Source organism: Hyla sarda, chromosome 1 (genome assembly GCF_029499605.1).
Source record: "Hyla sarda isolate aHylSar1 chromosome 1, aHylSar1.hap1, whole genome shotgun sequence".
Classification (NCBI taxonomy): Eukaryota; Metazoa; Chordata; class Amphibia; order Anura; family Hylidae; genus Hyla; species Hyla sarda.
In genome coordinates this window covers 20,469,918-20,614,096 of record NC_079189.1, presented here as the reverse complement: position 1 = coordinate 20,614,096, position 144,179 = coordinate 20,469,918, and the positions used below count along the sequence as shown (strand labels likewise).

Genomic DNA, 144,179 nt, shown 5'->3' with positions numbered 1-144,179 from the left:
TATGAGCCTCCTGTCTGATATATAACTCAGCATTAACCATGGATTCTCTGATATCCTATCGTGGATCTTGAATTTTTAACCTTATAAGTTTAAGACAATCAGCATCTTTGTGTTACACTAAATTATCATTATGAAGTTATCCACTCAAAATTGATGTTATTCAAATAAATACAATGTAGAATGCATAGGTATATCACATTGTGTATGCAGGTCCTATAAACACATTCAAGTTTAAACAGTAGATATGTAGTTTCTTCAATTTTATGTGACTGTGTTTCATTAGACCAAGGCTTTTCTGTCAATCTTCCTATAAGCCCCGCCTTTCTCCCCCCACTCCTCTATGTCACTGGTCACCACCCCTTTGAATCTGGCTTTTTGTCCTCCTTTCGGTTTGGTCATTCCTCAATAATTATCGAACGTCTAGGTATCTGCTTGGCTTCCTGTGTTACTTTACAAGGAGACATGCAATACACATGTAACATGTAACAATACCAACATCTACAAATACTCAACATACAACACACAGGGCCCACATTCTCACCAAAAGCAAAATGTAAAAGAATAAAAATATACAGAGCTCTTTCAAAAATTGGGAAAAATCACCTTCAATGCGCATTATTTATAATCAATAAACCATTAGCTGATTTTAAATGCTTAAGGTAAATTAATTAATTAAATAGTGATCACTTTTTAATTTATTTTACGTTTTATATTCTTCTCCTCGGCCAAACTTTGTCTCTGGTTACTTCTATAATATAATCAGACAATTAATTGCATTTCCTGCAAAAACAAATTTATTATGAAATTAATAAAATATCATCAAATAGGTTCATTATGACATAAACATGTACATACACAGCTTCACCAAAAACCATTCACTGGTCATACTCCGTGTATTCCTAATTCATCATACATGCTTCACTAGACTAGATGTGTTAAAATGGCTGCCGGGAAATGGAGGTGGGAACTAATTGGGTGATCTAAAATGGCTGCTGGGGGAGGAACTTCACTTCTGGGGGTGGTAACATGGCTGCCCCCCTACGGAGTAAGCATGTGGCAGAGACTAGCAGCCTCATGGCTATCTCTAGAAAGAGAGAGAGAGAGAGAGAGAGAGAGAGAGAGAGAGAGAGAGAGAGAGAGAGAGAGAGAAAGCATGGGATGAAGAAAGGTAAAATCTCAACAATGTCTGGGGTTGTGATTTTAGGGTGCCACTCCATAAGGGATTCTTAGATCCAGAATGATAGCATTATACAGACAGTTCTATTTTCACAATCCCTTCCCCTCCCCCCCCCTCAATCAATCTCCATTTTCCATTCATGGCCTCCCCACACCCTAAAGCAAAGGCTCTCTTCATTGAGTATATGATACTTCTCACTATCCTATTAACAGTTTACAAAAAAAAAATTTATATCTGTACATCGGTGTTGATTTCATTACCTAAATATTTTCATCATACATTCAGCCAACAACTTCTGTCTATCTATATCCATTCAGATGATTACAATATAACTAAGTGAAATCACAATTGTTCTCAAGAATCACACTGTTGTATATAACTGTATATTACCCTGCTAGATATATATATATATATATATATATATATATATATATATATAAACCTTCTTATCCTATCAACCATCAATACATTTCAAACTTGGAACTGCCTTAATATCTATAATTCATCAATTCCATTCCGAACTCACCACATGTTTTCCATCAAAACTTCATTTTTTTTCCCTTTTCTATACAACTCTGTGCATTCCCTTCCCCCACTTCCTGTCAGCAATTCTATCAGTGAGGTCAGGTTACATCTGCAAACTCCATAGCCCCCTCACAGTCTTGCAGCTGTGTAACTTCAGCCCTGCACTCCCCCCTTACCTTGGAGGGACATATATTCATGTACCTCCAGCTGTTGCACAACTAAAACTCTCTCAGAACCCTCCTGTACTTTTAGGAGATATCTTTAAAACACTAATACATTACATCTAGTATTAGAAGGGAAGTCCCCTCCCCCCCTCTTCGTCTGAATTAGCTAATTTAACAACAATCCATGGACACATTAAAAACGAAGCATAACACATATACAATCAGTTATCATGGGACAAGGTGCCGAGGATATGTTATTTTTGGGGAGTCCCTGGAAATATGTTATTTTAAGACACCATGTCCTAGATGACAGTCTACCCCAAAAGTCAATTCCCCCAAGGGACCTAGGCCCGTTTAATCAGCGTCCTGCACCAAAACTCCACTGATACCCTCTCTTCGGATCATCAGCTCACCCCAAACAACTCAATCCTCCAAGGTGAGTCCCAAGAATCTGTAATTTTTGGGAAGTCCCTGGAAATCCCCCAAGAGACATCATACCCCAAACAATGCAATTCTCGCAGGCGACTCAATCAACTCCTCCCCAAACAGGAACCTGCTTATTCACTCACTCACAATTCATACACACTCAGGCAGTAGATAACTACTTTTATGACAGGTATATGGGTAATTGGGTCTGGGCAAGAATTTACCTGTCTCTGCTTCGTCACAGACCAGTCAACTTAAGGCATCAAGATAAACCAAAGGAGGGGCAGGGGCACTGTGGCTAGGTACAATAAGGTGTCCTTACCGTACTTCCGGAGATAATCCACTGCCCTCCTCTGTGCCATCTCCCTTGGTTCAAAATGATTCCCCGTCGGCACGACTGGATTATGATCAAAATAGCCCAGGCCCCACAGGTTGGACGACACCCGATATAGATTTTATCAGTGCTCTTGTAGCTATCTTACTCCTGGCCAAATCTGTATACAGAATCTATATACCGAAGTATAGCAAAATAAATTAAACAGAGCCATTGTCAGTTTCAAATGCTTCTGTGTTCTGTGTGCTCTCGACTGAGCTTTATTTCAAATCATTCAAGCTTATATCACCTTTGTCATTAACATAAGTTCCCACCCTCACTAGTGGGATGTTCTAGCATATAGGGAGTGTGCAAAATAATAGAGAGTAGAATGGGGGATGAGCATTTTTCTCGTGGCCTACAGCTTCCTCTACACAATGGTGGGGGCGAGATGGGAGAGAGCAGATGAGGGAGGGGTGGACAAGTAACAGAAGTATGGAGTCTTCACCCTAAATAGGCATTTTACATATACAGTATATAAAATGTATATATACACACATACATCTATCACAATCCCATTCCAGAATGATGATTCAGAGCATAGGGTTTGGGGCGGACATCAAATAATTGACATATCAGTATTGAAATTGCAATTTTCATACCCCCCCCCTCCCCATAGTACCCTTCATCCATTCCTGGAAAATAAATTTAGGGAACACCCGTCTGTTCCAGATCTCCACTTCACCCCTATACACCTTCCCTAGGGGGTGTACTGTTTGTAATAGGCTCACATGTGGGTGTTCCTTTTGTGGTAGCTTGAGAGTGTAGGGTAGGTAGGGTGTAGCTGTGCAGTGATGAAAGGGTGTTGGATTAACCCTTAACTGTCGTGATGCCAGGGTGTGGGTTCTTCTCTGTATATATATATCCTACTGCCACCCATCCCAGGAACGAGAGGGAGGAACAAAGGATTGTCCACAAACGGAATTTTAGTAAACTGAAGATAACTTTACTGGAGAATTTATGCAGGTTAAACGTAGTAACAGTCTTTACAGAGGACCGGACTTTAGGCTCCTCACAGGTTTGGTTGGGACCTTGTAGGGAATAAGCTTGAAGTATTTGCTTTACGCTGTTACACTGGATGTAGGGGTATTGTTTAGGTCCAGCAGTCACTTAGGATTACAACTGAGTTAGATTGAACTCACGGTTTTGTATTCGGCTGAAATTAGCAGGCTTCAGGCCTAGATTTGACTTGAAGGTATACACGGAGCTTCTCTCTCTCTGAGGATTGGATAACAGTGCCCTTATATCTAAAGGGGCAGGCTTCAAGATTATTGGTCCCCCAGACCTGTCATTCCTAATACAAAGCATTCGTGACATGAGCACCTGACCTGGAAGGTCCTTAACCTGTTCAGGACACAGGGCGTATCCATACGCCCTGCATCCCGAGTCCTTAAGGACTGAGGGTGTATGGATACGCCCGTGGGAATTCCGGTCCCCGCCACTAGCCGGTGGGGGACCGGATCGGGATACCTGCTGAAATCATTCAGCAGGCATCCCGGCACATCGCCCAGGGGGGTCCTGAGACCCCCCATGTCGGCAATCGGAGAAAATCGCATGTCAATTCAGACATGCGATTTTCTCCAATTCCGGGCTGATCGGGTCTCTGGTGACCCGATCACCCGGAAAATAGGGATGATCGGAGCCGATCAGCCTAAGGGATAGGAGTGAGGTCGCAGAGCTGCGATCTCCTCCTATCCCCTGCCATTAGCAGAACGGAGTTCTGACCAATGGCAGCGCAGGACAAGGGGTTGCCATGGCAACCCCCGTTCTGCCCGCCCCTGGATGTCGAGGGGATCGTGGGAAGAAGATGGAGGCCGTACCTGCAGGAAAAGATGCCTGGGGACCCGGGATCTTCGCTGAAGACTTTGGGGGGGGGGGGGGGGGATTGAAAGTGAAAGTAAAAAAATCTTTACTGTGGCAACCACTAGGAAGGCCAAACTGCAACTCCCAGCATGCCCAGACAGCCAAAGGCCCTCCAGATGTTGCCAAACTATGACTCTCAGCATGCCTGGACTGCCCAGGCATGCTGGGAGTTGTAGTTCTGTAATATCTGTCCCTTCAGATTTAGCTATTTTCATGAATTTTTTGAAAATTGCTGCTCTACTTTGAAGCCCTCTATTTTTTTCAAAAAGCAAAAATATGTCCGTGGACATATTGCATTTGTGAAGAAAAAAAAATTATTGTGAATAACCATTTTCCTTACAAGTAGAGAGCTTCAAAGTTAGAAAAATGCTAAATTTTCAAAATTTTCATGAAATTTTGGGATTTTTCACCAAAAAAGGATGCAAGTAGCGCCAAAAATGTACCACCAAAATAAAGTAGAATATGTCACGAAAAAACATTCTCAGAATCAGAATATTTGGTAAAAGCATTTTTGCGTTATTAATTCATAAAGCGACAGTGGTCAGAATTGCGAAAAAGGGCTCAGTCCTTAAGGTGAAAAAGGGCTGCGTCCTTAAGGGGTTAACCTTAACAGAACAATATAATTATTAATCATGTGACCTAAGGTCCTGGAAGCAACATTTACTCTATACAATATATAAAATATATACATAAAATCAATGAAGGAAAAGGCGACTAGGGGTTATCCCACTAAGAGCATCCTATCAGTATGGAGGAACTCTGACTTTGGGGACTTATTACTCAAGGTACAGTACATGTACAGTTCTGGGACACCACACTTTCTTGAATTTTCCTCTGAATGCATGTAACTGTTAGGTCCATAAGAAACATCGGCCTCAAATGCGAAGAGTTCTCGCTGAGCTCTGTCATATTTCCAGGCGACAATTCGGAGTCACATGTTAGTTGTACCCTGAAAGATGAAGCAGAGCATAGGTTGAAAATTGCAATTTTCAAAAGGTACCCTTCATCCATTCTTGGAAAATAAATTTAGGAAACACTGATGCGTTCAAAATGCCCTCCTTACCCCTATACCCAATCCTGTAATGGTGTTACATGTGGGTGTTCATTTTTGTATTTTCCTCTGAATGTATGCAACCGTCAGCTACTGATATGCCATAGGCCTAAAATGCAAACAGACCTCTATGACTTCTGAGCCTTGTTGTGCGCCTGCCCAGCGCGTTACCCAATTTGTGGATGTATTTCCATAGTCAGAAGAAAAAGCCCTCCAAAATTTGTCACCCAATTTCTCCCATTATCCCTTGTGAAAATGTAAAAAAATTGGGTAACCCCAGTATTTTAGTGTAAAAAAATCTAATTTTTCAATTTACGGCCCACCTGTGATGTGTAAGTACTCACTGTACCCCTTGTTACCTTTCTTGAGGGTGTAGTTTCAAAATTGTGGTCACTTACCAGGGATTTTTTTTAAAGATTTCATGTCAGAACCTCAACCATTGCAGTTCAAAGCACCACTTTAGGCCTCAAATTTCATCGGTGCTGTCTCACTCCTAAACCCTGTTTTGCGCCCGCATAGTGCTTTTCCGCCTTATATGGGGTATTTCCTTATTCTGGAGAAATTGAGCTACAAATTTTGTGGAGATTTTTTTCTCTTAGTACTTGTGAAATTTAAAAATAAATGTTATTAATACCTGCAATTCATTGTTAAAAATCAATTATTTCACTTTTACAGCCCACTGTTCAAAAAACATGTGAGGTGTAAGTTCTCACTATAAACCTTGTTACATTCCTTGAGGGGTGTAGTTTCTAAAATGGTGTTACATGTGTGGGGTTACTGCTGTTCTTGCACAATGGGGGCTTTGTAAATGCACATGACCCCCGACTTTAATTCCAACAAATTTTTCACTCCAAAAGCCCAATGGCGTTCCTTCTATTCTGAGCATTGCAGTGCGCCCGCAGAGCACTTTACATCCACATATGTGGTATTTTCTTTCTCAGGCGAAATTGCACTACAAATTTTGGGAGCTGTTTGCCCTATTACCCCATGTGAAAATGAAACATTTGGGGTAACACTATGAATATATAGGCCACTAGCCAGGTTTTTTTTTTTTTTTTTAAGATTTTATGTCAGAACCTCAACCATTGCAGTTCAAAGCACCACTTTAGGCCTCGAATTTCATCGGTGCTGTATCACTCCTAAACCCTGTTTGGCACCTGCATAGTTCTTTTCCACCTTATATGAGGTATTTCCTTATTCTGGAGAAATTGGGCTACAAATTTTGTGGAGATTTTTTTTTTCCTCTTTCTACTTATTGGTTAATACCTGCAATTAATTGTTAAAAATCTATTCATTCACTTTTACAGCCCACTGTTCAAAAAGCCTATGAGGTGTAAGTACTCACTGTAACCCTTGTTATGTTACTGGAGGAGTATAGTTTCCAAAATGGTGTCACATGTGGGGGGTTTCTGCTGTTCTGGCACCGTGGGAGGTTTGTAAATGCACATGGTCCCTGACTTCAATTTCAGCAAAATTCTCTCTCCACAAGTCCAATGGTGCTCCTTCTGTTCTGAGACCAGTAGTGCACCAGCAGTGCACTTAATGTCCACATATGGGGCATTTTCTTAATCAAGAAAAATTAGGCGTCACATTTTGGGGTCCATTTTCTCCTATTACTCCTTGTGAAAACAATATTTTTTTTTTTTTTGCTGTTCTGGCACCATGGGGGCTTCCCAAATGCAACATGGCCCCCCAAAAAACATGACTGCAAAAATCCCACAGTTCTCTCTTGAGCCATGTTGTGAGCCTGCAGAGCACTTTATGTCAACATATGAGGTATTTCTTTTTGTGCAACACCTAAAGGGTTAACAAGCTTTCTGAATGTCCTTTTGAATACTTTGAGGGGTGTATTTTCTATAATGGGGTCATTTATGGGGTATTTCTCACAGAAAGGTCCCTCAAATCCACATCAAACTTAACTGGTCCCTGACAAATTTGAAAATTGCTACTATACTTTGAAGCCTTCAAAAAGTAAAAACATGTCAACTTTCTGATGCCAAGATAAAGTAGACATATTGTGTTGTTTGTGAATCAATATAAAAATTATTTGGAATATCAATTTTCCTTACAAGCAGAGAGTTTCAAAGTTAGAAAAATGCTACATTTTCAAAATTTTCATGATGTTTTGGGATTTTTCACCAAGAAAGGATGCAAGTAACGATAAAAATTTACCACTATGTTAATATAGAATATGTCACAAAAAAAAATATCTCGGAATCAGAATGAAATGTAAAAGCATCCCAGAGTTATTAATGCATAAAGTGAAAGTTGCCAGTAGAGATGAGCGAACTTACAGTAAATTCGATTCGTCACAAACTTCTCGGCTTGGCAGTTGATGACTTTTCCTGCATAAATTAGTTCAGCTTTCCGGTGCTCTGGTGGGCTGGAAAAGGTGGATACAGTCCTAGGAGACTCTTTCCTAGGAATGTATCCACCTTTTCCAGCCCACCGGAGCACCTGAAGGCTGAACTAATTTACGCAGGATAAGTCATCAACTGCCGAGCCGAGAAGTTCGTGACGAATCGAATTTACTGTAAGTTCGCTCATCTCTAGTTGCCAGAATTGCAAAAAAGGCCTGAGTCCTTAAGGTGAAAAAGGGCTGAGCCCTTAAAGGGTTAATATTGTGTTTAATAAAGTGTGTGCATATGTGTATTTCACTTTTTTCTCTCTTTTTTTTTTTTTTTTAGGTAGTACTACTACTCCCAGCATGGGACAGACTGTTCCATGATGGGTGCTGTAGCACCTGTACTAATGGGTAATTCTCTCATCTCTAGTGTGTAGCTTTGGCTGGCCTTTCACAGTAACTAGGCCCAAATTAGTTTAACAGGGAAAAAAAAAGTACACTAGCCCTGGCTCCAACGTCACTCGCCTAGCCTCGACTGGGCCACCGGGGACATTAAGAGTTGGGGATCTTCTTGCCACAAGCGATGTCTCCAACCAGTTCCTTCCTGCCAAGTCTCCATTGCTACTCCATTGCCAGGTCTTCCTAAGGCCTATCAGGACTATTCTGACGTCTTTTGTAAAAAGCAAGCAGAGGTCTTACCTCCACATAGACCCTATGGCTGCCCTATCGACCTGCTCCCTGGTACCACACCGCCACGTGGTAGGATTTACCCACTTTCTGCCCCGGAAACACAAGCCATGACAGAGTACATTCAGGAAAACCTCAAAAGAGGTTTTATACGGAAATCTTCCTTTCCAGCCGGAGCTGGATTTTTCTTCGTTGCCAAAAAAGATGGATCCTCTGCCTCTCATCTCCAAACTCTTTGACCGGAGCTAAGATTTTCACCAAACTTGATCTAAGGGGCGCATATAACCTCATCCGTATTCGTGCAGGTGATGGATGGAAAACCACCTTCAATACTAGAGATGGTCACTTTGAATACCTTGTCATGCCCTTTGGACTTTGCAACGCCCCAGCAGTCTTTCAGGACTTTGTTAATGAGATTTTTCGGGACATGCTGTATTCCTGTGTGGTAGTCTATCTTGAAGACATCCTCATTTTTTCCTCCAACCTAGAGGAACATTGCTTTCATGTCCGTCAAGTGCTTCAGCGACTACGCCAAAATCATCTTTACGCCAAAATTGAGAAATGTTTATTTGAACGTAGCAGTCTTCCCTTCCTGGGATACATTGTGTCCGGTCGAGGTCTTCAAATGGACCCTGATAAGCTATCTGCGATAGTAGATTGGCCTCGTCCCAATGGCCTACGAGCTATCCAAAGCCCTTAAGGCGTTAATATTGTGTTTAATAAAGTGTGTGCGTATGTGTGTTTCACTTTTTTCTCTCTATTTTTTATTTTTTTAGGTAGTACTACTACTCCCAGCATGGAACAGACTGTTCCATGATGGGTGCTGTAGCACCTGTACTAATAGGTAATTCTGTCATCTCTAGTGTGTAGCTTTGGCTGGCCTTTCACAGTAACTAGGCCCAAATTAGTTTAACAGGGAAAAAAATGTACACTAGTAGGTGTACGTACACGTTACACTTTTGTGAGGACAAAACGCTCTGCTACGCAACCGGTGTTAGGCACTAAAATCAGGTGACTATGCATTTTACTGCTCACCCTATCTGGTTCCTCAGCTTTAGAGTTGTAGTACACACCAGTGATGTAGCTCAGAGTCACTGTGTAGTACAGCCCAAACAGTATTATTAGGCACTAAAAGATGGTGACTATGGCTTTTAGTGCTCAATTTAACTGGCCCCTATTAGCTTTAGAGTTGTTGTACTCCCCAGTGCAGCAGTACAAAGTCGCTGTGTAGTACACCCAAAAGAGTAATTTTTCTCCCTCCCTTCCCTGTTAGTGCTTTTCTGCAGTCATTTGGGCTTGTGGTGAATCACTTCTGTAAAGCTGTTTTTCTGTGCAACACACACAATGCTCTATCTGCAATAAAATGCTGAAATGGCTGGTTGCAGCGAGGGCTGCCGATAATATAGGGCTGTGACATCACAGGGCTGGCTGGCTGGCTGCTGATAGGCTGCATGCTACGTGTGATTCAGGGTAATACCGCCTACCCGCCTCCCCACCTTCACAGAGTTCCTTGCCCCATGTCCTCTCACTTGAAGCCGCCATTTTAGATGCCCTGGAGCCTGGACCACACTAAATGGAGTTTAATGATTAGTTTAATCGAATAGCGGTGATATTCGGTTTCGTTCCAAATCAAATTTTTCATGAAATTCTTAACAAATTCGGATTAGTCAGATTCGATTCGCTCATTCCTAGTTAAAGGCCTTAAATACGTACACACCTGCTTTTAATGCCTAATTCAGGTGTAACCGTACTGGGGCATATTTTCCTATAATTAGTATAATATGTAGCTGTTGTATGGCAAAAATTATTTCAGACATATAGAGTGTTTATGTATAAACTACCAAGTAAAAGTGCACTACTTAATTATCACCCAATTAGTATAATGCTACATGACCTCCTGAGTTACATACACATGTAAGAAAAAATATTGGAGTCATTTACAACAGGTATTTTCACATATATAAATCTTTATTAGACATTTAGGTAAAAAATGGGAAGGATTGGGGGGGGGGGGGTAGGAAACAGTAGGTGTCATTCAGGTTGCCATAGAACGTCCATGCAAAAAATCATTAGCACAAATAAATTGATGAATGTACTGTGAGGCTAAATCACCATGTTTTAGGAACGCATTACATGTAAAGTCAACAGTACAAGGCATAAAACATGATGCATTACCACAGGATCACAAGACAGGCACCAGAGCGACACCACCCCAATGCTGGCATTTCGGCAAATGCCTTTGTTGAGGGGTGGTGTCCATCCAGTAAGACAGGGTATTTATATAAAAGGTTTCCAATGAACTGACAGAGTTATAATTATGTTTCCCCCTCACCTGGGTGCACAGACACATCGGCACACTTTCCGTATACACTCCGGCCCCTGCGACTTCCGGGAGCGGCATCACAGAGCTGGTCAGCTGACGGGATCATGTGACGCAGCCCAGGGAGTCATGGGGCTCTGAGGATCCGCGCATACACACTTCTGCGCTCAGTACACATATCAAATAGATTAAAATACATACCATTCCTGAGGTCGGCCTCAAAACCATTTAAATACGTATATATATACATAATGTCAGTCACAAGACAAGAGGGAGCGATCAATTTAGCTTGGTTTAGTTGATATTGATGCGCAAGGCTCGTGTGTAAAAATACTCAGATATATGTGTCTAATGTGATTGTAAAACGCATAGTGTGATTGTGAATGAGGCAATGTGTGTAATTAGCAGCAAAACTTAAAGTAAAGTGACACGTGCATATAATGAAAGTGATGTGTGAATATATAAAGTGCATAAAAATCACATAATACTACTCATAAAATAAGAGTAATAAAAATGTAATAAGTATAATAAAAAAAAGTGCATAACTTATGTATGGCAATGAAAATAAATAAAACATAATGAATAAATGTATCAGTGTGGGAAATGAGGGACATGATAGGAATATAGATGAGACCATAATGCAAAGATTGCATAATCAAAGTGAAATTAAGACATGATAGGTGAATAATAGCAGCAAGACTAAAGGTAAAGTGAAAATCAATATTAACCATGCGTCAATAAAGTGCACATAGTCATAAGTGCATAACATAAATGCGGATTTATAATGTAAACAATTATAAAGTGCAAAAGTGCAAAAAGTTGCGATCACCAAATATGGGTCGCAAAAAAGAAATGATAGTGATGTGATTGTGAGTCATTCATATTTTTCATAACAAATAAGCACTAACTGGTGCAGCGTAGATTGCTTCATAGATTCCCAATACCGAATGGTGCAATATGAATGACTCGCATAAAAAGTGAGGTCAAAAACATAAAAAATACTAAAATAATAATTACCTACAAAAGCGAAAGGAGAGAAGGAGGAGAGGGACAGCAGGGAAAAAAGAAAAAGAGAAAGAGGAAAAAAGGGGAAAGAAAGGGGAAAAACACTAAAAGAAGGGGAAAAAAAGAAAAAAAAACGTGGGGCAGGGAGGAAAGGGAAAGGGGAAAGGAGGGACAACGAAAATGGGGGGAGGAGGGAAAGGGGGGAGGTGGAGGGAAGGAAAAAGAGGGGAAAGGGGGAAGGGGGCGGGAGGTGGAGGGGGAAAAGAGTTGGGGGAAAGGGGGGACCAAAATAAATGAAAGAAGTATGTCAGACAGAGAAGTGCCAGGCCGTTCACAGAGGAGTGTCAGAGGCCTAAATTCATAAGGCACAGGCAGAGGTCACAGCAGAATAGGGAAGCAGGACTCACAGCAAGAGGTCTGAGCTCCCGATGTCAGCTAGAGGTTGTGTCTCGACCATCAACCCAGCAGCTGTGATCGGTTCACTCGGTCATCCACTTCATCTCAAGTGACATCAAACACCCCCAGTACACAGTCGGTGGGTTCCTCAGACTCAACCCTCAGTTGGCATGCCCCTCATGCTGCTGCCGCCACCTCCAGGCCATGTCATTCTGCCACTAGATGGTCTTCTCATGCTGATGCAACTTCCAAGCTGTGTCATTCTGCCACTATATGGTCTCCTCAAGCTGATGCCACCTCCAGGCTATTTCAGGGGCTGGAACAGGTGCTAGCTTGCCTCGCGGTGGACCACCAGTTTTATCTTAAGATTTTAAGATACAAGTATGAGCTTTTTCACTGAAGCAATTATTCACTATTGGAGTTGAAATTATTGCAGCTGCTTGCACCAGACTTGCCCTCCAATGGGTCCTCACAAAAGCATTTAAAGTTTGCTCATTCCAATTACCAGGCTCTGTCATTGTGCCGCCATGGGATCATGCTGCTGGCAAATTAAACTTGTTAATCTATTCAAAATCTTCAATTTAATTTAATCTTTAATCTTTTTCAATTGTGAGGCCCTATGGTCTCGTCAGGCTGCTGCATCCAGGCTCCAAGGAAATGGGTTGGAATAATAAAAATAAACCATAATATGGTACACGTTTTCAATCTGGTTGTCAAGTGGTTCCTTAAATCTTTCACCTATCTGCAAAAAATCCTGAAAATATCCAGGAAACTTTGCATGTACTTCAGCCACTGGTACTCCGCAAAGCATACCCTCCTTAAGCTGCTCGTTGTCATATATTTTCTCTGGAATAACCACAAGAATCAAAGGAAACAGGTTGGAGGGATAAAAATAAACCATAACTGATTAAATCAAACATTTGCAGTTTCAGACGCAGTTTCACAGTACGAGCCCTGTTTACTCACATGTACATGGCTTGATATTTATTGACAAGCATTTGATACTGGCAGGATCTACCCAGTAGCCCTCCCGTATGAGGGCTGCACCGCTGAGAAGGAGGACAAACTGACACACTACTCTGTCGTTGAACTGATCTATGGCCTACATAGGTTGCCACCACCTCCGGACTATGTCATTGTGCCGCCATATGGTCGCCTCCTACTGCTGCCTCATCCTATCATAGTGCTTCCCTATGGTCTCATCATGCTGCTGCCACCTCCAGGCTCTGTATATTCGTATTCTTTTTCGGAAATATTCAAATTTTTTTTGTGCATTCGGATTGTAACCAACACCCGAAAACGGGAAAATTCGTTAGGTTTAGTATTTGTTCCAAAAGGAATTGCACATGTCTAGTAGCTCGCCTCGCGGCGAACCGCCAGCTCAATGCTCACCAGACTTGCCCTCCAATGTGTCCTCAAAAATATATTTTTTTAAATAAAATTAAATAAAAATTAAATTAAATAAAAATTTAATCAAAAAAGCTTTTTAATCTCTTAAATTGTGATGTAATATTGTTTCCCGACCCTGCTGCCACATCCAGATGCTCTGCGGCAGTGATTCTAATAGTGATGCCTGTAATCTGCATGTCATACAGAATAATAGTATTATATCACTACCTCAGCACACATCCTATGCGTGTTAGGCAAAGTGTTCTTGTTACGCCGAGCGTAACAAGAACGGAGCGCTCGCGGCGTTCTTCTGGCGCAGCGCCCCGTTCATACCCGCTGACCGGGAGCGCTGCTCTGTTATCACCGGCAGGGATGTGATCCGCGTAGCGGGACGCGCCCGCCCGCGGGTCGCATCCCAATCTTCTCACCTGCCCCGTCCTCCTGCTGTCCTGTCCCGGCGCGCGCGGCCCCGTTCTCTAGGGCGTGCGCGCGCCGGCTCTCTGAAATTTAAAGGGCCAGTGCACCATTAATGGTGCCTTGCCCAATCAGTACCAATCACTTCCCACATTATAAAAACCCACTTCCCCTTCCTGTCCTTGCCGGATCTTGTTGCCTTGTGCCAGTGAAAGCGTTCCCGTGTGTCCATTGCATGTGTATCCAAACCCTTGCCGTTGCCCTTGACTACGAACCGTTGCCGCCTGCCCTGACCTTCTGCTACGTCTGACCTTGCCTTTTGCCTAGTCCTTGTGTTCCGCGCCTGACTCAGCAGTCAGTGAGGTTGAGTCGCTATTGGGTGGAACGACCTGGGGTTACCTACCGCAGCAAGTCCATCCCGCCTTGCGGCGGGCTCTGGTGAAAACCAGTAACCCCTTAGATTCCGTTCCCCTGGTACGGCCCACGCCATCACCTTACTGACATAGAGGATCCACTACCTGCGTCATCCCTGCATACCACTCCGGACCCTGACAGTAGATCCGGCCATGGATCCCGCTGAAGTCCTGCTGCCAAGTGTCGCTGACCTAACCTCCATGGTCGCCCAGCAATCTCAGCAGATCGCACTACAAGGACAACAGCTGACTCAGTTGACTGCTATGCTACAACAGCTTCTGCCTCAACAGCAACCATCTCCTCCGCCAGCTCCTGCATCACCTCCGCAGCGAGTGGCCGCTCCCAGACTCCGCCTGTCCCTACCTGACAAGTTTGATAGGGACTCTAAACTGTGCCGTGGGTTCCTGTCCCAGTGTTCCCTACACCTAGAGATGATGTCAGACCAATTTCCTACAGAACGGTCTAAGGTGACGTTCGTGGTCAGCCTGCTGTCTGGAAAGGCCTTGTCCTGGGCCACACCGCTTTGGGACCGCAACGATCCTGCCACTGCTACTATCCAGTCTTTCTTCTCAGAAGTACGCAGTGTCTTTGAGAAGCCAGCCCAGGCTCCCTTAGCCGAGACAGCCCTATTGAAGAATCTTGTCCAAGGGAGTTCTTCAGTGGGCGAATATGCCATTCAGTTCTGCACCCTCGCCTCTGAGCTATCCTGGAATAATGGGGCCCTCTGCGCGACCTTCAAGAAAGGCTTACCCGCTAATACTAATACTTCCTTCTCCGCTGTGGCCTTCTTGGACTCTGGTTCAGCAGGAAGTTTCATTGAAGCCTCCCTAATCAACACATTCAATATTCCAGTTACCCTTCTTGTCAAACCTCTCTTCATTTCATCCGTTAATGGAGAGAGACTGGTATGCACCGGGCATTACCGCACTCAACCGCTGCTCATGAGTGTTAACCATCATGAACATATTGAATTTTTTGTGCTACCCAACTGTACTTCAGAAATTCTTCTGGGCTTGCCCTGGCTCCAACGTCACTCGCCTAGTCTCGACTGGGCCACCGGGGACATTAAGAGTTGGGGATCTTCTTGCCACAAGCGATGTCTCCAGCCAGTTCCTTCCTATGGCCTATCTATGGCCTATCAGGACTATTCTGACGTCTTTTGTAAAAGGCAAGCAGAGGTCTTACCTCCACATAGACCCTATGACTGCCCTATCGACCTGCTCCCTGGTACCACACTGCCCTGTGGTAGGATTTACCCACTTTCTGCCCCGGAAACACAAGCCATGACAGAGTACATTCAGGAAAACCTCAAAAGAGGTTTTATACAGAAATCTTCCTTTCCAGCCGGAGCTGGATTTTTCCTCGTTGCCAAAAAAGATGGATCTCTACGCCCCTGTATTGACTACTGCGGTCTTAATAAAATTACAGTAAAAAAATTGCTATCCTCAGCCTCTCATCTCCGAACTCTTTGACCGGAGCTAAGATTTTCACCAAACTTGATCTAAGGGGCGCATATAACCTCATCCGTATTCGAGCAGGTGATGGATGGAAAACCGCCTTCAATACTAGAGATGGTCACTTTGACTACCTTGTCATGCCCTTTGGATTTTGCAACACCCCAGCAGTCTTTCAGGACTTTGTTAATGAGATTTTTCGGGACATGCTGTATTCCTGTGTGGTAGTCTATCTTGATGACATCCTCATTTTTTCCTCCAACCTAGAGGAACATTGCTTTCATGTCCGTCAAGTGCTTCAGCGACTACGCCAAAATCATCTTTACGCCAAAATTGAGAAATGTTTATTTGAATGCAGCAGTCTTCCCTTCCTGGGATACATTGTGTCCGGTCGAGGTCTTCAAATGGACCCTGATAAGCTATCTGCGATAGTAGATTGGCCTCGTCCCACTGGCCTACGAGCTATCCAAAGATTTCTCGGATTTGCTAATTATTATTGTAAATTTATTCCCCACTTCTCCACCATCGTTGCTCCTATCGTAGCACTGACTAAGAAAAATGCTAATCCGAAATCCTGGCCACCACAGGCGGAGGAAGCCTTTAACCACCTCAAGGCCGCTTTCTCCTCTGCTCCAGTCTTGTCCAGACCAGATCCTCTGAAGCCCTTCTTCCTCGAGGTTGACGCCTCCTCAGTTGGAGCCAGAGCTGTTCTCCTACAAAAATCCGCTAAGGGTAAAAATATCACTTGCAGATTTTTCTCCAAAACCTTTTCTCATCCTGAAAAAAACAATTCCATAGGAGACCGTGAACTATTGGCTATTAAGTTGGCACTTGAGGAGTGGAGACATCTTCTGGAAGGATCCCTTCATCCCATCACCATCTATACAGATCACAAAAATTTGTCTTATCTTCAATCCTCCCAGCGGCTAAATCCTCGCCAGGCTAGATGGTCGTTGTTTTTTTGCCCGTTTCAACTTTCAAATCCATTTTCGTCCCGCAGACAAGAATGTCAGGGCTGATGCTCTATCACGTTCCACCGATGCCTCAGAAGTCAAGACTCTTCCTCAGCAGATCATACCTCCTGAGTGTCTGATCTCTTCTGCTCCTGCTTCTCTGGCGCCAATTCCTCCAGGAAAAACGTATGTTCCTCCACGTCTTCGCCTCCGGATGGGACCAGATGGGGCCATTCCTCCCTTCTGGCTGGTCACGCTGGAATCAAAAAATCTATACAGTTGATTGCCAGACACTATTGGTAGTCCTCCCTGGGAAAGGATGCGACCGATTTCGTACGAGCCTGTACAGTGTGTGCACGTGACAAGACCCCACGCCAGAAGCCTGCAGGTCTTCTCCTTCCTCTGCCGGTGCCTGAACAACCTTGGTCCTACATGGACTTCATCACTGACCTTCCTTTATCCCATGGCAACACTGTCATCTGGGTGGTCGTTGATCGTTTTTCAAAATTTGGCTCATTTTATTCCGCTTCCTGGACTTCCTTCTGCGCCACAGTTGGCGAAGGAATTTTTTCTACAAATTTTTCATCTTCACAGGCTTCCCACGCATACCTTCTCGAATAGAGGCGTTCAATTTGTGTCAAAATTTTGGAGAGCTCTCTGTAATCAATTAAAAATACAATTTCTCTTCCTCCTATCACCCCCAATCCAATGGACAAGTGGAAAGAGTGAACCAGATTCTTGGTGACTACTTGCGACATTTTGTCTCCTCCCGCCAAGATGATTGGGTCAACCTTCTGCCCTGGGCTGAATCTTCCGCCAAATCTCCATTTTTTGTGGTGTACGGCTGTCACCCACTGCCCCCCCTCCCTCCCCATTCCTACTTCTTCTGGAGTTCCTGCCGTGGATGAATTAACCCGGGACTTCTCCTCTATCTGGAAGGAGACTCAAAAGTTGCTCTTGCTGGCCTCTTCTCGTATGAAGAGACATGCGGATAAAAAGAGAAGAACTCCTCCTGTCTTTGTCCCTGGTGACAAAGTGTGGCTCTCTGCTAAATACATACGGTTTTGTGTCCCTAGCTACAAGTTGGGTCCTTGTTACCTCGGGCCATTTAAAATAAAAAAACAAATCAATTCTGCCTCCTACAAGCTCCACCTTCCTTCTTCTCTTCGTATTCCTAACTCTTTCCATGTATCTCTTCTCAAACCTCTTATACTTAACCGTTATTCTCCCAAGGTCACTGTCCCTGCTCCTGTTTCTGGCTCCTCTGATGTCTTTTCTGTCAAAGAGATCATCGCCTCCAAGATCGTCCGAGGTAAAATATTTTTTTTTTAATTGATTGGGAGAATTGTGGTCCAGAAGAGAGGTCCTGGGAACCTGAGGCCAGCATTCTGGACAAAGAGCTTGTCCGCAGATTCCTGGGCTCCAAAAAGAGGGGGAGACCAAAGGGGGGGTACTGTTACGCCGAGCGCTCCGGGTCCCTGCTCGTCCCCAGAGCGCTCGCAGCGTTCTTCAGCGTGCAGCACCCTGGTCAGACCCGCTGACCGGGAGCGCTGCCCTGTTATCACCAGTGGGGATGCGATCCGCGTCCTCCTGCTGTCCTGTCCAGGTGCGCGCGGCCCCGCTCTCTAGGGCGTGCGCGCGGCGGCTCTCTGAAATTTAAAGGGTCAGTGCACCATTAATTGGTGCCTTGCCCAATCAGTACCAATCACTTCCCACATTATAAAAACCCACTTCCCCTTTCTGTCCTTGCCGGATCTTGTTGCCTTGTGCCAGTGAAAGTGTTCCCGTGTGTCCCGTTGCCGCCAGCCCTGACCTTCTGCTACGTCTGACCTTGCCTTTTGCCTAGTCCTTGTATACTGCGCCTGACTCAGCAGTCAGTGAGGTTGAGTCGCTATTGCGTGTAACGACCCTGCCGCAGCAAGTCCATCCCGCCTTGCGTCGGGCTCTGGTGAAAACCAGTAACTTCTTAGTTCCCCTGGTACGGCCCACGCCATCACCTCACTGACATAGAGGATCCACTACCTGTGTCATCCCTGCATACCACTCCGGACCTTGACAGTTCTAAACCCCTATTGAGGCTCTCTGTAGCCCGGAAATAGCCATTTTTAATAGTGATTCGCAGCAAATAAATTTGGATCGAAACAAATTTTTTCGGAAAATTTGGTTAATCGGCCGAACCGAATTAAAAAAAAAATCACTCATCTCTGATTTTAATGTTTATTTTAAACAATGATTTATCAATATATCATTTTGATTCCCAAAAGTTTAACAGTTAAGTAGCAATCTAAAATTTTCCTTTTCTGGCTTAGTGCCAGATGTTCCCTGGTGGTTGTGACTTTTCTCTTATTGTGTTTTATTGCAGAGCTCAGAAAAGTCTACATGTTCATTAGAGGTGAAAATACATTGAAACTGGTTATATAAATCTCTCCATGCTACAACCTCTGCAGCATTGTTGAATGAACCCTTACATTGCTGTGCTGCTGGTTGGGATATATCTGCTGGGACTTTTGAGGACACACAAGCACCTTCTACTAGACATGATGTTATTACTCTTGGTTCTGTGTGTGAACACGTGCATTGCTGACATCCAGGACCCTGCAGCTCAATGTCATCTTACAATGAAGAATTATACATTTGAGTACAAATATTCTCAGGAAGGAGATATCATTTTCGGAGGGATCTTCACTGTACATTTCTGGGTGACAGGGTGGAGACAGAAAGGGAGTTTTGTTCGCAACCTGATGTGTACAGCGTAAGTAGGAATCTTCATATGTAAAATTAAAGGGGTTATCCAGGAATAGAAAAAAAGAGCTAATTTATTTCAAAAACAGCTCCACGTCTGTCTCCATGTTGTGTGTGATTCGGCAGCTCAGTTCCATTGAAGGGAACGGAGCCAAGTTGCAATACCACACCCAACCTGGGGACAGACAGGGAGCTTTTTTTGAAGAAATTTGCTCTGTTTTCCTATTCCTGGATAACAGGAAGACAAGAATAATAACATTGAGGGACATTTATCAATGTTTGCTTATGTATTCCTTTTTTTAGTACTTTTTTCTTTACTTATTTTTGCTTATGTGTGACTTATTTATCAACTGGTTTCAGCTTGTTGATTATTTTCTTTCACGTAAGCAATTTTTTCTTTTTTACTTTGGTAGTAGCTTTTTCTGCTCGATGTTTGAGCAGGTGTAAATGTTGTCAATTTTTAACCTTGTTACAACTTTTTTTTGCGCAGTTGCGACTGTCGCAGTTAATAAATACTAGACTACCCGTAGTCCATTTTCAAATTTTTACTTGGTAGTTAAGTTTTGGAAAACTTGCTTTTCTCGCTTTCCAGTCAAAATGTCGCACGAAAAATCGCTTGATAAAAAAATTCTAGGGAGGCTGAAATCTGGTCTGTCACGCTATTGTCTTTTATGCTGGAAACCCAACACTAGAAAATGTACCTGCTGACATGGATTGTTTTCATTTACTCATGTATCTCTATATATGAGGCTTTAGGGCTTCATATTTAAAGGGGTATTCCAGGATTCTTTTTTGACTATGCTACAGGGGCTGTAAAGTTAGTGTAGTTCATAATATAGTGTCTATATCTGTGTGTGACGGTTTTCTCACAATTGTTATGTGATTTTCACCCCAGTGTTTATTTTTAACAGCATACAAAATTACTGTTGTCTCAGATTTTTCCCAGGTTGCAATGTGGCCGAGACCTGACTCACTAGTCAGCTGATGACAGGGAGCCTGTCTGCTTCAATGGGTGGAGGGATCGCTTGGTGGGAGAGAGATCATTCTGCAACTAATACAATATCTGTAGGCACCCTGATTGAAAACCACAGGTCTTTTGAATGGATGCAGCTCATTTATGTTTCAATGGGTGGGGTGGCTGATGTGTGGGAGGGAATTGGAATTATGGGATTTGTAGTAAAAAAAAAATCAAAATCATACAGGAAATACAAACTCACAAAAAGCTAGCCACAGAATTATGGTAATCTCACAACATTTAGCCCCAAGACAAGCGCAGATCCTTCCTAAGCATGTCAATTACTGTCTGTCAGGTACGTACTAAAATCACCTTATGGTGGAGAACCCCTTTAATGATAAGACATGGAAAAGAACAAATAAGGGAGGGTTCACATTACGTTTTTCCCCATCCGGGAGCGCATACGCCAAGGGGGAGCTAAAAACTTGCGCTCCCGTATCCCTGCGTATGCGGTCCCGTATGTAATAGATTTCAATGAACCGACCGGAGTGAAACGTCACTCCGGTCGGCTAATTTTTGCCCCATATGCGCTTTTACAACTGGACCTAAAACCGTGGTCTACCACGGTTTTAGGTCTGGGAAAAAGCGCATACGGGGCAAAAATGAGCTGACCGAACCGAACGTTTCACTCCGGTCGGTTCATTGAAATGAATTACATACGGGACCGCATACGCAGGGATTCGGGAGCGTAAGTTTTTAACTCCCCCCTGCCGTATGCGCTCCCGTATGGGAAAAAACGTAATGTGAACCCACCCTAACACCCAAAAGTGTAACTTCCAATTGACGTCACTAATCAGTTGCTTTAAACTGTGACACAAAGATCTAAGCTAACAATGCACATGCTGGAAGAACATATAAACTGATCATAAGAGGCCATTGTAGAAATATACTAGATACTAGGATACCCCGTCTTACTTGAAAGACACCAATGCGTTCCTAGAAGAACTACAGTATGTTACCTTGGATCCTGAAGATAAAATAGCTTCCATTGACGTAGAGTCACTATATACTCGGATCCCTCAAGATTTGGGCACAGAAACCATAAAAGAATTTCTGCTAGCCTCCGGAAAGACAGAACAAGTCCCTGGATTTATCACAGAGGCTCTCAGCTTCATCCTCAAAAATAATTATTTCCAATTTGACAGAATATGGTACAAACAGTGCACGGGGACGGCAATGGGGACACCCGTCTCGTGCACTTTTGCCAACATCTTTCTAGCATTTCTAGAAGCCAGAATGGTCTACACCGAAAGTAATCCTTACCTAAGACATTTGAAAATGTACAAAAGATATGTAGACAATGTCTTTATAATCTGGCACGGGTCCAAGGCTGAGTTTAGACAATTTGTGGTTTATCTGAATGAACATAACCCAATCAACATGTTCTTCACTGCAGCATACAGCGAGACAGAACTCCCCTTCCTCGATGTAGTGGTGTCCTTACAAGATGGTTCAGTTTCCACAAAAGGCTATAGGAAACCCTCAGCACCACTGCTCTACTTATACCATGATTCCTTTCATCCGCCGCATAGAAAGGAAGCAGTTCCATACAGTCAGTTTCTCCGTCTGCGGAGAATCAACAGTAAGGATGAGGACTTTCTATTCCAAACTGACATGCTCAAGTCACACTTAATTACAAGAGGCTACCCTAAAAAGGAATTGGATGCGGCTTTGGAAAAAGCCAAAAAGGTAGACAGGAATTCCCTGTTTAACAAAATAAAACCTAGACCACAGGACGAAGATAAAAGATTTGCCTTTTCTTTCAAATACAACCCCATGGCCAACTTTGATCAGACAGGCGATCCACAGGCATAGGCATTTAATTGAAGAAGACCCTGGCCTAAAAGAAATTGCCGAAAATAAACCAGTGGTGGCATACCGCAGAACAACAACCATTAAAAATGTCCTAGTATGAAGTACCTACAAGACACGTCAAGAACCCAAAAGGACTTGGCTGAATGAGTTCAGGCCCATTGGAAATTACAGATGCGGGAGTTGCTCTTTCTGTAAATTTCTTCTCCCAGGCAAAAATTACCAAATAGGTGGCAATCAGGTGTATGTCACAGATTTCATCACTTGTAGGACAACCATGTTGTCTACTGCATTAAATGTCCTTGTCAAATGTACTACATAGGATCTACTACCAGATCCATGTTCGTACGGTTCAGAGAACACTTCAGACTCACCAGGCTGGGCACCGGTGGACCAAGGATCTCCGAACATGTAAGGGACCTGCATGGAGGTGACCCGTCGGTCTTATCTTTCTTCGGACTAGAAACTGTGAAATCAGCTCGTTCTGGACAAAATAAAAAAACTATTTTATTAAAGACAGAAGCCAAATGGATCTCCAAACTGAACGCTATCAGCCCAGCAGGATTCAATGAAAGAAATGAACTGAACATTTTCTGCTGACCCGGTTTTTGTCATCTTTTGCATTCATAATTTCAAGCTTATTTTGCCACATGCCTCCCTTGTCTTTCCTTCCCCTCTTTTTGTCTTTCAGGACAGGATCCATACAGAAGTTACCAATGTACAGTAATGTTTGTATAAACTGTCTCTAATTGGGTAATATGTATTTTCCAGGCAGTCTCTATATAGGAGTAATACTCCGAGGAGACATGTATTCACTTCATGTCACATGTATTCGTGCCAATCCTGTCAGCAATACTACTGTCCTCCTTGAGATGAGTGCTGCATGATACGCTTGCAACAGCTGGAGGGATACAGACTTATGCCCACCATGGCATCAGGTTCTTCCCTGCCCACTGTTGCGACATATTGCGGACCTGCTATGTCATGGCCCGATCCCGGGCCGCGTCGTGCACCCTTCAAGTTTGCACATTACGAACCGCTGGAGTTACATACATTGTGCCCACATTGGACAGTCAGTAGCGCATTACCCCATTGGTGCGCACCAGTGTCAATCATCGCGGCGCTGTTCTGACACGGCCAGGTAAGAGGATATTACCTGGCTGTGCACACTGGTCTGTAAGGCGTGACCAAGCGGTTTTTGCCGTGAAATGTTGCTGCAAGGACTCCATTGAGTCCTCATTCCTGTTCCCCCCCCCCCCCCCGGACCCCACTGTACTGCAGATCTTCACTTTCCTGTGTATCGTTGATCTGAATAAACCACTATCAAGGGTGAGTGCTGCGCTGTCATCATTCTTTTTTTACACTATTTTGCATCTCTGTCTATTGCTGCATTGCACCGCCCAGTGCACAGTACAGGCCCATACTACCATACATCAATCCATTGAGAAGAACCCCAGTGCCGAGTGTCTATATTCTATTTTTCCAATATACTAGACACTATAAGTCCAAGGAGAATGTCATGCCCAGGCTAGGGATTAGTGCACACCAACAACTTGTCCAAAACAGGGACCGTCTCCCAGTCCCAAAAATTTCAACGCATACCAGAAAAAAATTGCCCTCACATAACATTGTTGCTATAAAAATAAGAAAAAGATGGCTCTCAAAAAATGGAGATGGACATGCAAGATTAAATAAAATAAACTATGTAAGATAAAATACATAAATAAGGTATCATCATAATTCTACCGATCTGAAGAATAAAATTACCACATCATTCATCCTGAAAACTGTAAAAAAAAAAAAAAGAATACATTTGCCAAAATTACTGCTTTTCAGTAACAAGCTCTCACAGAGCTCAATTGATTTAAAAAAATGACAAAAAGATATAGCCCTCAGAATATGATGATGCTCAAAATTTCTAACTTAGTGTATACTGTAATAAAGTATAAAAATTTGGTATCACCATAATCATACCAAACCGCAGAATAAAGATAAAGTGTCATTTATACTGCATGGAGAATGACTGTAAAAAAGCAAAATAAAAAATGATGGCAACATTTTTTTTTTTTATTCGAACCACCTCATAAAATATGGAAAAAAACGATCAGAGTGTCACATGGTACCAAGGAAAACATCAATTTGTGTCGCAAAAATTTTTTTGGACCCCAAGGCCTCTGCAACTTCCTTAGGGTCTATTCACACGTACAGTATTCTGTGCAGATTTGATGTGCAGGATTTCAAGCTGTGCTCAATCATTCTGCGCATCAAATCTGTGCAGAATACTGTGCGTGTGATGTCATTTTATTTACTTTGAGTGTTGCAGTTTTTATAACAGGGGGATTTAAAGGGGTTTCTAACATACAGACCCCTCAAATCCATTGCAGAACTGAACCAGTCCCTAAAAATATTTCAATATCTTGAAATTTTCTCGGCCCATTTTGGCCTTTTTCAAATCAAATGGTGCCAGAAAGTTAAACAGATTTGTAAATTACTTCTATTTAAAAATCATAATCCTTCCAGTACTTATCAGCTGCTGTATGCTCCACAGGAAGTTGTATTTATTTCTGAAATTCTTTTTAGTCTGAGCACAATGCTCTTTGCTGACACCTCTGTCCAATTCAGGAACTGTCCAGAGCAGGAGTGGTTTGCTGTGGGGATTTGCTTGTAATATGGACAGTTCCTAATACATACAGAGGTTTCAGCAAAGAGCACTGTGTTCAGACAGAAAAGAACTCAAGAAAGAAATACAACTTCATGTGGAGCATATAGCAGCTGATAACTATTGGAAGGATTAATATCTATTTAACTTCCTGGCACCAGTTAATATGAAAAAAATAAAAATAAAAAAAACACACACACATATATATATATATATATATATATATATATATATATATATATATATTTTTCTTTTTTTTTTTTTTTTTTTTTTTCCCACTGGAGTACCCCTTTAAGGACCAGGCCAATTTTATTTTTACATTTTAGTTTTTTCCTCCTCGCCTTCTAGAAATCATAACTCTTATATTTTCATACACAGACCCTTATGAGGGCTTATTTTTTGCATCATCAATTTTACTTTCTAATGACATCACTCATTTTACCATAAAATGTACGACGCAACAAATAATGAATTATTTATGAGGAGAAATTTTGGAAGGTTTTGTTTTCACATTGTACACTTTACAGTAAAAATGACATGTCTTTATTCTGTGGGTCAATATGATTAAAGTGCTACCCATATTATATGCTTTTTTTCTTATAATTGTACCGCTTTAAAAAAAAATTCAAACTACCGTATTTATCGGGGTATACCACGCACCGGCCTATAACACGCACCCTCATTTTACCAACGATATTTGGGTAAAAAAAGTTTTTTACCCAAATATCCTTGGTAAAATGAGGGTGCGTGTGTGTGCATGTGTATACCCCGATACACTGTTTCTGACCCCGCAGAAGCCCCCAGGAAAGGCAGGGGAAGAGAGACCCAACGCTGCCGGCTTCTCTCCCCCTGCCTTTCCTGGGGTCTAGAGCCCTGATGCCGCCGCTTCTCTCCCGCTGGCTATCTACGCCGCTGCCCGTTCTCTCCCCCTGATTATGGGTGCCGGTTCAGGAGGCCTGAAGCAGCGCAGACCCGACCCCGGTATCAGGTAATTATACAACCGTAGATGGGGACGCAACGGGGCAGCGGCGCTGGCAATGGGTGCCGCTGCCCCTTCTCTCACCCTGCCTGTCGGTGACGCTGCCCCATTGCCAGCGCCGCTTCTCTCCCCCTGGCTATCGGCACCGGCAATGGGGCAGCGGCACCAATAGCCAGGGGGAGAGAACGGGCAGCGGCACCGATAGCCAGGGGGAGAGAAGAGCCGGCAGCAGGGCTCTAGACCCCAGGACAGGCAGGGGCAGAGAAGCCGGCAGCGACAACATGTCTCTGCATCTGCAAAGCCGCTGCAGTTCATTGATTTAAATCCCCCGCTTTAAATCATTGAACTGTAGCGGCTTATCGGCATATAACACGCAGGTAGACTATAGGCTAAAAATTTTAGCCTAAAAAGTGTGTGTTATACGCCGACAAATACGGTATTTTAACAAAATAAGTATGTTTGAAATTGCCATATTTTGCCCACCTAAAATGTTATCATTTTTCTGTACACTATTCACTATACAGTTAAAGGGGTTATCCAGGAAAAAAACTTTTTTAAATATATCAACTGGCTCCAGAAAGTTAAATAGATTTGTAAATTACTTCTATTAAAAAATATGAATCCTTTCAGTACTTATGAGCTTCTGAAGTTAAGGTTGTTCTTTTCTGTCTAAGTCCTCTCTGATGACACATGTCTTGAGAAACACCCAGTTTTGAAGCAAACCCCCATAGCAAACATCTTCTAAACTGGGCGTTTCCCGAGACAGGTGTCATCAGAGAGCACTTAGACAGAAAAGAACAACCTTAACTTCTGTCGTACTTCTATAAAAAAATATAACTACATGCACAAATATGAATACTAGAGATGAGCGAATCGAAGTTGACGAACCCGAATTCCTTACGAATTTCATGAAAAATTCGATTTGCAACGAATGAGAATATCGCTGCAATTCGATTGCGCGAATCGCTTCATTAAACTCCATTTTACAGCGTTCCAGGCTATTGGAGACCTAAGATGGTGGATCCACATGTGAGTACATGGGGCAGGGGATTATGGGAGGGCGGGAAAAAGCGGCGGGAATGAAGGTAGGCGGGCTGACCCTGAATCACATGTGAGATGCAGCCTATCAGTGTTCACTGACCCCTGTGATGTCACAGCCCTTATATAATCGGCGGCCATCTTGCCTCTCTTCATTTCATCTATGCACTCAGATAGAGAGGATGGGACTGCGTGTGTGTGAATAGCTCATACCACAGCGTTACATTGCAACTGCTAGTCACATCAGCATTAGGGAAAGGCAGGAGTGCAGAGTGCTGTGCTGTTACACTGAGAAGGATCATTGATTGCTAAACCTCCTATTCACGTTATTGAGCATTGCAGCAGAAAGGGGCAGATAGCTGTCAGCTGCCTCATACAGATCTCCAAGCTGCCTGAACTTTCTGAAGCATCTTATCTCCTCATTGTTCAGCCCAATTCAGTTTATTCTTCTTTGCTCCACAAATCTTCTGCTGCTCAGAATTGTGTGACAGAGTGCAATTTAGGGTTTAATCCCTGGATTTATTTTATTTTTTGTGGTGCCGCACTGTTGGGTCCCGCTGCTGTTCAGAAATATGTGATTGTTCAGAGGACTGTAGTGCATTTGTACCATTTTGTACCTGTTGATCTGTCAAGGGGATACATACTGTGCAAGTCCAAACAATAGTATTCACCTTTTTTTTTTTTAAATACAGACTTTTTCGGCATATTGTTGGGCATATTACTTCCCTCATCAGTGCATACCGCATAGGTAAATCCAAGTATTGTACCATTTAGTACCTGTTAATCTGTCACGGTGCTCCATACCGTCAAAGTCCAAACAATAGTATCCACCGGCTGGTGTTTTAAAAAAAAAAATACAGAGTTTTTTCTGCGTATAGTTACGCATACTACTGCCCTCATCAGTGCATACCGCATAGGTACATCCAAGTATTGTACCATTTAGTACCTGTTAATCTGTCAAGGTGCTCCATACCGTCAAAGTACAAACAATAGTATCCACCGACTGGTGCTTTACAAAAATACTGATTTTTTTCATATAGTTACTCATATTACTGCCCTCATCAGTGCATACCGCATAGGTACATCCAAGTATTGTACCATTTAGTACATGTTAATCTGTCAAGGTGCTCCATACTTTCAAAGTCCAAACAATAGTATCCACTGTCTGGTGTTTTTAAAAAATACAGAGTTTTTTCTGCGTATAGTTGCGCATCTTACTGCCCTCATCAGTGCATACCGCATACGTACATCCAAGTAGTGTACCATCTTGTACCTGTTATTCGGTAAAGGGCCTACTTAATGTGAAAGGACAGCCTTAAGTAATCACTTGCTGCTGTTCTAGAAATACTGTTTAAAGAGTAGTGTAGCGTATTGTAATACCCTCATATACGTGCTAAGTATGTAAGGCAGAGAAGTGCCAGGACGGGCACAGAGGAGTGGCAGAGGTCTAAATACTTCAGGCAGAGTTGGTAGCAGACTTGGGGCGAGTGGCAGTAGGAGTCGCAGTGAGAGGCCTGAGCTCCCGTTATCAGCCAGCGGTCATGTCTCTACCAGCAACCCATCTGCCGTCGTCGATTGGTTAACACGCTCATCCACATCATCACAAGTGACATTTGACACCCCCAGTCAACAGTCGTTGGGTTCCTCAGACACAACCCTCAGTTGGCATGGCCTGGGAGCAGTCCCTGTCCTCCCATTGCCTTTGTCCTATGCTGTTCCCTCTCCTAAAGAAGTATCTTATGCTGTGGGTTCAGCTCCACTATTTACTGAGGACGATCTAATAGAGGACCGTCAGCAGCTACTGGACAGCCAAGAAGGGGAGGAGACATGCGCCGCTTGCTCCGTTAGGCGGCCAAGTAGTGATGTGGAGAGTGACGTGGGAGGCGGTGTTGCAAGTGTTCAGGGTCCTGAAGCAGACACTGTTGGGGAACCTGAGGAGGACATCAGTGACGTGCACACAACTGTTGATGATGATGAAGCCGATCGCAATTGGGAGCCGGGTTCAGAAGGGGCTTCATCATCTTCAGGAGAAGAGAGTTGCAGGTTGCCCTTGAGGCAGCAAGGCGGTAGCATGGTTGGCAGTCAGCGTGGTGGCAGGAGTGGAAATTCAGGAGCCAAACGTGCCCAGGGGAGACCACCTGCTTCGCGGCAGCCTACCTTTCCTGGAGGTAGTGGAACAGGGGTTCCTGTAGACGGCGCCAGTAGCAGTCAATTAGTGCGGTGGGAAAATCAGCTACTCGGCGGTGTGGAAGTTTTTCATAAGGCATCCGGAGGAGGTTCACGTAGCCATATGCAAGATCTGTCAGCAGAAGGTGAATCGTGGCCAGGGTCCCAATGTTTTGCAGTAGCTAAGTACATGCTTAATGCAAATTTCAACATTGATCTTTAAATGTAACTGCTCCTAACTCATCCTGTGTCTTTCAGGAACTACTTGCCCTCTGACACGTTTGGCCTTGGGCCTTTAATTTTTGGAAGTTTAGCAGTAGCTAATACATGCTTAATGCAAATTTCAACATTGATCTTTAAATGTAAGGGGTTATGAAACCCTCTTGGGTACTGTGAAATCCTGCTCCTGACTCATCCTGTGTCTATCAGGAACTACTTGCCTCACTGACACTTCTGGCCTTGGGCCTTTAATTTTTGGAAGTTTAGCAGTAGCTAATACATGCTTAATGCAAATTTCAACAATGATCTTTAAATTCTCGGCACTCTGCCAGGGCCTTCTCCTACCCTGCCGGGGACGATCCGAGGACCTCATTAAACCATCCAATCGGTAGTAGAGACATGCGGTGTGTACTTAATGAACTTGAGCTTTTGACCCGCACTTAGTTGTGATTCTTCTTTCCTGGCAAATAATTGCAATCCCTGATCCCTATCACGAACGGGGTTCAGCGGGTTACCTGCACCTGTCGGTGAAAGATAGACACACGCTGGTCCGTTCAGTGTAGCGCTGATGTACCCCCGGACATCTGAGGGCATAACACACCTGTTATTGCTCGATCTCTCGATTGATCATGCAATGTAAGGGGTTATTAATGCCTCTTGGGTACTGCTGATGCCTACTCCTGACTGCTCCTGTGTCTTTCAGGAACTCCTTGACTTCATGATGCTTTTGGGCTTGGGCCTTTATTTTAGGATTTTTGAAATACATACATACATGCTTAATTTAAATTTCAACATTTATGGTGCAATGCATAGGGTTATTAAACACTCTTGGGTAGTGTTTTTTTCAAATTTTCTGATAATTATCACTGTAATAAAATTGAATTTTCCAGAATAATAACCATTACATTATTGAACGCTTGTTGCGTGTGATTTTTTAAGTCAAATTTTCGTAAAAAATACGGAGACGGATGAACTCTGCTTCTTTATTTAATAAAAAATTATTTTATAGAAGAATGTCTTTTGGTGGTCCACAGTCCTGCATTATAGAGTCTTCTGGACTCTTGGATATGCGCTTGTTCTTTAACAAAGGTAGAAAAAACAAAAATGGCCAGTAAGGGGTATGGAGGCATTGCGCCTACATCTTACGGCCACATGAACCCTGTGGGTGCTTGTGAGATTAGGTCCTTTGTACCCACACGGCGGGGTCCGTGACACAAATTTTGATTAAAATTTCAAATAAAAAAATCACACATTTCAATGGTCTCCTCCTGCTGCAGCCAACTCCAGGCTGCGTCATTCTGGTAATATATAGAGAGCACTTGCTGTCCTAAATTTTTGTAAACATTTTTAGTAAAAAATGTTTGTCTTTTTTATTAGGGATTGTGAAGCTTTCGTGCGTACTCATGCATCAGCCAACTCCAGACTGTGTAATTAAGGCAATATATGGTTTATTGATGGCGCTGCTGGGCCTGGGTCTGGGAATTTCAAATTTTCTCATAGGTAGCACCCGCTATACAAAAGTCTTCTTCATAAATTTCTACAATTGTTGTGTTTTTTTGGGGGGATTGTGAAGCCCTAGTGTGTACTCATGCATCAGCCAACTCCAGGCTGTGTTATTCAGGCAATATATAGGTAGTACCCGCTGTCCCAAATATTCTTACATTTTTAAAAAAAATGGTAGTTTTTTCTTTGGGATTCTGAAGCCCTGGTGTGTACTCAATGCTGCTTCCTGCTACACTCTGTCAGCCCGTTGGTCCTATGACAGTGTGCTACTCCGCCTCCACATCCTCCACTGTGTCTTAAGCCTCCACTGCCTGGAAAAGTCTAGTGGCACTTCAGCATACCATGTGTGCAGGTCACGGCGGTGTCACACTGTTCTTCACATGGTTTGCCTTGGCGAGAAGTCTTGGAAACAATGGCCGGTCAGGGCAATGGAGACGTTGCGCCTACATCTCACGGCCACATGAGCCCTGTGGGGGCTTGTTGGATTTGGTCCTTCGTACCCACACGCTGGGTTCCGGGACACGCAAAAGTTGTTTTAAATTTCAAATCAAAAAATGATGGCGCTGCTGGGCCTGGGTCTGGGAATTTAACATTTTCTCATAAGTAGCACCCGCTATCCAAAATCTTTTTCAAAAATTTCTAAAATTGGGGTGTTTTGGGGGGGAAATGTGAAGCCCTGCTGTGTACTCGTGAATCAGCCAACTCCAGACTGTGTCATTCAGGCAATATATGCTTTACTGACGTTGCTGTGGGGGCTTGTTGGATTTGGTCCTTCGTACCCACATGATGGGGTCCGGGACACTCAAAGTTTGTTTTAATTTTCAAATAAAAAAATTATAGCGCTGCTGGGCCTGGGTCAGGGAATTTCAAATTGTCTCATAGGTAGCACCCGCTATCCAAAATCTTTTTAAAAGATTTCAAAAATTGTGTGTTTTTTGGGGGGGGATTGTGAAGCCCTGGTGTATACTCGTGCTTCAGCCAACTCCAGGCTGTGTCATTCAGGCAATATATGGGTTACTGAAGCCGCTGTGGAGCCTGGGTCTGGGAATTTCTAATTTTCTCATAGGTAGCACCCGCTATCCAAAATCTTTGGTTTAAATTTCTTAATTCATCTGTTAATCTTAGGGATTGTGAAGGCCTAGTGCCTACTCATGCTGCTGGCAACTCCGGGCTGTGCCATTCATCCACTATATGGTCTCCTCATGCTGACAACACCTCCATGTTGTGTCATTCAGCCACTATATGGTGTCCTCATGCTTCAGCCTCATCCAAGCTGTGTCTTTCAGCCACTGTATGGTCTCATGCTGCCAACACCTCCACACTTTGCCATTCAGCCACTAAATGGTCTCCTCATGCTGCTAACACCTCCACGCTATGTCATTCAGTTACTATAAGGTCTCCTGACACTGATGCCACCTCCAGGCTCTGTAATTGTGCTGCTGTGCGGCAGTGATTCTAAAAGCGATCCAGTAATCTGCATGTTATTCTGAATAACAGTATTATTTCACTACCCCAGCACACTCCATATGCATTTTAGAACACAGAAAAGTGTTCTATACCCCTATAGAGGCTGTATGTAGGCTAGAAATAGCCTTTTTTTAATATAGATTTGCCTCAAAAAAATTTGGATCGAAGCAAACTTTTTCGGAAAATTCAGCGAATTGGCCGAATCCAATTTTTGAAAAGGTTGCTCATCTCTAATGAATATATTTAAAATTGTCATCTTTTGACCCCTCTAACTTTTTTATTTTTCCGTGTACGGGGCGGTATGAGGGCTAATTTTTTGCGCCGTGATCTGAGATGTCTGGCAGTACCATTTTTGTATTGATCAAACTATTTGATTGCTTTTTATTCATTTTTCATGATATAAAAAGTGACCACAAATACACAATTTTGGACTTTGGAAACTTTTTGCACGTACACCATTAACCATGCAGTTTTTATAGTTCAGACATTTCCGCACGCGGTGACACCACATATGTTTATTTTTATTTACAGTTTTTTTTAAATGGGAAAAGGGTGGTGATGCTTACTTTTATTAGAGAAGGGGTTAAATGATCTTCATTGACTTTTTTTATTTTTTTTGCAATGTTATAGCCCCCTATTAACATGTCAATGATCAGTGTTATCGACGGTCGATTGTTCAAGTCTGGAATTCAGGCTTGGAGCAACTTAATCCCCGATCGAACGCACCAGAGGCAAGTAACAGACCCTCCGCTCGCTTTCTAGCTGATCAGGACATCGTGATTTCACCGCAATGGTCCGGATCAGCCTGACTGAGCTGCCAGGAGTGCATTTTTGTTACTTTAGATGTGGCGATCAAATTTGAACAATTTGTCCAAAGGGTTAATAGCGCGCGGCACAACAATCGGTGCTGCACACTATTAGCCCAAGGTCCTGGCTTTCATTAGCCGCTGGGACCGACCGATATGACGCGGGGTCACGGCGTGACCCAGAGTTATAGACCAGGACCCGGTGCAGGGCATACAGGTACGCCCTGCATCCTTAAGAGGTTAAAGAGTTATAACATACTTAAAAAGTAAAGGACATTTAACAAATGATGCCAAAATATAGTGGACATATTGTAAATGTGAATTAATAACTAATTTATATGGCATGACTATCTTGGCCGACTATGGGGGCGGTAGTAGCTAGTCTTGCCTGTTGCGCAAAATAGTCTAGCACCGGCCATGGCTATGGAGCCTTTGTTCCAACTCTAAATCACATATTTCTTATCATATGTTAGGAAAATTGAAACAAGTGTTATTTGCCCTAAATGTCATAGACACAGGACATATGTTACACTCTTCCCAAAGGGATTTTACCTTTTTTCATCCCCACATTACTCTTATCACTGTCTTTATTATGAAATCTGCCCTGTCCCATATCTGCTGTTATAGGGAATATTACTATTTCTGACCATGCGCCTGTTTTTACTATGTTTTCATCTGTATTACCCCACAGTGCATATACTTGGTCCTCAAATGAAACCCTCCTTGGCACACAGGCTGCCCTTGATAAGGTGGGATCAATTATTTTGCAATGTTTTGATCTATATTACACACCTGATGTCTCTGTACCGATTCTATGGGAAGAACAGAAATGTGATTGGGGGGGAATTTATTGCATTAGGCTTTTCTATGAAGAAAGTCCAGCTCTCCCAGCTTAATTATATACTAACCCAGATAGATGTCATGGCTGCTTGCTTCAAAGTTACGTAAAGATGTATTCTGCCGATTGAAGGGGTCCCACCACTGGGGACCCCAAAGATCTTCGAGCTGGCAGCGGTGGCATCTGGAAAATGGAAGCTTGTCCCCCTCCATTAATGTCTATAGGAGGGGACGTGAGGGCTAGTATGTAGCCGTCACACCTCCTCCCATAGGCATGAATGGAGGGAGCGTGGTGGCTGTAGTTTCCAGTCATCCGGCATGGAGCGGATGGAGATCCTTTGGATAAGGGATAAGATGTTTTTTGGCGGAGTTCCCCTTTAATGCTTCAGGGTGTACAGGTAGGCTCTGGTGTGTAAAGGCCCAGGGGTCAAAGGCGTACCTGTACGTATATGTCCTTAAGTGATTAACATTTCTAACTCAGATTATCACATTTTCTATGTACCGTATATACTCGAGTATAAGCCGACCCGAGTATAAGCCGAGACCCCTAATTTCAACCCAAAACCACAGGAAAAGTTATTGACTCGAGTATAAGCCTAGGGTTGGAAATACATCATCCCCCCCTGTCATCATCCAGACCCCCGTCATTAACATCCTCATCATCATCACCGCCTGTCATCATCCAGACCCTCATCATCATCACCTGTCATCATCCCCTTGTCATCATTCCACACATCCCCCCTTCATCATCCCCTTGTCATCTTCCCCACCCCCTTCATCATCCCCTTGTCATCATCCCCACCCCCCTTCATCATACCACCCCCCCTTCATCATCCTCTTGTCATCATCCCACACCCCCCCTTCATCATCCTCTTGTCATCATCCGCCCTCAGTGGTCTTCAACCTGCGGACCTCCAGAGGTTTCAAAACTACAACTCCCAGCAAGCCCGGGCAGCCATCAGCTGTCCGGGCTTGCTGGGAGTTGTAGTTTTGAAACCTACGGAGGTCCTCAGGTTGAAGACCACTGCGGCCTTCGACATCATCCAGCCCCCTCTCACCCCCCTTTAGTTCTGTACAGTACTCTCCTCCGCTGGGCGCTAGTCCGGTGCTGCAGGGCTGTCCGGTGAGGAGGTCGTCCGGTGGGATAGTGGTTCCGGGCTGCTACCTTAACCAGGGGCGCCTCTTCTCCGCGCTTCCGGCCCGGAATAGAGGCGTTGCCTTGACAATGACGCAGAAGTACGTTGGCAAAGAACGTACCTCTGCGTCGTTGTCAAGGCAACGTGACTATTCTGGGGCCGGGCCCGAAGCGCTTAGAAGAGGCCTCCCCGGTGAAGATAGCAGCCCGGAACCACTATCCCACCGGACCACCTCCTCTCCGGACAGTCCTGCAGCACCGGACCAGCGCCGAGCGGAGGTGAGTACTGTACAGAACTAAAGGGGGGTGAGAGGGGGCTGGATGATGTCGAAGGCCGCAGTGGTCTTCAACCTGCGGACCTCCGGAGGTTTCAAAACTACAACTCCCAGCAAGCCTGGACAGCCGATGGCTGCCCGGGCTTGCTGGGAGTTGTAGTTTTGAAACCTCTGGAGGTCCGCAGGTTGAAGACCACTGCGGGTGGAGAGTTCACTCGAGTATAAGCCGAGGGGGGTGTTTTCAGCACGGAAAATCGTGCTGAAAAACTCGGCCTATACTCGAGTATATACGGTAGTCTCTTCTTTGCCTTTAGCGTAAAATAGAGGAACATTCTGGTACATGTCTAGCAACATAATCTTTACCTATTGTTCCATAGTGCTCACCCCAGAGAATATACACATCTGAGGGCTTTTCTCTTTGCTATAGAAGAAATCAACAATAGTTCAGATATCCTTCCCAATGTCACCCTGGGATATCACATATATGACTCTTGTGGACATGAGAATAAAGTTATAAAAGATGTTCTGCAGATACTGTCTGGACACACAGTGACAGCTCCAAACTATTCCTGTATGGAGAATGATGCAGTGGTCGGTTTTATTGGGGATTTACAGTCTGGTACTACTCTCCCTATGGCCCAGCTGTTAAGCTTATATGGATATACACAGGTGAGTGTAGAAAACATATAAATCTAAAAATCTAAAAATCTATAAAAAATTTACATTTTGAGCCCATTGGTTTGTGTGCACCTCCAGACAATGTTGTAGTCATGTTCACTCTTATTCTTATGTTTCTAAACAGAAACACAAGCAAAACATTGAAAAAAATTCTCAGCTAACCTCCTGAAAAATTGCCGGATCGCCGAAGGACCTCATGCAAGTGAATGGGGTCCATCGGGACCCGGCAGTAGCCATTTGCCTCTGACCCGTTTCAGGGTCTGTTTGGCTCAAGAAAAAAAAAATGTAAAAAAAATGTTTTTTTAAATGACCCGATCCTTAAGGAGCCGAATGAAAGCGGCAACGTGAACCTAGTCTTACAATTGAAGTCTATCAGATAAAGTAGAAATTATTATTTTTTTGTTAATTTTAAAATAATTCAAAAAATTATGCAATCAGAAGGAAATTTTTCTTAATTTTTCCAGATTAACCCAGGTTAACAGTATGTGTCTACTACAGGATGCTATAACTTTATTGTGTAAAATATACATTTCAATTGCTTAAAGGAGCCCATGGCTCCACTTGCTGTTACACCCCCCCCCCCCCAAAAAAGAAAAAAAAAATGTACAAACAAACAGTACTTCCATTGCTAGTTCAATAGGATAACACGTCTCATTATTCATGCAAATTTCCTAACATATCCATATTCCCAATGAGTATCATAAGATATATTTTTCACAATCTAGTCATCTCAGCACACATTTTGGAGTATGCTAGTCATGAGAAACGGTAAAGAAGGACCCATCTGTATGTGTTTCATGAAAAGAACAATATTAGCCTTTCCACAAAAAAAGTGGTTTGGTTTGTTAAAGGGGTATTCCCGCTCCAAACAGATGTTCAGAATGCTGGGGCTCGGGAGTATCCCTTTGAAGGGGTACTCCGGGGAAAAACAATTAAAAAAAATCAACTGGTGCCAGAAAGTTAAACAGATTTGTAAATTACTTCTATTTAAAAATCTTAATCCTTCCAGTACTTATCAGCTGCTGTATGTTCCAGAGGAAGTTCTTTTCTTTTTAAATGTCTTTCTGTCTGATCACAGTGCTCTCTGCTGACACCTCTGTCCATGTCAGTTACTGCCCAGAGCAGGAGAGGTTTGCTATGGGGATGTGCTCCTGCTCTGGACAGTTCCTGAGACAAACAGAGTTGTCAACAGAGAGCACTGTGGTCAGACAGAAAATAAATTCAAAAAGAAAGGAACTTCCTCAGGAGCATACAGCAGCTGATAAGTACTGGAAGAGTTAAGATTTTTAAATAGAAGTAATTTACAAATCTGTTTAACTTTCTGGCACCAGTTGATTTAAAAAAAAATGTTTTCCACTGGAGTACCCCTTTAAGATAAATGTAACAACAAACTCTTTATGATAACAAATTTACTTTCTCAACAGTTAGCACGGAGTGGTGGACTGCCAAGGAAGCTCCGATTATTTTTTATATTTATATTTATTTTTTATATTTGTATTTTTTATGCCACCGCATAGGCTCTGTGCACACCTCCATTGTGCTCCAACCTGTTCAGGGTCTGTTCGGCACCAAACAACGGAGCCAGACGGATATTTTGCACAACTGACACCTCTGGTTCCCATTGGATCCCATTGACTTTCATCATCGAGTTTCTGTTATGTTAAGGAAGTGGAGCGAAGAAGAAATATCGGACATGTAGTAATTTTTTTCTCCATTCTACACCTATCCTTTCAACGGTTTGAGTTACAGAGCCCTCTTTAGGAAAGCTCATTGGCAGTGTGAAGCTAGCCTTAGACATATTACCGTAAATTTCACTTTTTCATTTGGAATCTTGCACATAAACTACTATAAACATAGAAACAAATGTAGAAACAAATTGTTTTGCAATAGAGCAGAATTAGGCTAGAATAGGATCCGTTGTGTGCATAAAGTGTTTCATATTATATTATAATTATATAATAATAAAACTGGTAGACCCCATGTACAGCTAGAGGCCTCAAAATAACTGGTAATAGAAATGTTTTTTTTTTTTTTTTTAATGTAGACTTGCACTTATTCCTATACCATCACCATTTTCCTTTTTATTTATTTTAAAATTGTTAGTACATACTAAAAATATTACACAACATTAAAACATTAATAACATACACCATACCTCACCCCTTAAGGATGCTGCCTGTTTTAACCTTAATGACCAAGCCCAATTTTTCAAATCTGACCAGTGTCTCTTTAACTCCTTGGGGACGAAGAGCGTACTTATACACCCTCAGCCCCCTCCCTTTCTATAATGCGGGGCCACTCCGGCCGGGATCCGTGGCTAATAGCGTGCGGCGCGCTATTAACCGTTTAGACACCGCGTTCAAAGTTGAGCGCCATGTCTAAACTAAAACAATGCCAGTTAGCTCAGGGGGCTGTTCAGGATGTCTGCGGCAAAATAGCTGCATCCCGAACAGCTCTGGGACATGAGGAGGGTCTCCTACCTTGCCTCCTGGTGTCCGATCGCCGAATAACTGCTTAGTGCCTGAGGTCCAGACAGGAGCGGTCAAGCGGCAGAATCATTGATCAATGGTTTCCTATTAGAAACCACTGAACAATGTAAAAGATCAGTGTGTGCAGTGTTCTAGCCCCTATGCGAGCTATAACATTGCAACAAAAAAGTGAAAAAAGTGAATAAAGATCATTTAACCCCTTCCCTCATAAAAGTTTGAATCAGCCCCCTTTTCCCAATTATAAAAAAAAACTGTGTAAATAAAAATGTAAATAAACATATGTGGTATCGCCGTGCGCAGAAATGTCCGAATTATAAAAAAAAATATCATTAATTAAACTGCATGGTCAATGGCGTATGTGCAAAAAAAAAATTTCAAAGTCCAAAATAGCGTATTTTTGGTCATTTTTTATATCATGAAAATATGAATAAAAAGTGATCAAAAAGTCCGATCAATACATAAATGGTACCGCTAAAAACTTCAGATAACGATGCAAAAAATGAGACCTCATACCACCCCATACGCGGAAAATTAAAAAAAGTTATAGGGGTCAGAATAATTTTAAACGTATACATTTTCCTGTATGTAGTTATCATTTTTTCCAGAAGTACGACAAAATAAAACCTATATAAGTAGAGTATCATTTTAATCATTATGGACCTACAGAATAAAGATACGTTGTTATTTTACAAAAAAAAATGCACTGCGTACAAACGGAAGCCCCCAAAAGTTACAAAATGGCGTTTTTTCTTCAATTTTGTCGCAAAATAATTTTTTTTCTGTCTTGCCGTAGTTTTTTGGTAAAATTACTGATGTCATTACAAATTAGAATTGGTGGCGCAAAAAATAAGCCCTCATATGGATTTTTTGCTGCAAAATTGAAAGGGTTATGATTTTTAAAAGTTAAGGAGGAAAAAACGAAAGTGCAAAAACTGGAAAACCCTCCGTCCCCAAGGGGTTAAGTCATAATACCTCTGACATGCTTTTTCTTAGCAACATGATTCTAAGATTTGTTTTTTTTGTGACATATTGTACTTTATATTAGTTATAAATGTTTGTTGATTCTTGCAGAATTTTTTGCGAAAACTCCAAAATATTGTGAAAAATTGAAAAATTTCTGGCATTTTTTAAATTTTTTTTAATGGAATTCATTGTACAATAAAAAAATGTTGTTAGCCAAAAATTTACTTCAAACAATTATAACACCATAGGCCACAATACAATACTGTCACCAAAAAATTATGAGGCCAATTTATGGAAAAATGATTACAAACTTTATTGAAAATGCAATAAAAACACACATAAAATTACAAAAAGTAATGAGTCGGTGGTCACAGAACACATACTGAAAAAGCGATGAGAATACTGACGAAGCGACGGAAACTCGTTCGGGGTAGGTGAGCTGTCCCATGATAGGGTGCATGACCAGTATCTGTTTGTATTCCTTACATCTTACCCTTTACCCTGTCACTGATCCTGTGTTAGCTTTTATGTGTGACTGTCTTATTCTTATATGCATTTCTGTGCCTTCATTACTCTCCTGATATCCTAATAATCAAGTGACTGCGTTGAAAAAGGCTCTCTACTATTCGGCTCTTTTTATGTACTGGGGACATTCTCATCGCCTTTTCAGTATGTGTTCTGTGACTACACTTTTTGTAATTTTATGTGTGTTTTTATTGCATTTTCAATAAAGTTTGTAATAATTTTTCCATAAATTGGCCTCATAGTTTTTTTGGTGAGAGTACAGTAAAAATTATGTTATTTTTATTCTGTGGGTCGGTATGATTATGGCGATACCCAATTTATATAGCTTTTTTATGTTCTTTTTCTTCTTCTTCTCTTTTTTCCTCTGCCTTGTGTTGTCATGTTCTGACAGCCATAACTTTTTTTTCATCCAACCACATTGTATGAGAGCTTTTTTTTTTTTGCGGGACAGGCTGTACTTTTTATTGGTACCAATTTTGCAATGCATTCTACCTCCGTCATCTGTTTGGCGATCTGCTGCTCCAAGCCTGCCCAGGCTAGAGCAGCAGAGCGCTGGTTACTCTGATCAATGCTATGCTGTGGTCAGTATATGCATTCAGAAAATTTCATGATCAGTATATGCAATCAGAAGATTGCATGGGGGCTAAAACAAAAAGTGTAAAAAAAAGCTATTAAAAGGGAATTAGCCCCTTCCCTATTAAACGTTTAAATCACCCCCCCCCCCTTTCCCATTTTTTTTAAATAAAATAATGTAACAAAAAATTAAAATAATCATATGTGGTAAGACCATGTGTGTAAATGTCCAAACTATTAAAATATAGGGTTAGCTAAACCACATGTTCGATGGCATACACATAAAAAAATACCAAAGTCCAAAAGTGACAGACTGGTGGGAGGTTTAGTTACCAGCGTTGAACAGGACGTGGCAGACTAGATGGAGTCGTGGCAGCCAGCAGATAGGACAGGAGGTAGCGGTGGTCTGGTTGTAGAAGGTGAGTTGTAGTAGGTATAGGACAGCATTGGTGTTGGTAGTACTGTCTGATCAGTGGCATCTGGCACACAAGGTTTAAATTCCTCACTGCTTCATCTGATTCATTTTAACAAATGGGAATTTTTCCAGATTGCTGGCAGACCAGCTTGTTTGCTTAGGGGTGATAATGCCTGCTGCGCTAAACAATCTTACCTAATGCTACAATGGGGGGGAGGGGGAGATAAAGTATCCCTGGTTGTGTTAAAATGCATATCAAGGTATTGGAAGATACAATGGCTTCTTCCAAGCGTTCCAAAAATTATCCATTTTGGTGAGTTGCAACAGGATTGGTGACGGTGTCTCAAAATAGTGACAAGTAGTGACAAATCGCATTTGAAATTTAGAAAAAAATATAGAAAATTCTCCTTTTGGGAGTTGCAACAGGACATTTACACAGTAAAGAAGTGATTTTGTTAAATGTGAAAAAAAATAAAATAAATATATATATATATATATATATATATATATATATATATATAATCATCCCTTTATCGTTGCAACAAGATATTGCAATAGGCTATTGAATAATCTGTAAACATTAAATAACTTGCTTTTAAAATTTGAAAGAATGATACAAAATTCTCCCTTTTTGAGAAGGGTCCATACACACTATAAAAATAGCTTTTTGAAATAAAAAAAAAATAAGACTAAACTCTCCTTTTTTGGGATTTGTAGCAGATCTGTACATACAGTACAGACCAAAAGTTTGGACACACCTTCTCATTCAGAGTTTTCTTTATTTTCCTAACTATGAAAATTGTAGATTCACATTAAAGGCATTAAAACTAAGAATTAACACATGTGGAATTATATACATAACAAAAAAGTGTGAAACAACTGAAAATATAGTAGTCACCTGAAATGGTTTTCACTTCACAGGTGTGCTGGTGTGGAGGAGGAGGTGTGATGGTGTGGGGGGGGGGGGGGGGATTTGCTGGTGACACTGTTGGGGATTTATTCAAAATTGAAGGCATACTGAACCAGCATGGCTACTACAGCATCTTGCAGCGGCATGCTATTCCATCCGGTTTGCGTTTAGTTGGACCATCATTTATTTTTAAACAGGACAATTACCCCAAACACACCTCCAGGCTGTGTAAGGACTATTTGACCAAGAAGGAGAGTGATGGGGTGCTGCTCCTTATGACCTGGCCTCCACAGTCACCAGACCTGAACCCAATCGAGATGGTTTGGGGTGAGCTGGACCGCAGAGTGAAGGCAAAAAGGGCCAACAAGTGCTAAGCATCTCTGGGAACTCCTTCAAGACTGTTGGAAGACCATTTCAGGTGACTACCTCTTTAAGCTCATCAAGAGAATTCCAAGAGTGTGCAAAGCAGTAATCAAAGCAAAAGGTGGCTAGAACCTTGAATACGACATATTTTCACACTTTTTTGTTATGTATATAATTCCACATGTGTTAATTCATAGTTTTGATGAGTGTGAATCTACAATTTTCATAGTCATGAAAATCAAGAAAACTCTGAATGAGAAGATGTGTCCAAACTTTTGGTTTGAACTGTACTAGAGAAATAACTTTTTGAAATTTGAAAAAAATTGACAAAATTCTTCCTTTCTGGCCAGGCTTTGGGATGTCTCTCCATGTGCTCCCCTTCAGCATCTCCACTATAATGCCTTACAATATCACCACTACCAGTCCTACTAATGCTATGCTCGGCCACTGCTTCCACCTCCACTACCTCTACAACTCACTCCTTATGCCGACTGTCACACAGCTCGTGTCTAATGCTATCCTTCTGCTTGGCATTAGGGGTGGAAGGCAAAGGCAGAGGTGAAGGAATAGGCAAACATTTCCACTGCACCATGTAACTGTAATAGATGAGGAATCCAATGACACCTGGCTCTAACATTTTGTCATTAGACTCTTCTTCCTCCTCCTGGGAAGACCTTGAAACAGTGATGCAGTCCACAAGGACCGTACTATCCTCCAAAACCCCACAACCCTTGGAAAACCGTGAGAACTTTTGCTTGCTGATGTAGCTTCTACTTCTTCCACCAGGCACCCGGCTGCTGCTGCTTCTGTACCAGTGCTGGTACTGCCACAAACATTCTTACTAGTAGAGGACATGGGGTGCTCTGCCCTTTAGCACACTCAACAATTCCTTTACCAGACATTTTTTTTTATTGTAAAAGATTTTATCTTTTTGAGTGATTTGTCATCAACTTTCACTCTCAACCTTTTTAACCCCTTAAGGACCCAGCCATTTTACACCTTAGGACCCAGCCATTTTTGAACATCTGACCACTGTCAATTTAAACATTAATAACTCCGGAATGCTTTTACTTATCATTCTGATTCCGAGACAGTTTTTTCGTGACATATTCTACTTTAACATAGTGGTAAAATGTTGTGGTAACTTGCATCCTTTCTTGGTGAAAAATCCCAAAATTTGATGAAAAATTTGAAAATTTTGCATTTTTCTAACTTTGAAGCTCTCTGCTTGTAAGGAAAATGGATACACCAAATACATTTTTTTATTCACATATACAATATGTCTACTTTATTTTTGCATAATAAAATTGACGTGTTTTCACTTTTGGAAGACACCAGAGGGCTTCAAAGTTCAGCAGCAATTTTCCAATTTTTCACAAAATTTTCAAACTCACTATTTTTCAGGGACCAGTTCAGGTTTGAAGTGGATTTGAAGGGTCTTTATCTTAGAAATACCCCACAAATGACCCCATTATAAAAACTGCACCCCCCCCCCAAAGTATTCAAAATGACATACAGCCAGCGTTTCACAGGAATAGCAGCAAAGTGAAGGAGAAAATACACAATCTACCTTTTTTACATTCGCATGTTCTTGTAGATCCAATTTTTTTACAAGGTGTAAAAGGAGAAAATGTATATTTATATTTGTAGCCCAATTTCTTTCGAGTAAGCACATACCTCAAATGTCTATGTAAATTGTTCGGCGGGCGCAGTAGAGGGCTCAGAATGGAAGGAGCGACAAAGGGATTTTGGAGAGTACGTTTTTCTGAAATGGTTTTTGGGGGGCATGTTGCATTTAGGAAGCCCATATGGTGCCAGAACAGCAAAAAAAAAAAAAAAAAACACATGCCATACCATTTTGGAAACTAGACCCCTTGAGGAAAATAACAAGGAATAAAGTGAGCCTTAATACCCCATAGGTGTTTCACGACTTTTGCATATGTAAAAAAAAAATATTTTTTTTCACTAAAATGTGCGTTACCCCCCAAATTTCACATTTTTCCAAGGGTTAATAGCAGAAAATACCCCCCAAAATTTGTAACCCCTTCTCTTCTGAGTATGGAGGTACCCCATAAGTTGACCTGAAGTGCACTTTGTGCGAACTACAATGCTCAGAAGAGAAGGAGTAATATTTGGCTTTTTGAGAGCAAATTTTGCTCAGGAGGCATGTCGCATTTAGGAAGCCCCTATGGTGCCAGGACAGCAAAAAAAAAACACATGGCATACCATTTTGGAAACTAGACCTCTTGAGGAACGTAACAAGGAATTAAGTGAGCCTTAATACCCCACAGGGGTTTCACAACTTTTGCATATGTAAAAAAAAAAAAGAAAAATTTCACTAAAATGTGTTTCCCCCCAAATTTCACATATTTGCAAGGGTTAATAGCAGAAAATACCCCCCAAAATTTGTAACCCCCATCTCTTCTGAGTATGGAAGTACCCCATGAGTGGACGTCAAGTGCACTGCAGGAGCGCCACAATGCTCAGAAGAGAAGGAGTCACATTTGCAAACTTTGCTGAAATGGGGGGGACATGTTGCATTTAGGAAGCCCCTATGGTGCCAGGGCAGCAAAAAATAAAAAAAACACATGACATACCTTTTTGGAAAATAGACCCCTTGAGGAACGTAACAAGGGGTAAAGTGAGCCTTAATACCCCACAGGGGTTTCACAACTTTTGCATATGTCAAACAAAAAATTTTTTTTTCACAAAAATATGGGTTTTCCGCAAAATTTTACATTTTTACAAGGGTTAATAGCAGAAAAGACCCCCCCACAATTTGTAAATACATTTATTTGGAATAAGGACATACCTTATTTTTTGATGAATTTGGCATGGTGGGGGCACAGCAGGTCTTGCTTGAGTGGGAGCGCAGTCATGGACCTTGAGCTTGATATGGAGCCAGGATGTGGGACCCCCCCTAAAAGAGCATTAATGGGGGGAGCACTGAGCCCTAAAATAGGGGAACACTATGAGGGACAATGGGCCATAACTGGGGTAGACAGGTGGGGTACAGAGGCCCGTAATATGGGGTACAGTGGGCCAGAAAATTATAAATCATAATAAAAAAAAAGGATATATTCCCAGAATGATGACCCAGAGCATAGCCAAAATAAAAAAAAATATGCCTGCCCCAAACCCTATGCTCTGAGTCATCATTCTGGGAATGTGATGTGTGTGGCCATCCCTAATGTGTTGCCTCAAATGTGCACCCACTCAGGTGGAGAGAGCGCTGCGCATTTCAGGCAACATAAAAAGTCCCCGATGATAGTGACTCAGTGACCCATGACCCATTTCTGAAAAAACACCCCCAGAGGACTTATCAGGTTTTTTTTTTTTTCTCAGGTTTTTTTGGGCAATTTAGTGATTTATGGGGGTTAAATTTTGGAATGTACTCTGACTTGGTACATTGGTCAAATTATGGAAAATTCTAATGAAAAGGGAAAATGTTGTGCTCCATGGAAGTGTGATACTCCCTGAAGCAGCCTATGCAGAGGCCCGGATTATCTAGGCAAGTGTCACACTGAATGGTGGTGTCCCTCCATCTCCCATTCCTGTGACACACTCTGCATTTTTTCTGGGATCGTCCCGTCCTTCCAGTGGTAGGGATCACACCTGGAAAGTGTTGGCCAGGGACGATCCTGGCGCCTATAACTCCAGACCCTTGGGAAGTCCGGCCTGATCTTTCCCGGTCAGCAAAGATCAGGAACCTTAGGACTTCTTCTTGGTACTGGAGAAATGTCTTTGTGTTGCCAGCGTACTGGGATAGTACAAAAGCGTTGTACATGGCAACCTGTACCAAGTAGACCGCAACTTTTTTGTACCATGCCCATGTTTTCCGCATGGCATTATATGGCTTGAGGACTTGATCTGAGAGATCAACTCCCCCCATATACCGATTGTAGTCCTGAATACAATCGGGCTTGAGGACCGGTCCCACGGTACCTCGCACAGGGACTGGGGTGTTGCCGTTCTCATGAATAGTGGTGAGTATAAGGACATCCCTCTTATCCTTATACTTCACCAGCAACAGGTTATCATGGGTCAGGGCACGGGACTCACCCTTGGGGATAGGCGTCTGGACCAAATTTAGAGGGAGGCCTCTCTGGTTCTTCCGCACGGTCCCACAAGCAGACGTGGATCTGGCGGAAAGGTATCTGGTGGTATAAAAATTATCCACGTATACGTGGAAACCCTTATCCAGCAATGGGTGAAGAGGGTCCCAAACGAGTTTCCCGCTAACACCCAGAGTGGGGGGACATTCTGGGGGTTCAATACGGGAATCTCGTCCCTTATATACCCTAAACCTGCAAGTGTACCCGGAAGTACTCTCGCAGAGTTTGTAGAGTTTCACACCCTACAGCTCCCGCTTCGAGGGAATATACTGGCGGAAGATGAGTCTCCCCTTAAAACTGATGAGAGACTCATCTACCGAGAGGTCCCTGCACGGTACATAGGCCGCCAAAAATTTGGCCGCAAAGTGATCGATGACCGGCCTCACTTAGTAAAGCCGGTCATGGGCGGGATCACCTCAGGGCGGACATGCATCATTATCTGCATAATGCAGGCATTTCCGAATTGCCTCGTACGGCTTCTGTGTCATCGCCATACTGTAAAGAGGGGTCTGATAGAGGACGTCCCCGCTCCAGTAGTGACGAGCACTTGGTGTTTTGACCAGGCCCATATGCAGCGAGAGGCCCCAAAATGTCCTCATTTCCGCTGCATCAATGGCGCGCCACTCATTGGACATTCATTAAAAAAAAAAAAAAAGCTGCGGCCAAAAAAAAAGCGGATGGCGCACGCAGCTCCCTGAACCCCTAATAGGGCCCGGGGTCAGGGATCAGACCCTAATAGGACCCTTGGGGACCTATTAGGGGGGAGGGGGGGTTCCTTTTTTTTATTTTTTTTTTACTTTTATTAACTTTATTGACACTTATTCACCTACCTGTCCCTGCAAGAGTCTGTCCCTATTCTAACGGCTCCTGAGTGGGCTCCGGAACTCTGAAGGGGGATCCACGGTCCTCTCTGTGCTGCTGTACGTGCTGACTGAACGCAACGAGCGGGTACAGGACCGTTAACCCGTCCTCTGCCGCGCTACTATTGGCCAGACGATCGCCGGCCAATAGTAGCGTTGCTGGGGCGGTGACAGTATTGTCACCGCTTCCCAGCAATGGCAGGTGATTGGCAGTGTATCGTACACCGCTGATCACCCTATATTTCGCAGTCATCGGGTCACTTGTGACTTGAATCGCCGAAGATCGCTTGCGTGAATTTGCAAGCGATCTTCGGCGATCGCAGACATGCGGGGGTCCTGGGACCCCCCTCGGCATATGCACGGCAAGCCTGCTGAAAGATTTCAGCCGCCCAGCCGTTCCGATCTCTGCCGGGGCGCGGCAGAGACCGGAGAAACACCAGGACCTTAAAGCCCAGGGTGCCAGGACGTTCTAGTACGTCTTGGGTCCTTAAGGGGTTAACTGCATTGTTATGTAAAACTCAGGTAAAAATACAATATGCAAAATTAAACCCAGCAAATACACTTCTCTTGAGATCGCAATGCAACACTCCCTTTCAAGGCTTTTAACCCCTTAAGGACCAAGCCCATTTTCACCTTAAAGGGGTACTTTGCTGCTCAGCATTTGGAACGAAATGTTCCGAACGCTTAGAGCCAGCACCGGAGCTCGTGACATCATAGCCCCTTCCCTCATGAGGTCATGCCCCCTCCCATAGACTTGCATTGAGGGGGCGGAACGGGACATCATGAGGGGTCATGTTATCATGTCACGAGCTCCCGGCACCGGCTCTAAGCATTCGAACATTTTGTTCCAAACGCTGAGCAGCAGAGTACCACTTTAAAGACCACGCCAATTTTATTTTTGCATTTTAGTTTTTTTCTCCTCACCTTCTAAAAATCGTAACTCTTTTATATTTTCATCCATAGACTAGTATGAGGGCTTGTTTTTTGTGTGACCAGTTGTCCGTTGTAATGCCATAACTCATTTTACCATAAAATGTATGGTGCATCCAAAAAAATACAATTTTGTGTGGGGAAATTAAAAAGAAAACTGCAATTTTGCTAATTTTGGAAGGTTTCGTTTTCACGCCATACAATTTACGGTAAAATTGACATGTGTTCTTTATTCTGTGGGTCAATATGATTAAAATAATACCCATTATTACATATTTTTGTATTATTGCTGTGCTTAAAAAAATCACTAACTTTTTAACCAAATTAGTACGTTTAACCCCTTAAGGACTGAGCCCTTTTTCACCTTAAGGACTGAGCCCTTTTGTGCAATTCTGACCACTGTCACTTTAAACATTAATAACTCTGGAATGCTTTTAGTTATCAATCTGATTCCGAGATTGTTTTTTCGTGACATATTCTACTTTAACATACTGGTAAAATTTAGTGGTAACTTGCATCCTTTCTTGGTGAAAAATCCCAAAATTTGATGAAAAAAATGAAAATTTTGCATTTTTCTAACTTTGAAGCTCTCTGCTTGTAAGGAAAATGGATATTCAAAATATATTTTTTTTGGATCACATATACAATATGTCTACTTTATGTTTGCATCATAAAATTGACGTGTTTTTACTTTTGGAAGACACCAGAGGGCTTCAAAGTTCAGCAGCAATTTTGAAATTTTTCACAAAATTTTCATATTCGATATTTTTCAGGGACCAGTTCAGGTTTGAAGTGGATTTGAAGGGTTTTTCATATTAGAAATACCCCATAAATGACCCCATTATAAAAACTGCACCCCCCAAAGTATTCAAAATGACATTCAGTAAGTGTTTTAACCCTTTAGGTGTTTCACAGGAATAGCAGCAAAGTGAAGGAGAAAATTCAAAATCTTCATTTTTTACACTTGCATGTTCTTGTAGACCCAATTTCTGAATTTTTGCAAGGGGTAAAAGGAGAAAATTTATACTTATATTTGTAGCCCAATTTCTTTCGAGTAAGCACATACCTCATATGTCTATGTTAATTTTTCGGTGGGCGCAGTAGAGGGCTCAAAAGGGAAGGAGCGACAAGGGGATTTTGGACAGTACGTTTTTCTGAAATGGTTTTGGGGGGGCATGTCACCTTTAGGAAGCCCCTAGGTTGTCAAAACAGCAAAAAAAAAAACATGGCATACCATTTTGGAAACTAGACCCCTTGGGGAATGTAACAAGGGGTAGAGTGAACCTTAATACCCCACAGGGGTTTCACGACTTTTGCATACGTAAAAATATATATTTATTTTTTACCTAAAATGCTTGGTTTCTCAAAAATTTTACATTTTTACAAAGGGTTAAAGCAGAAAATACCCCCCAAAATTTGAAGCCCAATTTCTCCCTATTAAGAAAACACCCCATATGGGGGTGAAAAGTGCTCTGCTGGCGCACTGCAGTTCTCAGAAGAGAAGGAGTCACATTTGGCTTTTTGCAAGCAAATTTTGCTCTGGGGGCATGCCGCATTTAGGAAGCCCCTATGGTGCCAGGACAGCAAAAAAAAAACACATAGCATATCATTTTGGAAACTAGACCCCTTGGGGAACGTAACAGGGGGTAAAGTGAACCTTAATACCCCACAGGGGTTTCATGACTTTTGCATATGTAAAAAAATATATATATTTTTTACCTAAAATGCTTGGTTTCTCAAAAATTTTACATTTTTACAAAGGGTAATAGCAGAAAATACCCCCCAAAATTGAAAGCCCAATTTCTCCCGATTCAGAAAACACCCCATATGGGGGGTGAAAAGTGCTCTGCTGGCGCACTACAGGTCTCAGAAGAGAAGGAGTCACATTTGGCTTTTTGCAAGCAAATTTTGCTCTGGGGCATGCCGCATTTAGGAAGCCCCTATGGTGCCAGGACAGCAAAAAAAAACACATGGCACACCATTTTGGAAACTAGACCCCTTGAGGAACGTAACAGGGGGTAAAGTGAACCTTAATACCCCACAGGGGTTTCACGACTTTTGCATATGTAAAACAATATATATATTTTTTACCTAAAATGCTTGGTTTCTCAAAAATTTAACATTTTTACAAAGGGTTAAAGCAGAAAATACCCACCAAAATTTTAAGTCCAATTTCTCCCGATTCAGAAAACACCCCATATGGGGGTGAAAAGTGCTCTGCTGGCGCACTACAGGTCTCAGAAGAGAAGGAGTCATATTTGGCTTTTTGCAAGAAAATTTTGCTCTGGGGGCATGCCGCATTTAGGAAGCCCCTGTGGTGCCAGGACAGCAAAAAAAAAAAACACATGGCATACCATTTTGGAAACTAGACCCCTTGGGGAATGTAACAAGGGGTAAAGTGAACCTTAATACCCCACAGGGGTTTCACGACTTTTGCATATGTAAAAAAAAATTATATTTTTTACCTAAAATGCTTGCTTTCTCAAAAATTTTACATTTTTACAAAGGGTTAAAGCAGAAAATACCCACCAAAATTTTAAGTCCAATTTCTCCCGATTCAGAAAACACCCCATATGGGGGGTGAAAAGTGCTCTGCTGGCGCACTACAGGTCTCAGAAGAGAAGGAGTCACATTTGGCTTTTTGGAAGCAAATTTTGCTCTGGGGGCATGCCGCATTTAGGAAGCCCCTGTGGTGCTAGGACAGCAAAAAAAAAAAACACATGGCATACCATTTTGGAAACTAGACCCCTTGGGGAATGTAACAAGGGGTAAAGTGAACCTTAATACCCCACAGGGGTTTCACGACTTTTGCATATGTAAAAAAAAAAATGTATATTTTTTACCTAAAATGCTTGCTTTCTCAAAAATGTTATATTTTTACAAAGGGTTAAAGCAGAAAATACCCCCCAAAATTTGAAGCCCAATTTCTCCCGATTCAGAAAACACCCCATATGGGGGTGAAAAGTGCTCTGCTGGCGCACTACAGGTCTCAGAAGAGAAGGAGTCACATTTGGATTTTTGGAAGCAAATTTTGCTCTGGGGGCATGCCGCATTTAGGAAGCCCCTGTGGTGCCAGGACAGCAAAAAAAAAAAACACATGGCATACCATTTTGGAAACTATACCCCTCGGGGAATGTAACAGTGTTACAGTGAGTACTTACACCTCACAGGTTTTTTGAACAGTGGGCCATAAAAGTGAAAAATTAGATTTTTTTGCACTATATTGATAGCGTTACCCCAAATGTTTCATTTTCACATTGGGTAATAGGGCAAAAGGCCCCCAAAATTTGAAGAACAATTTTGTCTGAGAAAAAAAATACCCCATATGTGGATGTAAATTGCTCTGTGGACGCACTACAATGCTCAGAATGGAAGGAGTGAAAATTTTGTTGAAATTGAAGTCGGGGGTCATGTGCATTTATAAAGCACCCAACATAAAAAAAAACACATGTGACACCATTTTAGAAACTACACACCTCAATGAATATAACAAGGGGTACAGCGGGAAATAACACCTCACAGGTTTTTTGAAAAGTGGGCCATAAATTGAAAAATTAGATTTTTTTACAGTAAAATGCTTGGGTTACCGAATTTTTTACATTTTCACAAGGGGTAATATGAGGAATTGGGTTAAAATTTTGGAGGGCTTTTCCCGCTGACTATAAAAATACATCCACATATGGGGTAATGTGCTGGACGGGCGCACAACAAGGCTCAGAAGTCATAGAGGTCACTTTGTATTTGTGGCCTATGGCATATCAGTAGCTGACGGTTACATACAAAAATGAAACACCCACATGTGACACCATTACAGAAAGTTCCCACCCTGGGGAATGGGTATAGGGGTAAAGAGGACATTTTGAACGCACGGGTGTTTCCTAAATTTATTTTCCAGGAATGGATGAAGGTTAGCTTTTGAAAATTGCAATTTTCAACCTATACTCTGCTTCATTTTTCTGGGAACAACTAACATGTGACTCCGAATTGTCGCCTGGAAATACGACAGAGCTCAGCGAGAACTCTTCACATTTGAGGCGGATGTTTGCTACGGACCTAAAAGTTACATACTTTCAGAGGAAAATACAAGAAAGGAACACCCACATGTGAGAATACTACAAACAGTACACCCCCTAGGGAAGGTGTATAGGGTGAAGTGGAGATATGGAACAGACGGGTGTTCCCTTCATTTATTTTCCAGGAATGGATGAAGAGTACTATGGGGGGAAGAAAATTGCAATTTTAGAACTGATATGCCAATTATTTTCCCAGAATGATGACCCAGAGTACAGCCAAAAGTAAAAAGGATGCCCGCCCCAAACCCTATACTCTGAATCATCATTCTGGGAAGGGGATGTGTGGGGCCGTCCCTATTCTGTTACCTCAAATGCGCAACCCGCTCAGGTGGGGAGAGAGAGCGTTGCTGTTGCGCCGAGCGCTCCGGGTTCCCGCTCCTCCCCGGAGCGCTCACAACATCCTCGCTGCCGGGATGCGATTCGCGATGCGGGTGGCGCCCGCTCGCGATGCGCACCCCGGCTTCCGTACCTGACTCGCTCTCCCTCGGTCCTGTCCCGGCGCGCGCGGCCCCGCTCCCTAGGGCGCGCACGCGCCGGGTCTCTGCGATTTAAAGGGCCACTGCGCCACTGATTGGCGCAGTGGTTCCAATTAGTGTGTTCACCTGTGCACTCCCTATGTATACCTCACTTCCCCTGCACTCCCTCGCCGGATCTTGTTGCCCTTGTGCCTAGTGAAAGCGTTCCCTTGTGTGTTCCTAGCCTGTGTTCCAGACCTCCTGCCGTTGCCCCTGACTACGATCCTTGCTGCCTGCCCCGACCTTCTGCTACGTCCGACCTTGCTTTTGTCTACTCCCTTGTACCGCGCCTATCTTCAGCAGTCAGAGAGGTTAAGCCGTTGCTAGTGGATACGACCTGGTTACTACCGCCGCAGCAAGACCATCCCGCTTTGCGGCGGGCTCTGGTGAACACCAGTAGTGACTTAGAACCGATCCACTAGCACGGTCCACGCCAATCCCTCTCTGGCACAGAGGATCCACCTCCTGCCAGCCGGCATCGTGACAGTAGATCCGGCCATGGATCCCGCTGAAGTTCCTCTGCCAGTTGTCGCCGACCTCACCACGGTGGTCGCCCAGCAGTCACAACAGATAGCGCAACAAGGCCATCAGCTGTCTCAACTGACCGTGATGCTTCAGCAGCTACTACCACAGCTTCAGCAATCATCTCCTCCGCCAGCTCCTGCACCTCCTCCGCAGCGAGTGGCCGCTTCCAGCCTACGACTATTCTTGCCGGATAAATTTGATGGGGACTCTAAGTTTTGCTGTGGCTTTCTTTCACAATGTTCCCTGCACTTGGAGATGATGTCGGACCAGTTTCCTACTGAAAGGTCTAAGGTGGCTTTCGTAGTCAGCCTTCTGTCTGGAAAAGCTCTGTCATGGGCCACACCGCTCTGGGACCGCAATGACCCCGTCACTGCCTCTGTACACTCCTTCTTCTCGGAAATTCGAAGTGTCTTTGAGGAACCTGCCCGAGCCTCTTCTGCTGAGACTGCCCTGCTGAACCTGGTCCAGGGTAATTCTTCCGTTGGCGAGTACGCCATACAATTCCGTACTCTTGCTTCCGAATTGTCCTGGAATGATGAGGCTCTCTGCGCGACCTTTAAAAAAGGCCTATCCAGCAACATTAAAGATGTTCTGGCCGCACGAGAAATTCCTGCTAACCTACATGAACTCATTCATCTAGCCACTCGCATTGACATGCGTTTTTCCGAAAGGCGTCAGGAGCTCCGCCAGGATATGGACTTTGTTCGCACGAGGCGTTTTTTCTCCCCGGCTCCTCTCTCCTCTGGTCCTCTGCAATCCGTTCCTGTGCCTCCCGCCGTGGAGGCTATGCAAGTTGACCGGTCTCGTCTGACACCTCAAGAGAGGACACGACGCCGCATGGAGAATCTCTGCCTGTACTGTGCCGGTACCGAACACTTCCTGAAGGATTGTCCTATCCGTCCTCCCCGCCTGGAAAGACGTACGCTGACTCCGCACAAAGGTGAAACAGTCCTTTATGTCAACTCTGCTTCTCCACGTCTTACTGTGCCTGTGCGGATATCTGCCTTTACCTTCTCCTTCTCCACTAAGGCCTTCTTGGATTCCGGATCTGCAGGAAATTTTATTTTGGCCTCTCTCACAACAACAACATCCCAGTGACCAGTCTCGCCAGACCCCTCTACATCAATTGCGTTAACAATGAAAGATTGGACTGTGCCGTGCGTTACCGCACGGAACCCCTCCTAATGTGCATCGGACCTCATCACGAAAAAATTTAGTTTTTGGTCCTCTCCAATTGCACTTCCGAAATTCTCCTTGGACTACCATGGCTTCAACGCCATTCCCCAACCGTTGATTGGTCCACAGGAGAGATCAAGAGCTGGGGTACCTCTTGTTTCAAAGACTGCCTTAAACCGGTTCCCAATACTCCCTGCCGTGACCCTGTGGTTCCCCCTGTAACCGGTCGCCCTAAGGCCTATATGGACTATGCTGACGTATTTTGCAAAAAACAAGCTGAGACTCTACCTCCTCACAGGCCTTATGACTGTCTTATTGACCTCCTCCCGGGCACTACTCCACCCCGGGGCAGAATTTATCCTCTGTCCGCCCCAGAGACTCTTGCTATGTCTGAGTACATCCAGGAAAATTTAAAAAAGGGGTTTATCCGCAAATCCTCCTCTCCTGCCGGAGCTGGATTTTTCTTTGTGTCCAAAAAAGATGGCTCCCTGCGTCCTTGCATTGACTACCGCGGACTTAATAAAATCACGGTAAAGAACCGCTACCCTCTACCTCTTATCTCTGAACTCTTTGATCGCCTCCAAGGTGCCCACATCTTTACCAAACTGGACTTAAGAGGTGCTTATAATCTCATCCGCATCAGGGAGGGAGACGAATGGAAAACGGCATTTAACACTAGAGATGGACACTTTGAGTATCTGGTCATGCCCTTTGGCCTGTGCAATGCCCCTGCCGTCTTCCAAGACTTTGTTAATGAAATTTTTCGTGATCTCTTATATTCCTGTGTTGTTGTGTATCTGGACGATATTCTGATTTTTTCTGCCAACCTAGAAGAACACCGCCAGCATGTCCGCATGGTTCTTCAGAGACTTCGAGACAATCAACTTTATGCCAAAATGGAGAAATGTCTGTTTGAATGTCAATCTCTTCCTTTCCTAGGATACTTGGTCTCTGGCCAGGGACTACAAATGGACCCAGACAAACTCTCTGCCGTCTTAGATTGGCCACGCCCCTCCGGACTCCGTGCTATCCAACGTTTTTTGGGGTTCGCCAATTATTACAGACAATTTATTCCACATTTTTCCACCATTGTGGCTCCTATCGTGGCTTTAACCAAGAAGAATGCCAATCCTAAGTCATGGCCTCCTCAAGCGGAAGACGCCTTTAAACGGCTCAAGTCTGCCTTTTCTTCTGCTCCCGTGCTCTCCAGACCTGATCCATCTAAACCCTTCCTATTGGAGGTTGATGCCTCCTCAGTAGGAGCTGGAGCGGTTCTTCTTCAAAAAAATTCTTCTGGGCATGCTGTTACTTGTGGTTTTTTTTCTAGGACCTTCTCTCCGGCGGAGAGGAACTACTCCATCGGGGATCGAGAGCTACTGGCCATTAAATTAGCACTTGAGGAATGGAGGCATCTGCTGGAGGGATCAAAATTTCCAGTTATTATTTACACCGATCACAAGAATCTCTCCTATCTCCAGTCTGCCCAACGGCTGAACCCTCGCCAGGCCAGGTGGTCTCTGTTCTTTGCCCGGTTTAATTTTGAAATTCACTTTCGCCCTGCCGACAAGAACATTAGGGCCGATGCTCTCTCTCGTTCCTCGGATGCCTCGGAAGTAGAGCTCTCTCCGCAACACATCATTCCTCCTGACTGCCTGATCTCCACCTCTCCAGCCTCCATCAGGCAAACTCCTCCAGGGAAGACCTTCGTCTCTCCACGCCAACGCCTCGGAATCCTCAAATGGGGTCACTCCTCCCATCTCGCAGGCCATGCGGGCATCAAGAAATCCTTGCAACTCATCTCTCGTTTCTATTGGTGGCCGACTCTGGAGACGGATGTTGTTGATTTTGTGTGGGCCTGCACTATCTGTGCCCGGGATAAGACTCCTCGACAGAAGCCTGCTGGTCTCCTTCATCCTCTGCCTGTCCCCGAACAGCCTTGGTCTCTGATTGGTATGGACTTTATTACAGACTTACCCCCATCCCGTGGCAACACTGTTGTTTGGGTGGTCGTTGATCGATTTTCTAAGATGGCACATTTTATTCCTCTTCCTGGACTTCCTTCAGCGCCTCAGTTGGCAAAACAATTTTTTGTACACATTTTTCGTCTTCACGGGTTGCCCACGCAGATTGTCTCGGATAGAGGCGTCCAATTCGTGTCAAAATTCTGGAGGGCTCTCTGTAAACAACTCAAGATTAAATTAAACTTTTCTTCTGCTTATCATCCTCAATCCAATGGGCAAGTAGAAAGAATTAACCAGGTCCTGGGTGATTATTTACGGCATTTTGTTTCCTCCCGCCAGAATGACTGGGCAGATCTTCTACCATGGGCCGAATTCTTGTACAACTTCAGAGTCTCTGAATCTTCTTCCAAATCCCCATTTTTCGTGGTGTACGGCCGTCACCCTCTTCCCCCCCTCCCTACTCCCTTGCCCTCTGGTTTGCCCGCGGTGGATGAAATAACTCGTGATCTTTCCACCATATGGAAAGAGACCCAAAATTCTCTCTTACAGGCTTCTTCGCGCATGAAAAAGTTTGCCGATAAGAAAAGAAGAGCTCCCCCCATTTTTTCTCCCGGAGACAAGGTATGGCTCTCCGCTAAATATGTCCGCTTCCGTGTTCCCAGTTACAAATTGGGACCACGCTATCTTGGTCCTTTCAAAATCTTGTGCCAAATTAATCCTGTCTCTTACAAACTTCTTCTTCCTCCTTCTCTTCGTATTCCTAATGCCTTTCATGTCTCTCTTCTTAAACCACTCATCATCAACCGTTTCTCTCCTAAACTTATTTCTCCCACTCCTGTCTCCGGTTCTTCGGACATCTTTCCTGTAAAGGAGATACTGGCCTCCAAAAAGGTCAGAGGAAAAACCTTTTTTTTGGTTGACTGGGAGGGCTGTGGCCCTGAAGAGAGATCCTGGGAACCTGAGGACAATATCCTAGATAAAAGTCTGGTCCTCAGGTTCTCAGGGTCCAAGAAGAGGGGGAGACCCAAGGGGGGGGTACTGTTGCGCCGAGCGCTCCGGGTCCCCGCTCCTCCCCGGAGCGCTCGCAACATCCTCGCTGCGGCAGCGCCCCGGTCAGATCCACTGACCGGGTGCGCTGCGATACCGCCTCCAGCCGGGATGCGATTCGCGATGCGGGTGGCGCCCGCTCGCGATGCGCACCCCGGCTTCCGTACCTGACTCGCTCTCCCTCGGTCCTGTCCCGGCGCGCGCGGCCCCGCTCCCTAGGGCGCGCGCGCGCCGGGTCTCTGCGATTTAAAGGGCCACTGCGCCACTGATTGGCGCAGTGGTTCCAATTAGTGTGTTCACCTGTGCACTCCCTATGTATACCTCACTTCCCCTGCACTCCCTCACCGGATCTTGTTGCCCTTGTGCCTAGTGAAAGCGTTCCCTTGTGTGTTCCTAGCCTGTGTTCCAGACCTCCTGCCGTTGCCCCTGACTACGATCCTTGCTGCCTGCCCCGACCTTCTGCTACGTCCGACCTTGCTTTTGTCTACTCCCTTGTACCGCGCCTATCTTCAGCAGTCAGAGAGGTTGAGCCGTTGCTAGTGGATACGACCTGGTTACTACCGCCGCAGCAGGACCATCCCGCTTTGCGGCGGGCTCTGGTGAACACCAGTAGTGACTTAGAACCGGTCCACTAGCACGGTCCACGCCAATCCCTCTCTGGCACAGAGGATCCACCTCCTGCCAGCCGGCATCGTGACAGTTGCGCATTTGAGGCAACTGCAAACATCCAATGCTGTTGACTCTGTGTCCCATGACCAATTTTTTAGGGGGAAGAAATAAAAAAGATATTGGGGGTATTGGGAAAAAGGTGTTTTTTGTCATTTTTTTTTGGGGGGGGGTTGGTATAAAATCTGGAAGACAATGTACTCTGGACTGGTACATTGGAGTCGAATTTTGGGGAATGAAAATTAGGGCAAAGGATGGAAAATTTAGTACTCCATGGAAGTGTGATACTCCCTGAAGCAGCCTATGCATAGGCCCGGATGATCGGGGCAAGTGTCGCATTGAGTGGTGGTGTCCTTCCGAATCCCCCTCTTGCGACACACTCTGCATTTCTTCTGAGACCGTCCCTTCTTTCCAGTGTGGGGGATCACGCCTGGAAAGTGTTGGCCGGGGACGATCCGGGGACCTGAAGTTACAGAGGTGCTCTGACCCGCTTTTTGGCGGTCACCAAAGATGAGGGCCTTTAGAACTTCCTCTTGGAACTCCAGGTATGTCCCTGTGTTGCCAGCGTACTTGTACAGTACAAAAGCGTTGTACATGGCAACCTGTACCATGTAGACCGCAACGCGTGTTTTCCGCATGGCATTATATGGCTTGAGGACTTGATCAGAAAGATCAACTCCCCCCATATACCGATTGTAGTCCAGAATACAATCGGGCTTAAGGACCGGTCCCACGGTACCTCGCACAGGGACAGGGGTGCTGCCATTCCCATGAAATGTGGTGAGCATAAGGACATCCCCTTATACCGGACCAACAACAGGTTCTCATGGGAAAAGGCACGGGACTCACCCCGGATAGGAGTCTGCAGGGGATAGGAAGGAAGGCCTCTTTGATTCTTCCGGACAGTCCCTCAAGCGACCGTGGATCTGGCGGCGAGGGATGTGAAGAGAGGGATACTAGTATAAAAGTTATCCACGTAAAGGTGGTAACCTTTATCTAGCAATGGGTGCAAAAGGCCCCAAACTATTTTCCCGCTAACACCCAGAGTGGGGGAACAATCTGGGGGTTCAATGCGGGAATCTCGTCCCTCATACACCATAAACTTGCAAGTGTACCCGGAGGTACTCTCGCAAAGTTTATACATCTTCACGCCATACCGCGCTCGCTTGGTCGGGATGTATTGCCGGAAGCTGAGTCTCCCCTTAAAGCTGATGAGAGACTCATCAATAGCGACCTCCCTTCCAGGGACATAGGCCTCCCAAAATCTGGCCCCGAAGTGATTGATGACCGGCCTGATTTTATACAGGCGGTCATACGCGGGATCAGTTCGGGGGGGACATGCCGCATTATCAGCATAATGCAAACATCTCCGAATGGCCTCGAACCGGGGACGTGTCATGGCCATATTGTAGAGCGGGGTCTGGTACAGGATGTCCCCACTCCAATATTGCCTGACACTGGGTTTTTTAAGTAGACCCATATGCAGCACTAGGCCCCAAAAGGTCCTAATTTCGGCTGCATTGACTGGAGTCCAGCCGCCGGGTCTAGCTAAAAGTGAGCCCGGGTTAGCGGCGACAAACTGTTGGGCGTACAGATTCGTCTGTGTAACCATTAGATTAACAAAGTTGTCACTGAAAAAATGACCGAAAAAGTCCTTTTCAGTGAACCCGGCGATGTTAATCTTGATTCCTGAGTCGCCAACAAACTCAGGAATCACGGGCTCGTGGTCCGCTGGCTCAGCCCAGTCAAGTTCTCCGGTACGAGGTACCAGTGACCTTGGCTGGGGGGCTTCACTAGTATGAGTGCCAGGGGGACTCTTACTAGCATGGGGCACAGGGTCAAGGGCAGAGGAGGTTTGCGGCGCCGCACGGCGGCGAGTTCGCCGCCTTGGTGGCTCATCATCTGAACTAGATGATAAGGAGGACGATGAAATAAGGAAGGTGGGGTCTTCATCGTCCTCTGAGCAGCTCTCGGTGTCGGAGGCAATTATGGCATATGCCTCCTCCGCCGAAAACGCTCTGCGGGCCATTTCCCTACTCTAATGGGGATACGGGTATGTGTGTGTGTGTGGGGAAAACTTTATTGGTGTGTGTGCTGCGTGTGGTGTGGTGCGATATTACCTCCCTAACCCGCCCTAACCCAACCTAACCTAACCTAACTAAACTAACCCGCCCTAACAGAAAAAAAATAAAAAGGGGACTTTTTTTAAAAACAAAAAAGGGACTTATAGCGCAAAAAAGCCCTAAGCCAAAAAAAAGCGTTTATCTAATCAGTGGTGTGCGCACTGATTAGCGCTTGTGGCGGCAGGGGGCGCAGAAGTCAGTGGGGGGTCCGGCCACTCAGCCCAGAACATTGGCTGGTGGCTTGTACACAGACCCCCACACAAAAAACCTGAAAAATAAAATAAAAAAAACGCTTAACCCCGAACAAATGCACCCGCCTGAACCCTAAATAAAAACGCTGATCAGTGATAAATCACTGACAGCGGTGGGACAGGCTGCACACACAGGTATGGTCCGTCCACACAGTACACGCCTGCTACTGGTGGCACGGACCGCCTATGGGTGCAAAAAAAAAATACGCGTTAACCGAAAAAAGTGCCTTTACCACAAAAAAAACGGTGATCAGTGATAAATCACTGTGGTGAGGTATGCCGCACACACACAGGTAAGGTCCGGCCACACAGTACACGCCTGCTACTGGTGGCACGGACCGCCTATGGGTGCAAAAAACGCTAGAAAACGCGAAAAAAAAGCGCCGGCACCACAAAAAAAACGCTGATCAGTACTACGGGACTCATCAGCGGCGGGTGGGCTCTAACAATCGGTGGCGGACCGCTCTTTTATAACTAAGAGGGTCCGCACACACGCTTAGGAAAAAAACAAAAACAAAAAAAGATCTGCGCCAAAAAAAGGCTGGCGGAAGACCGCAGCGACCCAGCAGGGCCGGGGTCATGCAGCTAAAGGTGCTACGGACCCACGGACACCCACTGAGGTACGCTGGAAAAAAAAAAAAAAAAAAAAAAAAAACATTTTTTTTTTTTAACCCTAGCCTGTACCTACCTAAATCTAAAGCTATCCCTGGGGATTTCTGTGCCAAGGGGCCACAGAAAGGGGGCAAGGGGCACTTTTTTTTACTGAGGGGCAGCATGGGGCTCCGTCCTGCACACCAGATCTCTCTGAAATGGTGGGCAGAACGGAGCAACATGCTCCTAGCCCACCAGATCCCCTCCCATTACATTGTGATTGGTGTGGCCACTTTGGCCACCCAATCACAACTATACTGAGGGGGGTGGCCACAATGCCAGCCCCCAGTACAGCACAGATGGTGATTGGGGGTGTATACTACACCACCAGTCACCATCTATATTCGGGTCACAGGATCACACGTGACCCTGATGACCCGGAACCGCTGCAGAACGCCGGTTAGTAGTTACCGGTGTCCTGCAGCGATCGCTGGTATAGGAGGTCCTCCTAGAAATCAGCAGACATCCGGCTCCGATCCCCGCCCGGCGAGCGGCGGGGAACGGAATCGCAGCGCATCGCTCATCTGAATTGATGAGCGATGTGCTGCGATCGCCGACATGGGGGGACATAATGACCCCCCTGGGCGATATGCCGGGATGCCTGCTGAACGACTTCAGCAGGCATCCGGCTCCGGTCCCCAACCGGCTAGCGGTGGGGACCGGAATTCCCACGGGCGTATGGATACGCCCTGCGTCCTTAAGGACTCGGAATGCAGGGCGTATCCATACGCCCTGCGTCCTTAAGAGGTTAAAATCTCTCTATTTTGCCAACGTATGACTTTATAATTTTTCCATATAAGTGGCGGTATGAGGGCTCATTTTTTGCAGTGGGGTCTGTACTTTTTATTGGTACTACATTTGTGTTTATAAAACTTTTATAAATTTTTTAACAATTTTTTTTAAATAAAATGTGACAAAAAAGTAGCAATTTTGGACTTTTTTTTACGTTCATGCCATTCATCGTATGGGATCATTAACATTATATTTTAATAGTTCAGAGATTTACGCACCCGGCAATACCAAATATGTTTATTAATTATTTTTTTTACACTTTTTGGGGGTAAAATGGGAAAAAGGGACATTTAAAATTTTTATTGGGGTAGGGGATTTTTCAAATTTTTTTAAAACTTTTTTTTAAAACTTTTTTTGACTTCTTATTTTACACTTTAATATTCCCCATAGGGGAATATTTATAGCAATCAGTTGATTGCTAATATGGTTCAGTGCTATGTAAAGGGCATAGCACTGAACAGTGTTATCGACTGTCTTCTACTCTGGTCTGCTCAATCTCAGACCAAAGCAGAAGAAGCCAGGATGGCAGTGGAGGCAGGTGAGGGGACCTCCGGCCGCCATGTTAGCTCATCTGATCCCCACGGCCATGCCGCGGAGATCAGATCAGCATAAAATGTAGCTGCGCTGCCGCAGATGCCGTGATCTGTATTGATCACGGCATCTGAGGGGTTAATAGCAGACATCCGCACGATCGCGGATGTCGGCCATTACGACAGGTCCCAGGCTGCTATCAGCAGCCGGGACCCGCCGCACATGATCCGAGCATCGCTCCGATGCTCGCGGTTATGTACAGGAAGTAAATGTACGTCCTTGTGTGCGAAGTACAGCCACACCAGGACGCACATTTACGTCCTTGGTCATTAAGGGGTTAACTGCAATGTTATGTGAAACTTGGTAAAAATACTTTGTTTGATTAAACCCAGAAAAAAAAAACTATAACTGACAAATAGATGGTAATCCCGCTTTTACTTTTAACACCTTTAACTGTGTTGTTATGTTAGACCCATGTGAAAAGACTTTGTTCAATTAAACCCAGTAAATACACAGAACTGACACTTAGATGGCGATGGCATGTTCACTTCCAATGTTTTTAACTGCATTGTTGTTAAACCAATGTAAAAATACTTTGGATAAACCCATAAAATACACATAACTGATCCTCTTCGCACACTGATAGCAACACCGCAGGAGAAATGCAAGCACAGGCTTCCGGTATCTGTAGTTTCAGGTGCTGCACATCTCGTATCTTCACAGCATAGACAATTGCCTTCAGATGACCGCAAATATAAAAGTCTAAGGGGGTCAGATCGGGAGGCCTTGGGGGCCATTCAACTGGCCCACGATGACCAATCCACTTTCCATGAAACTGTTCATCTAGGAATGCTCGGACCTGACACCCATAATGTGCACCATCTTGCTGGAAAAACTCAGGGAACGTGCCAGCTTCAGTGCATAAAGAGGGAAACACATCATCATGTAGAAATGTTGCATATCCAGTGGCCTTGAGGTTTCCATTGATGAAGAATGGCCCACTATCTTTGTACCCCATATCCCACACCATACCACACCACACCATACACATCCCTTGTGCTATTATTCTACACATTGTCAGGTCTGCACAAGCCAAACCTGGCAATGTTCAAAAAAGGCTTGGCTCCCTCATCTGTAATAAAATCCTAGAGTGAAAAGTAAATTATATATTTTTTCCATAAAAAGTGTTAAAATGCGCATATATGTGATCTTGGGCAATCAAATCTACCAAAACTTTAACCATTATATCATTTTGCCGGTGTATTATTTACGGTGTACAGTGAACAAGCAAATAATGTTGGAAATCCATGTTTTGTTTTTTCTGAGAAAGAGTTAATAAAAGTAAAAAGATTCTAGTAAAAAATGCAAACTATCCCACAAAAAGTTCTCATAGAGCTTTGTTGACTTTAAAGAAAAAAAAAGGAGATTTTTTAACACTTACCGTAAAATTTCTTTCTCGAAGGATCCATTGGGGGCACAGACCATGGGGACACAGACCGTGGGTGTATACTGCTGTCTCTAGGAGGTGTGACACTATGGCAACAAGAAAGTCAGCTCCTCCCAGCAGGATATACCCGCCTCCAGGCTCTGAGCTTATCAGTTTTAGTACCAGAGCAATAGGAGAGGACTGACAGGTCAAGGAAAAAACACAAACTGTCCGAGAACCAGAAGAAAAGATATAACTGAACCCACCCTTGGACAGAGAACCAAAGAGAAACCCAAAAGGGCTGTGTCCCCCGATGGATCCTTCGAGAAAAAGATTTTACGGTAAGTGTTAAAAAATCTCCTTTTCTCTATCGGCTCCATTGGGGGACACAGACTGTGGGACGTACCAAAGCCGTCCCTTGGGTGGGTAAGGAAACAGACAGGTGGAAGGTGGGACCACTGCCATCTGCAACATCTTGCAGCCCAGAGTAGCATCAACTGATGCGAAGGTAAGAATCTGTTAGCACCTTGAGAAGAGTGCAAAGACGACCGCGCGGACTTCTTACAGAACTGCAAGGCCGAAGCCACGTAGCGGAGGGCCCAAGATGCCCCGAAAAACGGGTGGAATGAGCCAAACCCCTGAAGGGTGGGATCTTCCCCTTGCAGCGGTAAGCTCTCAAAAAGGAGCAGACTGGATCCACCGAAAAAAGGTGGTCGCAGAAGCAAGTTGTCCTATACAACGACCTTCCGGAAACACAAAGAAGTCTGAACGGCCCTCACCACAACCAGGTTGTGGAACAAACGCTTCCAGAGATGAGAAGGGACCGGACAAAAGGACGGAAGGACGATGTTCTCATTGAGATGACAAAGTCAAAAACCATCTTAGGTAAGTAGGACGGACCTGGACGGAAAACAACTTGTCCTAGTATACAACCAGGAAGGAAGAACGGCAGGAGAAAACTACCAGCTCTGACACCCTCCTAACAGAGGTAAGAGCAATAAGTTATGCCACCTACCGGGAAAGGAGGCGAAGGAAAATTGTCCCTGAGAGGTTCAAAAGGAACGCCTTGCAGTGCATATAAGCCCAAATGTAAGTCTCAAGGGAAATGAAGGGAACTGATAAGGAGGGGCAGTTTGTGCCACTCCCTGAACCAGGTTCGGACATGATAATACAACGTCAGAGGACGTCGAATGGAAAAGACCGAACCTTGACCCTTAAGGAAGCTGAAAGCCAACCCTTGGGCCAGCCCCGACTGGAAGGGAAAGGGGTCGGGAAGGAAAACCGCGATCAGAGAAAAAGCTGAGTTTCACACCAACTGAAACAAGACCGCCAGGTATGGTGGTAAATCTTGCAGAAGAAGGCTTGTGAGCCCTCAGCATGGTGCAAACAACTTGGGAAGAGAAACCGTGGGTCCCCAGAACCGCTGTCTCAACCGCCACCCCGTCAAAAGCAGAGACAGTAAATAGGGTGGCACAGGAGACCTGAGCTAGGAGGTCTGGACAATGGGAAAGGCGCAGTGTTAAGTCGTTCAGGAGTCTGACCATGACGCCGAACCATGGCTGGGTCACGACATGAGTTATGAGTTTCCTCAGAACCCCGAAAAGAGAGGAAGGGAAGGAAAAACAGACAAGGTAGGGCAAAGCCCAACCAAGAGAGAGGAATGCTTCGGTTGTGGCAGGACAAGCAGAGGTCAAGGCCAGGAGCGCCCCAGAGGTTGCAGATCACTGCAAACACCCCCGTATGTGGGGACCACTCGTCTTGGACGACTGAGGACCAATCGAGAAGACCACATCCCAGGGACGGCCTGAAAGAAGATTGCTGAGATGGCTGAAAACCTGAGTTCCGCCCAGAAGGGAAATTCCCAAGAATCGAGCAAAGAAAAAATTGCCCTAGACCCCAACATGTTGAAGGGGAAAAGGGGGCTTCTTGGGGAGCCGGTCGGTCCCTGAAAAACACCTCCCCAGCCCGACAGACTGGCAGGGAGGGGCCGGAAGGAACGCCCCTGAAAAGTCAGGGGAGAAACAAAGCCACCATAGAAGGGACTGAGAAGACTGTCAAGAGCCAATGGAGACCTATCCCACCAGAAGAGAATTAGCAGGCGGAAAAAAAGTCGGTGATGAAAGCGGGCAAATGGCACGGCCTCCACCAACCGACCCAAAAACTGGAGCAGGGTGCCAAAGTCACCGGACTCTAGATAAGAGAGTCGGACGATTGTTCGGCAGAGGCTGCGTCGAACTGGAGCCCCAGCAGAGGGTTGGACTTGTCCCGATAGACCATCCAACCGAAGTGAGACAAAGACTGGAGGTTGAGACCAAGACTCTCCAGGATCTGGGCCCTGGCTGGAGCTCTGATCAGGAGGTCGTCCAAGTCAGGGATCACGGAAACAACTGCTGTCCGTATTAAAGGGCTATCACAGGCGCCAGGACTTTGAAAAGGTCCGCGGAGAAGTGGCCAGACCGAAATGGAGGGCCACAAAAGAAATGACTGTCCGGAACTGCAAAGCGGAGGTACCGCTGATGACTGTGAAATAATGAGACTTGGGGCCGGCACCTTTGATGTCCACCGAGAAGTGAAAACTTCACTTGAACCATGGGCGCCAGCACCGAATGGAGGGACTCCATGAGAAAGTAGAAGATGCTGGCTGAGATACTCGAGAACCAAGATTGGGCGAACAGAACGCCTTTCTTGGGGACCACAAAGAGGTTGGAATAAACCTCAAAAACGTTCCTCTGAAGGAACCGGAACAATTACTCCCCGGATAAAAAAAAGAGCTGGAGCGCGAATCGAACTGCCTTCGCTAGAGAGCGGGAAACAGAGGGACCAGGAAAGAAAAAGGCAATCCCAAGGAGGAGAAGGAATTTTTTTCCTGTATCCGTTGACTACTACATTCCTGACCAAGGGATCCTGAATGTCTGTGGTCCAGGCATCCCAGAAGATTAAGAGGCGACCAACCACTCAAGAAAAGGTCGGTGGGTGGGGCCGAGGAAGGCCTATGGGTGGGATGGGTCCGGAAGGGGGGAACCCTTTACCCGTGAAGGCGCCAGGCCGGACCCTTTGTTGGAACCAAAGGTCTGCAGGACCGGAAGGAGGAGGACCTCCAATGGAAATTGGTTCTGCGAGCCTTATCCAGAGGTATAAGGAACTCTTACTGCCCGTCGCCTCCCTTCTTGAAGGCTGTGTTGGCATTCAGGCTATAAGCCACATGGAGCAACAGAGGGCTACCAGGTAGCCTGTGGCAAAGGCAGCACAGTGGCTGCGCATGGGAGCAGAACACAGAAAAAAAACTCCGGCAGAGGAACATCGGAGAGCTAGTTCAGATAGATCTTCCGGAGGAATCCTAAATACTTATAGAAAAATATTGCCCGGACCTTCCAAGGTAGTGTGATTTGATTAAATAGACAATAGATAACTGGGTCGTGCTCCAATAATAATTCAATGGTTATTTATTAAAAATGTATAGTGCATTACTCCTCACAGGGCCCTTGTGAGAAAAAACACATATAATACATGTACAAGATTAAACGATCTTAAAATGTTAAAAAGTATCACTGGCATATAAGATGGCTCTATGTAGACAAATTCATATAACGTCTATACGGTATTGTGAAGATACAATATAAATGTCCTTTTGTATGGCAATTATAAATCAAAGTGGGTACTCTGTTACCGGTCCTGGATGATGTGGCTCTGTCAGCTCCCGTGCCTGGATATCACAGTCAGCGGTCTTAGATGGTGCTGTGGCTTTGACTCTCAAGATCCAGGTGTTGTGCGGTGGTGGTCGTCCCAGGCTGGTGGCACTGGCAGGCGCCGATGATGGAATCGCCGGGAGACCGTGCGCTAGCAGGCGCTTGATGGTAGATTTGTCGGGAGACCCAGTGCTGGCAGGCGCTGATGGTATCGATCTCCTCACCGCTGGACTTGGAAGCCGGAGACTACACGCTGGGTAGATGGAGCTTGCCTCGTGTAGATGGCGTGTGACATCAGCTTGAGCCGGAGCTGATCAGGTAAAATCAGGACCGGACACTAGTCTAAATCGACTAATGCGTAGGAGATCCACAATGTGGTGAATCTGCTCCGTGAGCAGTAGCTTAAGTTCATAAAGAGCATAAATGCCAGTGAACAAGATTAATAAACAGGACTAGACGCGTTTCAGGGTTCTCAGATACGACCCTTTCCTCAGTAGTCATGATGATTAATAACGATGTTTATCTATTTATAGGAGCACGAATCCCATGATTCAACAGTATTCTAAGTGATAACAAAAACATGGAATGGATAATCAAAAGTTACCTAGAGAGCAAAGTAGATAAATGTGTATGTGAATACCGTCAGAAGACGGAAAATAGGCGTATTAGATTACGTATATGAGTGAAACTGACTGGACTACTTGTGGGATTGCAATTAAATATCTTTCCCACAATTACAGTGAAAAAGTAGACACTATTAATGAAATGAAAGTAAAAATAAAAGTGAATATGGAAAAATAAAAATAAAATTGAAAGTAAAACATAAATAAAATGAAAATGAAAAAGAGAATAAAAGTAAAAATGAACATAAAAAATAAATAAATAAAAATGGAGAAGGGATGAAATAAAAATTGAATGTTGATGAAAGATATAATCTAAAGAGTAATAAAATAAAAACAGGAATAAAAGTAAAAATAGATAAATACAAAATAAAATAAAAATACTTACACATTTTTATTTTATTTTGTATTTATCTATTTTTACTTTTATTCCTGTTTTTATTTTATTACTCTTTAGATTATATCTTTCATTAACATTCAATTTTTATTTCATCCCTTCTCCATTTTTATTTATTTATTTTTTATGTTCATTTTTACTTTTATTCTCTTTTTCATTTTCATTTTATTTATGTTTTACTTTCACTTTTATTTTTACTTTCATTTCATTAATAGTGTCTACTTTTTCACTGTAATTGTGGGAAATATATTTAATTGCAATCCCACAAGTAGTCCAGTCAGTTTCACTCATATACGTAATCTAATACGCCTATTTTCCGTCTTCTGACGGTATTCACATACACATTTATCTACTTTGCTCTCTAGGTAACTTTTGATTATCCATTCCATGTTTTTGTTATCACTTAGAATACTGGTGAATCATGGGATTCGTGCTCCTATAAATGGATAAACATTGTTATTAATCATCATGACTACTGAGGAAAGGGTCGTATCTGAGAACCCTGAAACGCGTCTAGTCCTGTTTATTAATCTTGTTCACTGGCATTTATGCTCTTTATGAACTTAAGCTACTGCTCACGGAGCAGATTCACCACATTGTGGATCTCCTACGCATTAGTCGATCTAGACTAGTGTCCGGTCCTGATTTTACCTGGTCAGCTCCGGCTCAAGCTGACGTCACACGCCATCTACACGAGGCAAGCTCCATCTACCCAGAGTGTAGTCTCCGGCTTCCAAGTCCAGCGGTGTGGAGATCGATACCATCAGCGCCTGCCAGCGCTGGGTCTCCCGACAAATCTACCATCAAGCGCCTGCTATGTGTTTTTTCTCACAAGGGCACTGTGAGGAGTAATGCACTATACATTTTTAATAAATAACCATTGAATTATTATTGGAGCACGACCCAGTTATCTATTGTCTATTTAATCAAATCACACTACCTTGGAAGGTCCGGGCAATATTTTTCTATACATATTCCGTTATTTTTTGCAGCTGTGGTATAGTTGCATGCCCTGTTGACCTCAGGTAGGGTTTACACATTAATTGTGAGCTGCACTTGCACCTTTTTTCCTTTTCTTCTGAATCCTAAATACTACCTGGTGGAGTTGGGAGACCATACTGAAAGGGCATCTGACACCCAGGCAGAAGCAAAAGCATGAAGAAAGGAGGGACCTGCTGTTTAAAAGGCAAATTCTGCCAAAGTCCCCACCTTTTTGTCCGCTGGATCCTGAAAGGCAGCCGCATCAGTCAACAGCAGGACAGTCGCCTTAGAGAGGTAGGAGACCGGTAGATCCACAGTTCGAGAGGAGGTCCACCGAAAAATGAGGTCCTTGGCGAGGGAATACCGTGCCTGAACCCTCTTCGTTTCCTGAAACTTCTTGTCAGGACGCCTCCAGGCGGATTCCAGCAGGACGTCAAATTCAGCGAGTGAGCTGAAAGTCTTGCGTGCCGGTCGGGTACGAAGAAATGAGACTTCTGGAACTACGTCCGAAGTTCCTGGGTCCTTTAACTGGAAAGTGTCTCTTATAGCCGAAAACAATGAGTACACCACATCAGGCATATCCTGCATTTCCAGGTGAATGAGAACGAGATGAGGCAGCCCTGGAAGAGGTCGGGCACAATGAAAGGTAACTTCTGGAGCCACGTCCGAAGTTCCTGGGTCCTCTAAATGGAAGGTGTTTTATGGCTGAAACCAATGAGTGCACCATGTCCGACATATCCTCTTTTTTTTTTTTTTTTTTAATGCGGTCCTCTGAGTCAGAGGCCGAATCGGAAACTGCAACCCCAAGTTCTCCAGGTGAATGGAGACGTGTGAGGTGGTCCTGGAAGAGGGAGAAACTGACCTGGTACGCGGGTCTGGAGAGCCAGAGCGGCGACCATAGGAGCGTCCTCATGGGGAGCGATGCTTGCTACTAGCTGGAGTAACAGGGCGATGCCTGTGAGGGGAGCGCCCGTGCCTGCCAGGAGACTCGGGGATGAGTCAGATGAAACATCTTATGACGCTGCAAGAGCGTCAGTATAGGGAAGAGCGGGACCCTCTGGAGGGCCGGAGTTGAGAGGATCCCTCCAAAGGCAATCCCCACAGAACTGGAGCCCTTCACAGGGGAGTCAGTGTGTAGGTAGAACCAACGGGTTCAGCAGAACCATACATTTCAGCGATACAGCCCCTAAAGGTTTAAAAAGTAACCTCCCGAGCTGTTTAGAGGGAGGAATCTGTCTGGGCATGGACACAAGTCTCACCCAGCAAGGGCATCCTGATTAGCCCTAAAAATTCCACTGCGCGCACACAGTACCGATAACGCGCTCTGGGGAATGCCCGCCGGCCACGGGTGGGCGGAGCTAAGTCCGTACAGGGCCCGCAGTCAAAGTACATATGGCCGATAATGGCGCCCGCTCCCGGCACCAAACACATATTGAATGACAGGAGAAGGAAGCGGGAGAACATACCGCCAGCAGCCTCCGCGATATGCAGCCGAAGCTGCATATTCAGAATAGTAAAAGTCACAGCCTCGGCTCGCAGGTGGGCGAGGCTTAAGGCCGTGCAGAGTCCGCGGCTGAGACATGAGGCCGGGAGATAATGGTGCCCGCTCTCAGCTCTAAGCCCATATGCGGTCGCATGTGCGAGCGCAAATGGGAAGAGAGCGGGTGAAAACACCGTCGGCAGCTTTTACACGCTGCCGATGGGAAAGAGAGACAGGCCTGAGATGCGGCTAAGACTGAAGCCGGCACTAGCAAGTGAAAGTCGCAGCCGCGGCTGCTGAGGGAGGGAGCTGGCCATGGTGCCTGAACACAGCTCTCACACCAACGTACTGTCTGTTAATATTTGTTCCCTGTCTCTGCCATATCCCTATATCTCTCTCTCCATATGTCCCCAAACCTGAAACTAAGAGAGGGCTGCAAGTCCCTCTTGAATAAGCCCCCAGACCCCCATGAAGGGGTTGCCCTGGTGAAATAAAGAGTGGGACAAAAACTAGGGGTCTCCAGGGGTTGCAAGTCCACAGGGGGAAATACTCACCTCAGTCTGAAGAACTTACCTCATGAAGTCTTCTCTATGAAGTCTTCAGTCAGCTTTAGTTACCTGCATCATGCCGGGCTACCATGTACGAGCGAGGCGAGCAGGGAGATAGGGGGACCCGGACCCATGAGGTACAACCCCAGGCACTGACCATTGGCAAGAAGGGGGGAACAGCGCATATACGCAATGTCTGTGCCCCCTTACTCGCAATGGGGAAACAATGAGCCTCAGCTCCTGAGTCCCCACCTGAAAACAGGAAAGAAAACTGAATAAAAAAGTAACACATTCCCTAACTAGGAAAATAATAAAACATAAGACCTGGTCTGGAGAGAACTCCAGACTGTGTCTACCTCCTTAGACACTAAGCTTAAACTGATTAGCTTAGGGCCTGGAGGCAGGTATAGCCTGCTGGGAGGAGCCGGCTTTCTTGTTGCCATAGTGTCATACCTCCTAGAGACAGCAGCATATACCCATGGTCTGTGTTCCCCAATGGAGCCGATAGAGAAAATATTGTTTTCAGAACACAGCAATACAAAAATGAAATATTCCTGCGGTTCTAAAGGTCAAGATAGGTCCAGCCCTTTAAGGACGCAGGGTTTTTCAGTTTTTGCATTTTCATTTTTTTCCTCCTTACCTTTTAAAAATCATAACCCTTTAAAATTTCCACCTAAAAATCCATATTATAGCTTATTTTTTGCGTCACCAATTCTAATTTGCAGTGACATCAGTCATTTTACCCAAAAATCCATGGCGAAACGGAAAAAAAATCATTGTGCGACAAAATCGAAGAAAAAATGCCATTTTGTAAATTTTGGGGGCTTCCGTTTCTACACAGTGCATATTTCGGTAAATATGACACCTTATCATTATTCTGTAGGTCCATACAGTTAAAATGGTACCCTACTTATATAGGTTTTATTTTGTCGTACTTCTGGAAAAAATCATAACTACATGAAGGAAAATTTATACGTTTAAAAATGTCCTCTTCTAACTCCTTTAACTTTTTTATTTTTCCACGGGGTAGTATTATTTTTCATACAGGGGGGTATGAGGGCTCAGTTTTTGCACCGTGATCTTAAGTTTTCATCGGTATCATTTTTGTTTTGATCGGACTTTTTGATCACTTTTTATTCACTTTTTTAATGGTATAAAAAGTGACCAAAAGTACACTTTTTTGGACTTTGGAATTTTTTGACCTTGCGGTTTAATTAATTATATATTTTTATAGTTGGGACATTTATGCGGCGATACCACATATGTTTATTTTATTTTATTTTCTGGGAAAAGGGGGGTGATTAAAACTTTTATTAGGGAAGGGGTTAAATGATCTTTATTAACACTTTTTTTTACTTTTTTTTTGCAGTGTTATAGCTCCCATAGGGACCTATAACACTTCACACACTGATCTCTCATGCTGATCACTGGCGTGTATTAACACACCTGTGATCAGTGTTATCGGCGCTTGACTGCTCCTGCCTGGATCTCAGTCACGGAGCAGTCATTCGTCGATCGGACACCGAGGAGGCAGGTAAGGACCGGGTCTGAAGGGTTAATACAGGGCATCACCGCGATCGGTGATGTCCTGTATTAGCCGCGGGTCCCGGCCGTTGATAGCCGCCGGGACCGACCCTATATGAAGCGGGGTCATGCGGGAGCCAGCGGAGGACGTAAATATACGTCCTTCGTCGTTAAGGGGTTAAGAAGACTTGTGGCCAATTGAAAATGAATTGCGTTATTTATATCACTTTGTTCCTCTGGCGCCATGATTGCTATGGATTTTTTACTCCATTTCCAGAGATATCGAGATTTTCCTATTTTAATTTAGTCATGCAGTCATGCAGGTGGCAACCTACATTCAGAAGGGGATGTAGATCTTTGGCTCTGTGGATTAGGGAATTTGGAAAGCAGCTCAATCACACCACCTTTTTAACTACAGATATCTCTCCAGAAAGAAAGAGTACTCATCTCCGAAAGTGTCATTTCTGGGTTTGTTGCCACTTATCAGGACAGAGCAGAGAGTTGTGTTTACTAGGTAAAGGGGGTAAGCTTTCTCCTTATAGAGATCACAATTAATGGTGTGTGGAGCATTAAAACCATTAGCTCTCCACTGGGCATTGTGTACTTATGAGGGGAAACAAACTCTGAAACATCTGTCTGCAGATGGGTGCTCTTTCCTTCTGGTGAGATCAAAGGAATATTCTGGTGCAAAACATTTTATTCCCTATCCACAGGATAGAGGATAAGTAAATGTTCGCTGGGGGAGGAGACCCTCGGAAATCTCTTGCCCGGCATCTTGGCTTTTTCCATGCACAATGCAACATCCGCTCCTTACACAAATTACTGTCGACCATGGCACGGAGCTGTGGCCGACACGGCCCTCCATGTATCTCTATGGGAGAGCCAAAAATACATAAAGTAGCAGCTGTGTCAGCCACAGCTTTGTGCCATGGTCAACAATAATCTGTGCAAAGAGTGGAGTTCGCTCCATGCGTTTAGAGAGCTGGGATTCCATGCAGGAGCTTTCAGGAGGTCCAACAATTGTTGGTAGGGGATAAGATATTCTGCACCACACTATCCCTTTAAATCCAAATTCAGTTTCTAAAACTGTGTAGTTGGTGTGAAAAACTGGTAATGTGATTGAGCTGTTTGCATATTTCCTCTTCCCAGAATGACCATTGGAGTGCTAACAGCTTTTGAAGCTTCACATTCCATTAAAGGTGTACTTCGCCCCTCGACATCTTATCCCCAATCGCGGGGGTCCCACCACTGGGAACCCCACGATTTCTCCTGCAGCACCCCATTCATCTTGTGCACGGAGTGAGCTTCGCTCTGTGCTTGTTGAATGGCGATGCAGGGGCTGGAGGATCGAGAGGTCATGGCCCAGCCCCTTGTGATGTCATGCCCCACCCCATTAATGCAAGTGTATGGGAGGGGGCGTGTTGGCCACCACGGCCCCTCCCATAGACTTGCATTAAGGGGGGGGGGCAGGAGAGATTGTGGGGGTTCCCAGCGGCGGGACCCCCGCGATCAGACATCTTGTCACATGTCTAGGGGAAGAGTACCCCTTTAATTGTGATCTCCATAAGGAGAAAGCTTACCTCCTTTACCTGCTTTGTGGATTATAAATCTTGTAAGATTTACACTGGTGACAGATCCACTTTAAGGGTTCAAGCTTGTAGTACATATTACAGTGCTGTTCATATTATTTAGTATAATCTTTGATCTAGTGATCCATTACCATCATATTGTATGGATGTTGCTGCTTCTACTATTTTGTCTTTATCTTAGATCAGTTATGGGGCAAGGGAGCCACTTTTAAGTGACAAAAAGCTTTATCCAAAATTCTTTCGTACAGTCCCCAGTGACAAGATACAATATTCAGCATTTGTGAAGCTATTGGAGAGATTCCAGTGGAATTGGGTTGGGATCATAACATCGGATGATGACAGTGGACGGCGAGAGTTACAGGAGTTGGTCAAACTATTTACATCTCATCAGATTTGTATAGAATTTACTATTCTTGTGTCTCTGAATATTTGGAATTATCTTCCTCCAGCTTTACAGACTTCATCTACTGATGTTATTATTATCTGTGGCTCCTATAGTATGACTTACATCAAGTTTTTATACCATGTAGCTCATGTTCTAAAAAACAAGACTCTTATACTTCCAAGTTCATGGTCACTTGCAATAGAACTTATCATTGATAGTGAACGTGACGTTCCTGCTAATTGTAGTTTAGTGTTTTCAGCCTCCGGATACAATATTACTAGAAAAAAGTTTTTCAACATTTTTAAGATATCTGGTCGACCTTCTGATGCGTTGCTGGAAGACATTTGGATGACTACAATACATTGCTTTTCAGGAAATACATTAAAGGATACTCTTATACCATTAGTAGATCGAAATCCATATCGCCACTGTTCTGATGATGAGATACCTGATATAAACATCAATTTTGTTAAAGACACAACACCTTACCAAGTGTATATGGGTGTCAATATTATGGCTCAGGCTTTACACAAAGTGAATATTTTTCTTAATGAGAATAGAAAACTAAATATCTCAAAAATGTATGGCTACAAAAGCAGAGTGAGTATTATATGTGAAGATATGTGAAGCCCTGAGCCAACCCATAGCTTCTATCATTGCCTACTTGAACTTTTAAAAAGTTCAACCCTCCAAGCTCGCTGAACTTTTAAGAGATTGCCAGTTCAGCTCAGTTTGACGCGAACTGGCAATGAAATATGCCCCTGAACACGTTTCTAACTCTTCACAACAGCTCTAAAGCCTCGTATATCACTGCTAGCAATGTATTTAAGTAGTTTTAAAGTGTTTTTTAGGCTCCGTTATGACAACATGTGGTAACCTATGTGGGTGGCCCAGGCCTGGCTGGAGGTATCAGTAGCAATTGTGAGGCTGGACTAGAGGACCTAGTAGTAGCCAACAGACAGCCAGCAGGAGGCTTAAAAATGTAGATTTTTCACATTTTGCCAGGCAGCCCTGGCCTGGTAGAGGTAGCAGCAATAAGTGTGAGGCTAGACTAAAGGGACTAATAGTATCCAGAAGACAGCAGTAGGAGGTAGACTGGTAAGAGCTGTAGTTGCCGCAGGGAAAAAAAAGTATTTATTTCAAATTTTGCCAGCTGGCCCCAAGCCTAGCTGAAAGTAGCAGTAGCAAGGGAGAAGCCGACAAGAAGGTTGTAGTATCCTATGAGTTATTAACTCCTTAAAGGAAATCTGCAGTGAAATAAACATATCCCCTATCCACAGAATAGGGGATAAGTGTCTGATCGTGAGGGATCCGAATGCTGGGACCCCCGCTATCTCCTGCACGGGGCCCCGGCTTTCCTGTGCAGGAGGATTACTGGCCTCAGCATGACGCCGCAGATGACATGCCCCCTCCATGTATCTTTATGGGAGAGGTGGGGATGCAATGTTCGTGCATTCTGCCTCTCCCATAGAGCTGTATGGGGGGGGGGCATGTTCATCGACCTCAGTAAGGTAGAGGACACGCATATTAGCCGGAACACATCGTGGCATGGCCGGGTTACCATATGGGAGATTGCGGTGGGTCCCAGTGGTCGAACCCCCATGATTTAGATAATTATCACCTATCCTGTGGATAGGGGATACATTTATTTCCCTGCACATCTCTTTTAAGAATGAAGGACGTACCTGTACGCCATCGTCCCACTCCCCTTCTGTGATGTAGGCTCAGGAGTGGTCCAGGCGGGACCGGCACGTGTGGCTAATACCGGACATCACCGATCCCATTGATGTCTGGCATTAACCCCTTAGACTCCGCAATCAAAGTTGATTGCAGCATCTAAAATAAAAATAAAAAACAGTCCCAACAGCCTCCTCATCATCCGATTGTTGCTCTGAAGCTCCAGTCAGCCAAGGCAGGCTGGAGCAGCATAGCAGAAGAGGACATTTTTAAATGTACTAATTTTGGTACAAAAAGTTATAATTTTTTTTTTAACAGAAGGAAAACAAAATCAAACCTACCGTATATAAGTTAGGTATCAATTTAATTGTATTGACCTACAGAATAAAAATTACTTTTATTTTGCCCCACAAATATATTTTTTCTGGTTTTTCCGTAGATTTGGAGTTGTAATTATATAGGTCTGTAGGTGGAAAATTGAAAGGGTTATGATTTTTAGAAGGTGAAGAGGAAAAAACGAAAGTGCAAAAATGAAAAAACCCTGAGTCTTTAAGGGGTTAAAAACTGAAAGGTCAAGTTTGTTCTGCCAGAAACAGTTGTGTATCAATGTGGAAAACAATATAAGGACATTATATTCTACAGCTGATGTGATTGTTATAAAAACAGTTAAACATATTAAAGGGGTATTCCAGGCCAAAACTTTTTTTTTATATATCAACTGGCTCCGGAAAGTTAAACAGAGTTGTAAATTACTTCTATTAAAAAATCTTAATCCTTCCAATAGTTATTAGCTTCTGAAGTTTTCTGTCTAACTGCTCAATGATGATGTCACGTCCCGGGAGCTGTGCACGATGGGAGAATATCCCCATAGGAACTGCACAGCTCCCGGGACGTGAGTCATCAGAGAGCAGTTAGACAGAAAACAACAACTCAATTTCAGAAGCTAATAACTATTGGAAGGATTAAGATTTTTTAATAGAAGTAATTTACAAATATGTTTAACTTTCTGGAGCCAGTTGATATATAAAAAAAAAAGTTTTGGCCTGGAATACCCCTTTAACTGTTCATTGCAAATCCACCTTAGAATCTGGAGTTAGTGAATCAGCAAGTGAAGTTACATTGTACTGTGTACATAACTGTTATTACTAGTGTGTAATTTAATAAAATATTTGCCATTTTTAAATGCCACAAAAAATAAATGTACTTTTTCTAATTTGGCCAGGCCTAGGCCTGGCTTGAAGTAGCACCAGCAATGATGCGGCTGGACTGGTGGGATTTGTAGTATCCAGCGTACAGCAGGATTTTCAAGGCCCACCCACTGCGCCACATGATTGTGCACAGCAGGGACTAGTTGTCACTGTAGCCAGTGGTCAGCAGGCAGTGATGAGGTAGTGTTAGTTGTAGCCACCAGACAGCAGGCATTGGTGGACTAGGGATACTTGTAACCAGACCTGGTGATAACTTTGCATGTGCTGACTTAGAGGACTAATTCCTAAAGTCGGACCCTGGCTGTACCTTACGATACGATTTCCTTACGATACGATTTCCTGCATCTGGAAAGATAGTAAATATTTTCCACATGGCAGGATAACATAAAAAGCTTTGTATACCACCAGCAGTTTGTGCCCCTCTTCTAGAAGATTTTTTTCTCAAGCCTGCAGAACCATCACCACGTCGCTGTTGCCTGCTCCTGAGCTGCTCAGACTAACAGGCCTGCTGACATACTAAGGCTAGGTTCAGACTACGGAATATCCGTCTGCAATTACTCTCTGAAATTGCAGGCGGAAATTCCGCTTGCTAAAATGTATAGTGTAGTGAATGGGTTTCCGTTCGCAAATTCACACTTCGGAATATGTGAAGCGGAATTTGTGAACGGAAAATCCGCTTGGAAATTTCCACCTGAAGAAAGGGGTTGCTCTTTCTTCAGGCGGAAATCCGCGCGGAACACATTGCAGTCTATGGGAGACTGCAGTGTCCACGTGGTCCTAGCGCCGACTGATTCAGTCAGCGCCGGCCGCACTCGGAATCTCCGGGCGGAAATGTTCTGCCCGGAGATTCCGTAGTCTGAACCTAGCCTAACCGTTAAACCCTCTTAATCGTCCCCAGCAATCTTCTCAGTAAGAACTTCTGATGTGTGATCGTGGCCTCCGTGTTTCCCCTCAGCACATCTACCATTTTGCCTTACAGTATCCCCACCATGCCTACCACCACCAGTCCCACTAGTGCTATGCTTGGCCACTGAATCCCCCTCCTTCTGGCTAGTCTATTCCCTCTGCATAGCAGTTGGAAGGGGAAGCAAAGATGGAGATAAGAAAACAGACTGTCTAGGATGGACATTACCACTGCTATATGTGAATGTAGACAAGAAGGAATCCATTGATAGCTGTCTCAACTTCATATCGTCAAATTCTTCATCCTCCTCCTGAGAATAACAATCTAAAATAGCAGTTTTATCATGTGAAACCACACAACATTTGGCAGGCAGTGATAACTTAGGACGGCTGACACAGCTGCTACTACTATCGGCCCTTTAAATCGCAAAGAACCTGCGCGCGCGCGCATTAGGGAGCGGGGCCGCGTGCGCTGGGAGAGCACAGACGGGGAGCGAGTCTGGTAAGCGTGTCGGGATGCGCACCGCGAGCGGGCATCCCTGCTAGGGACATTATCGCAGCGCACCCGGTCAGCGGGTCTGACCGAGGCGCTGCGAACAGGAGAACGCTGTGAGAGCTCCGGGGAGGAGCGGGGACCCGGGCACTCGGCGTAACAGTACCCCCCCCCCTTGGGTCTCCCCCTCTTTTTAGAACCTGAAAATTTGTAGATAAGGTCCTTGTCAAGGATGTTATCCTCGGGTTCCCATGACCTCTCCTCCGGACCGCAATTCTCCCAATCTACAAGAAATTTTTTTTCACCTCTGACCATCTTGGATGCAAGAATTTCTTTAACCGAGAAGATGTCTGAGGACCCGGAGACAGGAGTAGGAGCAACAACCTTAGGAGAGAAGCGGTTAAGGATAAGTGGTTTAAGGAGAGAGACATGAAAAGCATTGGGAATACGGAGAGAAGGAGGAAGAAGGAGTTTGTAGGAGACAGGGTTGATTTTGCATTTGATTTTAAAAGGTCCAAGATAACGTGGTCCCAGTTTATAACTGGGGACACGGAAGCGGATATACTTGGCGGAGAGTCATACTTTGTCTCCAGGAGAAAAGACAGGAGGAGTTCTTCTTTTTTTGTCGGCATGTTTCTTCATCCGGGATGAGGCCTGTATGAGAGATTTTTGAGTCTCTTTCCAGATGGTGGAGAAGTCCCGAGTCACCTCATCATCAGCGGGCAAACCAGAAGGTGTGGGAGTGGGGAGGGGGGGAAGAGGGTGACGGCCGTACACCACAAAGAATGGGGATTTAGCGGAGGACTCAGAGACTTTGAAATTGTACGAGAATTCGGCCCATGGTAGGAGATCGGCCCAATCATCCTGGCGGGAGGAAACAAAATGTCGCAAATAGTCACCAAGAACCTGATTAACTCTCTCCACTTGCCCATTGGATTGGGGATGATAGGAAGACGAGAAGTTTAATTTGATTTTAAGCTGATTACAGAGGGCCCTCCAGAATTTCGACACAAATTGAACGCCTCTATCCGAGACGATATGCGTAGGAAGCCCGTGAAGGCGAAAAATGTGCACAAAAAATTGTTTCGCCAACTGTGGCGCAGAAGGAAGACCTGGAAGAGGAATAAAATGTGCCATCTTGGAGAAACGATCAATGACCACCCAAATAACTGTGTTGCCATGGGATAAAGGCAAGTCTGTAATAAAGTCCATAGCAATCTGAGACCATCATAGCTCAGGCAGAGGATGAAGGAGACCGGCAGGCTTCTGGCGAGGAGTCTTGTCCCGGGCACAGACTGTACAAGCCCGAACATAATCAGCAACATCTGCTTCCAGGGTAGGCCACCAATAAAAACGAGAGATGAGCTGGATGGATTTTTTGACGCCAGCATGGCCGGCGAGGTGTGAGGAGTGTCCCCACCTGAGAATCCTGAGGCGCTGGCGTGGAGGGACGAAGGTCTTTCCAGGAGGAGTTTGTCTAATGGAAGCTGGGGAAGCAGAGATCAGACAGTCAGGAGGAATAATGTGTTGCAGGGAGGCTTCCATTTCAGAGGCATCCGAGGAACGAGAGAGGGCGTCAGCCCTAATGTTCTTGTCAACGGGGCGAAAATGAATCTCAAAGTTAAAACGGGCAAAGAACAACGACCACCTAGCCTGGCGAGGGTTCAGCCGTTGGGCAGACTGAAGATAAGAGAGATTCTTGTGATCAGTGTATATAATAACTGGGTATTTGGACCCCTCCAGCAGGTGCCTCCATTCCTTGAGGGCCAGTTTTATGGCCAGTAGTTCTCGATCACCAATGGAGTAGTTTTTCTCCGCCGGAGAGAAGGTCCTAGAAAAGAAACCACAAGTAACACCATGTCCGGAAGTGTTTTTCTGTAGGAGTACAGCTCCAGCTCCCACCGAGGAGGCGTCTACCTCCAGTGAGAAGGGTTTAGATGGATCGGGTCTGGAGAGTACGGGAGCAGAAGAAAAGGCAGTTTTGAGACGGTTGAACGCCTCTTCCGCTTGAGGAGGCCAGGACTTAGGGTTGGCGTTTTTCTTGGTTAGGGCCACAATTGGGGCCAAAATGGTGGAAAAATGTGGAATAATAGTAATAGTAATAGTAATAATAGTAATGGCTGTAGTCTGTAGTAATTGGCAAACCCCAAGAAACGTTGGATAGCTCGGAGTCCAGAGGGGCGTGGCCAATCCAACGCGGCTGATAGTTTGTCCGGGTCCATTTGGAGTCCCTGGCCAGAGACTAAATATCCTAGGAAGGGAAGAGATTGGCATTTCTCCATCTTGGCATATAACTGATTGTCCCAGAGTCTCTGAAGAACCATGCGGACATGACAGCGGTGTTCTTCTAGGTTAGAAGAAAAAATCTAAATATCGTCCAGGTAGACCACAACACAGGTATATAATAAATCACGAAAAATTTAATTTACAAAGTCCTGGAAGACGGCAGGGGCGTTGCAAAGCCCAAAGGGCATAACCAGATATTCAAAGTGTCCATCTCTGGTGTTAAACGCGGTCTTCCACTCGTCCCCTTCCCTGATGCGAATGAGATTATATGCACCTCTTAAATCCAATTTGGTAAAGATGTTGGCGCCATGTAGGCGGTCAAAGAGTTCCGAGATAAGAGGCAGGGGATAGCGGTTTTTTATAGTGATTTTATTAAGACCGCGGTAATAAATGCATGGACGTAAGGAACTGTCTTTTTTGGAGACAAAGAAGAACCCTGCTCCGGCAGGGGAGGAAGACTTGCGGATAAATCCCCTTTTTAAATTTTCTTGGATGTACTCCGTCATGGCTTGTGTTTCCGGAGCAGACAGAGGATAGATTCTACCCCGGGGTGGAGTAGTACCAGAGAGGAGATCAATAGGACATAAGGCCTGTGAGGAGGCAAAGTCTCTGCTTGTTTTTTGCAAAAAAACATCAGCATAGTCCAGATAGGCCTTGGGGAGACCTGGTATCGAAGGAGCCATAGGGTTTTGACTGGCAGGACTGGGAGCAGACATAAGACATTTTTTGTGGCAAGAAGTACCCCAGTTCTTGATTTCCCCGGTGGTCAAGTCAAGGGTAGGGGAATGGCGTTGAAGCCAAGGTAGTCCAAGAAGAATTTCAGAGGTGCAGTTAGAAAGTACCAGAAATTCAATCTTTTCATGATGGGGTCCAATGCACATTAAGAGGGGTTCTGGGCGGTAACGCACAGTACAGTCCAATCTTTCACCATTAACTGAGGCGATGTAGAGGGGTCTGGCGAGACTGGTCACTGGGATGTTGAACCTGTTAACGAAAGAGGCCAAAATAAAATTTCCTGCAAATCCGGAATCCAAGAAGGCCACAGCTGAGAAGGAGAAGTTAGAAGAAGAAATCCGCACAGGCACAGTAAGACGTGGAGAAGCAGAGTTCACACCTAGAGCTGTCTCACCTTTGTGCAGAATCGGAGTGCGTCTTTCCTGACGTGGAGGTCGGATAGGACAATCCTTCAAGAAGTGTTCGGTACTGGCACAGTACAGGCATAGGTTCTCATTGCGGCGGCATGTCCTCTCTTGAGGTGTCAAGCGAGACCGGTCTACTTGCATATCCTCCACGGCGGAAGGCACAGGAACAGATTGCAGCGGACCAGAGAAGAGAGGAGCCGGGGAGAGAAACCGCCTCGTGCGAACAAAGTCCATATCCTGGCGGAGCTCCTGACGTCTCTCGGAAAAACGCATGTCAATGCGGGTGGCCAAATTAATAAGTTCATGCAGGTTAGCAGGGATTTCTCGTGTGGCCAGCACATCTTTAATGTTACTGGATAGGCCTTTTTTGAAGGTCGCGCAGAGGGCCTCGTTATTCCAGGACAATTCGGAGGCGAGAGTACGGAATTGGATGGCGTACTCGCCTACTGAAGAATTATCCTGGACCAGGTTCAGCAGGGCAGTCTCGGCAGAAGAGGCTCGGGCTGGTTCCTCGAAGACACTTCGCGAAGAAAGAGTGTACGGAGGCAGTGACAGGATCATTGCGGTCCCAGAGCGGTGTGGCCCATGACAGGGCTTTCCCAGACAGAAGACTGACCACGAAAGCCACCTTTGACCTTTCAGTTGGAAATTGGTCCGACATCATCTCCAAATGAAGGGAACATTGCGAGAGAACCACGGCAAAGTTTAGAGTCCCCATCAAACTTGTCCGGCAATGATAAATGGAGTCTGGATGCGGCCACTCGCTGCGGAGTAGGTGCAGGAGCTGGTGGAGGAGATGGTTGCTGAAGCTGTGGTAGAAGCTGCTGTAGCATCACAGTCAGTTGAGACAGCTGGTGGACTTGTTGCGCTATCTGTTGTGACTGCTTTGCGACCACCGTGGAAAGGTCATTGACAACTGGCAGCGGGACCTCAGCGGGATCCATGGCCGGATCTACTGTCAGGATTCGGCAGGCTGAAGGTGGATCCTCTGTGTCAGAGACGGATTGGCGTGGACCGTGTCGGTGGACCGGTTCTAAGTTGCTACTGGTTTTCACCAGAGCCCGCCGCAAAGCGGGATGGTCTTGCAGCGGCGGTAGCAACCAGGTCGTATCCACGGGCAACGGCTCAACCTCTCTGACTGCTGAGATAGGCGCGGTACAAGGGATTAGACAAGAGCAAGGTCAGACGTAGCAGAAGGTCAGGGCAGGCAGCAAGGATCGTAGTCAGGGGCAACGGCAAGAGGTCTGGAACACTGGCTAGGGATACACAAGGAACGCTCTGGCACAATGGCAGCAAGATCCGGCAAGGAAGTGCAGGGGAAGTGAGGTAATATAGGGAAGTGCACAGGTGAACACACTAATTAAAAACCATGCGCCAATCAGTGGCGCACCGGCCCTTTAAATCGCAAAGAACCGGCGCGCGCGCGCCCTAGGGAGCGGGGCCGCGCATGCCGGGAGAGCACAGACGGGGAACGAGTCTGGTAAGCGGGTCGGGATGCGCACCGCGAGCGGGCGCGTCCCGCTTCGCGAATCGCATCCCGGCTAGGGACATTATCGCAGCACACCCGGTCAGCGGGTCTCACCGAGGCGCTGCGAACAGGAGAACGCTGTGAGCGCTCCGAGGAGGAGCGGGGACCCGGAGCGCTCGGAGTAACACCCACTATCCAAAAATTTGAAATTAACAGACCCAGGCCCCACCTCTGCGGCATCAGTAACCCATATATTGCCTGAAGGACACAGCCTGGAGTTGGCTGATGCACCAGTACACACCAGGGCTTCACAATCCCCCCTCAAAAAACAACACAATGAGAAATTTTTTTCAAAGATTTCTCATTGGTAGCACCCGCTATCCCAAAATTTGAAATTTCCAGAACCAGGCCCCACCCCTGCGGCATCAGTAACCCATATATATTGCCGGCATGACACAGCCTGGAGTTGGCTGATGCAAGAGTACACACCAGGGCTTCACAATCCCCCCCAAAAAACAACACAATATATGACATTTTTGACAAAGATTTCTCATAGGTAGAACCCGCTATCCAAAAATTAGAAATTTCCAGGCCCCACTTCTGCGGCATCAGGAACCCATATATTGCCTGAAGGACACAGCCTGGAGTTGGCTGATGCAGCAGTACACACCCGGGATTCACAATCCCCTCCAAAAAACAACAACATTTTAGAAATTTTTTAAAGAAATACCTTTGTGTAAGAACAAGCGCATATCCACAAGACCACCCAAAGACATTCTTCTCAAAAATAATAAACCACACAATGTTTGAATTTTTTTTACAAAAACAAATTCAATATGTGTGTAAGCGCATCTGTCTCCAAAAGATCAGATCACCAAAGGACTGTTTTCACCCAAAATGATGAAGCAGAGTTAATCCCTGTCCGTTCTTTTTTTTTCTTTCATTAAAAAATCACACGCAACAAGCGTTCTGTTGTGTAACGATTAGCATTCTGGAAAATTCAATGTTATTACCGATAAAATTATCAGTAAATAAAAAAAAAAACACTACCCAAGAGTGTTTAATTACCCCATACATTACACCAGGAGCAGTCAGGAGTAGGCCTCAGCAGTACCCAAGAGGCTTTAATAACCCCCTACCTCTGCACGATCAATTGCGAGATCGAGCAATACCAGGTGTGTTATGCCCTCAGATTTCCGGGGCCGCAGGCGCGCTCCACTGAACGGATTAGCGTGTCTCTATCTTTCATCGACTGGTGCTGGTGACCCACTAACTCCCAGAAAGGAAAGCTACCGCGAAGCAGGTGGTCTCCCCCGGGCACGTTTGGCTCCAGAATTTCCACTACTGCCACACCACGCTGACTGCCAACTGTGCTACAGCCTTGCTGACTCAAGGGCAACCTGCAACTCTCTTCTCCCAATGATGAACCCCCCTTCTCCTGAGATCGAGCAATAACAGGTGTGTTATGCCCTCAGATGTCCGGGGTCGCAGGCGGGCTCCACTGAACGGATTAGGGTGTGTCCATCTTTTTTGGTAGCACCCGCAATCCAAAAATGTTTAATTCCCAGACCCAGGACCCTCCTCTGCGGCATCAGGAACCCATAGATTGCCTGAAAGACACAGCCTGGAGTTTGCTGATGCACGAGTACACACCCGGGCTTCACAATCCACCCAAAAAAAAACGCAAAATGTTATTGAAATTGTCTGACAAAACACCTGTTTTTTAAAAACAAGCGCATATACAGCAGTTCAGAAGACTCTATAATGCAGGATGGTGGACCACCAAAAGACATTCTTCTCAAAAAATAATAAACCACACAATGTTTGATATTTGGTTAAAAAAATTATTACATGTGTGTAAGCGCATCTGTCTCCAAAAAATCAGATGACAAAAGGATTCTAATCGCCAAAAAATGATTAAGCAGAGTTAATCTCTCTCCATCTATTTATTTTTATTTTTTTCATTAAAAATTACACGCATGGAGCAGGACCTGAACCAGCAGGTGGTGGCATACCTTGACATGGCCATGCCAACAACCATTGAAGATCCACTGGACTTCTGGGCAGCCAAACTTGATTTATGGCCACAACTAGCAGAGTTTACCCTGGAAAAGCTGTCCTGCCCGGCCAGTAGTGTGCCATCAGAGCGGGTGTTTAGTGCGGCCGGGGCCATAGTCACCCCAAGGCGAACTCGTCTGTCAACCAAAAATGTGGAGAGACTGACGTTTGTCAAGATGAATCAGGGATGGATCAGCCAGGATTTCCAGCCACCAATGCCAGATACCTCAGGGTAGATTGACCATGCTGCTACACCAACATTTCCCAGTTATGAAACCCTCTTGGGTTATCAATTAGGGTTATGAAACCCTCTTTCGTACTGCAATTGCCTGCTCCTGGCTCATTCTGTGTCTTTCAGAAACTACTTGCCTCACTGATGCTTCTGTCCTTGGGCCTTTAATTTTTGGATGTTTAGCAGTAGCTAAATATATGCTTAATGCAAATGTCAACATTGATCTTTAAATGTAAGGGGTTATGAAACCCTCTTGGGTACTGCGAATGCCTGCTCCATACTCATTCCGTGTCTTTCAGGAACTACTTGCCTCCCTGCCCTCAGGCCTTGGGCCTTCAATTTTTGGATGTTTAGCAGTAGCTAAATACATGCTTAATGCAAATTTCAACATTCATCTTTAAATGTAAGGGGTTGGTTATGAAACCCTCTTGGGTAATGCGATTGCCTGCTCCTGGCTCATCCCGTGTCTTTCAGGAACTACTTGCCTCACTGATGCTTCTGTCCTTGGTCCTTTAATTTTTGGATGTTTAGCAGTAGCTAAATATAAGCTTAATGCAAATGTCAACATTGATCTTTAAATGTAAGGGGTTATGAAACCCTCTTGGGTACTGTGAATGCCTGCTCCATACTCATTCCGTGTCTTTCAGGAACTACTTTCCTCCCTGCCCTCAGGCCTTGGGCCTTCAATTTTTGGATGTTTAGCAGTAGCTAAATACATGCTTAATGCAAATTTCAACATTGATCTTTAAATGTAAGGGGATGGTTATGAAACCCTATTGGGTACTGCGAATGACTGCTCCTAACTCATTCTGTGTCTTTCGGGAACTACTTGCCTCCCTGATGCCTCAGGCCTTGGGCCTTCAATTTTTGGATTTTTAGCAGTAGCTAAATACATGCTTAATGCAAATTTCAACATTGATCTTTAAATGTAAGATCAAAACCGAATGACCAGGGAGTCAGGAGTTAGTCTGGCGCAGAGAGGAACCATCAGGCAGCCAAGTAAAATCAATGGATTTATTAGATGCAACGCGTTTCGCTGCGCATGCGCAGCTTCATCAGGCATGACAAGAGAAGGCTGGTAACAGATATATATACCTCGAGGAATTAACCATTAGAGTACTTTTTGAAAGAGTTGTTGCATAAAATTACATATCCACATATAAATGTGACAATGCATGAAAAATATCAATAAATATAAATAAATATAAATAGACAGACAAAAGTCACAAAAATAACAATGAAACAATAATGTAAAAGCACAATGGGATCATATAAACATATATATATATATATATATATAATATAATTATCGCATGTGGTGTGAATATACCCCACAAGCGACCCTAGTAATCACACCGCTTAGTCACCGGTGCGGCATTCAACAACGCAAGTTGGATATTATTTCAAAAAATATATAATATAAAAGAATATGGACCTATAAGGTGCTATGTATGTTAGTTCAAAGAGTAAAAAATTGATTTGTATATCGCTGCATTATTAGATGGGTAATGATAGTATAAATAAAGTAAAATAAACAGTGCGGTAAAACAAATCGCAACTGACCAGAGGGTGACATATGAACACTACTTAGAGAATGTGAGAAAAATGAACTAGAATGACTAGTGCGGTATTGAATACAGCACCCGGCGAAAACGCAGGGTGTGAATATTCGTAAAAAGATCAAAATTTACAAACAATGAAAAATAAATAAAAGGTTTCTGTATGCAAAAAGAAAGGAAAAACTAAAAGAAAGAACGGAACTTGGATAATAAAACATAAGGAATAATAAATAAACAGTGGGGCGCTCCAGGGTGAAAAGCACAGAAGGAACAACGAAAAAAACTGATAAAGATATAATATTTTGGAGATTAATCCATTGGAAGAAATGGAATATTTTTAAACCCTAATTTATCAGATTATTTAACTGTATCGATACATTCATTAAAACCTTGAGGGTGCAAAGTATGTAGTTTGTGAATCCAGAAGGATTCACGATTATTTAATCTTTGTATTCTGTTAGGTAAATGAATGGGGATAGTTTCTAAAATAATTAATTTCAAAGTTTCAGAATAGATGTAACCAAATCAGATTGTTTTTTATCCTTCACCTTCATGTATGCCTTAGTTAAGAGCGATTTAGGATAGCCCTTCTGTATGAAGCGTTGTTTTAAAACCTCAGCTTGAGAAATGAAATCTGAATCAGAAGTACAGTTTCTGCGGATTCGTAAATACTGGCCGAATGGCACCCCTCTTAGCCAGCTTGGATAATGTGCACTATCGAACTGTAAAAAACTGTTAATATCAACAGATTTGAAAAAAGTCTTCGTGGAAATAGTGCCATCGACTGTTTTATGGATATCAAGGTCTGAAAATTGAATGGAGCTTTCTGCATAATGCATAGTAAATTTTATGCTCCATGTATTAGTATTCAGCTCATGTACAAAGAGGTCAGCTTCATGTTTGGTACCTACCCAGATCAAGAAGAGGTCGTCTATATAACGACGAAAGAAAAAAACAGACTTAAAATACAGGGACTGTGCCATAACTAGGGACTCGAATCGCCCCATGAACAAATTAGCGTAACTAGGGGCGAATCGAGTCCCCATGGCACAGCCCCTGTTCTGTCGATAAATGGTATGATTGAATTCAAAAACATTATTGAGAAGAATAAATCTAATGGATTCCAGTAAAAATTCTGACTGACTGGGGTTTAGTGAGGGGTCCTCTTGTAGAAAATGTTTAATTGCAGGAACACCTAAATCAGTGGAGATGTTAGAATAGAGGGAGCACACATCCAGGGTAAGGAAACTATAATGAGGGGGTAGTGCTCCCTCTATTCTAACATCTCCACTGATTTAGGTGTTCCTGCAATTAAACATTTTCTACATTTTCTTTATCTTATTTATTAGGGATTGTGAAGCTTTGGTGCGTACTCATGCATCAGCCAACTCGAGCCTGTTTCATTCAGGCAATATATGGTTTACTGATGCCGCTGCTGGGGCTGGGAATTTCAAATTTTCTCATAGGTAGCACCCGCTATCCGTAAGTCTTCTTCATAAATTTCTACAATTGTTGTGTTTTTTTGGAGGGATTGTGAAGCCCTAGTGTGTACTCATGCATCAGCCAACTCCAGGCTGTGTCATTCAGGCAACATATAGGTTGCACCCGCTGTCCTACAAATTCTTAAAATTATTTTAAATATGGTTGTTTTTTCTTTGGGATTCTGAAGCCCTGGTGTGTACTCAATGCTGCTTCCTGCTACACTGTCAGCCCGTTGGTCCTGTGACAGTGTGCTACTCCGCCTCCACATCCTCCACTGTGTCTTAAGCCTCCACTGCCCGGACAAGTCTCAGTGGCCCTTCAGCATACCATGTGTGCTGGTCACGGCGGTGTCACGCTGTTCTTCACATGGTTTGCCTTGGCGAGAAGTCTTGGAAACAATGGCCGGTCAGGGCAATGGAGACATTTCGCCTAAATCTCACGGCCACATGAGCCCTGTGAGGGCTTGTTGCATTTGGTCCTTCGTACCCACACGCTGGGGTCCGGGACACGCAAAGGTTGTTTTAAATTTCAAATAAAAAAATGATGGTGCTGCTGGGCCTGGGTCTGGGAATTTCAAATTTTCTCGTGGGTAGCACCCGCTATCCAAAAACTTTTTCAAAAATTTCTAAAATTGTGGTGTTTTTTTGGGGGGGATTGCGAAGCCCTGGTGTGAACTCGTGCATCAGCCAACTCTAGGCTGTGTCATTCAGGCAATATATGGGTTACTGATGCCGCTGTGGGGCCTGGGTCTGGTAATTTCTAATTTTCTCATAGACAGCACCCGCTATCCAAAATCTTTTTCAAAAATTTCTAAAATTGGGGTGTTTTTTGGGAGGGATTGTAAAGCCCTGGTGTGTACTCGTGCATCAGACAACTCCAGGCTGTGTCATTCAGGCAATATATGGGATACTGATGCCGCTGTGGGGCCTGGGTCTGGTAATTTCAAATTTTCTCATAGGAAGCACCCGCTATCCAAAATCTTTTTCAAAAATTTCTAAAATTGTGGTGTTTTTTGGGAGGGATTGTGAAGCCATGGTGTGTAGTCGTGCATCAGACAACTCCAGGCTGTGTCATTCATGCAATATATGGGTTACTGATGCCGCTGTGGGGCCTGGGTCTGGTAATTTCAAATTTTCTCATAGACAGCACCCGCTATCCAAAATCTTTTTCAAAAATTTCTAAAATTGGGGTGTTTTTTGGGAGGGATTGTGAAGCCCTGGTGTGTACTCGTGCATCAGACAACTCCAGGCTGTGTCATTCAGGCAATATATGGGTTACTGATGCCGCTGTTGGGCCTGGGTCTTGTAATTTCAAATTTTCTCATAGGTAGCACCCGCTATCCAAAATCTTCGGTTTAAATTTTTTAATTCATCTTTCAATCTTAGGGATTGTGAAGGCCTAGTGCCTACTCATGCTGCTGACAACTCTGGGCTGTGCCATTCATCCACTATATGGTCTCCTCATGCTGCCAACACCTCCATGCTGTGTCATTCAGCCACTATATGGTCTCCTCATGCTGACAACATGTCCTTGCTGTGTCATTCAGCCACTATATGGTGTTTTCATGCTGCCAACACCTCCATGCTGTGCCATTCAGCCACTATATGGTCTCCTCATGCTGCCAACACCTCCACGCTGTGTCATTCAGCCACTATATGGTGTCCTCATGCTTCAGCTTCATCCAAGCTGTGTCATTCAGCCACTATATGGTGTCCTCATGCTGACAACACCTCCACACTGTGTCATTCAGCCACTATATGGTGTCCTCATGCTGCCAACACCTCCATTCTGTGTCATTCAGCCACTATATGGTGTCCTCATGCTTCAGCCTCATCCAAGCTGTGTCATTCAGCCACTATATGGTGTCCTCATGCTGCCAACACCTCCACGCTGTGCCATTCAGCCATTATATGGTCTCATCATGCTGCCAACACCTCCACGCTGTGTCATTCAGCCACTATATGGTGTCCTCATGCTGCCAACACCTCCAAACTGTGCCATTCAGCCACTATATGGTGTCGTCATGCTGCCATCACCTCCACACTGTGCCATTCAGCCACTATATGGTGTCCTCATGCTGCCAACACCTCCATTCTGTGTCATTCAGCCACTATATGGTGTCCTCATGCTTCAGCCTCATCCAAGCTGTGTCATTCAGCCACTATATGATGTCCTCATGCTGCCAATCCCTCCACGCTGTGCCATTCAGCCACTAAATGGTCTCCTCATGCTGCCAACACCTCCACGCTGTCATTCAGTCACTATATGGTCTCCTGACACTGATGCCACCACCAGGCTCTGTCATTGTGCTGCTATGCAGCAGTGATTCTAAAAGCGATGCCGGTAATCTGCATGTTATTCTGAATAACAGTATTATTTCACTAACCCAGCACACTCCATATGCATTTTAGAACACAGCAAAGTGTTCTATACCCCTATAGAGGCTGTATGTAGGCTAGAAATAGCCTTTTTTCATATAGATTCGCCGCAAAAAAATTTGGATCGAAACAAACTTTTTCGGAAAATTCAGCGAATCGGCCGAATCGAATTTTTGAAAAGTTTGCTCATCTTTAATCCCAGAAAGTACTGACTCGTACTTCACGGATAGCCACATGGCACAAGGCTAGCCTGCTGCTCCAAAACCATGATTAGACAGTCACCTTACTTAACCTAGCATCTCTTACATGTGGCTGTGAATGAACACAATACTGTCAGTCGACAGACTGTGGCTGTTTCCAGAAATTGGTAGTTTGTATGATTAGCTAATATCATTGTATATATTTACCACAGGATTGAAACCCCACTTTTGTCCATAGGTGCGGGTCCTCTACCCCATTGTATGAGTGCACAATTGCACTTGGGGTTGAGCACCTGTTATCACCTTGAGACTACATTGTTTTGTTTTTCTGTTTAAAGTTAGTCATGTTGTTTGCATCCATATACACGTTTATCAGGTGTCAGGATGTGATTGTGGTACTTGTGACCGTCTGCAGGCATTCTCCATTGTATGCAATTTTTGCTAGGGATATCGCCCTTAGCAACGGTTGACAAGTGCAGGGCCTCCGCCCCAGTGAAGGTGCACAATTGCACTTGTGGTTGAGTTTCCTGCTATAGCCATGTCCATGCAAATATAAGCCGACAAGCATCTTTTAAGGCTTATACCAATGCACCCTTTTATCTTATTGGGTAGCGTTGGGGGTTTTCACCTGTGAGGCCTGCTATATATAAACCAGCAAGGGTGGGGCTTGTAACCTGTCTCCCCCCTCCCATTGTATGTGTGCTGAGTTCACACTGGAGGCGACTGGGGAGCAGTCTGCAAGTTGGACCTTAGGCTGCTGTATATCTGGTTCCTGGTTCTATGCATCTGGCCAGGCAAAAAAGGTTAGTGGTTAGGTCCCGCATCACATGAGAAACCTTGGCGTGGTGTGCGGGCTCAGGTATGTCCTTCATATAAGGATATACTGGCTAATGTCTCATTTTTACTTCAGTTTTGAGGATTAGCTAATATCATTGTATATATTTACCACAGGATTGAAACCCCACTTTTGTCCTTAGGTGCGGGTCCTCTACCCCATTGTATGAGTGCACAATTGCACTTGGGGTTGAGCACCTGTTATCACCTTGAGACTACGTTGTTTTGTTTTTCCGTACTGTATATACACAATAGTTTGTCTGAGCTAACTGTTATATATAAGGCCACTCTCACAGAGGAGGTCTGTTGTATTTATATAAGAGTTAGTGTGGGCTACTATAGAGCACCAGTGGTATACCATAGTGTCTGAGTCGTATTCTGCAGAAGTGTGTCTTTGCCAGAGTATTTTTGGAACATTTTGAAAAAGCCATTGCTTCTACCAATATCTCCATTGGCATTTTTACACCTTCAGGCATCTGTCAACAAAAACACTTTTTGCTACCTTTTTCAATGTAAAAAGAAAAACATTCAAAATCCACTAGCGCAGTGTGTTTTGAAACAAGTTGTTAGTTATCATGGGTTACCGCATGTTGCCAAAACTCTTTTATTTAAATTAACCACTTAACAATGACTTGAATACATTCCTAGCAGTGTGATACAAGGCTTTCGAATCCTTAGGCAGGGCTTTGCACACATTTTAAGTGTTATCTATTTCTAGGTTCTGTTAGAACTTATTCGCCACAAACCAAACTTTTTAGGAATCTATGGCAAACCTGCCAAACCAAACTTTTGAAAATTTTGCTCATGCTCACCTCTACTGGTGATAGAGTCAGAAAAAATCTAAAAGATAGGTCTTCTAGAAGTAGTTTAATAATTTAAAACATTTTTATTCAGGGAAAAACTCATCATTGAAACTTTGTTTTGGACCTCACTGAAGTGTGTCTTTTTCTGTCAGATACTTAATTCTGTCGATAGTTTTATAGATGTGCATTAATATTCATAACCTGTGTGAATATAGCGAGCAGAAGATTAGAATTTCCTTGTTAAGATTATAGCTTTTTTTTTTCTTTTACAGCTAACACAGTACATTAAAGAAGAAAGGACTTTTTTTAATGAAAATGGAGATTGGATAACACCGCTAGATATTCTAAATTGGGTAATGATAAAAAATGAGGTTATAGAGGGACTGTCATTATGAAAATTACTACCGATAAGATGACTTTTTCAAATATACAATTATTTTAAAACAAAATGTAAATTTTACTAAAATATAAAAAAAAAGAAAATAGCCACCACTAGGGGGTCATCCATCTTTATGCAGACAGACTACTGTATTTTTATACACGTTCCATCAGGCACTTCTGCCCATACCCCTTACTTGTAAATTGCATATTGCTTTAGGGACAAAGTAATGAACCTCTGAATTGGATGTACATCCTTTATCAACTTGTATAACTATTGATACTAAGAAAACATCAGTTTATAGCAACTTAGTGCATATAAAAATTATACATTTTTATTGAATAATCCGTCTTAAGAACATATATGGAGCTCAGTAAAATTCGGACAACAAATATCCAGGAGACCACTAATTTGATTAAACAATACTCTCCACAATAGGATAATAAAACAGCATAGTGGTAATACCTAGGACCACCACAAGATGGGGATAAAGCAGTAGCAATACAGATTGATTACAATAATAGTTTCTTAACATATGACTACAATGACAATAGAGTATCACTTAAAGGCACAAGGGGAGGTGGAGGTACATAAAAAGTAAAACCACTATGGATTGTACCATCTAAACCAATCCACAAGGTATCAATAGCCTAGTAAATGTTAAATGACACTCATATGTAAGGCTATTGCAACTCACCCATGCTGTATATATAAGTGTGCTCCCGGACCCCAAGCGTGCTTTCGCTCCTTCCTCAGGGGGCTACTGTGTTCAATGTGTTTGTGGCTTACATGGGGAATGTGCCGTCAATTTCTGGAACGCCGAGTCAGCTTCCGGACCAGCGCTCCCACACGGCGCATGCGCACTGATGCCAGTGAGTATCACGCCACTACTCCCCCACGTCATTATGCAGCCAGACGTGCCACGTATACATGAAACTCCTGTATGCGAATCTGTGTTGCAGGGCAAGAAATAGCGCTAACTGTGACTACTGTATTTTGCAGCATACTAAATACCGGCCGTAAAGTGTGTTGGTATCCAGTATAGAAGATCACCATTGCACCACTACAGACTTCAGCTGTTCCTAAACAACAACCCCCATGATGGGAGTTGTAGTTTTGCAACAGCTGGGTGTACAATCTTTGTAAAACTCTGTTTTAGAGCTGTGTATTCCCCAGCTGTGTGCCTCCAGTTCTTGCAAAACTACAGACAAAGGATGTGTGGGCATGCTGGGAGTTGAAGTTTTGCAACAGCTAAAGGCAAGACTGCTTTAACACAGCGCTTTACAAACACTGCAGCTCCAGCTGTTGCAAAACTACAACTCTCAGCATGCTTGAACAGCCAAAGCTTTCTCTGACTCCTGTATGACAAAGAAACTGATCAGACATTCAGGAGCCTGTGGAAGCTAAATGACAAACATAGTGACAGTTCTGTTGATTAGCATTCAGCTTTACTAGGAATAGATAGAACTACTATTCTTTTATCACTAAAATCCTTGCACTAATTTGGAAAGCACTATTTTTATATTTACACATTTAATATTGTTATAAACTCACCGTAATGTCTTAGGAATACTGCAACTGTGTAACATGTACACCATATCACCAGAAGGGAAAGGGTTAAAGAGTGCAGTGATTTGCAGACTGCCCAGAGAGGAAAGGGTTACAGAGTGCAGTGATTTGCGGATCACCAGGCTACTCAGAGCAGATGAGTTATCTACAGTAAGGGTGAGAGATGGACACGCCCCCTCCACAAGGCAAGAACACAAAGCAAGTGAGCAAGATATAAATGCTATTTGTTAGGGATCTATAGGTCCAGGCATATAAAAAATTATATTTACATGATCAGGATTAGGTACTGAGTAACATTAAACTTTTTTATTTATTTTTTTGCACTATGACAGGTACGCTTTAAAGAAATATCCAGGACACCCGTCGGAACATTTGATGCTTCATCTCCAGAAGATAAACAGCTGTATATCAATCCACAGATAATAAAATGGAGGCATGAATTGGTATGTCACCGCTAAGAAGCTATTTAGCTTGCTGACAAACTTTGGAATCAATTTATTGGTCTGTATGGTTTAGGAAACTTCTGATAAGAGACATTTTGGGCATGTTGAAAAGGTTGTCTTGATAGGGAACACCACTTTCAGAATGTAGCTCCAGTTCCTCTGCTGTATCAACTCAGGTGCTACTCCCAGCATTCGAGGAAAACTTTTTTCCCAATGAACTCTGTGACTTGCCATGAAATTTTTGTTCAGGAATTGCTTGCCATTGTAGTTAAAGGAGAACTGTACTGAAAATTATTCCTTTTCCTCTGTGCCCGGGCTGCAAAAACAAACTTTAACTCACCTTCTGACTTCCCCCGTTGCACCAATATCGGTGTCCCAGTCCTCCAGTACATGTCTTCTTCCTGCTTCCTGGGAGCGGAGAGTCTTACTGCGCTCAGCGTATCGCCAGCCGCGGCAATGTCCTGCCTTGGCCGGTGATAAGCTGAGCACATTGTCATGTAACGAGCCCGGGCAGCAGGGAGAAGGTGGGGCCAGGCCCTTTACATGACAGTGCACTTAGCCTATCACTGGCTGAGGTGGGACATCGCTACAGCTGGTGAAACGCTGAGCGCAGTATGACTCACCGTCCCCAGGAAGCGGAAGAAGACCAGCCCCAAAGGACCGGGACATCGATTTTCCCTTTTTGCAGAGGAAAAGGAAAATTTTTCAGTACAGTTCTCCTTTAAGAGGAAGAAAGGAAATATCTAAGCCCTAGGTTATGCTCAGAGCTCAAGTGTCAAAGAGGTTGTGCTAAGCTGCACTATGTATGTCTCCTCCCTCATCCACCATCACCTGCCTTGACTGAACAGTGCAAATAAATTAGTCAAGACAGGGAGCTCTGAACATGATCTAGAGTTTATAGATTCCCTTTAAAACACAACTGTCACATAAAAATCTATAAAAAGTCAATACAGTCTACAAGCTGATTATTGGTATACTGCAGCCATTCCTTGGTTTTGGCACTCCGTGTCTACCATACTGTAAAAACAACTTTTATCCACAGTCACCAACAGTTTGCAAATTGTGGCCAGGAGTTCACAATTCTCTGGGGCAACCAGCACTGCTCCAATCTAAGTGACACGAAGCTTTGCCATGCATGCACAATTGGCTTTCTATTACATCTCTCGCAAAATGAGTCTGCGAGCAGTGCTGGAGCAGTGTTGTTACATTGAAGAAGAGAGGCTTGGTGGCCCAGGGGAACGCCTCTATTGGTGACTGTGAATTAAAGTTTTTTTAGAGCAAAGGAGATTCTGAGTGCCAAAACAATGGTATGGCTGCAGTATAGAAGCAATCAGCTTGTAGGCTGTGTTGAGGGTTTATTGACCTATTTTTATGTGACCGCTACTCTTTAAGTTATGCCTATTTAAATGAATAAGAACATTGTAAATAGCATTGAACAGTGTTAGCAATTGAAATATTTCACTTCATATCCTTTGTGGCCATGGCTGCACATGTGCAATTGTTGCTGCCAGGCAATATAAAATAAAATCTCTCTGCTCACAAGGGAGATTTTTCAGAAGAGGAGGATCAGCATAGGGGAGGAGGGTTTTTACTATGAAGATCCAGGCAGAACATCACGATGCACTCAGAGCTTGGGAAGGCCCTGTATGCACCAAGAGTCTTAATTTTCATAATAAAAAAAGAGGAATAATGGAGAAAAGAAGCAATGAATTAGCAAACGATAAATATTATTCTCATCAGCGTCACCCGCACTACAAGCCTGTAGCAGTAGATTTGTACGGGTTATGCCGATGACAGATTTACTTTACGGATATCGATTGTGAGTTCTATGATATGTCCCTCTGTGCTCAAAAAGTTAACATTTATTAGAATGATTTTTAAGATATGTTGAGAAGCCATTATTAAGACAATAGCCCTCCCAATTACACTATTGACCTTATGTGCACTTATGATTCCATTACTTAATTTCTGCTTAAAGGGATACTCTACTCCTAGACATCTTATCCTCTATTCCATAGACATGAATGGAAGGGCCATGGCGTGATGTCACAAACACGGAAGCAGCGGTGCAGGCGCGGAAAGGGGGATAAGATGTCTAGGGTGGATTACCCCTTTAACCCCTTAACGACGCAGGACGTATATTTACGTCCTGCGCCGGCTCCCGCGATATGAAGCGGGATCGCGCCGCGATCCCGCATCATATCGCGTGGGTCCCGGCGCTAATCAACGGCCGGGACCCGCGGCTAATACCACACATCGCCGATCGCGGCGATGTGCGGTATTAACCCTTTAGAAGCGGCGGTCAAAGCTGACCGCCGCTTCTAAAGTGAAAGTGAAAGTGACCCGGCTGCTCAGTCGGGCTGTTCGGGACCGCCGCGGTGAAATCGCGGCGTCCCGAACAGCTGATCGGACACCGGGAGGGCTCTTACCTGCCTCCCCGGTGTCCGATCGACGAATGACTGCTCCGTGCCTGAGATCCAGGCAGGAGCAGTCAAGCGCCGATAATGCTGATCACAGGCGTGTTAATGCACGCCAGTGATCAGCATTAGAGATCAGTGTGTGCAGTGTTATAGGTCCCTATGGGACCTATAACACTGCAAAAAAAATGTTAAAAAAAAGTGTTAATAAAGGTCATTTAACCCCTTCCCTAATAAAAGTTTGAATCACCCCCCTTTTCCCATAAAAAAAATAAAACAGTGTAAAAAAAATAAAAAATAAACATATGTGGTATCGCCGCGTGCGTAAATGTCCGAACTATAAAAATATATCATTAATTAAGCCGTACGGTCAATGACGTACGCGCAAAAAAATTCCAAAGTCCAAAAAAGCGTATTTTGGTCACTTTTTATATCATTAAAAAATGAATAAAAAGTGATCAAAAAGTCCGATCAAAACAAAAATCATACCGATAAAAACTTCAGATCACGGCGCAAAAAATGAGTCCTCATACCATCCCATACATGGAAAAATAAAAAAGTTATAGGGGTCAGAAGATGACATTTTTAAACGTATAAATTTTCCTGCATGTAGTTATGATTTTTTCCAGAAGTGCGACAAAATCAAACCTATATAAGTAGGGTATCATTTTAACCGTATGGACCTACAGAATAATGATAAGGTGTAATTTTTACCGAAATATGCACTGCGTAGAAACGAAAGCCCCCAAAAGTTACAAAATGGCGTTTTTTTTTCGATTTTGTCGCACAATGATTTTTTTTTCCGTTTCGCCGTGCATTTTTGGGTAAAATGACTAATGTCACTGCAAAGTAGAATTGGCGACGCAAAAAATAAGCCATAATATGGATTTTTAGGTGGAAAATTGAAAGGGTTATGATTTTTAAAAGGTAAGGAGGAAAAAACGAAAGTGCAAAAACGGAAAAACCCTGAGTCCTTAAGGGGTTAAGTGATGGATACCGCTTTCTTCCCCTCACATCTGTCTGACAGCTAACATGCCGACTTTTTAGCTGGAGCCCCCCCCCAACAATAGCAGTAGTTAAACCCAAAGGAAGAGGAGAGAAACTCACAATGGAGAAATATACAGTATAACCATACATTAATAGACAGTATAACAGTACAATTACAGTATAAAATACTGCATAACAGCTATGCTTCTGCCACATTCCTGTGGGTACACTGGGTAGTGCTATGAGTTCATGTCAAATATCTCCAGGTTGAAATGGGGACAAAAGCCTTCTAGATAAAGCTATATCCATCATTGGTTGTTAGAGGATTAAATTAATGACTATTAGCATAAATCATGTATTTATTCATATATATATATATATATATATATATATAGATTCCTAAAGGTCGATGTAGTGAACCCTGTCTACCAGGAGCCCGAAAAGTTCTCAGAGAAGGATATCTCATCTGCTGCTATGACTGCGTCCCATGTCCAGAAGGAGAATTTTCTAATTACTTTGGTAAATTATTGTGCTTATTTATTTATTTTCATCAATAATATTAAATTTGTGCTTACAAGAATACAAATATTATTATTATGCAAAGAGTTTCTAAATCTTTAGTACATTTTTGTATTTTTTATGTGTCTTTCCCCATGCCTGCAGCCGGAGGAAGCTATTAAAATGGTGACGTGCGTGGGGGAGGGCAGGGTTCTGATGAAGTGTGCTGTGTGCACACGCAACAGCTGTCACCAAATAATGAGCTGACATATAGCGTTCCTGTTCGTCCCGTCAGTGTATATGCACCTGTAAGTTTTTTTCCACCACTAAATAAAGAAGATTCCTTGTCAGGGACTGGAGAGTACTGCCCTTAATTCTTCTTTGCAAGTTATTATCTGTATACTCGAGTATCGGGGCTGTTAGGCACCATGATTTATGTGTGGAGGATCGACATATGTGTGTTGCTCCAGCTATCCTGCTTGGGATATAAGCACTTGGATTGTATACTTTGGAGAGTGGGGTTTCAGTGCCGACTGCTGGGACTCAAAATTAAGGCAACATAGGGCATTATGGAAACTAACAGCTTGTTTAAAAACATACCATAATAGTTGATTTTTTAATACTTTTTAAAATAAAAAATGTGCAAAAATAATACCCTTTTAATGGAAGCCGGCTAGTGTTTATACACATGGTGGTACCTGAAGAAGCAATGGCTTTTTCAAGTTGTAAAAAAAAAAATACCCTTTTTGGCAGTAGAAACAGGTGTTGCACCTGGAAGGTGAAGAAGCAATGGCTTTTTATAAGCCAACCTCACCTAGAAAATGACACATAACCATCTAAGCAATACTTTTTCACAATAAGTGTGCCACAAAAAAATAACTGGATCACTTAACTTCCACTGAAACTAATTTACCACTGATTGAACAAATTAAATATAGTCTCCGCAGGCTGCTATACTATAATTGCTTTGTTTTTATGGTCCTACTCCTATCTGTGTTGGTCATTGATCCCTGTCCCTCACAGAGATCTTCTCCTAACACCAGTTATCTCTAAAATAGCTTCTGAAGCTGTGCATAGGCTTTTTACAGAGGCTTTGTCATCATCCGTATAATGCCTTCTGATTGGCAAGAAGAGCAGTCTCCAAGGCATTATGGGTTACCCTTAGAACATATGATCTTTCCTATTTTTTTCTGTCATGTGGATAGTTCTATTTTAGCAAGTTCAACCAAAACAAGCCATATGAAGTTGAAGTTTAGGCCAAAGTTCAGACTGAACTGAGTTTGATGGATTTGGTTCTCGCATCTCTAATTGTGACATACAAAATCTATCTATCTATGCCACTATATATAGAGGATTGAAAGACAGAATGATAGATAGATACATCTGATCTTCTTTCCATTCTTAGACACTGAAAATTGCCAGAGATGTCCTGAAGATGAATGGCCAAATGATGGAAAGAACAAATGTGTTAAAAGGGATTATGAGTTTCTTTCATATGAGACTGATGTGGTTACTTTAGTCTTCTCCATCATCTCCATATTACTCTTTTTTAAAACTGTATTTATAATTGGAATATTCATTTTATTCTGGAAATCTCCCATTGTCAGAGCCAATAACCGGAACCTAAGCTTCATTCTCCTGACCTCTCTCATGTTCAGCTTACTCTGTGTGTTTCTATTCATCGGTCGTCCAGTGGATATAACCTGCATGCTGAGACAAATCTTCTTTGGGATCTTCTTCACAGTAGCCGTGTCTTCTGTCCTGGCCAAGACCATCATAGTCTGCATAGCATTCAAGGCCACCAGACCAGACAGCTCCTGGAGAAAGTGTGTGGGGGTTAAGCTTCCTTATTCTGTAGTGTTGGTCTGTTCATCTCTTCAGATCCTGAATGCAGTTATCTGGTTGTCATTGTCTCCTCCATATCAAGAGCTTAACCTGGATTATCCTGGGAAGATCATCATTCAGTGTAATGAAGGGTCTGTCTTGGCCTTTTACCTCATGTTGGGTTATATGGGGTTTCTGGCGGCTGTGAGTTTTGTTCTAGCTTTCATGGTGAGGACATTACCTGATATCTATAATGAAGCCAAGTACATCACCTTCAGCATGCTGGTGTTCTGCAGTGTCTGGATCGGTGCCATCCCGGCCTATCTGAGTAGTACAGGGAAACACATGGTCACTGTAGAGATATTTGCCATATTGGCCTCAGGGGGAGGAAATTTGATCTGTATGTTTCTACCTAAATGTTACAATATCCTGATAAACCCTGAATTGAACAGTAAAGGACACTTGTTTCAGAAAAGCGTTATGTAAATGATTCTCTGATCTGAATTTTCTTGTTCTTAAAAGGTACAATAAGCCTTTTGACTTTGTTAGCCAGATGATAGAAATGATAGTTCTCAGTAGCCGATAACTTTTAAAGACTAAATGAAAAAGATGATAACAAATTGTGAGCTTTGGAGACGACCTAGGATCTCTTCATCCGGTATGGTTTATCACAATACCTAAATAATCACATATTCATACACAGAAAATATGTTTATAGTGTAGAGGACTAGTAGAGGCCACATTCCAAAACATACTGATGTGTTTAATTAATATTTTGATTGTGAGTTTCAATGGGGACAGGGACTGTTGTGAGTGATAACAATCTCTAAAGTGCTATAAAATGTTATTGCAATAAAGATAAAAATTAGAAGTCATTTTTATACATTAAACACTTTCATTCTTAACTTAAATTGGGCTCCCTAATTTTGGGGAATTTGACAAAAATATTTTAAAGTTATAATAAGAGAAGAGCGAGCTCAGTCCTGCGAACCCAGTCTCGCTCAGAACTTTGGGGGGAAAAAATCTTGCCAAACATTAGAACCTTGCCCAAGGTTTGGATTGCACAAGCGTGGCAATAGCAATACTATAGCGGAAGGGATGAGGAACATATGAGAGGAGAGTTATCAAAACCTGTGCAAAGGAAAAGTTGACCAGTTGCCCATAGCAACCAATCAGATAGCTTCTTTCATTTTGGAGAAGCCTTGCTAAATATGAAAGAAGCAAGCTGATTGGTTGCTATGGGCAATTGGGCGACTTTTTCCTCTGGACAGGTTTTGATAAATCTCCCCCATGGTGTTCTGGTGCCGGAATGCTGATCGGATGAGGAAGTAACACTGAGATGATGTAAGAGTAGCCCAGCATACCTTGCAGCGAGGGCAACATAACATGACCGCAGGTTAGCCAATTAATGCTTGCATTATGTGATATACAGCTCCCAGGCCAATCAGGAGTCAGTACAGTAACCCCCCGACCTACGATGGCCCTGACATATGATAAAATCGACATACGATGGCCTCTCAGAGGCCATCGCATGTCGATGTCAGCATCGATATACGATGCTTTTATATGTCGGGGCCATCGCATTAACTGCTATCCGACAGCGCAAAATGCTTAAGCTGCTATCGGATAGCAGTTTAAGCATCCCTGGCAGGTTCACTTACCTATTCCCGCTGCTTCGGATCTACTTCGCGATCCTCCGGTGTCTTGCGCATCTTCTCCAGGGTCCGGGCCCCGCTTTCCGGCGTCGTTATTACGTCACTACGCACGCCGCGCCGGCGCAGCAGCGTAATAACGTCACCAGAAAGCGAGGCCCGGACCCTGGAGAAGATGCGCAAGACACCGGAGGATCGCGAAGAAGACACCGGGGCAGCGGGACAGAATCGGGAGCCCCTGGGACAGAGTCGGGAGCGGTGAGGACCTGGTCCGGAGCGACGGGGACAGGTGAGTACAGCTTCCCATACTTTACATTGCACGGATCCCTCAACATACGATGGATTCGACAAACGATGGGTCGTTTGGAACGAATTACCATCGTATGTTGAGGGACCACTGTATAGGAAAGGGTTTAACCCCTCGTTTTTTCCTCTTCACCTTTTAAAAATCATAACCCTTTAAATTTTGTACCAAAAAATCCATATGATGACTTATTTTTTGCGCCACCAATTCTACTTTGCATTGACATCAGTCATTTTACCCAAAAATCTACAGCAAAACGGAAAAAAAATCAACAAAATTGAAGAAAAAACGCCATTTTGTAACTTTTGGGGGCTTCCGCTTCTATCCAGTGCATTTTTTCAGTAGAAATCACACCTGATCTTTATTCTGTAGGTCCACACAATTAAAATGATACCCTACTCATATCGGTTTGATTTTGTCGTACTTCTGAAAAAAATCATAACTACATGCACGGAAATTTATACGTTTGAAATTGTAATCTTCTGACCACTATAACTTTTTTATTTTTCTGCATATGGGGCGATATGAGGGCTCATATTTTGCGCTGTGATCTGAAGTTTTTAGCTGTACCATTTTTACATTGATTAAACTTTTTAATTGCTTTTTATTCATTTTTTCATGATATAAAAATGACCAAAAATACGTTATTTTCGACTTTGGAATTTTTTTGCGCATACGCCATTGACCGTGTGGTTTAATTAATGATATATTTTTATAGTTTGGATATTTACACATGCGGCGATACCACATATGTTTATATTTATTTTTATTTACATGGTGTTTTTTTTTAATGGGAAAAGGGGGGTGAGTTGAACTTTTTTTTAAGGAAAGGGTTAAATCACATTAATTAACTTATTTTTTTACACTTATTTTTTGCAATGTTATAGCTCCCATAGGGGGCTATAACTCTGCACAGACTGATTGCCAGCACTGTTCACTGCAAAGCCATAGTGTTATCGGCGGTTGATTGCTCAAGTCTGCATCACAGGCTTGGAGCAATCAATCGCCGAAGGGACAAGGAAGGAAGGTAAGAGGACCTCCGCTCGTGTACCAGCTGATTGGGACACTACATTTTATCTGCGGTGGTCCCGTTTATATTGCGGGAGCCGGCTAAGGATGTAAATATATGTCCTTGTTCGTTAAGGGGTTAAGAGACTGATAAAACACTATGCACTACAAAAAAGAATAACATCCATATCTGGGATTATCATAATTTGGCTTTTCGAGTGTTGAGAGTTAACATGAAATAGGCATTTTATGCCAATGCCTGTATTTTCTGGGTTTAATCTAAAACATAGCATTTTTAGCTGGGTTTAACATAAATCTATATTTCTCACATTAAGAGTGAAAGTTGACTGGCAGTTTCCCCGTCACTTGACCATTTAGTGTGTGACAACCCTAAAACATAAAAATAACCTTGGTTGGCTGGGGATGGGGTAAAGGAAAAATCATCCTGCCATGTCCTCTGCCAGTAAAAATTTTGGGTGCAGTAGCAGCACTGTAGGCACCACCCATTTCCCCAGGCCCAGTACAGGTAGAAGCAGCAGCCAGGTGCTTGGTCTTTCTAGCAGCCAGGCCACGTCCACAGGCAGCACATTCTCTGTCTTGTCGTCATCAGTATTAGTGTCTATGTTCTAAAGACAACAGTATTCGCTCAGCAGTCATCCTGTTATAATGTGCCCTAGCTCACACCTAAAGAATCTTAATCCTTTAAGCTGCTGTGTGCTAAACAGGAAATTGTATAGTTCTTTTCAGTCTGACCACAGTTCTCTCTGATGACACCTCTGTCCATGTCAGGAACTGTCTGGAGCGGGAGAGGTTTCCTATGGGGATTTGCTACTGCTCTAAACAGTTCCTGACATGGACAGAGGTGTCAGCAGAGAGCACTGTGGTCAGACTGAAAGAACTACACAATTCCCTGTGGAGCATACAGCAGCTGATAAGTACTGAAAGGATTACGATTTTTAAATTGAAGTAATTTACAAATCTGTTTAAGTTTTTGGCACCAGTTGATTTGAAAAAAATTGTTTTCCACCGGAGTACCCCTTTAAGGCAACTAATAGGGTGTTCCCACCCCAGATGGGACATACCTAGTTGCAATTACTTTACCAAAAGGCTGTCCCCATTTTGCATAATCATGTGGCAGAGAGGGTGTGCCACACCAAGCAGTTGTTCATGTGCAGAACAGTGCATGCCATGGTAGATTCTTGGAGTAGTAGTTATTGCCAAGGCCAATAGATGTAATTGATGCCCACTTGGTCACTTGCTCTAGTTCAACTTCTGACACTTGTCACCCATCCTCCTTCTCTTCAATCAGGTCTTTCTTTAAAGACTTCTTGCAGCCACCCACAGGGAAGAGCGTAGGTTACCCTCCAATGTCCTTTCATCAATGCAAAGTCAAATGCTGCCATGTTGTTTTACATCTGCTAAGCTTGGGTGAGGAAAGCCACACAGCAGAGAAGTTGCTGCCATGTCTGCAGAAGGAACTTTCACCCTGGTTCTCTGGTCATAATCTTAAATTGGTAAACGTGTTCACTAATAATGGCACAAACATTGTAGGTGTGGTGTGTCTAGGTAACATGACACATTCTCCCTGCAAATCTTTTTGTCAAATGTTTCTAGAGAATTTGTGGCAGCCTCAGTAATGTGTTGGCTACATGTAGGAATTTTTGCTTTCGGTTAAGCCTTTCTTATGCTTTCAAACATGCTCTCCTAGACCATCAGTGCAAAATAGTCTTCTTCATCACTGCCTCATTTTGCGTTCTAACACAATGAAACTCAACATTACACATATTGGACCACCTGTACCAGCAGCACAAAACAGTGACAGACTAGATAATGCAGCTAACAGACATGTTGCATTCTCAGGCCTTTTCAAAAAGGCAATAAGATTGTTGTGCGGTAATAACTCAATTATGAATTATTAATTATTGTCATAAAAATATTAATTATGAGAAAATAAAAAAAATAGAAAATTATTAAAAATATCAAAGTTATGACCTGGTGAATTGTAGACAAAGCCAATCAATACAATTCACACCTGAGTCCGACTATTTCCTCAGATATCAACAAGTTATTTTTATGATGGGATGACATTAACGCTTAAGGATGTAGTTTTGCAATATACAACAATACACAGGTACTATAAAAGTATGCAGATTTATTGGTTATAAGGTTATAAACATAAATGAGTAATAAACACAATGATATATGCAAATGAATAACAATTAGATATATTAGTAAACATTACAAGCTTGTTAATTGACTACATATAGTAGAACAATACATGTGAGTAGTAAGTAACTTGTTACAATGAAACAAAAGCTACTAGGTTAGGAATATCATATAAGAAAAAGGTTACATATCACTCTATCCAGAAGAACCTCATGATATCAAGATGGGCAATATCTAATTATAAACATATCGATATGGTATGCTAGATACACTAACTGACCCCTTCTAACCAACTACAAATCACATGACTCCATGAATGGGCAAATCCATTTAAGAAAATAAACATGGAAGAATACTTCCACACCATTCTGAACTATTTACTATACATGATCTTGGTAAGACATTAAGACAAATAGCAGAGTTTTATGATCTCGCTAGACTATATTTTAAGAGGAAAAACTTGAAGCAAGTTTCCCATGTGGGAAATATACTCATAACACTTAGTTTGGCGAGGAGGAATTCTATCAATGTCTAAGCAATTATTTAATGCTTAGATAGATTATGAGCCTTGATTCTTCTGCAGGTAGAATGAAGTCCCACAATATCCAAAAACTATAATCTCAATATGGAGATAATTGATTATTTTATTTAATTAATTTATTTGCCAATCTAAATGGTATAATGGCATCCACATTATCCCAATTAGTCTTAATTAAATGGAATAACATTTTTGTGTCTCTTACCAAGTCTACGTAAGAACCTTGCTTCTGGTCCTAGGAAAATTGAACGGTCCATCTCATCTTCATGGATAGACATTGTCACGATTCGGCTGGCAAGAGGTGGATCCTCTGTGCCAGAGAGGGATTGGCGTGGACCGTGCTAGTGGACCGGTTCTAAGTTACTACTGGTTTTCACCAGAGCCCGCCGCAAAGCGGGATGGTCTTGCAGCGGCAGTAGTGACCAGGTCGTATCCACTAGCAACGGCTCAACCTCTCTGACTGCTGAAGATAGGCGCGGTACAAGGGAGTAGGCAAGAGCAAGGTCGGACGTAGCAGAAGGTCGGGGCAGGCAGCAAGGATCGTAGTCAGGGGCAACGGCAGGAGGTCTGGAACACAGGCTAGGAACACACAAGGAAACGCTTTCACTGGCACGATGGCAACAAGATCCGGCGAGGGAGTGCAGGGGAAGTGAGGTATACATAGGAAGTGCACAGGTGAACACACTAATTAGAACAACTGCGCCAATCAGGGGCGCAGTGGCCCTTTAAATCGCAGAGACCCGGCGCGCGCGCGCCCTAGGGAGCGAGGCCGCGCGCGCCGGGACAGGACCGACGGAGAGCGAGTCAGGTACGGGAGCCGGGGTGCGCATCGCGAGCGGGCGCCACCCGCATCGCGAATCGCATCCCGGCTGGAGGCGGTATCGCAGCGCACCCGGTCAGAGGATCCGACCGGGGCGCTGCAGTAGCGAGGATGTTGCGAGCGCTCCGGGGATGAGCGGGGACCCAGAGCGCTCGGCGTAACAGACATTGGTCTGGTACCGTGTGATCAGTCCGTCTGCTGGAATCTCACATGGCTTTCCCACCTGGTTGGACCTCTTTCATGTGTCTTTGTGTGCTCTCTACAGCCTACAGCACAGTGCAGTACCAGTTCCTAACATCTGGTTTACCAGACATTTTAAATAGACATACCCTCCTAAATTGGAATTCCCCAATGAATGTAGGTTAGGTGTGTACAAATGGTAATGACTATGAAATCACTATAATACCCAGAATGCATTGAGCATATCACCCATAATGCCTTTCCTGTCGGTGTCATGTCAACTACCCATAAGCAATTAGCATCATTACCAGTAAGGGTTAACTGTCAATAACTGGTCATTAACCCACATTCCACACATGACTTATGGAGCCATAATTCAATAGATGTGACACATATAAGTAATTAAAACCTGGATTCTCATAGACATAGAGTCACCAATTGGACATCCAAATGTATTGGAAAGATAATAATACAGTTGATGATTCTCTAACACAGATGTGTGAATGTTTAGAGAATGTCACTAGTCCCCCTTATCTAAACAGCCATTAATATCTAAGCAGACAAGAAGTATTCTCTCAGGCTGGCATTTTTTAGAACAGATGAAACTTCAGAATAGTGGCCTATTTAGATTCTACACAAAATGGCCGACATCATGCTATTAAGCATATTAAACATAGTTATTCATTTTTGGGGCCTACAAAAAGTTTGACACTCCTATCTACTATTGCAAGATTGCTACCCAAATTAGGGCAATTCCATGCAGGAGGCTGCTGTCTATCCCTACACTAGGGGAAACCCTCTTTTGCAGGACCTTAACATATAAGGGACCTACATTAGCCATGCGAAAATAATAAACATACATATCATATAGGGAAAGTACTACAAATAGCTAGCATGACAACATGTAAATTTCCTCTTACACCCACACAAAACCATGGTTGCAAAACAAGTAACTATAATAATAAACTCACATAATATAAAACCAAACTGCATCCAACGTATTTCCCTATGTCATGTGCACGATGGCATAGCTTGTCATGTATATGTTAGCACAGACCAGAGCTGTAGCTAGCTCCTTTTGCGCCTGAGGCAAGCCCAGAAAATTGCGCCCCCCCCCCCCAAAAAAAAAGAAAATTTTATAAATAAATAAACAAGTTTAACCCCTTCAGTACCCATGACCTACATGTACTTCATGGGACCCCGTTACTTAAGGACCCATGACGTACATGTACGTCATGGTATATTCAGGTCCCTGCCGCGGCGCCCGGCAGAGATCTGAATGGCATGACTGCTGAAATCGTTCAGCAGACATGCCATGCAAACGCCAAAGGGGGTCCCTGGACCCCCACATGTCGGCGATCGCAGCAGAGCAACCCCATGACCCGGAAAACTAAGGTGATCAGCGGTGTACGATACACCGCCAATCATCTTCGGTTGCTGGGAGCGGTGACAATACTGTCACCGCCCCAGAAACACTGCTATTGGCCGGCGATCGTCCAGCCAATAGCAGTGCGGCAGAGGAGGGGTTAACGGTCCCCTCACACAGCCCTGCCCGCTCGCTGAGTTCAGTCAGCGGGCAGAGGTGCCAGAAGAGGACCAGGACCCATCCTCTGTGCTCCGGAGCCCCCTCATCCACGGTGATTGCCCCCCCTAGTGCAGGGACAGTGTTCTTTCAGGGAAAGGAAGGTGTAAAATAAAAGTGAAAGTATAAAATAAAAGTATAAAAAAATAACCCCCCCCCACCTGACCCCCTAATAGGCCCCTAGAGTCCTGTGATCAGTGTCACCAGGGACCTATTAGGGGTTCAGCGTGCTGCGTGCGCCACCCCTTTTTTTTTTTTTGGGCCGCAGCATTTTTTTTTCTCCCATTATAACGGTGCGTGAGGGATAATCACACACCGTTATATAAAGTAGTACACCAAGCACCACACTACATACTTCCCCGCCCACCCCCTCCCCCCGAACCAATACACCCCCTCCCTCCCCCCGTCATCGCCCCTCACCCCGCCACCGTAGAAAAAAGGCGATGGCTCGCAGGGCATTTTCGGCAGTGAAGGCTTATGCTTTTTTAGCCTCCCACTCCAAATCTGCCAGTGAGGACTTTTTTGTGTTCTTCCTCGTCCTCCTCATCATCTAGTAGTGATGATGAGTCCCCTGTACGGCAGCAGAGAAAGTGACCCAGTGGCCGACACTAGTACGAGTGGCAATGCCGCTCGTAATAGGAGTCCGGCCCCCTAGACAAGTGCACCGGAGCCCCCTTCCGATGACCCTGTCTGGAGCCCCCCAGAGGGTTAAGAGCCACGGATTCCTGAGTTTGTTGGTGACTCAGGAATCCGGATTTACCATGCTGGCTTCACTGAACTAGACTTTTTAAATTTTTTTTTTCAGTGACAGCCTTGTCAATCACACGGTGGAGCAAACGAAATTGTATGCCCAGCACTTCATTGCCAACCACCCCGATTCGTTTTTGGCCAGGTCCAATGAATGGCGTGCCATTTATGCAGCGGAAATGAGGACATTTTGGGGCCTCTCGCTGCATATGGGCCTGATCAAAAAACCAAGTGCTCGTCATTGCTGGAGCGGGGACGTCCTCTATCAGACCCCGCTTTACAGTATGGCGATGACACGAAAGTGGTTCGAGGCCATTCGGAAATGCCTGCATTATGCAGATAATGCGGCATGTCCGCCCCGAGGTGATCCCACCTATGACCGGCTTTACAAAGTGAGGCCAGTCATCGATCACTTTGGGGCCAAATTTTTGGAAGCCTACGTACCGCTCAGGGACCTCTCGGTAGATGAGTCTCTCATCAGATTTAAGGGGAGACTCATCTTCCGCGAGTATATTCCCTCGAAGCGGGCGCGGTATGGCAAGAAACTCTACAAACTCTGCGAGAGTACCTCCGGGTACACTTGCAAGTTTAGAGTATATGAGGGATGAAATTCTCATATTGAACCCCCAGAATGTCCCCCCACTCTGGGTGTTAGGGGGAAACTCATTTGGGAACTTATGCACCCATTGCTGGATAAGGGTTTCCATGTGTACATGTATAACTTTTATACCAGCATCCCTCTGTTCAAATCCCTTTCCGCCAGATCCACGTCCGCTCGTGGGACCGTGCGGAAGAACCAGAGAGGCCCCCCTCTAAATTTGGTCCAGACGCCTATCCCCAAGGGTGAGTCCCGTGCCCTGACCCATGATAACCTGTTGTTGGCGAAGTATAAGGATAAGAGGGATGTCCTTATACTCACCACTATTCATGGGAATGGCAGCACCCCTGTCCCTGTGCGAGGTACCGTGGGACCGGTCCTCAAGCCCAATTGTATTCTGGACTACAATCGGTATATGGGGGAGTTGATCTCTCAGATCAAGTCCTCAAGCCATATAACGCCATGCGGAAAACACGGGCATGGTACAAAAAAGTTGCGGTCTGCTTGGTACAGGTTGCCATGTACAACGCTTTTGTACTATCCCAGTACGCTGGCAACACAGGGACATTCCTCCAGTACCAAGAAGAAGTCCTAAGGTTCCTGATCTTTGCTGACTGGGAAAGATCAGGCCAGACTTCCCAAGGGTCTGGAGGTATAGGCGCCAGGATCGTCCCTGGCCAGCACTTTCCAGGTGAGGTCCCCAGCACTGGAAGGACGGGACGATCCCAGAAAAAATGCAGAGTGTGTCACAGGAAGGGGAGACAGAGGGACACCACCATTCAGTGAGACACTTGCCCAGAAAATCCGGGCCTCTGCATAAAAAACTGCTTCAGAAAGTATCACACTTCCATGGAGCGCTAAATTTTCCCTTTTCATTAGAATTTTCCATAATTTGACCAATGTACCAAGTCCAGAGTACATTCAAAATAATTTTAACCCCCATTAACCACTAAATAGCCCAAAAAAACTTGAAAAAAAAAAACTGATAAGACCTTTGGGGGTGTTTTTTCAGAAATGGGTCATAGGTCACTGAGTCACTATCATTTTGGACTTTTTATGTTGCCTCAAATGCGCAGAGCTCTCTCTCCACCTGAGCGGGTGCGCATTTGAGGCAACAGGTTAGGGACGGCCACACACATCACATTCCCAGAATGATGATTAAGAGCATAGGGTTTGGGGCGGGAATATTTTTTTTTAGTTTTGGCTATGCTCTTGGTCATCATTCTCGGAACATATCCTGTTTTATTATTATTTATAATTTTCTGGCCCACTGTATCCCATATTATGGGCCTCTGTACCCCACCTGTCTACCCCAGTTACGGCCCGTTGCCCCCCCAAGTGTTCCCCTATTTTAGGGCTCAGTGCTCCCCCATTTACAGTCCTTGAGGGGGGGTCCCACATCATGGCTCAATATGAAGCTCAAGGCCCCTGACTGACCTCACACTATAACAAGACCTGGTGTGCAACCACCAAGCTGCTGTCATAAAAAAAAAAAAGCATGTAATTACTCCAAAGAAATGTATTTACAAATTGTGGGGGGTCTTTTCTGCTATTAACCCTTGTAAAAATGTAAAATTTTGGGGAAAACCAACATTTTAGTGACATTTTTTTTTTTTACATATGCAAAAGTCGTGAAACCCCTGTGGGGTATTGAGGCTCACTTTATACCTTGTTACGTTCCTCAAGGGGTCTAGTTTCCAAAATGGTATGCCATGTGGTTTTTATTTGCTGTCCTGGCACCATAGGGGCTTCCTAAATACAACATGCCCCCGAGCTAAATTTGCTCTCAAAAAGCCAAATATGACTCCTTCTCTTCTGAGCATTGTAGTTCGCCCGTAGTGCACTTCAGGTCAACTTATGGGGTACCTCCATACTCAGAAGAGATGGGGTTACAATTTTTGGTTGGTATTTTCTGCTATTAACCCTTGCGAAAATGTGAAATTTGGGGGGAAACACACATATTAGTGAAAACATTTTTTTTTTTTTACATATGCAAAAGTCGTGAAACCCCTGTGGGGTATTAAGGCTCACTTTATTCCTTGTTAAGTTCCTCAAGGGGTCTAGTTTCCAAAATGGTATGCCATGTGTTTTTATTTTGCTGTCCTAGCACCATAGGGGCTTCCTAAATGCGACATGCCCCCCTCCCACCCCCCCAGGCAAAATTTGCTCTCAAAAAGCCAATATGACTCCTCTTCTGAGCATTGTAGTTCACCTGTAGTGCACCTCAGGTCAACTTATGGGGTTCCTCCATACTCAGAAGAGATGGGGTTACAAATTTTGGTTGGTATTTTCTGCTATTAACCCTTGCAAATATGTGGAATTGGGGGGGGGGGGCGAACATTTTAGTAAACATTTTTTTTTTTTTTTTTACATATGCAAAAGTCGTGAAACACCTGTGGGGTATTAAGGCTCACTTAATTCCTTGTTACGTTCCTCAAGGGGTCTAGTTTCCAAAATGGAATGCATGTGTTTTTTTTTTTTTTTTTTTGCTGTTCTGGCACCGTAGGGGCTTCCTAAATGCGACATGCCCTCCCAAAACCATTTCAGAAAAACGTACTCTCCAAAATCCCCTTGTCGCTCCTTACCTTCTGGGCCCTCTACTGCGCCCGCCGAACAACCGAAGCCGGGCATTTTTCGCACATCTGACCACTGTCACTGCATTAACCCCTTAAGGACCAGGGGTTTTTCCACCTTCATTTTTTCCTCCTTACTTTAAAAAAATCATAACTCTTTCAATGTTGCACCTAAAAATCCATATGATGGCTTATTTTTTGTGCAACCAATTCTACTTTGTAATTACATCAGTCATTTTACCCACAAATTTATGGCGAAATGGAAAAAAAATCATTGTGAGACAAAATTGAAAAAAAATACGCCATTTTGTAACTTTTGGGGGCTTCTGTTTCTACGCAGTAAATTTTTTGGTTTAAATGACACATTCTCTTTATTCTGTAGGTCCATAGGATTAAAATGATACCCTTCTTTTATAGGTTTGATTTTGTCCTACTTCTGAAAAAAAATCATAACTACATGCAGGAAAATTTATATGTTTAAAATTGTCATCTTCTGACCCGTATAACTTTTTAATTTTTCCGCGCACGGGCCAGTATGAGGGCTAATTTTTTGCGTGTGATCTTAAGTTTTTAGCAGTACCATTTTTGTATTGATCGGACTTGTTGATCGCTTTTTATTCATTTTTTCATGATATAAAAAGTGACCAAAAATACACTATTTTGGACTTGACCGTGCGGTTTAATCCCTTAAGGACTGAGCCCTTTTTCACCTTAACCCCTTAAAGGGGTCCTCCGCTCCTAGACATCTTATCCCCTATCCAAAGGATAGGGGATAAGATGTCAGATAGCCGCGGTCCCGCTGCTGGGGACCCCCGGGATCCCCGCTGCGGCACCCCGCTATCATTACAGCACAGAGTTCGCTCTGTGCATAATGACGGGCGATACAGGGGCCGGAGCAGCGTGACATCATGGCTCCGCCCCTCGAACTCGCTCTGTGCTGTAATGATAGCGCAGTGCTGCAGCGGGGATCCTGGGGATCCCCAGCAGCAGGACCGTGGCGATCTTAACCCCTATCCTTTGGATAGGGGATATGATGTCTTGGGGCGTAGGATACAGCTCATTTTCACCTTAAGGACGCAGGCCTTTTTTGCAAATCTGACCACTGTCATTTTAAGCATTAATAACACTGGGATGCTTTTACTTTTCCTTCTGACTCCGAGATCGTTTTTTTCGTGACATATTCTACTTTATGTTAGTGGTAAAATTTCGTCGATACTTGCATCATTTCTTGGTAAAAAAAATTCCCAAATTTGATGAAAAATTTGAAAATGTTGCTTTTTTTTACTTTGAAACTCTCTGCTTATAAGGAAAATGGACATCCCAAATACATTTTATATTGATTCACATGTACAATATGTCTACTTTATGATTGCATCATAAAGTTGACATGTTTTTCCTTTTGGAAGACATCAGAGGGCTTCAAAGTATAGCAGAAATTTTCAAATTTTTCACAAAATTTTCAAAATCAGAATTTTTCAGGGACCAGTTCGGTTTTTCACCCCTCAAAGTATTCAAAATGACATTCAATAAGTGTGTTAACCCTTTATTTGTTTCACAGGAATAGCAGCAATTGAAGGAGAAAATTCAAAATCTTCATTTTTTAAAGGTCGCTTGTAGACCCAGTTTTTGAATTTTTACAAGGGGTAAAAGGAGAAAAATCTTCCTAAAATTTGTAACCCAATTTCTCTCAAGTAAGGAAATACCTCATATGTGTATGTCAAGTGTTCGGTGGGCGCAGTAGAGGGCTCAGAAGGGAAGGAGCGACAATGGAATTTTGGAGAGTGAGTTTTTCTGAAATGGTTTTAGGAGGCATGTCACATTTAGGAACCCCCTATGGTGCCAGAACAGCAAGAAAGCCCCTACATGGCATACAATTTTGGAAACTACACCCCTCATGGAACGTAATAAGGGGTACAGTGAGCCTTAACACCCCACAGGTGTTTGACAACTTTTCGTTAAAGTTGGACGTGTAAATAAAATAAAAAAATTCACTAAAATGCTGCTTTTCCCCAAAATTTTACATTTTTACAAGGGGTAATAGGAGAAAATGCCCCCCAAAATTTGTAACCCCATTTCTTCTGAGTATGGAAATACCCCATGTGTGGACGTCAAGTTCTCTGCTGATGAACTACAATGCTCAGAAGAGATGGAGCGCCATTGAGATTATGGAGGGAGAATTTGGTTGGAATAGAAGTCAGGGGCCATGTGCGTTTACAAAGCCCCCCGTGGTGCCAGTACAGTGGACCCCCCTGCATGTGACCCCAATTTGGAAACTACACCCCTCACGGAATTTAATAAGGGGTGCAGTGAGTATTTACACTCCACTGGCATTTGATAGATGGTTGGAACAGTGGGCTGTGCAAATTAAAAAGTACATTTTTCATTTTCAAAGACCACTGTTCCAAAAATCTGTCAGACACCTGTGGAGGGTAAATACTCGCTGCACCCCTTATTACATTCCGTGAGGGGTGTAATTTCCAAAATGGGGTCACAATTACACGGGGGTATTTATTTTTTTGTGTTTATGTCAGAATCGCTGTAAAATCAGCCACCCCTGTGCAAATCACCAATTTAAGCCTCAAATGTACATGGTGCACTCACACTCCTGAGCCTTGTTGTGCACCTGCAGAGCATTTTACGCCCTCATATGGCATATTTCCGTACTCAGGAGAAACTGCGTTACAAATTGTGGGTGTCTTTTTTTCCTTTTACCTCTTGTGAAAATAAAAAGTATGGGCCAACACCAGCATGTTAGTGTAAAAAAAAAATATTTTTTTACACTAAAAGGCTGATGTAGACCCCAACTTTTCCTTTTCATAAGGGGTAAAAGGAGAAAAAGCCCCCCAAAATTAGTAGTGCAATTTCGCTCGAGTATGGAAATACCTCATATGTGACCCTAAACTGTTTCCTTGAAATACGACAGGGCTCTGAAGTGAGAGAGCGCCATGCGCATTTGAGGACTAAATTAGGGATTGCATAGGGGTGGACATAAGGGTATTTTACACCAGTGATTCCCAAACAGGGTGCCTCCAGCTGTTGCGCTGTTGCTGAACTCCCAGCATGCCTGGACAGTCAGTGGCTGTCCGGAAATGCTGGGAGTTGTTGTTTTGCAACAGCTGGAGGCAGGGGCGGACAGAGACAGCAGAGGGCCCTTGTGCAAAGAATATGCCTGCCCCCCCCCCCCCCCCAGGTAATATGTTTGCTAGGTAAGCGGGTAGTACGTTTGCAAGTAGTACATTTGCTAGTTAGGTAGGTAGAACATTTTCTAAGTAGGTAGGCAAGTAGTAAATTTGCAAGATATTTAGGCAGTTAGTAAGTTCAGTTGGTAGGAAGTCAGGTAAAAGGTTTGGTGGTGGTGCTATGTAGGTAGGTAGGCAGGTAAAAGTTTGGTTGGTAGGTGGGTAGCCACGTAACATTTGGTCGGTAGGCCCTAAGTCCAGTGTTTTCCAAACAGGCTTTGGCTGTTTGGGCATGCTGGGAGTTGAGTTTTGCAAGGTTGGGAAACAATGGACTTAGGACCTACCTACCAAACCTGAGTGTCTCTAGCTGTTGCAGAACTAAAACTCCCAGCATTCCTGGACAGCTAAAGACTGTCTGGGGAATGCTAGGAGTTGTAGTTTTGCAACAGCTGGAGGAGCCCAGGTTGGAAAATACTGACTAAGGAGGTGTTTTCAAAACAGTGTCTCTCCAGGTTGTCCAAAACTACAACTCCCAGCATTCCCGGACAGTCTAGTGAATAGTGAGTACAGCTCTGGAGTATAATACAGGATATAAATCAGTACATAAGTAATGTAAAGTGACCCTACATTCACTGTAATAGTGACATCTTATACAATGTGTGGCACCCATTGTGCAAAATCTAACTATTGCAATAAATGAAGGCTCATGTTACATTACTTATGGTGGAAGCAGCAGGTCACTCACCTCGTCTCCTAAGGAAACTTTTAGATTCGACTGTTGTGAGGCTCCTCAGGTTCTGTTATATGAATGGCGGCTCTGAAGTATAATGCAGGATATAACTCAGGATCAGTACAGGATAAGTAATGTAATGTATGTACACAGTGACCCCACCAGCAGAATAGTGAGTACAGCTCTGGAGTATAATACAGGATATAACTCAGGATCAGTACAGGATAAGTAATGTAATGTATATACACCGGTGACCTCACCAGCAGAATAGTGAGTATAGCTCTGGAGTAGAATACAGGATATAACTCAGGATCAGTACAGGATAAGTAATGTAATGTATGTACACAGTGACCTCACCAGCAGAATAGTGAGTACAGCTCTGGAGTATAATACTGGATATAACTCAGGATCAGTACAGGATAAGTAATGTAATGTATGTACACAGTGACCTCACCAGCAGAATAGTGAGTGCAGCTCTGGAATATAATACAGGATATAACTCAGGATCAGTACAGGATAAGTAATGTATGTACACAGTGACCCCACCAGCAGAATAGTGAGTACAGCTCTGGAATATAATATAGGATATAACTCAGGATCAGTACAGGATAAGTAATGTAATGTATGTACACAGTGACCCCACCAGCAGAATAGTGAGTACAGCTCTGGAATATAATACAGCATATAAATATTATAAATACTTGGTTCACACTGAAAAATCTCCAGACAGCAATGCATTTCTGAGCGGATCTTTAAAAAGATCTGCACAGTCCTAGCGCCGCCCAAAGGGATCGCTTCTGGAGATTCATCAATGTGAACCAAGCCTTATACATGTGAGAAGGGGGTTACACATGTGAGCAGGGGATTATTATAATCCTCCACTGACATGTATGTAACTTCTCCCCATCACATGTATAATCTAATAATCTCCTCCTCACATTTATAATCGCAAAATAAGATTATACATATGAGGAGGGGATTATACATGTGAGGAGGGCTTATACATGTGAGGAGGGGCTTATACATGTGAGGAGGCGATTATACATGTGAGGAGGGGATTATACATGTGAGGAGGCGATTATACATGTGAGGAGGCGATTACACATGTGAGGAGGCGATTACACATGTGAGGATGGGATTACACATGTGAGGAGGGGATTACACATGTGAGGAGGGGATTACACATGTGAGGAGGGGATTACACATGTGAGGAGGGGATTATACATGTGAGGAGGGGATTATACATGTGAGGAGGGGATTATACATGTGAGGAGGGGATCACACATGTGAGGAGGGGATTACACATGTGAGGAGGGCATTACACATGTGAGGAGGGCATTACACATGTGAGGAGGCGATTACACATGTGAGGAGGCGATTACACATGTGAGGAGGCGATTATACATGTGAGGAGGCGATTATACATGTGAGGAGGCGATTATACATGTGAGGAGGGGATTATACATGTGAGGAGGGGATTATACATGTGAGGAGGGGATTACACATGTGAGGAGGGGATTACACATGTGAGGAGGGGATTATACATGTGAGGAGGGGATTATACATGTGAGGAGGGGATTACACATGTGAGGAGGGGATTACACATGTGAGGAGGGGATTACACATGTGAGGAGGGGATTATACATGTGAGGAGGGGATTACACATGTGAGGAGGGGATTATACATGTGAGGAGGGGATTACACATGTGAGGAGGCAAGTATACATGTGAGGAGGGGATTATACATGTGAGGAGGGGATTACACATGTGTGGAGGCGATTACACATGTGAGGAGGGGATTACACATGTGAGGAGGGGATTATACATGTGAGGAGGGGATTATACATGTGAGGAGGGGATTATTCATGTGAGGAGGCAAGTATACATGTGAGGAGGGGATTATACATGTGAGGAGGGGATTACACATGTGTGGAGGCGATTACACATGTGAGGAGGGGATTACACATGTGAGGATGGGATTATACATGTGAGGATGGGATTATTCATGTGAGGAGTGGATTATACATGTGAGGAGGGGATTATACATGTGAGGAGGGGATTATACATGTGAGGATGGGATTATACATGTGAGGATGGGATTATTCATGTGAGGAGTGGATTATACATGTGAGGAGGGGATTATACATGTGAGGAGGGGATTATACATGTGAGGAGGGGATTATACATGTGAGGAGGGGATTATACATGTGAGGAGAGGATTATAAATGTAAGTAGGGGATTATAAATGTCAGGAGTGGATTATACACATTAGAGGATTATTATAATCCTCCCCTCACATATATTTATCATATCTACCTCACATGTACAATCTGATAATCCCCTCACATATATAATATCATAATCAGATTATATGTGAGGGGATTATACATGTGAGGAGGGGATTATTATAATACTCCCCTCACATATATGTATTATCTCCCCCTTACATGTATAGTCTGATAATCCCCTCCTCACATTTATAGTCCCCTCACAAGTATAATCTCCTAATGAGATTATATGTGAGGGGATTATACATGTGAGGAGGGGATTATAAATGTCAGGAGGAGATTATACATGTTAGAGGATTATTATAATCCTCCCCTCACATATATTTATCATATCTCCCTCACATGTATAATCTGATAATCCCCTCCTCACATTTATAGTCCCCTCACAAGTATAATCTCCTAATAAGATTATATGTGAGGGGGTTATCAGACTATACATGTGAGGGGGAGATGATACATACATGTGAGGGGAGGATTATAATAATCATTATTATCCTCCACTCACATGCATAATTTCTTTCCCCCCCCCCCCCCACACACACACAATCGCAACCCTACACCATACCCCTCCCCCCAATCCTCACCCCACCCCACCCCCCTGCCAAACAACCCCCTACCCCTCAACTCACATGTAATCCAGATGATATACCGGTCCATCTGCCGATGAGTGATGCTGCAGCCTGGAGGCCGTGTGGGGGCTGTAAATCCCTGATAGAGAGGAGCGGAGGACTCCTCTCTGCTCCGCTCCTCTCATCTCTATGATGCCCGCGACCCGCCGTGATGTCGCACGTCACATCAGTGGGCGTGATTATTTCCCAGGCAGCCACAGCGGTCCTGGGATAGTGTCTGCCTGTGGAAGATTGACGGCAGAGGCGGCGTCAATGAGTTTAAGAAAAGGTAGAGGGCGGCGGCGGCAATGAATCAGAAAAAGGCCCCCTCCCTAAAAAGGTAGCCGGTGGTGGGCCCCCTCCCTCCCTCAGTCTAAAATTTTGACGCCTGGCCCGCCTGTTTCCCAGCCCGCCTGGCATGACCAGGGCCCCGCATGGGGCAAAAGGGGCTAGCTGCTTTTGGGCCCTCAGGAATGAGAGGGCCTGGGGCAGCTGCCCCTTTTGCCCCGCGTTAAAGAGGGGCCTGGCCCCAGCGGTCAGTGAGTGACTGTCACTCACTGACTCGCTAACAGTTTCAGTTCCGGCTGGGCCCCCCTGGGCTCCTGGGAACCTGTGCAGCTGAATAGGCTGCACATATGGTATGTCCGCCCCTGGCTGGAGGCTCCATTTTAAAAACACTGCCGTACAATGTTTTTTATTTTTTTTTTTTTTTTGGGGGGGGCAGTGTAAGGGGGTGTATATGTAGTGTTTTACCCTTTATTTTGTGTTATGTAGTGTAGTGTAGTGTTTTTAGGGTACATTCACACTGGCGCAGGTTTACAGTGAATTTACCGCTAGGAGTTTGCGCTGCGGCAGAAAATTTGCCGCAGCCCAAACTTGAAGCAGGAAGCTTACTGTAAACCTACCTGTGTGAATGTACCATGTACATTCCCATGGGGGGGGGGATCTCCAGCTGTTGCAAGACTACAACTCCCAGCATGTTCTGAAAGAACGTGCATGCTGGGAGTTGTACTTTTGCAACAGCTGGAGGCACACTGGTTGGAAAACCTTCAGTTAGGTTCTGTTACATAACTCAGTATGTAGCAAAACTACAACTCCCAGCATGTACTGATCACCGAAGTGCATGCTGGGAGATGTAGTTATACAACAGTTCGAGGTGCGCAACTACAACTCCCAGCAGGGCGAGACAGCTGTTTGCTGTTTGGGCATGCTGGGATTTGCACTTTTGCAACATCTGCAGGGCCACAGTTCAGAGACCACTGCAGCGTGATCTCCCAACTGTGCCCCTCCAGATGTTGCAAAACTACAAATCACAGCATGCCCAGACAGCAAACTGCTGTGTGGGCATGCTGGGAGTTGTAGTTTTGCAAGATCTGGAGGACTACAGTTTATAGATCACTGCAAAGTCATCTCTAAACTGCAGCCCTCTAAATCTTGCAAAACTACAAATCCCAGCATGCCCAACGGCTGTCTGGGAATGCTGGGAGTTGCAGTTTTGCAACATCTGGGGGGGGGGGGGGCTACAGTTTAGAGAGCACTGTTTGTGGTCTCCAAAGTTTAGCCCCCCCAGATGTTGCTAGGCAACTACTCACCGTCTTCCGTAGTCTTATTCAGGGAGCCACAAGGGAGCCGCACGTCATCGCCGCCCGCCGCCGCCGATCAGGTAAGGGACCTCCACCCCTGCCGCCGCTGGTCATGCTACAGTTCCCCCGTTCTACCCGGAGTACCGTCGGTGGGCAGGACGGGGGAACCGAACTTTACCCCCCCCCGCCCCCGATCTGCTATTGGTCGTCGCATCTTGACGACCAATAGCAGAGTTAGGAGGGGTAGCACCCCTGCCACCTAACTCCTATCCCTTAAGGGGTCTTCTTATTAGATATACTGCACCCCCCATCCCCCAAAATATTCAAAATGACATTCAGACAGTGTGTTAACCCTTTAGGTGTTTCACAGAAATAGCAGCAAGGTAAAGGAGAAAATTAAAAATTTTCATTTTTTACATTCGCAAAAAACAATGGGATTTTGGAGAGTGAGTTTTTCTGAAATGGGTTTTGGGGGGCATGTCACATTTAGGAAGCCCCTATGGTGCCAGAACAGCAGAAAACCCCCCACATGGCATACTATTTTGGAAATTACACCCCCCAAGGAACATAACAAGGGGTCCGCTGAGCCTTAACACCCCACAGGTGTTTGACGACTTTTCGTTAAAGGCGGATGTGTAAATAAAAAATTTTTCGCTAAAATGCTGGTTTTCCCCCAAATTTTACATTTTTACAAGGGGTTATAGATGCCCCCCAAAATTTGTAACCACATCTCTTCTGAATATGGAAATATCCCATGTGTGGACGTCAAGTGCTCTGCTGGCGCACTACAATACTCAGAAGAGAAGAAATCACATTTGGCTTTTGGAAAGCAAATTTTGCTGAAATTGTTTTTGGGGGGCATGTCGCATTTAGGAAGCCCCTATGGTGCCAAAACAGCAAAAAAAAACACATGGCATACTCTTTTGGAAACTACACCCCTCAAGAAACGTAACAAGGCATACAGTGAGCCTTAACACCCCACAGGTGTTTGACGATTTTTCGTTAAAGTCGGATGTGTAAATAATTTTTTTTTTTCACAAAAATGCTGGTTTTCCCCCAAATTTAACATTTTTGCAAGGGGTTCTTGATGCCCCCCAAAATTTGTAACCCCATCTCTTCTGAGTATGGAAATATCCCATTTGTGGACGTCAAGTGCTCTGCTTGCGCACTACAATGCTCAGAAGAGAAGAAGTCACATTTGGCTTTTGGAAAGCAAATTTTGCTGAATTTGTTTTTGGGGGGCATGTCGCATTTAGGAATCCCCTATGGTGCCAAAACAGCAAAAAAAAAACACATGGCATACTATTTTGGAAACTACACCCCTCAAGAAACGTAACAAGGCAAACAGTGAGCCTTAAAACCCCACAGGTGCTTGACAAAGTTGGACGTGAAAATTAAGAATTACATTTTTTGCACTAAAATGCTGGCGTTATCCCAAATTTTTCATTTTCACAAGGCGTAATTGGAAAAAAGGCCTCCCAAAATTTGTAACCCCATTTCTTCTGAGTATGGAAATACCCCATATGTGGATGTAAAGTGATCTGCGGGCAAACTACAATGCTCAGAAGAGAAGGAGCGCCATTGAGCGTTTGGTGACAGAATTTGGTTGGAATAGAAGTGGGAGGCCATGTGTGTTTACAAAGCCCCCCGTGGTGCCAAAACAGTGGGGGGGGGCCACAAGTGACCCCATTTTGGAAGCTACTCCCCTCACAGAATTTAATAAGGGGTGCAGTGAACATCTACACCCCACTGGGCTGTGCAAATGAAAAATAAAATTTTTCATTTTCACAAACCTCTGTTCCAAAAATCTGTCAAACACCTGTGGGGTGTAAATGCTCACTGCACCCCTTATTACATCACGTGAGGGGTGTAGTTTCCAAAATGGGGTCACATGTGGGGGGGTCCACTGTTCTGGCACTATGGGGGCTTTGTAAACACACATGGCCTTCAATTTCAGACACCTTCTCTTGCCAAAATCCCAATGGCGCTCCTTCTCTTCTGAGCATTGTAGTGCACCCGCAGAGCACTTTACATCCACATATGGGGTATATTCTTACTCAGAAGAAATGGGGTTACAAATTTCGGGGGGTCTTTTTTCCTACTCTCCCTTGTGAAAATGAAAAATTTAGGGTAACACCAACATTTTAGTGATTTATTTATTATTTTTTTATTTTCACATCCAACTTTGACGAAAATTTGTCAAACACCTGTGGGAAGTTAAGGCTCACAATACCCCTTGTTACATTCCGTGAGGGGTGTAGTTTCCAAAATGGGGTCACATGTGGGTATTTAGTGTTTTGCATTTATGTCAGAACCGCTGTAAAATCAGCCACCCCTGTGCAAATCACCAATTTAGACCTCAAATGTACATAGTGCACTCTCACTTCTGAGCCTTGTTGTGCACCCACAGAGCACTTTACACCCACATATGGGGTATTTCCATACTCAGGAGAAAATGTGTTACAATTTTTTATTTTTCCCATTTACCCATTTACCCCATTTTTCCCATTTACCGCTTGTGAAAATTAAAAGTATGTGGCAACATCAGCATGTTAGTGTAATTTTTTTTTACACTAACATGCTGGTGTAGACCCCAACTTTACCTTTTCATAAGGGGTAAAAGGAGAAAAAGCCCTCTAAAATTTGTAACGCAATTTCTCCCGAGTACGGAGATACCCCATGTGTGGCCCTAAACTGTTTCCTTGAAATACGGCAGGGCTCCGAAGTGAGAGACAGCCATGCGCATTTGAGGACTAAATTGGGGATTTGAATCCGCCACAAAAATACCCTACGGCAGTGTTTCCCAAACAGGGTGTCTCCAGCTGTTGCAAAACTCCCAGCATGTCTTAACAGTCAGTGGCTGTCCGGCAATACTGTGAGTTGTTGTTTTTCAACAGCTGTAGGCTCCGTTTTGGAAACAGTGCCGTACAAGATTATTTTTTTTTTATTGGGGGGGGGGGATGTGTAGGGGTATGTAGTGTTTTACTTTTTATTTTGTGTATTGTAGTGTAGTGTTTTTAGGGTACATTCACACGGGCGGAGGTTTACAGTGAGTTTCTTTGCTGGGAGTTTGAGCTGTGGCGGAAAATTTGTCGCATCTCAAACTTGCAGCAGAACTCGCTGTAAACCGGGGTTGGGGCAAACCTCCAGCTGTTGCAAAACTACAACTCCAAGCATGCACTGACGGACCATACATGCTGGAAATTGTAGTTTTGCAACAGCTGGGGGCACATTGATTGCGAAACACTGAGTTTGTTACTTAACTCAGTGTTTCGCAGCCAGTGTGCCTCCAGCTGTTGCAATGCTAGAACTCCCAGCATGTACAGTCTCACAGTGCATGCTGGGAGTTGTATTTTTGCAACAGCTGGAGGCACACTGGTTGCAAGACACTGAGTTAGGTAACAAACTCTGTTTCACAACCAATGTGTCTCCAGCTGTTGCAAAACCGCAACAATCAGCATGCAGACAGCCGAAGGGCATGCTGGGAGTTGTAGTTTTGCAACAGCTGGAGGCACACTGCTACAACTCCCAGCATACCCTTTGGTAGTCTGTGCATGCTGGGAGTTGTAGTTATAAACAACTGGATGCACACTTTTTCATAGAAAAAAAGTGCCTCCAGCTGTTGCATAACTACAACCCCCAGCATGCACAGACTAGCAAGGGGCATGCTGGAAGTTTACTTGGAACTCCAGCTGTTGCAAAACTACAACTCCCAGCATGCCCTTTGGCTCTGCATGCCGAGAGTTTTTGCTAAGCAACAGCAGGAAGTGAAGAGGCCTTACCTCCTGCTGTATCCTGCCCCGGAATGCCGCCACTGCTGCAGCCGATCCTGCTGCTCCTGTCGCCGCCACCGATCCTGAGGGGACCCCCGCCGGACTAGGGCAACATAGGAGACCCCAGTCGGCGCCAATCTCCGCTCCGATCACAGTCGCCATCAGGTCTGTGATTGATCGGTCGTTCAGACCGATCAATCACGTGATCGCAAGGTGGCACCCATGCCACCTCACTCCTGCTGAGTAAGGGTGAATGGGGCTGTCTCGGACAGCCCCATTCACCCTTTTTTTCCAGGTCACCGGGTCACCAGAGACCCGATTGACCCAGAATAACCGCAAATTGCACGTCTGAATTGACGCGCCAATATGGGGGGACCTCAGGACCTCCCTGGTTTATATGCCGGGATGCCTGCTGAACAATATCAGCAGGCATCCCGGTCTGGTCCCTGCCCGGTGAGCGGAAGGGACCAGAAGAACGCAGGGTTTATCCATATGCCCAGACTCCTTAAGGACTCGGAAACGGGGGCGTATACATACGCCCAGCGTCCTTAAGGGGATAATTAATTATATATTTTTATAATTCTGACATTTCGGCATGCGGCGATACCACATATGTTTATTTTTATTTACACTGTTTTTTTTTATTGGGAAAAGGGGGGTGATTCAAATTTTATTAGGGGAGGTGTTAAACGATCTTTATTCACTTTTTTCCCCCTTTTTTTTTGCAATGTTATAGCTCCCATATGGGGCTATAACACTTAACACACTGATCTTTTACATTGATCACTGGTTTCTCATAGAAAACCAGTGATCAATGATTCTGCCGCTTGTCTACTCATGCCTGGATCTCAGGCACTGAGCAGTCATTTGGCAATCGGACACCAGGAGGCAAGGTATGAGACCCTCCTCGTGTCCCACAGCTGTTCGGGATGCAGTGATTTTGCCGCTGACATCCCGGACAGCCCCCTGAGCTAACTGGCAGTGATTTGCTTTCACTTTAGACGCAACGTTCAACTTTAAACGCCGCGTCTAAAGGGTTAATAGCGCACGGCACCGCGATCATTGCCGCGCCCTATTAGCCACGGGTCCCGGCCATTGTTAGAGGCTGGGCCTGACCCGCTATGATGCGGGGCCACGTTGTGACCCGCATAAAGAAAGAAAGGGAAAGGACTCAGGACGTACCGGTACGTCCTTGGTCCTTAACCCCTTAACCCCTTAAGGACCAGGCCATTTTACACCTTAGGACCAGAGCGTTTTTTGCACATCTGACCACTGTCACTTTAAACATTAATAACTCTGGAATGCTTTTACTTATCAATCTGATTCCTAGATAGTTTTTTCGTGACATATTCTACTTTAACATAGTGGTAAAATTTTGTGGTAACTTGCATCCTTTCTTGGTGAAAAATCCCAAAATTTGATGAAAAATTTGAAAATATTGCATTTTTCTAACTTTGAAGCTCTCTGCTTGTAAGGAAAATGGATATTCAAAATATTTTTTTTATTTTATTCACATTTCCAATATGTCTACTTTATGTTTGCATCATAAAATTGATGTGTTTTTACTTTTGGAAGACACCAGAGGGCTTCAAAGTTCAGCAGCACTTTTCCAATTTTTCACAAAATTTTTAACCTCGCTTTTATTCAGAGACCAGTTCAGGTTTGAAGTGGATTTGAAGGGTTTTCCCATTAGAAATACCCCACAAATGACCCCATTATAAAAACTACTCCCCCCAAAGTATTCAAAATGACAATTAGTAAGTGTTTTAACCCTTTAGGTGTTTCACAGGAATAGCAGCAAAGTGAAGGAGAAAATTCACAATCTTTATTTTTTACACTCGCATGTTCTTGTAAACCCAATTTTTGAATTTTTACAAGGGGTAAAAGGAGAAAATGTATACTTATATTTGTAGCCCAATTTCTCTCGAGTAAGCACATACCTCATATGTCTATGTAAAGTGTTCGGCGGGCGCAGTAGAGGGCTCAGAAGTGAAGGAGCGACAAGGGGATTTTGGAGAGTATGTTTTTCAGAAATGGTTTTTGGGGGGCATGTTGCATTTAGGAAGCCCCTATGGTGCCAGAACAGCAAAAATAACCCACATAGCATACCATTTTGGAAACTAGACCCCTTGGGGAACGTAACAAGGAATAAAGTGAGCCTTAATACCCCACAGGTGTTTCACGACTTTTGCATATGTAAAAAAAATAAAAAAAATTCACTAAAATGTGTGTTTCCCCCAAAATTTCACATTTTTGCAAGGGTTAATAGCAGAAAATACCCCCAAAATTTGTAACCCCATCTCTTCTGAGTATGGAGGCACCCCATAAGTTGGCATGAAGTGCATTACGGGCGAACTACAATGCTCCGAAGAGAAGGAGTGATATTTGACTTTTTGAGAGCAAATTTTGCTCGGGGGGCATGTCGCATTTAGGAAGCCCCTATGGTGCCAGAACAGCGAAAAAAAACACATGGCATACCATTTTGGAAACTAGACCCCTTGAGGAACGAAACAAGGAATAAAGTGAGCCTTAATACCCCACACGGGTTTCACGACTTTTGCATATGTAAAAAAAAATTATTTTTTTTTTCACTAAAATGTGTGTTTCCCCCCAAATTTCACATTTTTGCAAGGGTTAATAGCAGAAAATACCCCCAAAATTTGTAACCCCATCTCTTCTGAGTATGGAGGTACCCCATAAGTGGACCTGAAGTGCACTACGGGCGAACTACAATGCTCAGAAGAGGAGGAGCAACATTGAGCTTTTGGAAAGAGAATTCGTTTGGAATGGTAGTCAGGGGCCATGTGCATTTACAAAGCCCCCCGTGGTGCCAGAACAGTGGACCCCCCCACATGTGACCCCATTTTGGAAACTACACCCCTCACAGAATTTAATAAGTGGTGCAGTGAGTATTTACACCCCACTGGCGTTTGACAGATCTTTGGGACAGTGGGCTGTGCAAATGGAAAATTACATTTTTCATTTTCACGGATCACTGGTCCAAAAATCTGTCAGACACCTGTGGGGCATAAATGCTCACTGCGCCCCTTATTACATTACATGAGGGGTGTAGTTTCCAAAATGGGGTCACATATGGGGGGGGTCCATTGTTCTGGTACCATGGGGGCTTTGTAAACACAAGTGGCCTTCAATTCCGGACAAATTTTCTCTTCAAAATCCCAATGGCGCTCCTTCTCTTCTGAGCATTGTAGTGCACCCATAGAGCACTTTACATCCACATATGGGGTATGCTCTTACTCAGAAGAAATTGGGTTACAAATTTTGGGGGGCTTTTTTTTATTTTCCCTTGTGAACCAGCATTTTAGTGAAAAAAATATTTTTTTTTTCATTTTCCCATCCAACTTTAATGAAAATTTGTCAAACATCTGTGGGGTGTTCAGGCTCACTATACCCCTTGTTACGTTCCGTGAGGGGTGTCGTTTCCAAAATGGGGTCATATGTCTGTATTTATTGTTTTGTGTTTATGTCAGAACCACTGTAAAATCAGCCACCCCTGTGCAAATCACCAATTTAGGCCTCAAATGTACATGGTGCGCTCTCACTCCTGAGCCTTGTTGTGCGTCCGCAGAGCATTTTACGCCCACATATGGGGTATCTCCGTACTCAGGAGAAATTGCGTTACAAATTTTGGGGGTCTTTTTTTCCTTTTACCTCCCATGAAAATAAAAAGTAAAGGACAACACCAGCATGTTAGTGTAAAAAAAAATTTTTTTTTACACTAACAGGCTGGTGTAGACCCCAACTTTTCTTTTTCATAAGGGGTAAAAGGAAAAAAAGCCCCCGAAATTAGTAACACAATTTCTCCCGAGTACGGAGATACCCCACATGTGGCACTAAACTGTTTCGTTGAAATACGACAGGGCTCCGAAGTGAGAGAGCGCCATGCGCATTTGAGGACTAAATTAGGGATTGCACAGGGGTGGACATAGGGGTATTATACGCCAGTGATTCCCAAACAGGGTGCCTCCAGCTGTTGCTTAACTCCCAGCATGCCTGGACAGTCAGTGGCTGTCTGGAAATGCTGGGAGTTGTTGTTTTGCAACAGCTGGAGGCTCTGTTTTGGAAACACTGCCGTACAATACGTTTTTTATTTTTTATTAGGGGGACAGTGTAAGAGGGTGTATATGTTGTGTTTTACTCTTTATTATGTGTAAGTGTAGAGTAGTGTTTTTAGGGTACATTCACACTGGCGGGTTTACAGTGAATTTACCGCTAGGAGTTTGCGCTGCGGTGAAAAATTTGCCACAGCCCAAACTTGAAGCAGAAAACTTACTGTAAACCCGCCAGTGTGAATGTACCCTGTACGTTCACATGGGGGGGCAAACCTCCAGCTGTTTCAAAACTACAACTCCCAGCATGTACTGACAGACCATGCATGCTGGGAGTTGTACTTTTGCAACAGCTGGAGGCACACTGGTTGGAAAACCTTCAGTTAGGTTCTGTTACCTAACTCAGTATTTTCCAACCAGTGTGCCTCCAGCTGTTGCAAAACTTCAACTCCCAGCATGTACTGATCGCCGAAAGGCATGCTGGGAGATGTAGTTATGCAACAGCTGGAGGGATCGCAACTACAACTCCCAGCATGCAGAGACAGCTGTTTGCTGTTTAGGCTTGCTGGGAGTTGCAGTTTTGCAACATCTGTAGAGCTATAGTTTAGAGACCACTACATAGTGGTCTCCAAACTGTGGACCTCCAGATGTTGCAAAACTACAACTCCCAGCATGCCCAGACAGCAAACTGCTGTCTGGGCATGCTGGGAGTTGTAGTTTTGCAAGATCTGGAGGTGCACAGTATAGAGATCACTTTGCAGTGGTCTCAAACTGTAGACCTCCAGCTGTTGCAAAACTGCAACTCCCAGCAAGCCTAAACAGCTCTCTTGGCATGCTGGGAGTTGTAGTTTTGCAACATCTGGAGGGTTACAGTTTAGAGACCACTATAGTGGTCTCAGACTGTAGCCCTCCAGATGTTGCTAAGTAACTCACCGGCTTCCGTTGGATCAAGGGAACTGCGTCGCGGTCCTCTTTTTACGCCGATCGTCGCCCGCTGCCGCCGCTAATCGTCGCCGCTGCCGTCGCCGATGGGTAAGTGGATCTTCGGCGCCAGTCCCTGTCGGTTTCCCCGTCCTGCCCCGCCTATTGTGGGAGGGCAGGACGGGGAAACCGAAAGTAAACCCCTCCGCCCCCGATCTGCTATTGGTGGTCGCGTCTAGACCACCAATAGCAGAGATAGGAGGGGTGGCAACCCTGCCACCTCACTCCTATCGCTACAGGGGGATCGTGGGTGTCTAGGACACCCGCGATCCCCCTTCTATTCCGGGTCACCATAGACCCGTATGACCCGGAATCGGCGCAAATCGCAAGTGTCAATTCACTTGCGATTTGCGCCGATCGCCGACATGGGGGGTCTAATGACCCCCCTGGGCATTTGCGCGGGGTGCCTGCTGATAGATATCAGCAGTCACCCCGGTGCGATCCCCGCCAGGCGCGCGGCGGGGACCGAAATTCCCACAGGCGTACAGGTACGCCCTTGGTCCTTAAGTACCAGGGAGCAAAGGCGTACCTGTACGCCCTTGGTCCTTAAGGGGTTAAGGACGCAGCCCATTTGGGCCTTAAGGACGCAGACAATTACATTTTTACGTGTTTGTTTTTTCCTCCTCGCCTTCCGAAAATCATAACTCTTTTATATTTTCATACACAGACTTGTATGAGGGCTTGTTTTTTGCGCAACCAGTTGTCCGTTGTGATGACGTCACTCACTTTACCATTAAAAGTATGGTGCAACCAAAAAAATATTATTTGTGTGGTGAAATTAAAAAGAAAACCACAATTTTGCCAATTTTGGAAGTTTTTGTTTTCACGCCGTACAATTTACGGTAAAAATGGCATGTGTTATTTATTCTTTGGGTCAATACGATTAAAATTATACCCATGATAACATACTTTTCTATTTAGTATATTTAAAATCCCCCTATTTTGAAGACCTATAACTTTTTCATTTTTCTGTATAAGCGGTGGTATGAGGGCTAATTTTTTGTGCCGGGATCTGTAATTTTTATTGATACCATATTTGCTTATTTAGAACTTTGAATAATTTTTTTTATAAAATTTGTTGGGAATAAAATGTTATAAAAAAAAGCATCTATTTTGGACTTTTTTATTTTTACGTTCACGCCGTTCACCATACGGTATCATTAACATGTTATTTTAATATTTCAGATATTTACGCATGCGACGATACCAAATATGTATATAAAATATATATTTTAAATTTTGTGGGGGTGAAATAGGGAATATGGGACAATGTACGTTTTTATTGGGGGAGGGGGTTTTTCAAATTGTTTTTACTTTTTTTACTTTTATTTTTACACTTTAATAGTCCCCATAGGGTCCTATTTATAGCAATCACTCGATTGCTAATCCTGTTCAGTGCTATGTATAGGACACAGCACTGATCAGGGTTATCGGCCATCTTCTGCTCTGGTCTGTGGGAAGGCAGATCAGAGCAGAAGACGCTGGGAAGGCAGCGGAGCCAGGTGAGGGGACCTCCGTCTGCCGTGCTGGATGATCGGATCCCCGCGGCAGCGCTGCGGGCGATCCAATCATCCATTTTAGTGACGCAGATGCCGTGATCTGTATTGATCACGGCATCTGAGGGGTTAATGGCGGACATCCGCAGTTTTTACTTTTTGAAGACATTAGAGGGCTTCAAAATTTTGCAGCAGTTTTCTAATGTTTCACGAAAATGTCAAGATCAAAATTTTTCAGGGAGCAGTTCAGTTTGAAGTGGATTTGAGGGACCTTCATATTAGAAATACCATACCCTGTAAATGACCCCCTATTCTTTTGTGTATTGTAAAAGAGTTTAAGGTTATTTTGATTTAAACTAAGAATATTTACATACAGGTGCTTTAGAAGGCTAATGCATGTTAAATGTAGATGTTTTTATTGCGCTGTCAGCTTACAACCAGGTAAATATAAAGTGTGTTTGAATAAACCAAGGATATATACATACAGGTGCTTTAGAAAGCTAATGTGTGATAAATAAATATGCTTTTAATTGCGCTGTTAGCTTACAAACAGGTAAATATAACATGTGTTTTCATTAAACCAACTAATGTACACATGTTTTATTGCATTGTTAGTTTACTAATGGCATGATTAAACCTCGTAAATGTAAGCAAAGATACTTTAGATTACTATGCTGCATTTACTGCAATTTAAATCTGTATTGCTATCATACAGGTCAGCCCAAAGCAGCCCAAAGTTGCAAAGATATTTGTATGTGCCTGGAACAATGCTTGCTGAGATGTGTAGTGCATGATGAGGCTTCTGCAAAAAGTGAAAGGCGGTCCTTAAAGGGGTACTCCCCCCCTAGACATCTTATCCCCTATCCAAAGGATAGGGGATAAGATGTCTGATCATGGGGGTCCTGCCACTGGGAATCTCCCTGCTGCACCCAGCATTTGTTTAGAGTGTTGTGCGCAGTGCCGAAGCTGGAGGCTCAAGCCATCAAGGCCATGCCCACTCAATGCAAGTCTATGGGAGGGGGTGTGACTACCGTCACACCCCTTCCCATAGACTTGCATTGAGGGGGCGTGGGCGTGACGGTTCGATCGTGGCGTGGCCGTGACATCACGAGCCACTGCCGTGCAATGCCAGTCATCCAGCACAGAGCAAAGTTTGCTCCGTGCATCGGATGTCTGGGGTGCCACAGACGAGATGGTGGGCGTCCCCAGCAGTCGGGCCCCTGCAATCAGACTAGTGATGAGCAGCATTGCCCATATTCGAATTTGCGATATTCTGCCAATATATATTCGTCCTATATTTGCGAATTTCGCGCACTTGTTATGTTTGCATATTTGTGATAAAAATTGAAAATGCAAATATTCGCGCTCAACACTAAATCAGACATCTTATCCCCTATCCTTTGGATAAGGGATAAGATGTCTAGGGGCAGAGTACCCCTTTAAGGTCAGCCCACAGATCAAGACTGTGCTCACTTTGCTGTGAAATTGTATAGTTTAGGGTTTGTGCTCAGTGTGTGGAGGTTTTTTGTGATATGAGAGGGCTCTTTTAGCTTCTTTTAATTCTGCCGGATCGCTCTGCTCTGGCTCCTGCACAAACTGTTTGTCTCTCTGACTCTCTTCCTCTCTCTATAATGCCGGCAGCGGCAAGCTACATGACTATAACCTCTTAAGGACCAAGCCTATTTTGACCTTAAAGGGGTACTCCAGCCCTAAGACATCTTATCACCTATCCCCAGTGGCGGAACCCCCGAGATCAGACATCTTATCCCCTACCCTTTGGATAGGGGATAAGTTGTCGGAGTACCCCTTTAAAGGACCCGGGTATATTTTGCAAATCTGACCACTGTCACTTTAAGCATTATTAACTCTGGGATAGTTTTACTTATGAATTTGATTCCAAGAATGTTTCTTCATGACATATTCTACGTTATGGTAGTGGTACATTTTCATTGATAATAATTTCTTGGTGAAAAATTCCAAAATTTCTTGGAAACTTTGGCTTTTTTTTTTTTTTTTAAATCTCTTTGCTTGTAAGGAAAATGGACATGCCAAATGAATTATATATTGATTCACATATACAATATGTCTACTTTATGTTGGCCTCATAAACTTGACATGTTTTCACTTTTTGAAGACATTAGAGGGCTTCAAAGTTCAGCAGCAATTTTCTAATTTTTCACAAAAATGTCAAGATCAGAATTTTTCAGGGACCTGTTCAGTTTGAAGTGGATTTGAGGGACCTTCATATTAGAAATACCCCATAAATGACTCCATTGTGAAAAGTGCACCCCTCAAAGTATTCAAAATGACATTCAGAAAGTTTGTTAACCCTTTAGGTGTTTCACAGGAAAATCAGCAAGTGCTTGTTCTTGTGGACCCATTTTTTTTTTTTTTTACAAGGGGTAAAAGGAGAAAAATCCCCCAAAATTTGTAACCCAATTTCTCTCAAGTAAGGAAATAGCTCATATGTGGACATAAAGTGCTCTTTGGGTGAAGTAGAGGGCTCAGATGGGAAGGAGCGACAATGGGATTTTGGAGAGCGAATTTTGCTGAAATGGTTTTTAGAGTATACTAGGAGTCTGGACAGGACCTCACAGCAAGTCTGCAGTACCAATATCTACAGTACAGGTAGTACCGGTCTTGCAATACTATAGTGTTGTTTATTACCAGCTTGCCTCTTTGTTAATTAAGTAAGACTGTGCTTATAACAGCATTGGAAGATTTTTTACGGACCAATTATCGTGTGCTACACCCTTTACTCCCTGCAATCATTTGAATTTATGCCATCAGTTAAAGCAAGGGCTATCTATACGTTATATTAGATAAACTAAAGTTCTTAGTTTTATTCCATTATTTATAAGCGCCGATACACAGATTTCTATTAAAGTTGACAAGAAGTTGAGGGACAAATCACCACAAAAAGATAAACATAACCTCAAAATCTTAACCTCAAAAATATCTGGTAAAGGAATTGTTGGATGAGGAACAGGATTGAGCACTCCTGCCGTGTCTTCTGCCAGTAAGAATGTTGGTGGCAGTACCTGCACCAGTACAGGTAGCAGCAGCAGCCAGGTACCTGGTGGCAGTAGAAGCATCAGCAGCAAGAAAAAATGATTACCGTTATCCAGGGGTTGCGTGGTTTAGGAAGATAATATGGCCCTTGTGGACTGGGTGACTTGTTTGCGATTTTCTAAGAAGGATTAAGAAGAATCTGAAAATATGACGTTGAGCCAGGTGTTAGTGGATTCCTCATCTTACTAAGAAATATATGTCCTAAATGGCCTGTTCCATCATCCCTGTCTTTGCTTCCCCTCTAGTGTTAAATAGAAGGATAGCATAAGCCATGAGGAGAAGTTGTGTCACAGTCAGTATTTAAAGTGTGTTGCAGAGGATGTGGAGGTAGAAGCAATGACCATACATAGCACTAGTGAGACTGGTGGAGGTTGATTGTAATGTATCATGGTGGATATGATAATGGGGGAGCAAGGAACCATGGTCCTACATCAGAAGTTCATACTGAGAGGAGTGGTAAGGGTGATAAGAAGGAGTTTGATAATGATGTCTATTGGTCTGATCAGCTCTGGAGCAGGTAATGGCGATGCTGCTGAACCTGCAGAATAAAAGAAAAAAATCCTTCTAGAGGAGGGGCACAGTCAGGTGGAGGTGTACCTATCTGTCTAAGGTATCTTACCAGATAAGAAAACCGGTCATAGAGCGGACTCAAAAGAACAAATAGATGTTACGCCGAGCGCTCCGGGTCCCCGCTCCTCCCCGGAGCGCTCGCAGCGTTTTCCTGTTCGCAGCGCCCCGGTCAGACCCGCTGACCGGGAGCGCTGCGATAATGTCCGTAGCCGGGATGCGATCCACGATGCGGAATGCGCCCGCTCGCGATTCGCATCCCGGCCCGCTTACCAGACTCGTTCCCCGTCTGTACTGTCCTGGCGCGCGCGGCCCCGCTCCCTAGAACGCGCGCACGCAGGCTCTCTCCGATTTTAAGGGCCAGTGCGCCGCTGATTGGCGCCTGGTTCTAATTAGTGAATTCACCTATGCACTTCCCTATATAACCTCACTTCCCCTTCCCTTCCTTGCCGGATCTTGTTGCCATTGTGTCAGTGAAAGCGTTCCTTGTATGTCCCAAGCCACTGTTCCAGACCTATTGCCGTTGCCCCTGACTATGATCCTTGCTGCCTGCCCTGACCTTCTGCTATGTCCGACCTTGCTCATGCCTAATCCCTTGTACCGCGCCTATCTCAGCAGTCAGAGAGGTTGAGCCATTACCGGTGGATACGACCTGGTTGCTACTGCCGCTGCAAGACCATCCCGCTTTGCTGCAGGCTCTGGTGAATACCAGTAGCAACTTAGAACCGGTCCACCGGTACGGTCCACGCCAATCCCTCTCTGACACAGAGGATCCACCTCCAGTCTGCTGAATCCTGACAGTAGATCCGGCCATGGATCCCACTGAGGTCCCGCTGCCAGTTGTTGCTGACCTTACCACGGTGGTCGCCCAGCAGTCGCAACAGATAGCGCCATCAGCTGTCTCAACTGACTGTTATGCTACAGCAGCTTCTACCACAGCTTCAGCAACCATCTCCTCCGCCAGCTCCTGCACCTCCTCCGCAGCGAGTGGCCACTTCCAGCCTCCGCTTATCTTTGCCGGACAAATTCGATGGGGACTCTAGACTTTGCCGTGGTTTTCTCTCGCAATGTTCCCTGCATTTGGAGATGATGTCGGACCAATTTCCAACTGAACGGTCGAAGGTGGCTTTCGTGGTTAGTCTCCTGTCTGGGAAGGCCCTGTCATGGGCCACACCGCTCTGGGACCACAATGATCCTGTCACTGCCACTGTACAGTCCTTCTTCGCTGAGGTTCGAAGTGTCTTCGAGGAACCAGCCCGAGCTTCTTCTGCCGAGACTGCCCTGCTGAACCTGGTCCAGGGTAATTCTTCTGTAGGCGAGTACGCCATCCAATTTCGCCATCCAAGTACGCCATCCTCGCTTCTGAATTATCTTGGAATAATGAGGCCCTCTGCGCGACCTTCAAAAAAGGCCTATCCAGTAACATCAAAGATGTGCTGGCCGCACGAGAAATCCCTGCAAACCTGCATGAACTTATTCATTTGGCCACTCGCATTGACATGCGCTTTTCCGAAAGACGCCAGGAGCTCTGTCAGGATATGGACTTTGTTCGCATTAGGCGGTTTCTCTCCCCGACTCCTCTCTTCTCTGGTCCGCTGCAATCTGTTCCTGTGCCTTCTGCCGTGGAGGCTATGCAAGTAGACCGGTCTCGCCTGACACCACAAGAGAGGACACGCAGCCGCAATGAGAACCTATGCCTGTACTGTGCCAGTACCGAACACTTCCTGAAGGATTGTCCCATCCATCCTCCACGTCAGGAAAGATGCACTCCGATTCCGCACAAAGGTGAGACAGCTCTAGGTGTGAACTCTGCTTCTCCACGTCTTACTGTGCATGTGCGGATTTCTTCTTCTAACTCCTCCTTTTCAGCTGTGGCCTTCTTGGATTCAGGATCTGCAGGAAATTTTATTTTGGCCTCTTTCGTTAACAGGTTAAACATCCCAGTGACCAGTCTCGCCAGACCTCTTTACATCGCTTCAGTTAATAGAGAAAGATTAGACTGTACTGTGCGTTACCGCACAGAACCCCTGTTAATGTGCATTGGACCTCATCACGAAAAAAATTGAATTTCTGGTCCTCTCTAACTGCACTTCTGAAATTCTTCTCGGACTGCCTTGGCTCCAATGCCATTCCCCTACCCTTGACTGGACCACCGGGGAAATCAAGAACTGGGGTGCTTCTTGCCACAAAAAATGCCTCACGTCTGCTCCCAGTCCTGCCATTCAAACCCCTATGGCTCCTCCTATACCAGGTCTACTCAAGGCCTATTTGAACTATGCCGATGTTTTTTACAAAAAACAAGCAGAGACTTTGCCTCCTCACAGGCCTTATGACTGCACTATTGATCTCCTTCCTGGTACTACTCCACCCCGGGGCAGGATCTATCCTCTGTTAGCTCCTGAGACACAAGCCATGTCGGATTACATCCAAGAAAATGTAAAAAGGGGATTCATCCACAAGTCTTCCTCCCCTGCCAGAGCAGGGTTCTTCTTCGTCTCCAAAAAAGACGGTTCCTTACGGCAATGCATCGATTACCGCGGTCTTAATAAGATCACTATAAAAAAACGCTATCCCCTGCCTCTTATCTCGGAACTCTTTGACCGCCTACGTGGCGCTAACATCTTTACCAAATAGGATTTAAGAGGTGCATATAATCTCATCCGCATCAGGGAAGGGGATGAGTGGAAGACCGCATTTAATACCAGAGACGGACACTTTGAATATCTGTTAAGCCCTTTGGGCTCTGCAACGCCCCTGCTGTCTTCCAGGACTTTGTGAATGAAATTTTTCGTGATCTGTTATATACCTGTGTTGTGGTTTACTTGGACGACATTTTGATTTTCTCTTCTAACCTCGAAGAACACCGCCGTCATGTCCGACTGGTGCTCCAGAGACTACGTGACAATCAATTATATACCAAGATGGAGAAATGTCTCTTTGAATGCCAATCTCTTCCCTTCCTAGGATATTTAGTCTCTGGCCAGGGACTTCAAATGGACCCAGACAAACTGTCAGCCGTGTTAGATTGGCCACGCCCCTCCGGACTTCGAGTTATCCAACGCTTCTTGGGGTTTGCCAATTACTACCGACAATTTATTCCACATTTTTCTACCATTGTGGCTCCAATTGTGGCCCTAAGCAAGAAAAACGCCAACCTTAAGTCCTGGCCTCCCCAAGCGGACGAGGCATTCAACCATCTCAAAACTGCTTTTTCTTCTGCTCCTGTACTCTCCAGACCTGATCCATCTAAACCCTTCTTACAGGAGGTAGACTCCTCCTCGGTGGGAGCCGGAGCTGTACTCCTACAACAAAACTTTTCTGGACATAACATTACTTGTGGTTTCTTTTCGAGGACCTTCTCTCCAGCGGAGAAAAATTACTCCATTGGTGATCGAGAACTGCTGGCCATAAAACTAGCCCTCGAGGAATGGAGGCACCTGCTGGAGGGTTCCAAATACCCAATTATCATATACACAGATCACAAGAATCTCTCTTATCCTCAATCTGCCCAACGGCTGAACTCATGCCAGGCTAGGTGGTTGTTTTTTGCCAGTTTTAACTTTCAGATTCATTTTCGCCCTGCTGACAAAAACATCAGGGCTGACGCCCTCTCTCGTTCCTCTGATGCCTCCGAAACGGAAGCCCCCCTGCAACACATTGTTCCTCCTGAGTGTCTGATCTCCTCTTCCCCAGCTTCCATCAGACAAACACCTCCTGGAAAGACTTTCGTCCCTCCACGCCAGCGCCTCAAGATCCTCAGGTGAGGACACTCCTCGCACCTCGCCGGCCATGCTGGTGTCAAGAAGTCCATCCAACTCATCTCTCGATTTTATTGGTGGCCTACCCAGGAAGTAGATGTTGCTGATTTTGTTCGGGCTTGTACAGTCCGTGCCCGGGACAAGACTCCTCGCCAGAAGCCTGCCGGCCTCCTTCATCCTCTGCCTGTCCCTGAGCTACCATGGTCTCAGATTGCCATGGACTTTATAACGGACCTGCCTTTATCCCATGGCAACACAGTCATTTGGGTGGTCGTTGATCGTTTCTCCAAGATGGCACATTTTATTCCACTTCCAGGCATTCTTTCTGCGCCATAGTTGGCGAAAAAAAATTTGTGCACATTTTCCGCCTTCACGGGCTTCCCAGGCATATCGTCTCGGATAGAGGCGTTCAATTTGTGTCGAAATTCTGGAGTGCTCTCTGTAATCAACTAAAAATCAAATTAAATTTCTCGTCTTCCTATCATCCCCAATCCAATGGGCAAGTAGAGAGAGAGAGTTAACCAGGTACTTGGTGACTATTTGCGACATTTTGTTTCCTCCCGCCAGGATGATTGGGCCAATCTTCTACCCTGGGCTGAATTCTCGTACAATTTCAAAGTCTCTGAATCCTCCGCTAAATCCCCGTTCTTTGTGGTGTACGGCCGTCACCCTCTTCCCCCCCTCCCCACTCCCACGCCTTCTGGTTTGCCCGTTGTTGACGAGGTTACCCGGGACTTCTCCACCATCTGGAAAGAGACTCAAAAATCCCTCCTACAGGCCTCATCCCGGATGAAGAAGCATGCCGACAAAAAGAGAAGAACTCCTCCTGTCTTTGCTCCTGGAGACAAAGTGTGGCTCTCCGCCAAGTATATCCGCTTCTGTGTTCCCAGTTATAAACTGGGACCACGTTATCTTGGACCCTTTAAAATCAAGTGCCAAATCAATCCTGTCTCCTACAAACTCCTTCTTCCCCCTTCTATCCGTATTCCTAACGCTTTCATGTTTCTATCCTTAAACCGCTTATCCTTAACAGCTTCTCTCCCAAGGTTGTCGCTCCTACTCCTGTCTCCGGGTCCTCAGATGTCTTCTCGGTTAAAGAAATTCTCGCGTCTAAGATGGTCAGAGGTAAAAAAAAAATTCTCGTAGATTGGGAGAATTGCGGTCCTGAGGAGAGGTCGTGGGAACCCGAGGATAACATTCTCGACAAGGACCTCATTCACAAATTTTCAGGTTCCAAAAAGAGGGGGAGAACCAAGGGGGGGGGGGGGGTACTGTTACGCCGAGCGCTCCGGGTCCCCGCTCCTCCCCGGAGCGCTCGCAGCGTTTTCCTGTTCTCAGCACCCCGGTCAGACCCGCTGACCGGGAGCGCTGCGATAATGTCCCTAGCCAAGATTCGATTCACGATGCGGGACGCACCAGCTCGCGATTCGCATCCCGGCCCCCTTACCAGACTCGTTCCCCGTCTGTACTGTCCCGGCGCGCGCGGCCCCGCTCCCTAGGGCACGCGCGTGCCGGCTCTCTGCGATCTAAAGGGCCAGTGCGCCGCTGATTGGCGCCTGGTTCTAATTAGTGTATTCACCTGTGCACTTCCCTATATAACCTCACTTCCCCTTCCCTTCCTTGCCGGATCTTGTTGCCATTGTGCCAGTGAAAGCGTTCCTTGTATGTCCCAAGCCAGTGTTCCAGACCTCTTGCCGTTGCCCCTGACTACGATCCTTGCTGCCTGCCCTGACCTTCTGCTACGTCCGACCTTGCTCTTGCCTAATCCCTTGTACCGCGCCTATCAGCAGTCAGAGAGGTTGAGCCGTTACCGGTGGATACGACCTGGTTGCTACCGCCGCTGCAAGACCATCCCGCTTTGCGGCGGGCTCTGGGGAATACCAGTAGCAACTTAGAACCGGTCCACCGGTACGGTCCACGCCAATCCCTCTCTGACACAGAGGATCCACCTCCAGTCTGCCGAATCCTGACAATAGAAAGTAAGTTATGGCCGGTTGCCACATGCCGCCATAACTTTAACATTAACTGAGCCCTAAAACCACATAAAAACTATTTGAACACATTCCTAGGTGACCATAACAGTGTTATACATTGCTTAGGCAATGTTATACATGTGTTTCAGGCTTATTTTATTGCCAACTTGCAAGGAACTTGTTAGTTGCAAACCAAAAAATTTCCAAAATCTGGCACAGGAGTTTTAAATAACTCACTGCTCCGTACATGATTCATTTTAACAAACATGAGTTTTTCCACTTGGCTGGCAGACAATCTTGTTCTCTTAGGGGTGACAACGCTCTCTATGATGCTACTCTAGAGAAGGGATAAAGTAAATTTTAGACAGTGTTATACATGTGTTTTGAGGCTTATTGCATTGCCAGTTTGTGAAGAACCTGTTCGGCAAGGACCAAACTTTCGGTGTATCTGCTGAACTGAACAGTTAAAGGGGTACTCCGCTGGAAAACTTTTTTTTTTTAAATCAACTGATAACAGAAAGTTATCAGTTGATAACAATTTCTTCTATTAAAACATTTTAATCCTTACAGTGCTTCTCAGCTGCGGTATGCTCCACAGGAAGTTCTTTTCTTTTTGAATTTCCTTTCTGTTTGACCACAGTGCTCCCTTCTGACACCTATGTCCATGTCAGGAACTGTCTAGAGAAGGATAGGTTTGCTATGGGGATTTGCTCCTACTCTAGACAGTTCCTAAAATGGACAGAGGTGTCAGCAGTGAGCGCTGTGGTCAGACAGAAAAGAAATTTGAAACGAAAAGAACTTCATCTGGAGCATACAACAGTTGATATGTACTGGAAGGATTAAGATTTTTAAATAAAAGTAATTTACAAATTTGTTTAACTTTCTGGCACCAGTTGATTAAAACAAAAATTCCAGCAGAGTTCCCTTTTAAAAAGTTCACTCAACTCTATTTGTAATATTTTAATTTAAAGTTTGATCATATTATTTTAAGGTTACTTTTTATTCTTCAAATCAGATAGGAATTGGTTTATTTAAAAAGTAATTCCTAGCTGCACTAGTTCAGTGTCGGTGCTCCCCGGTGGTTGTGACTTTTTTCTTTTGATGTTATGATTTATATCAATGTTCTGTATTTTATTTATTTTAAGGTTAAATACATTGAATCTGGTTATATAAACCTCTCCCTGCTACAACCTCTGCAGTAGAGCTGCATGAATCCTTGTGTGTCTGTGCTGTTGGTCCTGATACATCTGCTGGGACATCGGAGGTTGCACACTGTATGCATCTTCTGTTGTCTTGTACTAAACATGTTATTATTATTATCAGTTCTCTATGTGACGTTCTGCATCTCTGAGATCCAGGATCCTGCAGCTCAATGTCATCTTACAATAAAAAATTATTCCTTTGACTACAAATATTCTCAGGAAGGAGATATCATAATCGGAGGGATCTTCACTGTACATTCCTGGGTGAAACTGTGGAGACAAAAAGGAAGCACTTTCTATAACCGGATGTGTATAGGGTAAGTAGAAATCAGTATATATAAAATAAAGAGCTATAGTATAAAAAATAATAATACAATTCACTATTTCTAGTGGACAATCACTCTTCTACACATCTGATAACTATGATCTATGTGTCTTTTATGCTGCTACTAATATGACTCAAAATGGACCTACTGTGTGTCAGGGGTAATTGTCAGGGGTGATGATGAAGCTGTG

General features: G+C 44.2%; 2 protein-coding genes across 2 annotated transcripts in view; both read left to right on the top strand.

Annotated features, from left to right (window-relative positions):
- The first annotated feature begins 33,197 nt into the window (after window positions 1–33,197).
- Window positions 33,198–102,702, top strand: LOC130362525 (vomeronasal type-2 receptor 26-like). Its single transcript, XM_056567573.1, has 7 exons — window positions 33,198–33,286; window positions 35,986–36,277; window positions 75,173–75,976; window positions 94,372–94,452; window positions 96,380–96,490; window positions 100,290–100,413; window positions 101,798–102,702. The coding sequence occupies exons 1-7, from the start codon at window positions 33,198–33,200 to the stop codon at window positions 102,700–102,702; spliced, it is 2,406 nt and encodes an 801-aa protein (XP_056423548.1).
- Window positions 102,703–143,299: 40,597 nt separating this feature from the next.
- The window catches only part of LOC130362055 (vomeronasal type-2 receptor 1-like), an 8,782-nt gene continuing 7,902 nt past the window's right edge, over window positions 143,300–144,179 (top strand). The window contains exon 1 of the mRNA XM_056566353.1: window positions 143,300–143,980. Coding sequence (XP_056422328.1) covers window positions 143,670–143,980 — 311 coding nt within the window. The 5' untranslated portion in view covers window positions 143,300–143,669. The remainder of the gene's footprint in view (window positions 143,981–144,179) is intronic.

Coding starts and splice junctions, on each gene's coding strand:
- LOC130362525 (XM_056567573.1), top strand. CDS start 33,198: ATGTCAATGATCAGTGTTATCGACGGTCGATTGTTCAAGTCTGGAATT. Junction 75,977..94,371: donor TGTATGGCTACAAAAGCAGA/GTGAGTATTATA, acceptor TTTCTTTTACAG/CTAACACAGTACATTAAAGA. Junction 94,453..96,379: donor CGCTAGATATTCTAAATTGG/GTAATGATAAAA, acceptor GCACTATGACAG/GTACGCTTTAAAGAAATATC.